The sequence below is a fragment of the Petaurus breviceps genome, unplaced genomic scaffold, assembly GCF_028583685.1.
Source record: "Petaurus breviceps papuanus isolate PSGF00001 unplaced genomic scaffold, PetGlider_PUasm1.0 90865, whole genome shotgun sequence".
Lineage (NCBI taxonomy): Eukaryota > Metazoa > Chordata > Mammalia > Diprotodontia > Petauridae > Petaurus > Petaurus breviceps.
This window is the reverse complement of record NW_027187367.1, coordinates 10,646,222-10,775,540: the sequence shown is the minus strand read 5'-3', so window position 1 is coordinate 10,775,540 and position 129,319 is coordinate 10,646,222. Positions and strand designations below refer to the sequence as shown.

At 38.5% G+C, this 129,319-nt stretch overlaps 1 protein-coding gene across 4 annotated transcripts; it reads right to left on the bottom strand.

The window, feature by feature from the left end:
• Positions 1–26,535: 26,535 nt before the first annotated feature.
• MAPK14 (mitogen-activated protein kinase 14) lies at positions 26,536–124,314 on the bottom strand. 4 transcript variants are annotated; one of them, XM_069073535.1, is made up of 12 exons: positions 123,727–124,314; positions 85,697–85,826; positions 65,146–65,204; positions 55,316–55,427; positions 54,875–54,904; positions 54,445–54,492; positions 46,821–46,935; positions 46,204–46,275; positions 33,433–33,512; positions 31,348–31,426; positions 30,213–30,386; positions 26,536–29,078 (listed from the first exon to the last, which is right to left on the bottom strand). In XM_069073535.1, the coding sequence occupies exons 1-12, from the start codon at positions 123,840–123,842 to the stop codon at positions 29,011–29,013; spliced, it is 1,083 nt and encodes a 360-aa protein (XP_068929636.1). In that variant the 5' UTR covers positions 123,843–124,314; the 3' UTR covers positions 26,536–29,010. The 4 variants fall into 4 exon arrangements, with proteins under 4 accessions (XP_068929636.1, XP_068929635.1, XP_068929638.1 ...); XM_069073534.1 differs by lacking the exon at positions 33,433–33,512 and adding an exon at positions 37,157–37,236 and having other exon boundaries at positions 123,727–124,312; XM_069073537.1 differs by lacking the exon at positions 30,213–30,386 and having other exon boundaries at positions 26,536–26,859; positions 31,380–31,426.
• Between the last annotated feature and the right edge of the window lie 5,005 nt (positions 124,315–129,319).

Here is a 129,319-nt window from a genome sequence, read left to right as displayed (position 1 = left end):
TTCTTTCTTTCTTTCTTTCTTTCTTTCTTTCTTTCTTTCTTTCTTTCCTTCTTTCCTTCCTTCCTTCCTTCCTTCCTTCCTTCCTTCCTTCCTTCCTTCCTTCTTTCCTTCCTTCCTTCCTTCCTTCCTTCCTTCCTTCTTTCCTTCCTTCCTTCCTTCCTTCCTTCCTTCCTTCCTTCCTTCCTTCCTTCCTTCCTTCCTTTCTTTCTTTCTTTCTTTCTTTCTTTCCTTCCTTCCTTCCTTCCTTCCTTCCTTTCCTTCCTTCCTTCCTTCCTTCCTTCCTTCCTTCCTTCTTTCTTTCTTTCTTTCTTTCTTTCTTTCTTTCTTTCTTTCTTTCTTTCTTTCTTTCTTTCTTTCTTTCTTTCTTTCTTTCTTTCTTTCTTTTCTTCCTGTCTTTTCTTCCTTTCTTCTCTTCTTTCTTTTCTTTCTGTCTTCATCTCTCCCTTTCTTTTCTCTTTCTTTTATCCTTCCCTTCTCCCTCTCTCTCCTCTTTCTTTCTTTCCTTCCTTTCCTCTCTTCTTTCTTTTCTTCCTCCCTTCATCCCTGTAAAATATGTGTATATTTATGTGCACCCATTTGCACCCACATACATACATATACATACATGTGTATGTGTGTGTATATATTTCTACCTATATATCCATCTCCATCTCTATCATTATCTTTATCTCTATATCTCTGTCTATAATGGGGGAAATCAGGAGAGCTCCTTTGATTTGCCGGACTGAGACACTTCCCAACCTCTCTGTCATCTTTCTGTGGGACATGTGCTTGTAGCCACATTGCTGTTAGGGGTGGGGTGAGGCAGAGGAGAGAGAAATCCTTTTCCCCTCAATGGAACCCCAAAGGAGAGCTGGTATTGGAACTGACCTAAAAGCAGGAAATTTGTACAAGTGGGGGCTTTCTGACGCTTTTCCAACCTACTTAAGTGGAGGTTCCATCATAAAAGCCTGACCTCCATGATGCTTAGTGGCTGATTTCCAGTCATAGGTCCCCAAGGGGACCAATCAGGAGCTGCTTCAACGTCTCAGCAAGTGCTCATCCATTAGCAAAAGGCTATACCTTTTTAAAAAGCACATACCCATCCCTATGAAGCCAGAGCATGTCTCCTACACTACATGTATGTGTTCCAGTTATGTATCTATACTTACAAGATCCACCTCTTCACAGGGAGGAGTGTATTGAATGCATGAGGTCATGCAGGTAAAGTGTTTTATATATTATAAAGAACTATATAAACATTACTATGCCTAGAAGGAAGCTGGCAGTATTATTCTAAGTGCCTGGAGACTATGCTTCATAGAAGTTTGAGTGTAGGAGACCTTTGCAATTGGTATAGCTATGAGCAGTCACACCTGGTATGACCTGGGAACTGGTGGGTGGCAATGGGGGCACAGCCCTGTCTGTGGCTCCTCCATGCCCTATACCTCAGTAGGTCCTCCACAACCTGTCCTTCCAGGTGATTGAGGTCAGAGGTGGGTGGGTCTGCCTTTTTCAGTCCCCTTCTCAAGAGCTTTGAGGTAGATGATACTTTGTCACCAACCACTACCCAAAGCCCAGGACAAGACAACATCAGGGACCTCAGTCTTTTAGGACTGAAGAAATCTAAACAAGGGCAAAGGATTACTTAATTAGAGATAGGAGGAACTCATATGGACTTTAGGAAAGCAGCATGGTATAGTGGGGAAAGTACTGGACTGGAGATCAGGCAACCTGGGTTCTTGTGTTGGCTCCAGATACTGTGTGCCCCTGGGCAAGTTAGCTTCTCTCTCTGAGCCTGTCTCCTCATCAGTCAAGTGAGGGCATGGGATCAGGTGATCTCATGATCACCTGATGAGAGTTCCTTCACACTCTTGATGTTCTGTGTCATCATGGCTGTTTAGACATGGCATTTCTGTGTCTGTCTTTTGCCTCACCCACTGTCTGCATGGCTCCATCTTTCCTAGACTGGAAACCTCTCCCACCCAATCTTAATAATCCTAATTTGTTAGAGATTACCAATGCTGTCTCCTCACTTAAAATCGTGAGACTCAAAGCTGGATGGGAACTAAGAGGTCATGAGGAAACTGAAGACCAGAGAGTTTAAATGATTTGCTCAGTCACATAGTAACTTTTTGAATCCAGAGTCAGGATTCAAACCTGTCTCACAATTCTAAATCTAGCATTTTTTCCATGTCATCATGGTGCTACTTAGGATTTTGATTTGGGAGGGACCTTAGAGTTCATTTTATAGATAAAAGAAACCAAGAGAAGTGACTTGCTCAAGGATTGCACTGGCAGAGTTTGAATTTAAACCCACCTCTGCAAGAGGTACCACTTGTGCAAGAATTATGTGGCTTATCACTGTCTCAGTCTTGCACTGGAACATCTGAAACCCTGATGCCTTGACCACAAATGTCTTCCTATGTCTTGTTAAACTTTCTCACCTAACATACTCTTCTATTTGGTGACCTGGCATCCTTGCTCCTCCTCACACAAGACCCTCCCCTTACAGACTGATTGTCCTCATGCCTGGGATTCATTCTTTCCTTGTCTTTGTCTTCTGGCTTCCTTCATGTCACATTGAAAATCCCACCTTCTATAAGAAGCCTCCCCTAATCCCCCTTAATGCTAGCATCTTCCCTCTGTTAATGATCTCTGATATATCCTGTCTCGATCTTGTTTGTATATAGTTATTTACACGTCATCTCCTCCATTAAGACTGTGAGTTCCTGGAAGAAAGAATTGTCTTTTGCGTGTTTCTTTGTGTTCCCAGCTCTTAAAACATTACCTGAAAAAATCACTGTAAACGTGTTTTGAGAGGCAGCCAGATGGCAAGTAATCTCTCTAAAACATCACCTTTCTTGGGTTACTTCCTGGTTAAAAAACTGATGTCACCAGGATAAAGTCCAAGCTCTCCAGTCTGGTGACCAAGGCCTTCCATAGTCTAGCCCCACCCTATCTTCCCAGCCTTATCTCCAGGTGTTCCCCCCAGCACACACCCTCCTTTAATAGACAAACATTTCCTTACCTGGTAGTTCATTTTTACTTATGGATCATTTCTTTTATCTTTTCCTTAGCCTAACATTTCCTTAACACTTACTGCTCTTTCTTTATCTATATAAGCCTGACTGACCTGTCCATATCTCTTCGTGACCAGATCATAATAATGTTCCCATACCTGTAAGCATCCCATATTCCTAGAATGTGTTACCCTTTACCTCCAAATCTTTGTCTGAGGTTTCTTTTTTTGGGTCTAAACTAAAATCCTAAAGCTGCCTCCTCCATGAAACAATCCAAGACAACAATTCCAGACTCTCCCTGCCTCCCATTGCCCCCAACTGAAAACCCTCTCCCCTTCATCAAATTTCTCCTAGCTCTTTGGACTTCTTTATGCATCTCTCATATTCCCTTATTGGGACAGCTAGGTGGCACAGTGAATAGAGCACTAGGTCTAGATTCACGAAGATCTGAGTTCAAATCTAGCTTCAGACACTTACTAGCTAGGTGACCCTGGGCAAGTTACGTAACCCCTGTTTGCCTCAGTTCCTTATCTGTAAAATGGGGACATACTGGAGAAGGAAATGGCAAACCACTCCTGTACCTTTGCCAAGAAAACCCATGACAAGTCCATGGGGTCAAAAAGAGTTGGATATGCCTTAAACAACAACAATAACAACACACTGTGTTATAGAAGTTATTTGTTTATTTGTTCTTCCCCCCTGAACTACAAGTAGGCTGTAAGCTCCTTCAGAATAGGGATTGTGTATCCCTCTGCAGTGCTGAGTGTAAAATCAGTGCTCAATAAATATATTTTTTTTTACTATGACTGTCTATTATTCAAATGAAGAGAGGTGTTTAGGGCATCTAAGGGAGGCAGTATGGGAGGGTGGAAAAAGGCCTTGCTCTGGAGTCAGAGATCCTAAGTTCAAATTTTGCCTCTGTCTTTGCATGAGTCACTTAACATTTCTTGTCCCTCAGTTTCCTCGACTCTAAAAGGACAGGGTTGTATTAGATAGTCCCTGAGGTCCTTTCTGGATCACATTTCTGATCAATGATTCCTATGACAGATGATCAGCCCAATTGTCTTCAAATGGGGAGGGTCCCAGGCAAGGATGATCAGAATCTGAGTCTCATTTAACAGCAACTTCTAGAGCTGGAGTACAGACAAAACTATAGGACTTGAATTCAAATTCTGACTTGCCATTCAATAGCTGTGAAACCTTATTTTCTTCTCTGCAGTTGCTGTCATCACCTGCTTGTCTGCCAATATCACATATTTTCTCTGTCCTTGATCCCTAATGTACCTTCTGGCTTTACTCTGACACTCAGGAAAAGATAACTCAGTATAGTAGTAAGCTCTCAATTCCAGCTCTCAGACTTATGATTTGTGAGCCCAAGCTAATCAATTAATCTCACAGATCCTCGGTTTCCTCATTTGAAAAATACCCACTGGCATGGGACTTTCTCCTTATTGGTGGAGATGAAGACCCTGCCCTATGTGAAGGTTAGAGAGGAGATGGTGAGAGGCAAGTGCTTCAACTGTCCAGAACAGCAAGTTCTCTTTGGGAACCATTCAAGACTCTTCGGGGATAGTCCCCTTTGGGAATGGTCACACTTCAAGTCTCCTTCAAGTACTGAGTTGCTTCAGGAACTTTTTGCTTCCATTGGAGAGAGAAGATAGAAGAGGCTAACCCCACTTCAGGATGCTGAAGGAAAAGACTCTGGGAAGACAAGAGAGGAGTAGCTAGCCTCTGTCATGACCTGTATTCCCAACTTGCTACTCTAGAGATTTCAGGGAGTTCTTCCTTGGGCGAGATCAAGGACAATCTCTGTTGATTGAACTTAGTTACTTTGCTACCAATGAGAGAGCTCCTTCACTCTGTATTGTCTGATATATGTTCTCCTATGTATACTTTCTTTGATTTCTGTTTTGCTACTCATTTAGATAAATGACTTTCTTTACTATTCGCTATGTGGTTCATTGTGGAACTGGTATTAGATGGAAAAGCAGTCAAATTTTGAATATAGATCTTGGGGTCCCTGTTCCCCCCAAACATGACAAAGTGATCAGAAGTTAGAACCTGATCATATTCCCTAGACTAACACTATTTAGAAGAGCAGATATAATTCTAACCCAGTACCTTCCTCTCTCTGAGGAGAGCAGAGTGGTCTTGGCCCCAACCTCCTACTTCTCCTGGGGGCAGGAATTAGTCTTCTTTGGAGAAGGGTGGGAGAAGAGACTAGAGATGTCCATTGGACCTCCTTTAGAGCAACAAAAAGACAGAACTGTCATCAACTTTCCTTTCTTTCTCTACAATAAGATCATAAGACCAAAGTTTTAGAGTTGGAAGGGGCCTTAGTGGTCATCTAGTTCAACCTTCTCATTTTTTAATTGTTGTTCATTGTTTCAGTCTTGTCTGACTCTCTATGACCTCATTTGGGTTTGCCATTTCCTTCTCCAGCTCATCTGACAGATGAAGAAACTGAGGCAATCAGGGTTAAATGACTTGCCCAGGGCCACACAACTAACAAGTGTCTGAGGCCAGATTTGAATTCAGGAAGAAGAGTCTTCTAGCCCTGGCATTCTATCCACTGTGCCACCTCCTTTTACAGATGAGGAAACTGAAGTTCAGGGAAGTTACATGACTTGTCCATGACTTGCATGTAGTAAGTGGCAGGAGTAGAATTTGAACTCAAGCCCTCTGACTCCAAATCTATATTCTTTCCATGGCACCAGGGGAAATTATTGGACTGCCTACACTTCTCAAAATTGTAACTATATGCTTTGTAAACCTTAAAGAGCTATAGATATGTGAATGATCATCATTATTCATCATCAATTATTGTCATTATCATAGCATCCGGCCAGAAGCAGATGGGTGTGATGACATGGATGCTGGAGTTGTGTAGGTCAGGGGCTGTCAGCATTGGCCCCATTGAGCAATGCCTAGGAGAGAAAATGGGCTCACAGGATAATGGCAGGCAGGTGTCAACATTCAGGAAATGACCTCATTCAGGAAAAGACAGGGCTGGGGCGTGCCGAACAAGTTTACTCGCCTTGGTCTCTCATGCAGAAACCCTGCCACCCCACTGCTGAATAGGCAGTTGGGTGCAAAAACCACATCTGATTTAGAAAAGCCCAGAACAGCAATTCTCAAACCTTTTTGGTCTCTGGACTCCTTTATACTCTTAAAAATCAAAGAACTTTTGTTTATGTGGGCTATATCTATTGCTATTTGCCATACTAGAACTTAAAATGGGTACATTTAAAATATTTCTTAATTTATTAAAATAATAATAAATTCATTACATGTTAATTTAAATAATATGTTTTTAAAAGAAATAATTATATTTTCCAAAACAAAAAAATATTTAGTAAGAAGAGTAGCATTACAATCCTTGGAATGTAATAGGTACTCTATACGTGTTATTTATATATATATATATGTATATATATATATATATATACACACACACACACATGCATGTATTAATGATACTATTATCATCCCCAGCACTTAACATAATGTTTGGCACAAAATAAATGCTTTTTGATTGGAAAAAAAGAAGAGTAGCATTGCTTTATGTATTTTTTGTATATCTCTTTAATGTCTGGCTAAATAGAAGACAGTCAGATTCTCATATCTGCTTCTGCATTCCTTCTATTGTGATATGTTTTGGTTGACGTATATAAAGAAAATCTGGTTTCATACAGATAGGTAGTTAGAAGAGGGAGGAGTATTAAAATACTCCTTGAGTTGAAATTCTACTCCTGTCACTTACTACATACAATACTTTAATAAGTATTTTAATAATCTTAGTATTATTATCTAATTTTTTTTTTGCTTTTTGGAGGGCGGAAGACAGGGCAATTGGGGTTAAGTGACTTGCCTGAGGTCACACAGCTAGTAAGCATTAAATGTCTGAGACTGGATTTGAACTCAGGTCCTCCTGACTTCAAGGCCAGTGCTCTATTCACTGTGCCACCTAGCTGCCCCAAAAATTTATTAATTTTTTCTTTTTTTGGAGGGGGGAAGGCAAGGCAATTGGGGTTAAGTGACTTGCCCAAGGTCACATGTGAGTTACTAGTCACTTGTAAGGTCACTAGTAAGTGTTAAGTGTCAAGGTGAGATTTAAACTCAGGTTCTCTTAATTTCAAGGCTGGTGCTTTATTCACTATGCCACCTAGCTGCCCCTAGCATTATTATCAAAATAGTTTTGACTTTCATATTCCCCCTTGGAGCCCTTTGTGTAGGACAGCACTTAGAGAACCACTGACACAGTTCAAAGTCTTTCTTAAGGTCTTAAGTAGATGGTTTCCCTCTAAGACTCCAGGAGACTCTAAGTCAAAGAAAAGAAAGGATATAGCTAGATATCACATTCATTTGCATGAACCTCACTCTTCCCCTGTTCCTTTCTAATTATTTTCAGTCTAAATGAGAGGGCTGGGGTGCAATGGGGTATGAGAAAAATCACAAAGGTCTGGGTTTTGGTCCACCCTCCTCATCAAACTTCATTAATCTAAGATCCTTTGGTTAAAGAACAGTCATTCAACTTGAATTATATAAAAAACAGTGACCAAGCTGGAATCCAGATGTTCTAATATTTGCAGTCTTATTACTTCTTTGTCCCTCCTCCCTAGTAACCAGCACAGTGCTCTGCATACAGCAAGTAGACAGGAAATATTTGGTCACCAGGATCCCACTACCTTTAGCAAGCCTCTCACTGTTTAGAGCAAAAGTCTGAAGAAGAAAAAAAAGGACCTAGTAGAATAGGAAGGATATGGCTTACAAATTGTTATACTTATATTTAGGATGATCTTTTTAATTTTTCAGTGTTGGGTCTTCAATATTTTTAGTCCTGGGAAGCATCTGTAAGTTGCTGTAGCCCCAGTTTCCTGCTGGTGTTTCTCCACTCATCTAACAAACATAAATTAAAAGTCCTCTGCTAGGGGATAGACATGATTAAGACACGGGTTTTGTTCCTATGAAGATTGACATTTTGGTAGGATTGTAGGTATACGGTGGTGGTGGTGGTGGTGGAAATAAGATAGTTCTTGATTCTAAATTCCTTTTGTGTATTATATTCCCCCAATAGAATGTAAGCTCCTTGAGGGTAGGAACTGTCTTGCTTGCTTGTCTTTGTGTCCTTAGTGTTTAGCCCAGTGCTTGGCACTGAAAGACATCTGGGAGAGGTGAATTAAGGAGAAGGGGAGAAGGGAGATGCTTGGCCAATGGCCTCAAGCTTTTCACTGAAATATGGGGCAAGGTTCTCAGCTAAGCAAGTAGGAGGAGGGGGAGCCATGGGAGGTTGGTGAGAGATGAAAAGATCTGGAAGAACCATATTGGTAAATGGAATAGTGAACTAATTAGGGAGGTATTAAAGAAATGCCCACCAGCAGTGGGGATCTAATTGAGATTATATAACATAAATTTGCAGTGGACCCATTCAGCACTGTCGTGATTTTTATCCAGCTTTGTTCAGCAGCACGTGAGTAAGAGTAAAGGCAAAAGAAGAAGGGAATAATACAAGGCTGAGGTTTGGGAGCGCCAGTTTAGCAATAGGCTAAAAAGGCAAGAGATCTGAGAAAGGAGAACAGTGTAGAATTGGGCTGGTTCACCAAAGAATCAAGATGGGGAAAGGAGGAGAATGTAGTCAGTTGAAATGATCAGACTGATTCTGGGTCTTTTAACAAATCAATCATATTCACACTTAATTGATTTTGACTGCCTAAATCATGGTTCTTTGTCCCTGAACTTAGTTCAGAAATTCAGCTGGCCTGTAATAAGTTAAGAAATCCAGTTCTACTTGTAATCACTTTCTAGTCTTGCCTCAAAGAAATCTGTTCCCCTTGAGGGATATGGGTGGACACCAGGGAGTCTGGTACACTACCAAGCTATCCTTCAAGGATGTCTGGTTTGTGATCCAAAGAAGTCTGGTTCACTATCTCCAACCTTGCAAATGGAGTTGGGTCCAGTGTTGCTGGAAAATATGGCAACTCAAAAAGACAAGTTCAGGGAATGCCTTAACAATCTTTAACAGAGTCAAACAATGAACATTTCTTAGATACAGGAGGGAAGAAGAGAGTTGTTGCTAGCCCCTCATTCCCAATTTCCAACCAATCATATTGCTCCCCATGCCTCAGCCCTGTAACCAATCACATTAATTTCACCATTCATAATGCTGAGCTCTCATAACCAATCAGAACTTGGTCCCCCCCATAAAGTCTTGTTCCTTATGCTCAAAAACTATAAAAGAGAGCTTGTCCCCCTTATTCAGGGTCTTCGCTTTGTTGAGGAAGTTCAGATCCTCTTTATTGCTAAATTCACTCTTTCCTAATAAATTGATTGTGCTCAGAATTTGGTGCCTCACTTTAAAGACCTTATTTTGACCACAACACTGTACTGGAAAGAATTGAGAAGTGATAGGATTGGAGATTGCAGTGAAGACAAAAAGTAAAGTTAAGGGTTGCAAGGGAGAGGGAGAAGTGGAGATTGTGATCAGGTAAGGGAATTTCAGAATTCATGAACTTGGAAGTGGAACACTTGAGGGTAATGTTCTGATCCAGGGTATGTCCATGTCTGTGTATAGCTAGGTGGAGTGGAGGAATAGGTCATGCGAAATGAGTAAGTTGAAGAATTGGGAGGTTCAGGGGTTTGAGGGAGTATCAATATGTCTGTTAAAGTTCTTTATTATGAGGCAGGAATTAGTAGAGAAAGATTGTGAGTCAGGCATTGAACTGGTCAAGGGAAGATTCTGGAGATTAGTAGATGACAGCTACTAGAATTTTCACTGGATGATAAATATACACTGAACCTCTCTAAAGGAATGATGATAGTGGTAGAGAGATAGTCTTAAAGTGGAATAAAAAGTAAGGGATGTTCTAATGCTCCCACTTTAGCCAGCAAGTTGGGGAATGATTGAAATTATAATCAGCATGCAAAGGTTGGCCAGGGAGGCTGTGCCATCAATGGGGAGCCAGGTCTTAGTGAGTGCAAGAGAATGAAAGGGGCTAGAAAGGAAAAAGTTTAAGATGAAAGCAAGTTTCTTCCTCTGGAGCAGAAATTCCAGAGAGTACAGTGGAAGGACTGGAAAGTTTTAGGGTGGAACATAGGGATTAGGTTGAAGGGAATGGGAATAAGAAAGTGGTCAGTAGGAGATGGAGAAAGGGATTTGAACCATGACAGCAAAGAATCACTGTGATGAAGAGGGTATGATGGTTAAATACTGAGGAATAAGTTCAGGTAGGCTATCATCATCTCTAGGGGTTTAGTCTCAGTCAGGAAGTAGTATGGAACTGGAAAGCTGAAAAACTGAGACTTAAGAGGCTGATACACCCATGGGGGCAGGCCCAAGAAAGAGGATGACTGGAGGAGATCAGAAGTGGAGTTACAGGAAATCATAGATGGTGCTGCATCTGGAAGGGTCAATCCATTTAGCAAACTTTTTTTTTTTTTTAAGATTTTTCTTTTTGCGGTTTTGGAAGGAGGAAGACAGGGCAATTGGGGTTAAGTGACTCGCCCAAGGTCACACGGCTAGTTTTGTGTTAAGTGTTTGAGGTTGGATTTGAACTCAGGTCCTCCTGACTCCAGATCCAGTGCTCTATAAATTGTGCCACCCAGCCGCCCCCATTTAGCAAACTTTTAGCCTCCTATATAGAGGGCACTGTGTTAGGTTCTCTAGGGAAGACCATCATTTATGATGCAATTCAGACAGTTCACATGATTTACTTAAAACCAATAGAACTCAAGTCATATACATACCTGGAATCAGACTGCAAGAGGGCTAGAGTAAACAGCTCTCTGCTTACTCAAGCTCCATAAGATGTTTTACAATCAGCTAAGGTTTCTTGGCTACCCCCCGACTCCTTGGTTCTTATGGAGAGAGCCCGTGGTGAGGTTTCACTGACCTCTAGCCTCTAGCCAGCTCTCCAGGACACCCACTGCCCCTGCAAGTAGAGGCCTGTAGCAGCAAGCCCCCCAGGCGTCCTCAGGGTTTGCCGCCCATACAGGTTCTTGGATCTGCTTTGTTAAAGGAAAGCCACTCAAAATGGGTTAACAAGCTTACTTTGATCAGTCAGACATATATCGTTTACCTTGTTCAGGAGAAAAGGTCAGCACCCCGAACCTCAAAGCATACAGGCAGAATTATCAAGACAAAAACATCAAGTAGACAGATTTCCAAACTGTCCAACCATTACATCCATACCCAGTCAACATCTGGGTTTCCACATTCTGGGTTTTTGAAAGCCGGGGGACTCTCAACAACAGCTTCCCAGAATTCAGATCAAATCACAGAACACTTCTCAAAGTGAGTCCCAAAACAAAGCTACACATCAGGGCTTATATAGCCTTCTCCTGGCTCAGAGAATGTAACAACCTTATTGACCCACTGGCCAATCAAAAAGTATCTACTGAAAAACAAGCCTCCCTCCCCAGGCTTCTGGTGCACTTTAGCCTAGGGGCAGGGAAGATCTTTAAAATTTACATTCGCATTACAAGGCCAAAGCCCAAAGAACCGAGCTCTGGAAGGCTGCCTAAGTCTTGGATTCGTAATTGAATCTTTGGCTGTGTTAAAGGTGACTTTTCTGGATTATCTCCCTTTGGATTCCAGAGTCTGAGGCTAGGTTCTACAACAACAAATAACTGTTAACACAGACTTGGGATGTGCCCTGAAAGATGGTCTAGGGTGGGAAATGTGACTTCTGATTGGCTGAGAGAATGCTGAGAACAACTCATATCTGCTGTAAGACATTTGCCTTGGTTTTGTGGGGGTGGCTCATGTTAAGAGAGGACTTTCAGGGAGGTGATGGAGACAGAAACTTGTGAATGGTGTAAACTCTTGAATGTCAGACAGGAGTCACGGACTCATTTGGGAAGCTGGATGCATCATGGTACTTGACTTTCAGGGCTTGGCAATCTAAAGACTTTTAAGAGTGGACCTCTCCTGAGTGAGATTGTTCTTTCTCCTGGTTCAGCTGAGTTCTTATCTCACTCCCATCCGAAGAGCTCACTTACTCTTTTGTATTCTTTAGCATGTCATCATGCATAGAATTTCTCTGATTTCTATTTGCTGTTTTGTTTGAACAAATGGCTTTACTCACTATTTATTGTTTGAGATTGTCTTTTGTGTAACCAGCAGAATACAAGCTAAGGGCTACCCTCTCCCCTTACGAGCAATCAGAGAAGTCACTCTCAATTTGAAAACTGAAAAATCATACACTAGACTAGAGATATTTGAAGGGTGGCAAATAGATACAATGCTAGCCTGATATTCCTCTTAGAGATATCAAGAGAAATCATCTAACTTTGGCAGTCCTGGATCCTGCCTATCCTTCTTCCTCCCTCACCTCAAGGCAAACTAATCTAAAGATCGTCCTACTACTACTACTACTATTCAGAGGTGGACCATACCACAGACCACTCATCTTTGCCACCCATTGTTGTACCCAGAAAACATGAGCAAGACCCAAGTAACAATTTAGAATTGGACCCTTTATTATATACCATGTTGGCTGATCAGGCCACATGGTGGGCTGACGAAGTATCACCCCACCATCCCAGGTCATAGAGCAGAGTTCTCAGGTAAAGCCTCAGCTTTTAAAGGGAGGCCAAGCAGTCAATGGTTAGGTATTACTTAAGTAGAAACTTGCAGAGGCCAAAAACAGTGATTGATCAGTACACACCTTGACATTCCCACTTGTGTACCAAGTTTCCCTGACCTGGAAGCCCACCCACCTCTGTGAAGGTGGGCTCACTGGGGAAGGGCCCACATCTGTTGGGGGAGGGTGGAACTGACCTGGCAGTCTGCTCACTTCCCTGAGGGAGGGCTGAGGTTGGGGGATGGGAAAACCAGGCACTACATTATGAGTCAGACTTTTTCTCTATATCTATACATATATGGACGTATATGTAATTTATATTTCTCTATTACATACACATATTTATAGATATGATATAATGATCACAAAGACAATGACAACCACCTCCACCAGAACATGAAAAGTAGCATGGTTTGGTCCTGGAATACTTGAACTCAAGTCCCTCCTTTGACAACCAGATATGGAACCCTGGGCCAATCTCTTTCTCTCTCAGTATTTTGGGGAACTGTCTAAGAGTATAAGTTGTAGAGAAGGTGTGGATCTATGTAGGTAAAGGGAGTTTCCTCATCTGGGGGTTCCCTATGCCAATGAAATGACAGGTTCAGTCTCTGTTTCTAACAACAATTTTGTTATTTAGTTGTTTTTCAGGTGGTGCAGTGGATAGGGTGCCAGGCCTAAAGTCAGGAAAATTCATCTTCCTGAGTTCAAATCTGCCCTCAGACACTTACTTGCTGTGTGACTCTGAGCAAGTCACTTAATCCTGTTTGCCTCAGTTTCTTCATCTGTCAAATGAGCTGAAGAAGGAAATGGCAAACCACTCCAGAATCTTTGCAGTCAGTAAACAGTATATTGGGGTCATGAAGAGTTAAACACAAGTGAAAAATGATTGAACAGCAACAATAACAAAAACCCTACTTTTTTTTGCCCCATTTGGGGTTTTCCTGGCAAAGATACTGGAGTGGTTTGCCATTTCCTTCTCCAGGTCATTTGACAGATGAGGAAACTGAGACAAACAGGGTTAAGTGAATTGCCTAGGGTCACACAGCTGTGTGTCTGAGGCTAGATCTGAACTCATAAGGATGAGTCTTCCTGACTCTAGGCCTGGGGCTATATATACTTCATCACTTAGCTGCCCCTCCAACGACAATAAATAATCCTGGGTTTCCATTTCCATAGTACTTTAAGGTTTACAAGGCATTTTCCTTACAATAGTTCTGTCAGGGAGGTAGTTTTTAGAGAGGTCTAACAATTTGCCCAGGTCACACCTGTCAGGACACAAACCAGGTCTCCTGACGGCCAGTCCAATGTTTTTTCTTCCTATGCCAACCATGCATCCTCCTCCAGAATAAAGCAGAGGGGAACCTTAGAACTTAGTGAGTTCAAACCTCTCTTCTACAGATAGGGAAACAGCATCATAAGAGTTAAGCGACTTGCCTAAGGTTGCACAGGTAACTAAGGTGACACAGAGACGAAGATCCCCACAAATTTATGCTGACTAATCTCAACTAAGACCTTTCTATAGCAAAACAGTTTTTACTACTCCTTCCTAATTGATTTCCTATCCTACTCACAACAGCTATTCCAAATATTTTCCTAATTTAGTGAGGCTGTCCCTGACATGAAGGATGGGAGTGTTATTGTGTGGCTCAAAGGGAAGCAGAATAGACATTTTTAGTCTCTTCTCCACACCCTCCCTCCCCATTTTTCTCCAAGGGAGATTTTATTTCTTGCTGGATGTTGGGGCCAGAAGCTTGGCTACTCTGCTCTCTTCAGAGAGAGGGGAAACCACAGTAGAATTATATCTATCTCTTTCCTTAAATATTATTAGTTCTGAAAATTATTAATAATTATATAATCACAAATTATTAATAAAATTATTGAATTATTGAAATATTAGAGCCTAAATATTTAGGTTCAAACTAAACTTTAAAAATAGTATTTTATTTTTTCCAATTACATGTAAAGACAACTTTTAATATTCATTTTTTAAAAAGTGAGTTTCAAATTTTTCTCCCTTCCTCCCTCCCTTCTCTTTTCCCTCCCTAAAAGGTCAGCTGTTTGATATAGGCTATATATATGTAATCATGTAAAACATATTTTCATTTTAGTTATGTTGTGAAAGAAGAAACAGACCAAAAGGAAAAAACCACCACCAAAAAAAAAAAGGAAAATAGCATGTTTTGATCTTCAAGCTAAACTTCTGATGGTTGTTCATTAATGAAGGAAGCAGGGCTCCAAGCTTTACATCCAAAGCTTTACTCCTTTCCCACTAACTACCAATTCCACAATATACATATACAGCAATTAGCAAAGAAACTCATTTATCCAAATTGATAGCAAAACAGAAATCAGGGAAAATAAACGTAGATGAATATATACCAGAAAATACAAAATTAAGGAGCTCTCCCCTTTGCAAGCAAAGCAACCCAGCTCAACCAAGAGAGAAAGTCCTAGATCTCAGTTTCTGAGATCTCTAGTGTAGCAAAGCTGGGGACAGGGACATGATGGAGATTGCCAGCTGCTCTCAAGTCGGCTTCTTTCCAGAGTCTTACTTTTCCTTCAGCAACCTGAAGTAGAGTTGACATCATCCATTTTGCTGGAAGCAGACGGAAAAAACTCTAAGCAAGTCCAAAGATGTGAAGAGACTGAAGAGTTTAGTCAATCTCTCCTTTCTCCAACTTCAACCTACCCGTCACACAATGGCAGGATCTCCAACAAGGAGGTGAAGTCCCAAATCACTGGGCTTTGGGTTTTGGGTTACCCTACTGGTAAGCAGTACAGGGTAGATTTGAACTGAGGTCCTTTGTCATTTAAATGCTCCTTTTTCTATACTATTCTAACTTAGAAATTATCTGGTCCAGTTCACTCCTTTTATAGAGGGGAAACTGTGTCGGGTACAGGGGAAATTAATTACCCATGGTCATAAGTAGCATAGACAGGAGGGTTAGAACCCAGGCCAAATGGTGGTGTTACCCATGGCTGTGATTTTAAGTCACAGCCATTCTACTGTCTCTCCATGCCAGCCTTTGCCTCATTGTTGAAAGGAGGCTAGCTAGCATTAAAAAAAAAAATTTATATATATATATATATATATATATATACACACACACACACATATACACACATATGTATATCTTTGTATATGTGTGTATACAGATATAGATATAGACATAGATGTTTAGGTTTGCTTAGCTATTTGTGGGTTTCTAAACATAGCACTTTCTTGAAGCTGAGCCAATTAACTAGGTTTGTCTTCTGAAATAACCCTTTGCTTCTGGGTATTCAGAGTAATCACCTTCTGTCCAGAACAGTGGTGGCTTTTCAGAAACCTCAGCTTGGCAGACCCTAGGGGGTTGGCAGGATTGGAGCTGCCTTCTTGGACAATGATGTGAAGTTAAACACACCCTTTGAAGTAACTCTCTTCTCCAGGTCAGAGATGTTTGCTCTTACAAAGTTAATTGAATTACTCTCACTTCCTGGCTTACAACACCACTTCTGAGCAGCAGCATTTTCTTTGGAAGACTGCAGGAAATAAGCTGCTCCTGCCAATTAGATTAATAGTAGGTGGGTGTTTTGAAATAGCATAACTCACAAATATTTGGAGAGGTTAAATTTAAAGGGTCTTCAGGACCAGCTACCCCCCAAACATTTTGTTTTTTCTCCTTTAGGCTTAGCTACTTTAATCATTACCTGAGAGTTGGTATCCTAGAAAGAATACTGAATTCTGAAAGTTGAGGTGGGGAGTTCAAATTCTGACTTTTACACTTATTATTTTTGTGATCCTGGGTGAATTAACTGACACTCATGAAACTTACTGACTTCTCTATAAAATGCAAATGTTTTTTTCTTTACAGAGTTGTCTGAGGAAAGAGCTATAAGTAACAAGACAAACTCCCCCCCTCCCCCCCCAAACAAAACCAAAACTCTAGAAATATGAATTATTTTTCCAGTTCTTACTTTGAGTGAGGCAACACTCATTCCGTGTCTAGGCCTATTTATTCCCCTTTAGATGTGCAAAGCCCAATTTCTAGCTGGGCTATGAGTCTCAAACAAGCATTAAAAAAAACCCATTTTAGTGACATCTTTTGTTTTTATATTTCCTATATCTTCCCTCTCTTCCCTTCCTAGAAAGCTCTTTTATGACAATTATTTTTAAATAAAAGAGGAAGAGAAAAAATGCAGCAAAACGGATCAATACATGAGAAAAATAGACATATGCAATGAATGCTCCACACCTGTGGGCTTCCCTCAAGCCTTCTGCAAAGCTTATTTTCTATAATTTTGGAACATTAATTTAAAAAAATTCTGTATCTTTATTTGCACAACAGGCAGACATGTCTTTTAAAAAATAAACTTTTATTGGTAACTTTTGTTTTTACATTGTCTAAATTTCACCCGCTATCCCAAGGAAAAGATAAAGGGAAAGAAAGAGTATGCATGTGTATACACACACAGACACATGCATGTATATGCATCTATTTTATATATACTCACATATATGTATATGTGAAATGTTCCATACCAATGGATGTCTGGCCTCTGTAAAGGACTGGGGGAAGGTGTCTTCTTCTTCTTTGAGGTCAAGCTTGATCCATGTAATTTTGCAACATTTATTTTTAATTGTCAAATAAGTATTTATTAAAAACCTATTGTGTATCTAATATTGTTCCAGATGGCTGTGGAGTATGTAAAAAGAAGCAAAGAAACAGAAACTAATATAAGAAATACAATAATAAAATCAAGGGTTGGATTCCATGGTAGACAGAAAGGTGATTGATGGAGGGTGGAGAAGAAAAGGTGGTTTCACAGAAGTGGGACTCAAAGGAATGGGTAGGATTTGGAATAGGCAGAAGAAATCTATTAAGATGATATAGGAGAAGGGACACTATTGACTACAGGAATCCCCTTCCTAGGTGGTGGCAGAAGCCAGGTATGCTTTCCCATTTCTAGTCCCTATGGTTTTCTGTGGGGGTGATCCCATGGAGTATGCTCTCTGGCTTCATGTGGATGGACAGATGAATTAGCATTTTGCTGCAGGACAAGTCACTTAGCTGCTGAGAGAGCAATTCCCAATTTGTCCCTGTAATTGGGGTTGGGGATGGAGGGATGTCAGAGAGAATTCTCTGGCTACTGAGTGTCACGGAAGTCAGTCTCTTTACTCCACAGGAATTTTTTAGGGCTGTAGAAAAGATCTATCCCCATTCTCTTTGGGGAAGCCTTCTCTTAGGATAGTTTCAGCACAAGCTGTCCCTTGGACTTTCAACAAAGGCAGCTAGGAAGTTTCTCTGACCTCTTAGCAGCAATGATTGTGTGTAGTTTGTCCGTCTTTCTCAAAGAGGACCATCACATCAGGAAGATGATGACATGACTTGCAACTGGATTTAATAACTGGATTTAATTTAATTAATAATTGGATTTAAGTGAGGAAGGGCCTATGCAAAGTCACCAGCCTCACCTTTTCCAGAGCCATCTAAGACAACAGCAGGAGACCTTGGTCTTTTTAAGATAAAGTTTTTCCAGTTCTCACTTTGAGTGAGGCAATGCTTATTCAGTGACTAGGCCTATTTAAGAAGTGAGTCAAGGGATAGCCCCTTTTATTATTAAAAAAAACAAAAATCAAACCAGGAGGGGAAACCCTCAGGGTTGCTGTCCAAAGAGAAACAATTACTATTTACATTCACTCCGAGCCTCAACTTAAGCACATGATTGCAGGAATACAGGCATACTTCCGAGATATTGCTGGGTTCAGCTCCAGATCACTGCAATAAAGTGAATATTACAATAGAGTCACATGAATTTGTTGGTTTCCAGTGCATATAAAAGTTATGCTTATACTATACAGTAGTCTAGTAAGTGTACAATAGTATTATGTCTCAAAAATGTACATACCTTAATTAAAAAATACTTTATTGCTAAAAAAATTGCTAACCATCATCTGAACCTTCAGAGAGTGATAATCTTTTTTGCTCCTGGAGGGTCTTGCCTCAATGTTGATCGGGGGCTGATTGATCAGCGTGGTGGTTTCTGAAGGATGGGGTAGCTGTGGAATTTTCTTAAAATAAGACAATGGTTTGCCAGATCCATTGACTTTTCTTTTCACTTGAACGCTTAAAGAGGCCATTGTAGGGTTATTAACTGGCCTGATTTCAATATTGTTGTGTCTCATGAAAAGGGAGGTCCTGAGGAGAGGGATAGAGATGGAGAAAGGCATGTCAATGGAGCAGTCAGAACACACATATTTATTGATTGTTTGCTGTCTTAGAGGGGTACACAGTTTGTGGTGCCCCCCCAATTATAATAGTAGCCTCAAAGATCACTGATCTTTGATATCTATGATATGATCTATGATATCACCATAACAGATATAATAATAATGAAAAAGTTTGACACATTGTGAGAATTACCAAAATACAACACAAACACATCATATTTGCTGTTGGAAAAATGGTGCTGACTTGCTTTTTGCTGGGTTGCTACAAACCGTCAATCTGTAAAAAAATGCACTATCTGTGAAGTACAATAAAACTTGGTATGCTTGTACATGTTTGCCTAGAGCCTGGACCCACAAGTTCCAGCTGCTACCTCTGTTTTGTGTTTCTTTCCTCTCAATCTAGGTCATCAGGCAGAGATCTGGAAAAGCAGATATCTCTGACTCTGGTGGTAAAATCCTGAGTTCAAGGAGACAGAATTCAGAGAAACCTGAGAAGACACATATGAACTGATTTAGAGTGAAATGAGTAGAACCAGGAGAACAATTTACACATATACTACAATGCTGTAAGGAACAAAAAATTTGAAAGGCTTAAGAACTTTCTGATGCTTTGCAAAACAGTGGTTAGAGACCCAGACACAGGGAGACCCGATCAAATCTAACCTCAGACACTGACTAGCTGTGTGATCTTTTGCAAGTCATTTAACTTCTGCCTGCCTCAGTTTCCTCATTTGTAAATTGGGGATAATAGTAGCCCCTACTTCCCAGGATTGTTGTGAGGATCCAGTGGGATAATATTTATAAAGCACTTTGAACAGTGGCTTGTACATAATGGGAGTTAATAAATATTTGTTTCCTTTGGTACCCCTTTGACTTTTAGTAAACCTTACTGTACCCCTTATTCAATATGAATGGAAATAAATTATAGACTTTACCATATACATAGTGCACATAAAATAGATTAATTTCAATAGAATAATACTCTACCAAGTATTTCCCATACCCCCTTGACAAACTTCTCCTATATCAGATTGAGATTCCTTTGACTAGACAATCTCAAATATTCTTTCTGGCCTGGACATTATAGGGTTCATTGCTTTTATGACAGATTTTAAGGTAACAAAGATTTCTTGGTAGCCAAATTAGGGTCAGAAGAGAAAGGCTAGGAACCACTATAAGAGAATGATGGGTAGATAAACAGCAGAGATGTGAGGAAATGTGGCAAGTTATTTTAGAGGGATGGAAATTGGCATGAGTTGATGGAGGGCATGAGAAATGAAGTGGCCAGGTAGAGATGAGAGAGGCTTTATAGCAGGAGATGAGACTGGCATTAAGTTGGTCCAGGAAAGACTAAAAACCAAGGAAGTGAATCCAGGATGGGGGTATGCCCTGGATAGAGAAAAGCTAGTTTAGGGTAATTTCTATAAGGGATACAGAAAACAAAGGAACTGCCTCGTCAGTGGAAATAACTTTGGATTTGGCCATGGCAGAGGCTACCATTAATCATAGCCGGTAGGCAGCCCTTTAAGGTTGCAAAGAACCTCATCTTATTTGATCTTCACGACAGCCTTGTGAGACAGGGGGACATATAGCAGCCATTTCCTGGATGAAGGCTCAGCAAAGGAGGCTAAAAAGGACTGATCAGAAAGGTAAGAGGACTAGAAGAAAGCAGTCAGGAAATCTTAGAAGGAAGTACCATGGATAAGAGGGTAACAGTGTGCATAGTAACAGGCTGCATAGAGGTCAAGAAGGAAAAGGATGGGGGGAAAAAAGCCCACCATTAGATTTGGCAATTAAGAGAGGATGGGGGTGGGGTGGATGTGGAGCCACGAAGACAGGACGAAGTACACCCTAGCTCTACCCCACAAATCTTCCAAAAATCTTGAGGTTGAGAAGGTGGTTACTCTGGACTTGGAGATGACCTAGGTTTGAATCCCAGCTCCAACATTTACAAGTGAATGACAGAAGACAAGTCACTTCATTTTGGGGAGTCTATTTTCTCATCTGTAAAATGGGAATATTATTTGCACTGCAATTCATAGGTTTGGTCATAGAATAATAGAGTTGGAGCGGGGAAAAATCTTAGAGGTCATATAATCCAACTCTCATTTAATAGATGAACAAATCTTTCACTTCTGTTCATGTGCTGATCAGCAGAGTGAGAAAATCTGTTGATTGAATCCACTACAAATTAATGATACATAATCTCAACTGGGCCCTCACTGCCACAAGGCAATCTTTTTACAACTCCCTGATTCACTATCTGGCTCTCCAGAGCAACTCTTCCAAACCTTTCCCTCCCTTCTCATACTTCCCAGTTTCCCTAGTCCTCAGTTGAGAATCTTGCCACATATTTAAAGGGGGAGAATTGAGGCCATTTACTGAGATTTCCCTCTTTATCCGTTCTTCTCATTTCCCCCAGTATTTCCTCTTTCAGTTCTGTCTCATACAAAGATATGGTCTTTTTTTTTAAGGGGGGAAGGCAAGGCAATTGGGGTTAAGTGACTTGCCCAAGGTCACACAGCTAGTGTGTCAAGTGTCTGAGATTGGATTTGAACTCAGATCCTCCAGGATCCAGGGCCTAGCTGTCCCAATGGTCTTTCTTCTTGTCATGGCAAAACCTTCTACTTGAACAAGTGATCCCATTCCATCCCATCTCCTCCAGCATAATGCCCTATCATCCCTACTCTATGTTCAATTGTTCCCTGCTTAAAGGATGCTTCCCTGTTGCCTAACATACCTGCATCTCCCTCATTCTCAAAAATCCTTCATTTGATCTGTTCATTCCCACTATCAACTTCCCTCTTTCTTCCCTTTTGTGGCCAAACTGGACAGGGCTGTCTACAACAGCAGACCACTCCCTTTCCTCTCACTCTCTTAAGTCTCGACAGTCTGGCTTCCAGTCTCATCACTCATGAAATTGCTCTCTTCAAGAGTTACTAACATTCTCTTAATTGCCAAATCTAATGGCAAATCTTTTCTCCATCCCCAAACTTCTTGCCCTCTGCACCACTGCTGATTACCTTCATTTCCTTGATAATACTCTTTTAAGTTTTCCTGATACTGATCTCTCCAGATTCTCTTCCTACCTGTCTGTTTCTTCTTTTTTTGCTTTTTGGAGGGGGGAAGGCAGGGCACTTGCGGTTAAGAGACTTGCCCAAGGTCACACTGCTAGTATTAAGTGGCTGAGGCCGGATTTGAACTCAGGTCCTCCTGACTGCAGGGCCAGTGCTCTATTCACAGCGCCACCTAGCCACCCCAAGTGCACTGTTTCAAACAACACTGCTTCCCCTCATTCAGTCCTTTTGCACTGGCTTGTCTCCCATGCCCTGAATGCTATTTCTCACTTCCATCTCTGGACTTTTCTGAAGATTACTCAAATCTCACTTTCTGCTGGAGGCCTTTCATGACTTTCTTTGCCAACTTGTGCCTTCCTGTTGAGATGAACTTCCATCTACTCTCTATCTTGCGTATGCACATATACATATACATATATATATATAACATTTAACTATATATTTCCTTCCATCTATTCTCTATTTTTTGTGTATATATACACACATACTCTCCATATCTTGTGTATATATTTACACATCATATATATGCATATATGTCATACACACTAGAGTAAATGGAAACAAATATATAAGTATGCAAATATATAGTTATGTAGTTATATATATAGTTATACATATATATAAAATATATAGTTATACACATATAGTTATTTACATGTCTTCCCATGTGTGTCTTGCAAGTAGGTGAAGTGTTTTTGCTTTTCTTTCCAGCCTCAGCACTTAGCAGAGTGTCTGGCACATTTTTTTTCAGACTGGGTTTCCCCATCTCACCCAGGCTGTAAGTGCTGGGGCTATTCATGTGCTTGATCTTGCTACTGATTAGCATGGTGGTTTTGACCTGCTCCTCTTTTGACATGGGTCAGTTAACTCTTCCTTAAACAACCTGGCACTTCTCCACTCCCTGGGACTAATCCTACTGAACCAAACTTAGGGGGGGACACTCAATCAGAATACCCTACTGCACTCTGAAACTACCAAAGCTGTACAAGACTGGCCAGCCTCAGTCTCCCCAGTAGCTGGGATAACAGATGTGTGCCACCATGCTTTGCTTGTTACAATTTAAGAGCTTAATACAAGTTTGCTTACTAAACACACTATAGGGGAGGTAATGGTCAAAGTCACACAGAAACTGCATAGAAATAGAGAGAACCCAGGTCCTCTCACTCCAAGTTCCCTGCTCTTTCCCTGTCTCCTAGGGTTGTTGCAAAGAAGTTCAAGATCAAAGAAAGAGGAAAAGAACCTCTATGTACAAAAATATTCACAATAGCTCTTTTTGTGGTGGCAAAGAACTGGCAACTGAGGGGGTGCCCATCAATGGCTCAATAAGTTATGGTATATGAATGTCATGGCTCACAAAACACTTTACATTCATTTGATCTTCACAACAACCCTGGAAGGAAAGTGCTATTATCTTCATTTTACAAATGAGAAAACTGAGGTGGAGGTCACATAGCTACTATCTGAAGTTGGATTTGAACTTGGGTCTTCCTAATTTCAAGTCTAGCTCTCTATCTATCGAGCTACTCAGCTAAATGACAAAAGGACTGATTTTAGAGAAATTTGGGGATTTCTACAGTGATGAAGAGTGAAGTAAGCAGAACCAGGAGAATAACTGATATAATATCAATAATGTAAAGAAAAAGAGGAATTCTGATCAATGCAATGACCAACTATGATTCCAGAGGGCTCACAATGACATATGCTACCCTTCCCCAGAGGTGATGAACTGAGTGCTGATTGAAATGGCCAAAACACAAATTTATTTTGCTTAACTATAGGAGGGTTTTGGTCTTTTTCTTTTTTGCTTTTTTAGAGGGGGAAGGCAGGGCAGTTGGGGTTAAGTGACTTGCTCAAGGTCACACTGCTAGTTTTGTGTTAAGTGTCTGAGGCCGAATTTAAACTCAGGTTCTCCTGACTCCAGGTCCAGTGCTCTATTAACTGCGCCACCTAGCTGCCCTGTTCTTTCTTTTTTAATGGAGAGGTGATGGAAGAAAACATTTATTACGGTAACTACTATGTGCAAGGCACTATGCTAAGGACTTTGTAAATATCTCATTTGGTGGGAGGGAAAGTGGATTTTTGTCAATTGAAAAAGGATAAAACTTTAAAAATAAAGCTCATAAACCATATAGAAATTTACCATGTTTCCCCAATAATAAGACACTGTCTTATTAATTTTTTTGGACAGAAAAACACCAGAGGGCTTATTTTAATGAACATTGACAGCAATTTTAATAAACAGGTAAATGTGAACAAAAAAAATGTACCTTTATTCAATAAGCAAATCACTGGGAAGAACAGGATGATGCGCTCACTGCTGCAGCTCTGATTGGATGCAGCTCGGAGCGCGGCGTGCGTTTCACGGGGGGGGGGGGAACGGTGCATACAGAGGGTACCGTAATGTAGCGTGTAGTGCAGGGGATCACCTTCACTACAGTAGCAATCTCAATAGGGCTTATTTTCGGGGGAGGGCTTATTTTAGAAGAATCTTACACAGTAAGGGGAGGGCTTATTTTCGGGATAGGTCTTATTATCGGGGAAACATGGTAGTTGTTATAGATAAGAAAATGGAAGCTTAAGGAGCTTTGACATAAATCCATTTAGCAGGGATAGGGATATGGATCCAAGCAGATGTGCCCTTCCATGAATGGAAGGACTACATTTCCAATTCAGGTGGGGTGGAGAGGAAGAGCCCAGATATAAGCTGCTATACCACAACTTGTTCTCCATACAATTATTTTCCTGCATTGGGATATAACCCCCAACTCATCTGGGAGAGTAGAGTGGCTAGATTAGGGTTAATGGCTCTTGATTCATTCAAAGGTTATTAAGTTGACCAACCACATGCAGATATTCAGAGCAATTTGCATTGAATTTAAAGTGTCATATTTATACATAGAACATATATTTTAATATATATTAGAATACATCATGGGGGCTGGAGGAGTTGAAGAGGAATACTATTTTTGTTATGTTCTGTTCAGTACCTAGCCTCTCTGGAAGATGTTTTGAGATCTTAGAATTAAAATCTACCGAAGTCCATATTTTTATAGTGTTTTATATTTTATAATTCTTATTTTACAAATGAGGGAAAAGTGAGGTTGAGACAATAAAATGACTATACAGGTGGGAATTGTTAAGGTGGAATCAACCCCAGTCTCCCAACACTGTCACTTCCATCCATTACAGCACCCTGTCTCAGTGACTGATTTTTGTCCTACCCCTTTAGGATGAATTTATTACCAAGCTGAACATTTGAAGAATGGAGACTCCATATGCACACGTTTTGGGTTAGTGCAGTAGCTCTATGCTAGGTCTTTCTTCTAATACCATTATCTATCCCAATTGTCACCTAAAAATCAGCACAAAGACTAGGATTTCAATTTTGTGCTACTGAAATTCATGCAACTCTAACTTGGCTGTTGGTCACTTAAGCCACTAAGAAACTGTGCAACTCAAGTAGATGGAGCCTAACAACAGTCAGAGAAATTACATAAAGGTCTAAGAACTAAGGATGTGAAGAGAGATGCTATAAGAACACCTGATGTAATTTTCTAGTGGTTCCCATTAAGATTTTCTCATGGGCCACATCCAGCCAATACAAAATAGGTCATAAATACAGTTGTGTGAATTATATCTATACTGTGAATGGTTTGTGTATAAGCAGAAGCAGGGCAGTGGAGAGGAATGAACACTAAATATGGAATCAGAAAGTCTGGGGACAAATCTGTTTCCTTTTTCCTGGATCTTGGGTGATTCACTCCATTTCTGGGCCTGCCTCAGTTTCCCCATTTGCAACACGGGAATGTCTGCGCTACCTTTCTCAAAAAGGTCCTTGTGATGGATCCAGAAGCCACTAAAGTCTTTAAAAGAGAGAGACTACTACTTACGTTATCTAGAATTCACAGGGCTATTGTGAGAATTACAGTAGATTATTTAATATAAAGAATTTTGTAAGCAACTGTGTTTTGTAAATATGAGATTTAAAGAAAATAAATCTCAATACCTTTGCCCAGGTAATTCTGAAACAAAACCATTATTGTTCAGTCTAGAAGAATAGTCCATCTCTGTGATTTTATCCACCCACAAACATATCCTTTGCTGGAATTTTTGAGCCCAGGAGCTGCTCTTTTCTTGTGACTTCAGGGATTAATGGCATGACATTCCAAGAAAACGGATAAACCTGAGTTAAGAGACTCTTATTTGTTGTTGTTGTTTTTGCTTTTTGGAGGGGGGAGGGCAGGGCAACTGGGGTTAAGTGACTTGCCCAAGGTCACATGGCTAGTAAGGTTAAGTGTTTGAGGCTGGATTTGAACTCAGGTCCTCCTGACTCCTGGACTGGTGCTCTATTCACTGTGCCACCGAGTCACCCCTGAGTTAAGAGACTCTTGATGTAATGTCTTGGGTGCCAAATTGTGCATTAAATGAGAAACACTGCTATGCCTGGCTCCTTCAAGGCCCAGCTCAGGCACCACCTTCTATATGAAACTCCCAGTTCTCAGTGTCCTCTCCCTCCTCAAATTACTTGTGTTTACTAGTTTGTGTTCAGGAAGCAGAATGTAGGTTCCCATATTTCATTTTGGTCTTTGGCTTCCATAAAGTAGGCACTTTTGTTGCTAGTTTAACTGTTTATATAGTGTGTGCTAATAAATGAGAGAAATTCATTAAACTTGAAAAATAGGCTTTATTTTAACCAGTGGTATTGTGTGACATCCTATATGGTGGAACTGATTACAGCAAAAGTTCATGGATACAAATAAAAGAGTAGTCTCTCCATTGTTTTATCACCCCAGGTCGTTTTCTTCAAAGGACTTGGGAGATAGGAGCAATGATGCTCAGAAACCAAGGAGCTCTCCAGCAAGGTCCAGTTAAAGTCCAGGCTTCTGGGACATGCAGTCTCTCAACACATGTGGGCACACATGCAGAAACCTTAATTTGAAAAAAAAATCTGAGCAGTATTTCTGTAGGAAATTACACTAGCATTTGCACCAAATATGGCTAATAAAATTCATCTTGCTGTGGGTAACAGAGGATATATTTACATTTCTCTGTGAGGAGCTGACCTTCATGTCCAAGAGAGCAGGGAGGGCATCTTAAGTTAATTTCCTCCAGTAGGCATCTGGGAAACCTGGTCAAGTTGTCTTTCTCTCTCCCTCCAGCCCTCAGTCACTCAGAGGTGACTGATTCTCACAGGCCTCTGGGCTGCATTCCACTCTACAGAGATGATGAACTCAAACAGCCTGCTCCAACCCATCTGACTCTCATTCTCTGCATGTGCTTTGCTCTTTTTCACTCCAGAAAAGCCTTGAATGTGTGGGCCCATAAGTAACACAAGATGCATAAAATCTCCAAAACTCTGAAAACGACTCTTTTGTCATACCAGTAATGAGGGGATTTCAGAAGGAGAAGGTTGAATATACAACATCTCAAATTAATCTGCCTTTCTTCCCCACTAAAAACAGGAATCACGTTCCCAAAGGATCCCTGCAATACAGACAATACTGAAATGAAATTTGTTTTTCCCAAGCCCTTTCCCCTATTTCTCTAGGCGACAGAAGAATAATGCCAAGCTGCCAATAGATCTTTCTCAAGAGAAAGAAAGACAACTCAATAAATTTCTCTGTATTTAGAAAGAGACAGAAAGAAAGGGTTTCTGGTCTCATGCACTTTTATTCTTTCTTTTGATCTTCGGTACTTCTAAGAATTGGTGGCTGAGTGTGATTAGAACTTCCAATTTTCCAAAATCTGGGATGTTCCTGGGAAAAGTCCTGACCTTGCCCACCAGAGCCCAGCAAGAGTCTCTTTGAAAACCATGATGACAAGGAAAAAAAGAGATACATCCATAAGTCCAATTTCTTCACTGTTTTCACATCTAAAGCACCTAGGATAATATCCAGTATACTCATACTGAATAGCGCTGGGGGACTGAGGAGGGAGGCTGATGAGACTTTCCTATAGCGTCAGCTGATGTGAAAGGGGGTCTGAATGGGATTGGTCAGCTCTTCACTGTCCAACCTGCTCTGAACCAGGGCCTCTCCCCACTGTCCCAGGGACTTGACAAGCAGCTCTGCATGCACAAAAAGCAAGACATGCACAACACCCCCGCACCTGGCTAGCAATAAAGAGCACACAGGATGCACACAGACTAGAACCTGCGTTCGACTCCTGGGGCCAATATCTGGGAGGCCCCTGAGCCAAAGGTGAGAAGGAGCAGAGAGAAACTGCAACACAGAATACAGAGAGAAAGAGACACACACATGCCGCACGCAAACATACACACACACACACACACACACACACACACACACACACACACACACACACACACCGGCACGCACACATGCATACACGAAGCTGCCTCTGAAGGCTCATCTGTTAGAATGGGTTCACATACATGTGGCCACCCTGAAGCCCCCTCCATATGAGTGGCTCAGAAACACCAGTCTGCTAGGTTCCCCTGACTCCCCAAATGTTCTTCTCTCTATAAGGCACAAACATATTTACAATTTCACACAAACCTGTCACAGTGTGAGGACCACACTAGGCTATCAACCCACACATCAGTGCACAGACATGAGTTGGTCCTTCCAGCTGTACACGTCGCAGACAAAGGCTTCAGGTTTTTGGGCAGCCAAAAGGCCTGCACCAACCAAACAGCCCCGGCCCCTGTGTCTCTATGGAGCCAGGAGAGGGATGTTATGAAATCATCACCACCATCTTTCCAGTTGCTTCACAGAAGAGCCCAGATAATGGTGGTAACAAGTGAGCCTGGGATCTGTGATGTCTATGGGTTTTTTGGCTTCACATCTACTGCACCCCAGCAACATGGCAACTGAGTTGCCTGGATTGACTTTTCCCCAGAGGGACTAAAGCAGAGGCTATCAAAGAGCTTCAGTGAGCATGTTTACAGAAAGTCACCATATAAATAACTCCCTCACTCTCAGCTCACTAGACATGTATACAGGCAGATGTGCACACACGTGCACACATACACACACACACACGCACACGCACACACACACCCTTCCACCATGGAGAATCTTTGCAACAAGAGGCACTTGAATGATATTTTGGAGAGTTCCCATGAAAAGGCCTTTCCCTCACAGTGACGTGCGATCAACAGAACAGAAACCAGGTTTTCAGGACTCCATCTCTTCTTGGTCAAGGGGTGGTGGCACAAAGCTAATAACTTCATCATAGGTCAGGCCTAGAAGGAAGGAAAAGAATGGTGGCAGTAACTTGGCCATTTACAAAGTCTCTTCCTCAAAATCTCGTGAAGTGTATGAATCTTGTCAACTTGACAAGCTAAGGTTAAGTAAAGTAATTAAATATACTACCCACTGCCAAAGAGTCATGGACTTAATAAGCATAGAATGAAGTCCTTAGAGGCCACACAGTACAATACATACCCAAATAATGAATCTCAGTTACACAGTAACTAGTGGATCTGTGTATTTTTAGAATCCAGCTCTTTTGACTAGAAATCTAGTGTCCCTTTCAATATGCTACACTACCCTCTCTCTTAAGGGACCCATTATCTCTGTCTGGTTGGGAAACATCCCAATCATTTTAGCCCAAGGTGCTATAAGCACAAACAGGATCTCATGAAAGCAGACCCAGCTCTGGTCTACTTCATTGCCAAGCTATTTCAGGTATTTATCAGCAAAATATTGGTTAGTTAGTTTTCAAGTTCAATTTGGGTCTGGTGAAGAGGAAATTGGATTTTGTAGTCAGGAGACCTAGGTTCTAGTCCTGTAACTATTACTGGCACTAAACAGTTGTGTGCTCTTAGGTAAGACACAACTTCTCTGTGCCCAGTTTTTTCTATAAAATGGTTATCAATCCACTCTGCCCTATCCCATCAGGTTGTTGTTAAGAGGATTAAAGTAGTTAATAAATATAAAATAACATGGGAAACTCAAAAAAGTACCTCAAAAGACTATAGAGACCACTGCCTAGATCTGAAAAGACGACTTCTTGTCAAAGCAACATGTTTATTCTGAACTAGAGATTCTGAACTAGTCTGCAAAACAAAAGTTTTGAATTCAGTGCTCTCAAAGGCATCTTCCAACTTAAAAATGTCAAGATTCTGACTTGCTCTCACTGACAGTTCCCAATTATTAACCTGCAAAGGCCTCTTCTACTGACCTGTAAAAGGAGAGGGCTGGACTTCTTTCAGATCCCTTCCTTATAGCTCTGACAGTCTATGTCTTATGGCTATTTCTTTTAGTACTTCTTGTCTCTCCCTCTGCTCCAGTTAGAGATTTGCTCAATTAAAAGTGTACCTGCCCTCAGAGAAGAGGGCAAGTTCAGAAGTTGATTAACCTGCCACAGAACTCACTTTTCCATTCATCTATCAGGAGATCCCTGCTTTCAAAGGACTGGTCATAGGGGTCTGCAACTGGTTCATCATCAGGATCATGGTACTGGGCAAAATAGCCATGGGCAAGGGCTTGGGCTGCTGTGATTCTCTTATCTGAATCCAATACAAGCATCTTCTCCAGCAGATCAACAGCTGTCAGAAACAAAAGTTAGATTAGGAAAAGAAGGGGAAAAAGTTTAATATGAAAAAAAGCTAACAAGGTGTCTAAGATAATGCATACAACAAGTTCCAAGTACTCCAGATACCAGTCATATTGCTTAAGTCTCTCCCCCCTGAACAAGCATAGTGCTTCTAAATGACTCCTGCCCTTGCTCAGACCATACTCTGGAGCCTGGAATGTGCATTCCTATCCTTTCAGACCAACTCAAATCTAACCCCTTTTAGGAAGCTTTCCTTGTTCCCCGAACACCTCACAGAACACTACTTTATTTCCAATCAATCAAATACATGATATTACAAAACTTATTAGTATCTTTTAAGTGTCAGGCACCGTGCTAAGTTCTAGGCATTCAAAGGCAAAGATGAAATAATTCCTGCCCTCAAAGAGCAATTCCTACAAAATGCAATTGCTGAAATTGTTGTCATTCCTATTTTGGCTGCATTTAATGGTCAAGAACAGATGCTTTTTTTTTTTAAAGCAATTGGGGTTAAGTAACTTGCTCAAGGTTACATGGCCAGTTGTTTCTGGTGTGGTGCTAAGTATCTGAGCCCAGATTTGATCCCCAGGTCATCCCAACACTGGAGCTGGTGCTCTTACTCGCTGAGCTACCTGTCTGCCCCTAAGCAACTGGGGTTAAAGTAACTTGCTGAAGGTTACACTGTCTGAGCCTGAATTTGATCCCCAGGTCATCCTGACACTGGGGCCAGTGCTCTTACTCGCTGTGCTACCTGGCCACCCCAACAGATGCCTTTTTATCTCTCCTCCCTTTCTCCCTACCATTTAACAATAACCTCTACCAAGTTTCACAAATGACACAAGTTAATAAATATACAAGCATATCACCAAATGAAAAAGTTGGTTTGAGAAGCATCATTATTGATGTTTGGAGGGAAAAATAATATTTGTTTCCAAAATGCAATTAATGATACCTACCCAATGGATTGGCGCCAATAAACACATTTGCAAAGTTCATCTTTGGCATCTGGGTCAAAGATTGAATGTAATTTCTTGCCTGTAAAAATAAGTATTTTGAGAATTAATTTACTCATTATTTCATTATTGTAAGAGATTCTCAGGTTCTTTTTTTTGGAGGGCAATTGGGGTTAAGTGACTTGCCCAAGGTCACACAGCTAGTTTTTGTGCTTAAGTGTCTTAGGCCGGATTTGAACTCAGGTCCTCCTAACTCCAGGACTGGTGCTCTATTCACTGCACCACCTAGCCACCAAGATTCTCAGGTTCTAATACTGAAGAAAAAAAAACCCAAACCCAACCCTTTACAAGTTGTGGTATTTATATGGCATATTTTCTTAAAGAGTTCTTCGATATTATTCCCACATACCAACCTCTTCAGTCAGGAATATCACTGGGTATATTGCTTTCGTTTCATAGATTTAGATGCCAACTAGAAATGAATGCTAACCAATCTGGCCTATTTTCATTTAGCTAGTTAGGAACAGATGTTTATGTCTATATAGTGAATCCACGAGCTATTAGAAGTAAATGCCTCTCAGAAATGTTCTAGAACAGCTAAAACCTACATGAACGTTGGATTCTTGATCTAGAATTTGAATTCTGATCAATAATTAGTTTATGGTGGTGTTCTCATTGAGTGCTCAAGTCTGACTCAAAAAAAAGTGTTAATGTTAGCTTGGCCAAAATGAAAAGTACAATCACTATTTTGCTAAATTCAAATACATTTTAATATAACCATCCTTAATGAGGGCAGTAGCTGTTTGCTAAATTAAGCCTTTACCTTTACTAAATGAAAGTTTGTTTATAATTACAAAAGTATGTTTGATTTTCATAATTAATTATTTCATGTCAGTGAACTTGACTCAGTAAACACTTGTATGTACTGACAACTATAATCAAGGCAAACTACCTCAAAAATAAACAACTGGCCTTGAGGGTAATCATACATACCAAGTATAAGATACAGGTTTGAAAATTGATTTCTTGGCTGCAGATATTGGTCAAGGTTTGGTCTCTAATTCACAACCATCTCTATATGCATGTGTAAGGAGCCAATATTAATCTAATCTTAAGTGTATGCACAGAAACCCTGATATCTACATAGCTGTTAAGTTTTCTATTTACATATTACTTGGGTGGATAGGGGAACATCACATTGATGCAAAAATGTACTAGATGATTAATATCCCTATTTGTGACATATGAAAAGATATAAGGAGGCAAAAGAAATATAAGACTATTGATATGGTGGCCAGGGCCACAATTGGCTCTAAAAGTCTAGAGGGATAAATAGCTATGAAGTAGCTCAAAAAGGGTTTTGATGTCAAACTGGTCTGAAGTTCGAGGGTTATGCCAGGAGCAGTCTGGCTCCAAGATAGAGATTTAGAGTGATTTGTGAAGAGGTATCCTAGTCAAGTCTAGAGATGAAAACAGAGGTAAATTAAGTATTGACTAACAAAAATTAACATGAGTGAGAAGCTATCAAGTTGTACTGAGGTATTTAATCTTAAAATCTCAGTCTTTTTATCTAGTCCCTAAGACTTTTGGGATGCCCTATGTATCAACAGTATATTAAGGTATATGGGTTATAGTTAGTTGTGTTAAGAGTTCTATATTTGAGAGACAGAGAGAAAAAGAAGAAGAGAGAGGGGGAGGGGGGAAAGAGAGAGAGAGAGAGAGACAGAGACAGACAGGAAAGGGGGAGAAGGAATAAAAAAGCACAGTGATCTCCTTGAGGTAACTGTGCCTCCATATGAAGTTTATTTGGTAACAACATACTCTAAACAGGTCTTGAGTACCAAATTTACAAACCCAAATGTTTAAAAGTAATGTTATCATATTTATTTATTGGCCTCCTTAAAAGTTATATTTTCAGCGCAGAGGCTCAGATCACATTTTAACCTCAAATGCTAACACCCTGCTAAAGCAAACAGAGTCATTATCTTAGTAGCCACTCCAAGGCACATGCAAGCATTCGGTTATGTTAAATAGTGTGTCTGTGGCCTTGTGAATGACACACCCCTGGTATAATCTGTTTGGTCTCACCTCATGACTGGGCATCCTGTTAATGAGATAGGCAGGGGGTGTCCCCGTCAGGCGCATGATCTGCTGAAGCTGGTTAATATCTTAGATGCCTGGTCAAGGGCTTTGTTAAACACACAGTGCAAAAATAATTTTCAACTCGGGTAAAAAAAAAAAAGACAAAAATCAACCACCCCTCCCCATCCTACATATATAAAGCACCACATCTGTGAATGCAACAGTGTTATCAGGGAGGTGTTGCTCAATTAGCCAGTGACTGCCCATGCAGAGAGGAAAAATTAATTTTCTTGAGCTCTTGCTCTTCTTCAACACCAAACATTTTTGGAGCCTGGAGATACATATTCTCTCAATCTTGATCCAGGATGTCAGCTACAGAACTTTTTTTTTTTTGGCTAGTTGTGATCCAAATGTTCTTATCCCTTGGGAAAATGGTGGATAGAGATTAATGCAAGGATTTGACTCTACTCTGTATGGTATAAAATATCCACCAAATTCAGAATTGGACCTGACCACTCAGAAAGTAGCCAGATTTTCGTGGCACAGGTTGGTGGAGGCTCTCCAAGGCATTTTCCCTCGAAATGCAAGAAACAGGTAGGTAAAGCAATAAGGCCAGAGCAATTGCAAGGTCAGGGAGACATTAGCAAAAACATGAACACACACACACACACACGCACACATATACAATAAATCAGTGCGTGTAGAGAAAGTGGAAGGAAAGTCATGGTAAAGCAAAAATAAAAACCTCATGCTGCAGTGATTTACCAAGGCATGTGCCAAAATGGCTCTCCTACCCACAATGACCTCATCCTCACCTTCTACTCCCCCAATTCTCCTACAAGCCCATATCAGGTGGAAAAGTATTCAAACATCAAAATGCTATGAGGAAGATGTTCTTTCAAAAACCATGCAGTTAAAAAACATCTTATTAGGGAATGGTCAAGAGGTCTTCCAAATGCATCAGCACATCTATCTGTTTGACAATATGTCTCCTCTAACTATCCTGTCAATGGCTGAGAAATGTCTTCACAACATATTATTTAAGGAACTTCGCTACGACTAGAAGAGCTGAAGGCTCTAGAAGTTCTATTACCAATTATTTCCCATTTCTTACACAGTAGGTACTCAAAACATAACTGTTGAACTAAATTCGTGTTTTTGCTCACTTGCTTCAGAGTTATTCATATAACTTACCCCTCACCCTGAATCTACCATTCTTGATCACTGATGGGCCTTGGACTGTCAATAATTCTGCACCCTAACGCTACTGTCCAAACTGGCATTTCTTCCTATCTAGAGAAATAACAACATCTACTTTTACCAGGTGGAGTGAGAGGAGAGAGTACCTGCAAGTTCTCTGTGTCCTTTGTCTCCCTTCTTCACCGATTTCTATAGGTATTAGGATAATAGTTCCACCACCAAAGGAGCTCTGTGCTTTGCCAAATGTCATGAAGCCTACTCCTTTTACAGATAATTTCCCAACTTATCCTCAGATTATCATCTCATTTTCTTACTCAGTCTCTGAGCACAGACAGTATCTCTGAATGTCTAATAAAATGATGATATCATTAATGCAATGCTTTTTTTGGGAGTCAGAAAGCTGCTGCCTTTTCTATGTGTTTCAAAAAATGCATGACTTTGTTCCACTTAAAACACACAACAACATGTAGAACAAATGGTGGGGATTTCCAAGTTTCCTTCTCTTGTAGTGTTCTACTCTGCCATCTTGACATAGTTCCTGAAAATGTTTTCCTTTCTTCCTATACTCAGTATGATTTCATCTGGACACACTCTAGGCTCCCCTCTCATTTATCCATTACTCTAAATAAAACCGTTATAATAAAAATCTATAGCCTCACCCTATTTTATAGCAAGGAAGATGCTAGTCATCTTCCCCATCCTCAGAATGTATATACTTTGAGGGTCCTGACTCCCCACCCCCATTCTGGTAGCTGATGATGGACTCACAGGTTTATATGCACACTGGCTTATAGCTTTCCTTTTAAAATAATGCACAGATCTACAAGATAGATGGGTTGTAATTACAGTGGCCAGAGGATAGAATAAAGGTGACTAATACAGGGTTTTAACTTATGATTTTAATCTCAGCACCATCCTCCAACCAATTAAGCTATTTAATCATAAAACTTCTATGAGCTCATCTGTTTCTGAGCAAAAACACAGAGTAGTCTTGTTATTTCTTGCTGAAGCCTCATAATTTCCTCAATTCATTCCAAACTGGCTTCTGTATTCTCTGGAATAAAAGGAAATGCTTTTTGAACAGACCCTAAAGTTAGTTAACCCCTCTGAATATGACTTTCCAATATAGTTTGTAACCATGGAAAGGCATTATGGATAAAATCTTGTTATCAGGACATCTGACCTCTTAGTGACTCAATGTATGACTTTGGCAAATGAGAGTCTATTAGTCCCTCAAAACAACCCACGGTCAACAACAAACCTCCATGACCCTCAAAGATATGCTGTGAAAATTCAGAATTTTAATGTGCTTTGACATACTTCAAATGGAGGTGCTAGATATAAACAAGATTATTTATTTTGTCAGACACGAAAATAACATTCCCGACTCACCTGCTTGATACTCTAGCTGCTCAGCAGGCTTCCCACAGGGAAGCAGGAGCCAAGACAGCCAGAAATGTTGAATGGTTAGCCAGAGAAGCACAGGAAAGAAGGTAAAGACCTGGAGCTCAGCACCAGTGTTTCCCTCTCCCCTTTTCTACAAAGCTGCAGGGACAATGACCACAGGCTGGTTATGGTACAGGGAGAGGCGCTGCCTTCTCTGTCTCCTGCGGCACCAGCATGGTGTTTAGAAGCAAGAAGGGCAAAGGGAAGGAAAGCCAATGTCATATTCCATGGCTGCTTCTCTCCACTAGCCCATCACTAAGATACAGAAAAGGAATGATTCAGTGGCCAGACTAGCTGTGTGATGTCCACTGTTCTTTTCTCAGTTTTTGTCAACTTCCAGTTACATAGGAAGAAGAAGGAATGGAAAGGCGGCTGTGAGGTGTTAGGACTGGGATGCCTCTTCCACATATAAACGAGGGGGCTGGACTGTACGGTCTCCAAGGTTCTTGTAGCTCTGATGTTCTACAATTCTACGAGTGGTTTGGAGGACAGAGAGAGAGACATCCTGTAAGAGTACAGTCTATCCTTCTGCTTTTTGGAAACCGAAACCTACTTGGGATGTTACTTCTGACTTTAAAGGTAGTCTATGGTGTCCTACAGTCCTAACGATGCATATTCTATTCCTTGAGTGAATAAGCAATTTAGAGTAGATCCCATGCGCCGAGAACAAACATCTGCCCAAAGAGGGACTGCAACATGGCATCATTTGAAACTTCTCAGAAGGATCACACAAATGCTAGTTTTGTGTACCAGTTGTAAATAGGGAATTTTCTATTTATTTCTTGAAATAAGCTGAAATCTTAAATCCTGTTAATCTAGGGAGAATAGATACTACAGCACTGGAGACTCACATAACCCAAGAATTGACTAGAGACAGAGACTAGGAAAAAGAAAGAGTGAGAGAGAGACACATTTCTACAGCAACATCCTTGAAGTGCTGATAAACCCACAAAAGGCATATAGATACTGATAGACACGCCTAGGGTAAAGTACAGACTAAGCTGAAAGATCCATGAAAGGCAAAGCAGAGACTCATATTGGATTCCCAAGAGGGCAAACATTGACAATCAAAGCATCAACTCACAGACTCTGAAGAGATTTTCTTCAAAAGCTCAGCCCCTGGGGTTCCAACGAGTCTTAAAATGAGCTTCAACTGATCAATATCTAATGGTGGACTATAAAGGAAAATGTTGGGACAAAATCAAAATGAAACACCAAAATAAAAACAAAATGGAAAATTCCACTATATCAGGTTTCCATAAGATGATCAGTTAGAACATGCACTTCCTTTAGAAGATTCAAATGCCATAATATGCACGCCCAGATTACATTCATATTATACACTGGCTACAACTTTATATATCATTTGTCAAGGAAATTAAACTACTATAACTGGTACTTTGCTGTGATGGTCATAATTAAGAACACAAAACCATTACTCTTTCAAGAGATTCTCAATCCATGTACTTAAGCTCTTCATCCTCCACCAAAGTATTAGTAGTTGTCTAAGCTATGAGCATTAATGAGCACGGCACAAACAGAGGCAGGGCAGTGCCCTGCTAGGGGCACAGCCTATCTATCTGTGAGCATACCTTGCAAACATGGACTAAATAAAACGTTTGTGGAGTGATAATATCATGACCACTAAGATCATAAGGGCAAATAATGTGAATTACATCCTCTGGATAGACAGCAAAGGACAATAAATATTAATAGCCAGTAGAGGGCACTCCCCCTCTACATGCTCCTTCTAGGTACACTAAAAAAGCTGGTCAGATTCATTAGGTTAAAGCCTAATGAAGCAGAATGCTTGGCAAAATCCATACATCCTCAATGGCTCTTTATCTAGTAAACCATAAAATAAAAAAAAAAAACCAACCTTCACCTCTAGTAGTCAACACTTCCTGGTACAGTCTCCAACTACACACCAAATTAATCTGAATTGGCTAGAATGTCTAATAGAAGAGGGTTCTATTTGGTTTTAGCTTATCAGCCTTGTATACAGAGGGAAATTAAAAAGGAAGCGGAAGAGTATCTTGTAAAATCACTCAAACTATTCTTCATTAAAAAAAAACACCACCACCTCAGTTAGAATTAAAATAAATATTCCAAATTTAGCCCCACACATCATTGGATTTTTTGTTGTTGCTGTTTGGTTGTGTCCAAATCTTTGTGACCCCATTTGGGGTTTTCTTGGCAAAGATAATGGAGGAGCTTGCCATTTCCTTCTCCAGTTCATCTCACAGAAGAAGAAACCAAGGCAAACAGGGTTAAATAAATGACTTGCTCACGGTCATACAGCTGTCTGAGGCTGAACTGGAACTCAGGTCTTTCTGACTCCAGGCCCAGCACTCTACCCACTGCACTGAGTCACCTAGCTACCCTATCTTAGACTGCCTCTTTTCTATCTCAGCTTCCCTATTGGCAAAGAAAGAAAAGCTAAATTAAAATTCAGAGTAATTCTAAGAAGACAAATTTTAAAAAATCTGAAGTACTACAGATGATGAAATTATCAACAAATGATGATAAAGTATCACACTAACTCAACCTGAACTTTCTCCCTGGCTCTAGCTACTTAGTGTTCAACCATAAACTGATTCCCTTTAATTCAAACCCTTTTAAGATTCAATACTTTTTGGATGAGAATAAAGGCTAGTAATAAAAAATATGGACCTTTTACATTTTGCTGGTTATGTACCTCCTGGGAAGAGGGCCCAGGGGTCTTAAGTTTTGATGAGCAGTATTTATTGTCAAGGTAAGGCTGAAGGAAAAAAATAATTAAAGTAAATCTTTTTATGATAAAGAAATAATTCTATTTCTTACCTGCTGCTGGTATCTTGATGTTTTTTCCCAAGTACCACAAAAGTACTTAGCATTTAAGCAAATTCTGTACAAACAACTCTATTGCATCAGGCACAAGGAGTATATAGATTCTCACTCTGGGAGAACACACGTAAGCAGCTATAGCTCTAAACTAGGTTTGGGGGCTGATGTCAGAATGCTCAGGGCCAGTCCCCAAACCGAATTGGACTAACAGAGGATGATGGCTGGTGAGTGGTGGTAGACACTGGGGTGTTTCAATGTGATCCCCATGGCTCCACCCTTAGGAATACTTAGTCTCATGAATCATTTATATCTTTAAATTAGTCTCAGACTCTACAAAATGATAAGGAAAAAAGATATGCCACCCCCTTGAATGAATGTGAGAAGCACATTTAAATGTTTCTGTTAATGACAATATGTGAAAGAGAGGTTCCCTCCTAATTTTAAGAAATCATTGCTTTGCATATGTCTTAGGGTTACAAAATTTTATTAATAGGATTATTGGCATCTTGCCTCAAGCTTTCCCCCAACATAGATCAGAAATGAGCAACAGTCCAAAGAAAGAGAATTCTTAATTAAAACAACTTATATTCCATGAAAAACAAAGGCAAATCAGTATGGATTCACTGAGATCCATTACTTTATGAGATTAAAAATTTTAGGGCTTACAGTACAAAATGTTGACAAATCTTTAGAAAAATATCCAGGTTTTAGCACCAAGCCTCCATTCCAAGACACCTGTATACTAAAAGCTATGAGAAGGCATACTTATTCGGGAAAGAAAAGGGGACAGGTATACCTTACTTTAAGAAAAGACCAGCAATGCTGAATCTTCATTGTGTCATGGACCTTCTTTAGCAATCTGATGAAACAAATGGACTTCTTTTTGGAATAATGTTTTTAAAAATATAATAAAATAAAAATACAAAGGAAACCTATCACATTGAAAGTTTTCAAGATATTTTTTTTTAAGTTCAGACATCCCAGATTAAGAGTCCCTGAGAAAGATAAACATCTAACCAACAAGTCAGATAAATCAGTTTATAATTATTTGCTTTACTAAAGGTTTTACGGCACCATTTATTCTCTTTTCATTTAATGTATGAATCAATTTACAAAAAAGTCAGTTTAGAACACTAGTCCAATAACTGGGAAACCTGGGTTTCAGTTACAGTTTTGCCACTAACTAGTTGTGTGATCTTGGGCAAATCAATTTAACTTTTACCCTATAAGGGGATGGGAGTGGTTTATGGGTAGAAGGGAAGAGATGACATTATTGGTTCATATGATCTAAGATATTCACCTTGAAATTCTATGACATCTCTATGTATAGCTGACAACTTACAGTTACCTCAATTATGAGATAAAACTAAGCTTTCAAAAAGACAGTTTAATAATGTACTTATGAAAATAATTCCCAGAAATAATGCTGGATTTATATATACATTCAGTGAAATCAATCTACAAAATCTCTGCTGTGAGAATTGGGATTTGTAACAAGAACTTCTGACAAGTCTGTCCTCTAACAGAGGCAAGCAGAACAAATGTTCTATTTTAAAATCACTTTGATAGTGAGACGAAGAGAGGTCTTTAAAAAATGAGGTTATTACAAAATGGGTCTTTATATGAGACATACATGTGAGAAAACTAGGATAAATGAGATAACTGGGCTTTTCCATAATTTTACAGATCATATGGAGGGTAGGGGAACCCACATCTGAAGCTATACTCGAGGGTGTGATTAGAGGGCTGAGGTAGATTTCAGTCATACTGGAAAGTAATTTCCTCTTCTGTAAAATGAAGGGATTAAATTGAATGATCTGTAAAATTATTAAACAGCTCTAAATTCTAGAAGCCTATGATGACTCTAGCATTCTTATATCAGACAATCCTGGTCCCTCAAAAGGAATAGCAAATAATAGCTAAGGAGATAAAATGTTCAAGACTTTCTGAGTGGTCAAATGCCCACCTCAGCAATGCAGATATAGACTTGGTTGATGTTTTTTTCCTTTTCTCCATAGGGGTGAGTCACCAACTTACAGACTAATACTTGCAGAATGTTTTAAAATGAAAGAAAACATTAAAAAAAAAAAAACAGGTGCGGCTAGGTGGCGCAGTGAAAATAGAGTACCGGCCCTGGAGTAAGAAGAACCTGAGTTCGGATCCAGCCTCAGACACTTAACACAAAAAAAACTAGCCATGTGACCGTGGGCAAGTCACTTAACTCCAACTGTCCTCCAAAAAGAAAGAAAACATTTTCCATTCTGTTAAAAAAAAAAAGCCAGAAAATTCTACACTCATATCTACATTCATACTACTACTACCACATATCAGCATTAATTCTGTGATGTCAAGTCACATGTGCTATTGTAAAAATTCAAAGCTCCCTGGGGACAACAACATACAGAGGAAGAAATTTTCAAGCACTGCCAAGGACAAACAAATGTCTCCTCTGGGCTAAGATATAAGCCAATAAATTAATCTGTGGTGCCATAAAATATCTACACCACATAGCTTACCAGTAATCATTTGGGCTGGAGAAAACTATTGCAAAACATTCCTAACAATTCATGACAACTATGAACCACTGGATCACATTAATCTATATCAAATGCTCTTTATTGGCTCATCTCTAAACCACGGGTTCTCTATATTTGGTTCTCTCTCCATTTTCTGCAAAGATTATTTTGCTATCTAAAGACAATTTTTAAATTGAGTACAACCCAGAAAACCACAAAAATTCACTTGGCAGCAGTCATAAAAAAGATATGCACCTAAACTGTTAAGTCTAACATTCTTCAATCATAGCAACTTGAGAGAATTGTGAAACAGAAAATAATAAATCTCTACCACTGTATTAAGTTTATAGACTAGATTATTTTTCCCTGAAAAAAAATACACAAAAGTAATAAATCTTGCTTTTAATTATGTGGGTGTCAGTAACCTACCTAATATTCTGACTTTTAATGACAGGGCAGGGTCATCCCTAGGCAAAATTGTGGATTAGACCCACTGAGTCTAATTATCATATAATCTCAAAGGTACAAGCTAACTGTTAACCAATGAAATATCAAAGAATGATGCAACAATAAAATAACAATATAGATTACAACAGTCCCACATAAGGCTCCAACTTCTTCGCTGGCTATCCATGGCCCTCTACAAACTGACCCTGTCTTACTTCTCCAGCTTTACCCAGCATCATTTCCATCTATGTACTTCCACCAAATTAGATCATTTGTCCTTTCCCCTGTATGTACTCCAGGCTTTTCTGTTGGAGTGTCCTTGTGTTAACAGTTTCCTATGCCCAATAAAAGCACAGTACTGTGCACTTAAAACATCTGCTAAACTGAAAGAAAAATGATGCTCAGCAGGGCAGTTGTTACTGGCAAACAGGCCATCATAACTTCTGGCTAAGCATCCTCTGTAACCATTCACTGTTTAACAAGGAGAGAAAAGGAAGAGAGAAATTCACCTAGGAAGGGAAAATAAGACCACGTGAAAGCTGTGCTAACTCACGTCTGACAGACAAACCACAATTTCAATGCCTGTGTAATAACGCACATTTTTTCTGCATGGGGCTGTTTTACTTTGGGGCTTCCTTGGTCATATTTCTGAATTATTTCACTTGTTTCAAGATTACTGAATTGATATAATAAAAAAAATTCAGATATAATGACTTTAAATGCTCATACAGTTGTTAAGTTGTTTTTTTTTTTTATCACTTTGGTACAAGCTCATCACAATTCCAGTCTCTCTCTGTAAACAGCAGACCTGGAGTAAGCTTAATGGTAGGCCTTTGCAAAGCTACAGAGAGCAGAGAATTCCAAGCCAGCAATATATAATTAACTCTAAGAATCAGTGCTCTTTAACACTTACAGAAGGTCCTACTTGTTATTAACAAAAGACACTTCCTGGAAGGACATTGACCTTAAAGGGAGGAAAAAAATGATACAGGCAAAAAATGATTTTAGGGTTCCAAAGGAAATAAGGAAGATACCTTCAGAAATCCACCAGTTCTAAAATGGATATGATTAGCAAAATATGAGAAACACAAAGAAAACTGTGTATTGAGTATAAATAGTACTTTCTAGAAGTTAGTTTTTATATTGAGATATGTTTTAACGATATAAAGACATGAAAGTCTTTTGTTTTCTAAAGCACTGATGCTGCCCATGCATACAAGCTTGAATTACCATGAAATCTAGAGGCAGGAATATAATTTTATCAAAAAGGTAGATAATAAAAGTTCTAGCAACCTGATGGAAAGAAGAATGAGAACAGAGACTAAAAATGTTATGCCCATGTTAAATCATCCTTTTAAATCCTTTTCTAGTCAAAAACCATGTAACCAAAGAACAGCTGCTGACAAAATAGCTTCTTTTCAGACTTGGCAAAAGTTAAAAAAAAGAGAGAGAAGTAAAATCTGATTATACAATAGGTAGGAAGATCATAAATGATGGTGCTTCTAATGTGAATCTGTAAATGAAGCAGTACAAATATAGAAAGGGCGACCACACAAGGAACAACAGTATTGGATGGCAAATTAGGGAAGTTACATTTGATTAAAGGTCTAGGTATATTTAGTTGAAAAGGTATGTTACTCAATAGTTAGAAACAACTTTCACGAATTTTTTATTTTTGCTTTTTTTGGGGGGAGGGCAATTGGGGTTAAGTGACTTGTCCAAGGTCACACGGCTAGTTTTTTGTGTTAAGTGTCTGAGGTCGGATTTGAACTCAGGTCCTCCTGACTCCAGGACTGGTGCTCTATTCACTGTGCCACCTAGCCACCCCTACAAATTTTTAAAAAAACCTATTAATAAGGGCTCTTTTCAGAGTTTTTGTTATCTATCTATAACTAGATCTCACTTTATCTATGGTATGGCAGCAAAGATTTCTTTAAGATCTTGAGTAAAGAGTTAGTTGGTCTAGTTCAATGTATAGGATAAACAGACATGAAATGAAGGATTCAGGAGCAGGAGTTTGCCCTTCTCCTGTCTTGAATCTTGGCACAAAGTTCTCACTATTAGTGTCATTGATGGGTTTTGGAACAAAACAAGGGAGCAGATTCATCTTTAGAAGATTATAGTCACATGTATGCAAGCATGCAGGTAGGTATAGTCAATACTGCTTGTTGCTACTCAGTCATGTCCAACTCTATTTAACCCTATTTGGGGTTTTCTTGGCAGAGATACTAGAGTGGTTTACCACTTCCTTCTCCAGCTCATTTTACAGATGAGGAAAGGGGAGGCAAACAGGGTTAAGTGAACCTGCCCAGGGTCTCATGGTTAGTGTCTGAGACGGCATTTGAATTCAGGTCTTTTTGACTCCAGACCTGGTACTCTATCCACAATAACACACATACATGCATATATAATATTCACACATACATAATCATAGATTTAAAATTGGAAGGCACCTTAGAGCTCATTTAGTCCAAACTCCTCATTTTACATTCAGGAAAACTGGGTCCAAGGAGGTACAGAGTGTGTGTGTGTATGTGCATGCATGCGTGTGCGTGTGTGTGTGTGTGTGCACACATACTATCAAGAAGAAGAGGCAATGAGCCAAGGACAGCAGTACCCAGGATGAGTTTCTGAAGAGAATGCTTCGAGGTGCATTAAGTACAAATTCATATACATGGGAAAACCATCAAGTACAAGGTGGATCAGAGAAAGGTCAGAGAAGGAAAAGACACTCATGGACCAACCAGGAAGTTATTAGGAAATAACACCAGAAATTAAATCATCATAGAACTTAAAAACAAGAGCCACAAGTAATGGACTTCTGTCAGCATGTATCTAATCTTGTTCTGGGAAAAGTGGCACCTTTATTTGGAAGACATAAGTATTCTATTTTATTAGGACATCATTATCTTCTCTGGTAGAGAAAGATAATTCATATGGGATTCTATAACTTATAATAAGAATTATCATTTAAAAGACTATTCTCTTTTGGGCACCATACTCACCAAGTAATGTTATGATTTTTTAATCTGGTATCTCAGTTACAGTATTAGGAAGTACCCTGAATAGGGAACATGAATATTATAATTATTATAAAGACATATCCCCAATTATAAATTAATAAATTAACATTTTAGTTTCTAGGTCAATCTCATTAGTTTTAGGCCAGTTTTTTTTCCCCCAGGACCTGTTTGGTCACTCTCAAGTGAGCTGGTATAATGGCTTCTGAATCTGTAGGATGACTGGTCAGTTCTGGGGCAAATGCAATTAATTATGAATCCTCCACCAAAAGCCAATTATAACATATATAAGTAACTAAAATTTACAGATAATCTATCCTTCACAACCCTCATTTTGCTCCATAATTCAATCTTCCAGAGCTACAAATTTGGGATGGATCAGAGTTTTAGCAAATCACAATCTAGTAACACTGCTGTTTAATGAAATGGTCAAAGGAGCACAACAGAAAGAAGAAAGTCAAAAGTTAAAGGTGTTTGGATGAACCTTAAACTACATCATTGGATAGAAGGAAATAAGCATTGTTAACTACCTGCTATGTGCCAGGTAGATTCCTAAGCATTTTATAAATATTATCTCACTTGATCCTCATAACAACCCTAGCAGGTAGATGTTATCATCTATCTGCATTTTACAGTTGAGGAAACGGGCAGACAGAGGTTCAAGTGACTTGTCCAGGGTCACATGACTCATAAATGTCTGGGGCTGGATTTGAACTTAGGTCTCCTTGTCTCCAGGCTCAGCATTCATTCCACTGCACCACCTAGTTCCCAACTTAATGTGTCCCTGAATTAATAAAAAAAATTAGGTAATTTGGATAAGAATAAAGAGGTTCAAAGAAAGAAAGGCACATGGTCAGTAAGTGATCATTCCTCACCCTTATCACACAGAGCCAGCCGATGTATCAGTGGGGAGAACAAATAGAGATTTAACATTTCAGAGAAGAGTTCTCTAATTTATCAAGAGCACCTTGTGCTAAGTTAATATCTGCAATACAGCAACCTATGCTTGTCATGGGGACTGAGAGATCTTAGTGCATAGACTCTAAACTCATTCAGGTCTGTTGCAGTAAGATTACTGCGATAAGGGACTCACTGTGAAGAGATGACAAACCATAGATTTAATGTACTTTTCTGATTTGTAAGATTTCCCCCCCCATCTCACTGTATAAAGTGACCTGTAGCTAAGTAGTAATGTGGACCTCATAAAGTAAGTCTAGAATGCAAATACAACTGAGAACCATCCCTGGGGATGGCATACGAGGTGATATACTCTCATTTGGGCTGAAAGAAAAGGAAAGAAAACAAAACTTCTTAAAGGATACGGTCTGTACCCGGAAACAGTGTCCTTCCAGTCAACAGTTCCGCCATTATGCATCCCACTGACCAAATATCAACTAGGCAAAAATAAATGAAAGAGAAATAAAAATGCAACGAAAGTATATTTGGCAACAAATGAACTGAACAACTCAAGGATGAACATTTTAAACTCAAACATCTTAAATATCTGCTATATAAAGACATCCAGTTTATGTGACAAAATCATATTCCTCAGGTTATACCAATGTTTCTAAGTTGATGTTGTCAACTTTCTCCTTTTATAGAGGCAGAATTCATTAAAACCTATACCTAAGGTGGAAGTAATGTAATGGCCACAAAGCATCAGGAAGTTTTTTTAATGGCAGGATGACAGAGTCTGCCAATAAAATGATCTGTCCAAATACCAAAGGGATCTTTTATCCACAAGGAGAAATACTCTAAGGAGATGTTACTGAAAATTTAAAAGGGCAAAACAACAGTTTGAACAACAGTTATGAAAACCTGATTGCTACTATATACAAACCTTTAAAAAAAATGAATAGGGGAAGAAAGGAGGCCTGTGGGTGAGTTTTTTTTTTTTAAAACCTCAATAACATGTTAAACAATGATCAGCAAGAAATACCTGTCTGGTTGTAATGCATCCAGTTCAGCATGATTTCAGGAGCCCTGTACCACCTGGTGGCCACGTAGCCTGTCATTTCATCATCTGTATGCCGGGCCAGTCCAAAATCTAGGATCTGAGGAAAAGAAGACCAGGGATTGTCCTGTTACTTCTCCAACTGTTCTTTCAGTCTACCATGATGGCTCCTTGCCCCTTCTGACAATTTATGGTAGGTGTTTCACAAGGCTGTATCTTTGGCTTTCTTTCCTATAAATTATTTTTTGGTAATCCAATTCACTTACTTTGATCACAACTATGATCTCCACACAAATGATTCCAAATCCGTAGCTCCAGCACTAATCTATCTCTGCCTTAACTTCAGAGCCACAAACCCACAAGTCCAAAAGCAATCTTAAGGTCTTTGACCTACACTTATTACTTTTTAATTTAGTTGATTTTGTCAGCGTCATCGCCATTAAGTCTCAACTGTTTAAAGTTGTACTGCTGGACCACTTCCTATGCCTTTACATTGCCTGTCCCTCATGCCTAGAAAGCTCTCCCTCCTCAATTCCACTCTCTTAGCTTTTTTCTGGGGCTTCTTTCAAGACTCCAGCTCAAATTCTATCTACTTGGAAGAGGTCTTGCCCAGTTCTTCCAACGGTGAGTGCCTTTTCCTTTTAGGTTACCTTTGATCGGCTCTAGTTATCTTGAATACACCTATTTCTGCTTCCATTAAAATATAAGTTCCTTAAGGACAGGGGCATTTTTTGCCTTTTCTTTGTATCCCTAATGCTTAGTACAGTACCTGGCATATAGTAAGTACTTAAGAAATGCTTATTGATTCTTTTCCTTCTCTCACCTTCACATTCAATTACATGCTAAGTCCTGCCAATTTAAAAAAATATAAAGTTTGTATATTACTAAGCTTAATAAATAATAGAACAGAAATAACATTTCATGGAAAACCATAAAATAAAATCTATTTACATTGTGATAAAAGTAAATCTTATATTTAATAAAGCATTAATCTTTTGCTCTAAGTCCTCCTCTGAACTCTCTTCTCTCCATATCCTTCCCATTTCCAATACTAGCTAAACAATGAAGAAAAAGACACCACCTCTCTCTAAGCCTTAGTTTCCTCATCTGCAAAATGGAGCTAAAATTTTGTGCTACTGACTTTACAGGATTGTTGGGAAGAAGGCATTCTGTAAACCTTAAAGCACTATGTAAATGAGTTATATACTCAATAGTTTTGTTGTCATTAAAAAAAAAACTCAGTATATATGTTGATCTTTTAACTCTACTTGTCTTTCTTGAATCATTTTATGTCTTCCTGTTAAAAAATTTCAAATCTCTTTTAAATAGCATCATATAACTTCATTATAATACAAGCTATATTTAAATATACAATTTGTTCAGTATTCTAATAATTTATTCACCACACTATGTATTTTTAAATTTTTTATAATTACAAATAAAATAACTGAATATTTCCCATAATAGTATAAATGAAAAATATACACATGGGAAAAAGTGAGGCCATTCACTGAAAACCTCCTCTTCCCCTCCTCAACTCACATCTTACAGGTGTCTTCTGCCATCATCTCTTTCTTTCACCCTGGCCTCACCTAATGAGAATTCTTTCAAAAGCAAATTCCTCTAGTTGAAAACGTGGTCCTATTCCATTCTCTCTTCTCCAGTAGCTTGCCCTTTCGGTCATCACCACTCTTTTCTTCAATTTCTCCTTTTCCACTTGGTTGCTTCCCTTAATGCCTACAAACACGGTGTTCCACTCTCAAAAGAACCTCTTCACTTGATCCTTCCATCCCTGCTAGCTGTCATTCTATATTTCTCCTCCCTTTTGTGGCCAAACTCCCTGAGAAAGTCCTTTACAACTGGTGTCTCCACTTGCTCTCTTCTCACTCTCTTCTTAATTCCCCACAGCCTGGCTTCCAACTTTATGATTCAACTGAAATCTCTCTCTCTAAAGTTACTAACAACCTTTTAATAGCCAAATCTCATAGCCTTTACACAATCATCTGTCTTGATTTCTCTGAGCCTACTGACACTGCCAGTCACTCTCTTCTCCTTGCCATTCTTTCTAAGGCTTTAAGGACACTATCTTCTCCTAGTTCTCCTCCTATTTATTTGACCATTTCTCAGTCTCCATTGCTGAATCTTGATCCAAGTCACACCTGCTAACCATGGGTATCCTATCTGGCTCTGTCCTGGACCCTCCTTTCCACTTCACTTAGTGATCCCATCAGCTCTCGGATTCAATTATCATCACTATGCTGATGATATCTTATATACTTACCCTAACCTTTCTGCTGACTTTCAGTCTTCCATCTCCAACTGCCTATTGGACATCTTGAGCTGGTATGTCCTATAGACTTTTAAATTCAACACGTACAAAACTGAAACAATCTTTCCCCTCAAATCTTCCCTTCCTCCTAACTTCTATATTACTGCTAAGGGTACCATCAATACCCCAGGCCAGCAATCTAGGTGCCATTCTTTATTCTTCCCTTTCTCTCCACCCCTACATCCAATCCACTGTCAAGTCCTTTCATTTCTACCTTTATAACATGTCTTGCATATAGCCCTCTTCTTTCCTCTGGTACTGCCACCATCTTGGTGCAGATTCTTATCATCTCATACCTAGATCATTTCAATGATCTCCTGGTTGGTCTCCCTGCCTCAAGTCTTTCCCCGACTTGGCTGCCAAAGCTATCTTCCTCAAGTGCAGGTCTGATCGTGTCATCTCTCTATTAAATAAACTCCAATGACTCATTATCACCTCCAAGATCAAATATAAAGTCTGTCTGGCATTCAAAGCCCTCCACAACTTGCCCTGTTTCCCACCTTTCCAGTATTTTTTTTAATGCTTCATTCCCTTTCAAGAACTGTAAACTGTAAGATCCAGTAAAACTGGTCTCCTTGCTGTTTCTCCTACAAGACTCTTGACTCCGTTTTTATTGCCTGTTTCTGCCATGCCTGAAATTCTCTGCCTGCTAGCTTCAAGTCCCAACTAAAATCCCATCTTCTACAAGAAACCTTTCCCATGCTCCCTTAATGCTAATGCCTTCCCTCTGTTGGTTACCTGCAATTTATCCTGTGTATAGCGCATATTTGCATGTAGCTCTTTGCATTCTGTCTCCTCCATTAGACTATGAGCTCCTTGAGAACGGGGATATGATAATTTGCTTTTCTTTGTATTTCCAATGTTTAGCACAGCCCCTGGCACACGGCCGCTTAGCAAATGTTTACTGACTGATCTCTCCAGTTCAGTTCCAAAGGCTTGAAATACGCTGCTTTTCCTCCTGACACTATATTGGTTTGAAATACCCAACTTTTATATCTGTGAAAAATGGAGGAATATGCTTTTAAAATGCACAACGATTGCGACCCCATGTCTTTGGTCATTTCCCGTATATTGTAAAAAGTTCTGGTGGTTTGTATGGATGTCATTTTGGTGCCTGGATTTTTGGGACACTATCTTTCTAAAGGTGAAGTTGTTGAAATGAATTTTGAGTTTCTCAGAGTTCTGTGAATTTTATATGCAGAACATTATTACCTTTTTTTTTTTAAAGAAAAAATTCTGGGAAGTTCCTGATGACAGTTTCCTGAAATATAGTTATCATATACTTTTCTTCTTCAATATTTTCTGGGAAGTCAATAATCATGAAATTTCTTCTCTTTGTTCTATCCTGGAATCTATCACTTGCACCTGCACTGATTACAAACTGATTTTAGTGGAATTATTTTAAGTGTTTCATTTTATACTTCAGTGGGCTGCCATTTTGTATTTTGCTATTGTAATTATTTTAGTTGCTACCACTTATTTTTTAACTATTTTTTTTCCCATATGTGCAATAGTTCTTGTAATTCCTCTCATGAGTATTTGGGTGCTAATTTTGGTTCTTACATTAGTTCCTCAAGTGTCTCTGTTACCCAACATCTATGTAATATTAATCATATTGCTTGATACTTTTTGTTTTGTTTCTAATACTATTTCTGATATTTTATGGAAGTTTATTTTTTCTGATGCTTACCTCCTTTACTTCTCTTATTATAATATATTCGTATTTGAGCTGTTCTTTGGTTTTCTTGCTGTATTTCTGTTGAATTTTTATTTTATTGTGAAGATTTCTACAAAAATGTTTGTTTTCTGTTTCTATTTTTTTTGAGGGGCCTCAATAATAAGCAAGGAACCCCTGTGAGCTCTCATTCTACTAATTTCCCACAATTCTCTGTCCTATTCATTTTGTCTCTGCAATATCTCTTACATCTGTCCCCTCTTCTATATACCCCCTCACTACCCCCTGCCTTGTCTATCTGAATTCCCTTCCAACAGGTGTGGAAAAAAAATTCACAGTTCAAAATTCAACAAGTCAGAGTTCAGTGGCCTATGTTATTTTTGTTTATGTTACTGTATATTTTGTTCTCCTGATTCAGCTTGCTTTGTTCTATATCAATTATATATGTCTTCCCAAGTTTCTATGAACTCTGCATATTTTCATTTATTATAGCATGAATAGTATTTCATTACAGTCATATATCATAATTTTTTAAAACCTATCTCTTAACTGATGGGCACTCATTCCCCAATTTTCTATATTAGAGAAAGTGTTACTATAACTATTTTAGTATATATGGGACCTTCCTTGGTATCTTCTTTTTTTGTAAAACAACATTTTATTTTTTCACAATTACATGTAAAAACAATTTTTAATAATCATTTTAAAAAGTTCTGAGTTCCAAATTCTCTCCCTCCTTTCTTTTCCCTCTCCCTGAGACAGCAAGCAATTTTCTAGATGTCTTTGACCGCCACAGAATGGAAAGCTCTACCAATAGTACATGGGCCTCCTTCCCTACAGTTCCCTCAACATTCTTCATTTTCCTTTTTTGGGGCAACTTTGCTCACTTGATGGGTGCAAGGTGGAACCTCAGAGAAGCTTTCATTTTCATTTCTCTTTTTATTAGGGATTTGAAGCACTGTTCACATTGTTGTTGACAGGTTGTATTTTTTTTTTATTTTGAAGACCATAACTTTTGACAACTTTTCTAACTTTTCTATTAAGTAATGGACATTAACTTTATATTTGTGCCAGTCCTTATATACGTTTGCCATCCAACTTTCAGGAAGGAGCATGACACAACAGAGGGTGAAGCCAGAAGCAGAAGACTAGGGTTCAAGTCTCACCCCTGGCACACAGTAATTGTATGACTCAGAGCAAGTCACTTAATCTTTTAGTGCTCTAGAAGTAAGCAGCAATGTAATTGGGAAATATTTAACAAAATACCATAGAACATATATAATGTTAATAAGTGGTTTTCTAAGTCAGTATGTATGCAAAGATTCTTATGCAGGGCATAGTGGGTCCTGTTTCTATTTGAGTTTGACATTACAGCTCTAGGTAACTCTCTCTTTTTTTAAAAATTAATTTATTTATTTTTAAAATTTGTTTGTTTACTTTTAGTTTACAGGATTCAATTCCACAATTCCTTGAGTTTCACATTTTGTCCCCCTCCTTCCCCTCCCCTCCATGGTGGCATATAGTCAAGTATAGGATCGGTAAATACTTTCACATTATGCATTAGTCAGGTTATAAAGACGGATTATATCAGATGGAATGAAAAATGGTAAAGAGGACAAAAAACCAAACAAGAAAAGGAAAAAGATCAGGTATTTTGCTTCCATCTGGATATAAACTCAGTTCTTTCTAGTTCTTTCTCTGGATGCACACATTTCTCTCCATCATGAGTCTTCTGGGGTTGACTTATATCACTGCACTGCTGAGAAGAGTCCAGTCTATCAAAGTCGGTCATCACACATAGTTGTATCTGTAATTGTGTACAAATTTCTCCTGGTTCTACTCTTCTCACTCAGCATCAGTTCATATAAGCCTCTCCAGGTAAATATGAAGTCCATCTGCTCCTCGTTTCTTATAGCACAATAGTATTCCATAACATGCATATACCACAACTTGTTCAGCCATTCCCCAATTGATGGGCACCCCCTTAATTTCCAATTCTTTGCTACCACAAAAAGAGCTGCTATAAATATTTTTGTACATATGGGTCTTTTTCCCACTTCTATGATCTCTTTGGGATACAACCCTAGAAGTGGTATTGCTGGGTCAAAGGGTATGGAATTATTTATAGCCCTTTGGGCATAATTCCAGATTGCTCTCCAGAAAGGCTGGATCAGTTCACAACTACACCAGCAATGCATTAGTGTTCCAATTTGCCCACATCCTCTCCAGCATTTGTCATTTTCCTGTTTTGTCATCTTAGCCAATCTGACTGGTGAGATGTGGTTCTAGGTAACTCTTTAAGACTACAAGCTGAAGAGAAGTTGCCAGCCTGAAATGGTAACGAGATTCCTCATATGGAAGTGCCCTATCTTAATAAAATCACAGGTCCAGTCCTTATTCCTTATTCCTTTTTTTTTGCTTTTTTTTGAGGGGGGAAGGTAGGGCAGTTGGGGTTAAGTGACTTGCCCAAGGTCACAGGCTAGTGTGTCAAATGTCTGAGGCCAGATTTGAACTCAGGTCTTCCTGATTCCAGGACCGGTGCTCTATTCACGGTGCCACCTAGCCACCCCATTATTGCTCATTCCTATTTGAGATGTTTTTGAGGCAATGACTTTTTAACCCATTCAACAGTTTCTCTTCTTATTTTTAGTTGCATTTCTTTTGTTTATGGAAAAGCTTTTAAATTTCATGTAACCAACATTGCCTATTTTATCTTTTATGATCACTTCTAGTCCTTGTTTACTAAAAAAATCTTACTTAGACACTGTGAAAGATTCCTCCTTCCACTCTCCTTTCATGTTTTTCTAAAATGAGGTGATCTTTTATATTAAGATCATATATCCATTTGAAGCTTATTGTGGTGTTTGGTATAAGATGGGGAGGGGAGGGTGGGGAAGGATGAAAGAAGGGGGAAAGAGGGGAGGTCTTTTGTAGTTGTATATATGCAAGTTCTCAGTATGTGTTGGTAGGCGCCTACCAGACACATTTTGTGGTTCTTCTGAATGGAATTTTTCTTTTTTCCTTCCAGGGATTTGTTAGCAATATATAGAGAAAGGCTGGCGATTTTTGTAGAATTATTCTGTGAACTACTACTTATTTATGCAGAGGTCTGGTCATGTCATTTTTCTTCAAAAATATCCAGCTGCTTCCTACTAGCTACCCAGGTAGTGACTGTTAGAACTAGAATAGGAAACCAAGTCTTTTGGCTACAAATTCATAATCTACCCCCCCACACCCTTACCACAAAACTTCTTTATCCAGGTTACAATTTTCTTATTCTATTTTGTGCCCATAATCACTATCATTATCAAATGCTGCTATTCCTGTCAAAGCTACTGATAATTCCTCATTTTAAGTATTTTCTTTTAAAAAAAAAACAACAAAACTTATCTGATATCATTTTTATTATTACTTTGAAACAGCTTACTAAATTCTGTGATGTTAAAAATTTCTGGATCTAATTTTCTTGGAGACAGCCTTAATTTCTCAGAAGAAAAAAAGTTGTAGCATAGTAATCCATTCTACAAGACACTTTTGCTTTATAGATGAAATGCATAGCCACAAGTTAGAGCAAACCACATTCTATGATCTTTACTTTACCTTACCTTAAGCTCACAGTCTTCATTCACAGCTAAGTTACTAGGTTTCAGGTCCTAGGAATAAATAAGAAATAGATTAAATTTATTTTTCACTGTAAATATTCTTTCTGAAGTTACAGGTGAGAACTCAGTCACTGTTAATCTTTCACTTTTACTGTAACTTGTTATATAGAATGAGACCTTCCAGTCACATAAGATAAACTTCATCTTATAGCCAGTTCCTAGTTCAAGTTACACTAAGTACATACATAAACTATATAATCACCTTCTCATTAGTTTAAGCCTAGAGAAATGTTAGAGATGTAGTTATCAATAGCAATTCAAGGTCTACAGAAATGACACTGCGTTCTGATAAAAGAACCTGGCTAAAATCCAAACACCCCTCCACTCCCATTACATTTAATCAAAGGAAATAAGAGTCAGTTAAAATACTTACTCTGTGTATAATGTCAGCTGAATGAATATACTATAGGGGAAAAGAAAAACATGTCAGTCAACTAATAAAAATATCTCCTCCAACACATTCTTTAACATCAGTACATAACACAATACACAGAGTCTATAATTCAGAGTTTATTTGCAACACATCTTTATGAAAACAAGATTGTAATTACTGACATTGGGCCTAAAAAATATAAGAGAAAATGGTAAATTATTTCCTATTATAACATATTGAATATCACTGAATTTTACAGCCACCTGATTTAGGCATTTTCATGATATATACCTTGATATCAGAGTGTTCTAAGTGCTAAAATTCAGAGGGGGCAGCCTCATGGAGGGCTGTATCTACTTTGTTGGTTTATCACAGAGACCATCTAAATGCATCTCTATTATTTGAATACCACTTTAAAGATCATTAGTGCTGAAACGCTACCTTTAGTCCCCGGAGAATCTGGTAGATAAGGAACTGTACATGGTCATCGGTGAGCTTTTGACATTTCACAATATTGTTCAGATCCGCCCCCATGAGATGTGTCACCAGATACCTAGAAATTACAAGGGAGAGTTACACAATATTCCAGAATCCCAAAGAAGGCAACACTATACTCAGTCAGATACAGAACATAAGCTAATCTGACGATTATGACCAATCTACCATTAATAACTATGTATAATCACCACCACTCTATGCTTACCACTTGTGGTGGAGTCACTTTTAAACCTGGCTCCATGTAATACTCATATCCCCAGGTATTTCCTTCTTGCCTAACTACTCACTAAAAAAACAAAGTGGAGAGAAATAAAAGTTTTGCACTGGTGTCCATTTGTCACCAGAATATAAGATTTAATTTCTTACACATGAATATAATGATGAAATAGAAAGTACTTTGTATTTTTAAACCTATTGTCTCATTTTTATTTCACATCACTTAAAAGTTCTCAAGTTGCAGGATGTAAAATGAAGAAAATTTCTTAAAAACTTTTTTTAATATTTTATTTCTTCTCCAATTACATGTAAAAATAATTTTAACTTTTTTTTCAGACTTTGAGTTCTAAATTCCCTCCCTCCCCTCATTGAGAAGGCAAGCAATTTGACACAGGTTATACAAGTGAAGAAAATATTTAAAACAACCAAACTGTTTAAAATTCTCTTTCCCATTTAAAAATACTGAGTAAAATGGAATTGTGCAATATGGCATACCTCCATTTATTTACCAGAGAGTACAGATATAAAGATGAGAGATATGTTTATTATCTAAAGGGGAAGCGATCTACAGAGCCACTAAACACTTATTACAGAGCTCTCTGAATAGGTGTGGTCCTGGTTATTAATCCTGCCTTTACAATAAGACTATGGAGAGATTATATTCAAGTCCAACAAGTTTACCACACTCAAGACATAATGTCTTGCCCCACTCAATACTATGCTATTACAGAGATAACACAAAATTCAGAACAGCACTAAAAATGCTGAGTGAAAAAATGTTTTCATATGTTCAGTTATATAGAGGAATTCAATTCACTCACACAGGTCAAATAATTTGTTTTTCTGGGGGGGGGGGTTGCCTTTTTTTTTTTTGGAAGGGGAAGGCAGGGCAATTGGGGTTAAGTGACTTGCCCAAGGTCACACGGCTAGTAAGTGTTAAATGTCTGAGGCTGGATTTGGACTCAGGTCCTCCTGACTCCAGGGCTGGTGCTCTATTCACTGTGCCACCAAGCCATCCCTCAAATAACAATTTATATGACAATGTGTAAATAATGGGTTCCCATTATCACCTGAAGCAATTTTGAACTTCTAGAGAGACTTATTATAAAGCTAAAGTGGCAAAAAACAAAAACATACCAGAGTTTCTCACTTTATTTTTATTCATCTATTCCGCCAAATTTGTTGTTTATTTATTTTGGGGGAAAAAACTTATTTGAAGCTCGAAATTTTCTCCCTCTCTCTCACCTCTCCCTCACTCACTGGGAAGGCAAGTGATTCACTTTCTTTTTTACAAGTTTACCTGCTTCTATTACCTTTAAAGATGATTTTAATTAAAAATTGATACTGGATTTATTTTTTAAAATCCCACTTAAGGAGTCTTACCATATTGGAAAACTGAAGAGATCAACGAATAGTATAATTATAAATTCTAGTTTGATGATTTCATTGGTATAACAAAACTTCATTTACTGTTGTAGGATGACACCTTTTTTAGGATGTCATCCTACAGGATGTTGTAGGATGACATCTTATCACCTTAAAGAGTTTCCTAGAACACTGACAGGTTAAGAGATGAATGGGTCAGTCAGAGGTAGGACGGGATCCCAGGCCTGGGATAACACTGTCTTCATTGGTACTTGGCAATAAAAGATAAAGCATTCACTGCAATAAACATGAAACATGGGTGTCTGCATAAGCAACAAAGGCCACATCTGCGATCTGATCTGCGATGCAGATATACATGCTTTACCCAGTCATGGAGTGGCGTCTCTCATACCAGTTCCCCAGCACTCAATATTTAAAGCTGGAAGGTTATCTAGTCTGGTGGTGTCAAACTCAAAATAGAAATGGATCCCTGTGGGCTGCATACTGACTTAGACAAACACAAATTAACATTATCTATGTTGTGCTGAAGTTCTATTTATTTTGTTAAACATTTCCCAATTACATTTTAATCTAGGTCACCCAGGAAGGGCCTGGCCAAGTCTGACATCCCTGATGTAATTCAACTCCTTCATTTTACAGATGAAAAACAGGGAGACTTAGAGAACTTAAATGATTTGCCCAAAGTGCTAAGTAGATGTGGGATTTGAACCTGGATTTCTGACTCCACATCTAGCATTCTTTCTAATAAACCACAGTGCCTAGTCAATTTACAAAGTATACTAATCACATCAGATGATTTACCCATGGTCACTAAACCTCTAAGAGTTAGAGACAAGATCCAAATGCAGAATTTCTGACTCCAGCTCTTTCTCCTATCTAACACTACTTCTCCATGAGAAAAGCAGCCTACTCTTTAGAAGCTGCTCTCTTTATCAGTTGCCTGGGTTGCCTACTATATGGGGCCTTTTTGTTTTTGTTTTCTTCTGTTCCTTTGCTTACAGATTATGTGCACTTAAGAGTTATTTTACTCAAGGTTGTATTGAGTCATCTGAACTTTTTCAGCTACACCACCAACACATGACTATCATGTGAGATTCAGTGTTTATACAGGCAGAAATGCTGAAACACGAAGAAGTCATTGGATCTCACTAAATTAGGAAGCAGAGCAGCAGTGGCATGATTCTATGTACCAAAGACCATCTAGTGACCAGCAAATGTTCTGCATGCTGAACATGAGAAAGAAATCACCTCATTGATTCCATTGTCCAGACAGAAACCATATTCAGATGATCAGAGGGAATGAGAGCTGCAATGATGGTCAATATGCTCAAAATTTAATAGAATCTGTCACACAAGATGATATTTAATGCATTCACATGGCAGCACTGAACTTTGTGGAATGAAGATACTTCATTACCTTCTTAGCTCTTTCACATCAAGGAATAGTGACTGCATATATCAAGTGCTAAAAGGAAACACTACCATTTCAAATCTGTCACCATTATCACTAATAAAGATGCCTAAAAAAGTTAATGAAATATACCATATCTATTCATTGTGGTGGGAGTCCTAAACCAGCCACTACAAATCTCTGTCAGTATGCAAGTCAATAATGTTGTCTGGTTACAATGGATATAACATTACAACAAATGTTGTCCAGATATTCTAGACAATGGGAAACCACTGGAGGTTTCTGAGCAAGGAAGTGACTTACTCAGGGTTGAGCTTTAAGAAGATTCTTTTGGCAACTGTGTGGAAGACAGATTGGAAGGGAGGAAGGGGAAGGACCTAAATTAGACCATATGAAGAGAAAGACGGATGACTTGGAGTTCACGAATCTGGGTTGGTAGCTGTAGCCCTCAACAGGAACATGAAGTTCTGAGGAAAGGTAGTTTTAGGTAGAAAGATGATGAGTTAATTCCATATTGGAAATACTGAATTTAAGGAACTAATAAGATAGAAATGGCTAGCAGGCAGTACTAATGTGGCAATGGAACTGAAGAGAAAAAGATTACTACTGGATCTAAAGATTTGGAATAGAGGAAACTGAACCCTTGGAAGCTGATGGCATCACCAACAAAGAGAGCTCTGAGAAAGAAGACAGCCCAGGACAAGGCCTTTGGAGATATTCACGAAGATGTAAGAAGCATGAAAATTCAGCAAAGAAAAGAGAAAGCAAATAGACATGATGAATAAAAAGAGAGAGAGAAAGAGAGTAATGTACTTTAAAGCCAAAGAAGGGCAGAGTACCAAGAAAGGAGAGAAGGTGGTCAACAGTAGTGAAAACTGAAGAGCTCAAGGAAGAAGAGGCTGAAGAAATGCCACTGGATTAAGCAGCAAAGAGATTAACGGTAACCCTGGAAAATGAAGCTTTTGTGGTGATGGTATCAACTTTAAATTTTGTTAATCTCTTCTTTGATTTTTAGAAATTCTAATTTGATGTTTTGTTGGGATTTTTTGGTTTGTTGCTTTTCTAGTGTTTTTAGATTGCATGCCCAATTCATTAATCTGTTGTTTCTTTCTACTATTGAAGAAAACATTTAGAAATATTGTTTTGGCCATGTTGTCTTATCACTATCCTTTTCCTTGAGTAAATTATTTTATGATTTCTTTGATTTGTTCTTTGACCCATCAATTATTTATGATTATTCTGTCTCAGGCTAATTTTTCATTTTTTCTTCAAAGGTTCTTCACTGAATATAATTTTATTTCATTGTAGTCAGTAAAAGATGCACTTAATTTTTATTTTTCTATATCTGAGTACAAGACTTTTATGCCCTAATACATGGTAAATTTTTGTAACAGTGCCATATGAGAACTATATATCTTCCTTTTTTGTTCCCATTTAGTAACTGTCAGTTTTAGCATAACTATTCTAAAAATCTCTTCAGTTCCTCAACTTCTTATTTTTTCTTTATTTTTAGAGTTGTCCAAATCTCGAAGACAAAGTTTAATTTATCTACTATGATAGTTGTGCTGTCAACTTCTCAATGTATTTAATTAACATTTTCTTTTAATTATTTAGATGCTATGGCATTTTATATATACATGTCAATTATTGATTTTGATTCATTTTCTATAGTGCCTTTAAGCATATGTTAATTTATCAGTTTATCTGTTTTTACTCTCACCTTATCTGGGTTCATGATTATTTTTGCTGCTTTTTTTTTGGAGGGGGGAAGGTAGGACAATTGGGGTTAAGTGACTTGCCTAAGGTCACATGGCTAGTTTTTGTGTTAAGTGTCTGAGGCTGGATTTGAACTCAGGTCCTCCTGACTCCAAGGAGGGCTGGTGCTCTATTCACCGTGCCACCTAGCCATCCCTTTGCTTTTTTTTACAGCACAATTTTATATTTATACTGCCAAAGACTCTCTATTGCCCAACTACCCATCAGTCACAGCAAATTAATAATGATTGTACCCTGATTTAAAAAGTCCAAAGTATATTTCAAAATGTTAAAAACCATCAGAGCAATGAAGAGTAAGACACACTGGACAATTTTCTAGGTAAAATACTCAGCACATGGAGAGCATACCAGTAAAGGAAGAAATGATACTTTCTGCACGTAACATTTTCTCTTCTATTATTTGCTATAAATAACTTTTACACTTTTAATTTTTAGTAAATGAATGTCACATGTCATATATCTGACCATCTTCCAAATATCAGTGATGTAAGCTATTGTCAAAAACAAATCTTTTAAAACTGATTTTGCAAAAGAGTATATCTACTTGGAAGAAAAATGCTAGTAGATATTCAATCAGGCTTATATGGCTCAAAAGAGCTATACTTACTTTCTGCCCTCTATACTATACACTGAGATACTCACACTGTTTGGAAGCCAAGAACAGTTTTCTGGAAGAGAATTCTTTCAGCTTCCCCCAACCCAACCATCATCTGGCAGAGTCAAGAACTGTTTTTATATTGCTCCTCCTAAAGGTCAAGCCTCACCAACAGGTGGCCCTTTCCCATGGTTGTTATAGCGTCCTCACAAGTGAAGCATGTTAGATCCATTACTCTTCCAGAAATAGAAAATGAGGAACTAGAATTGGGTGATGAACTAAAAGTGATCATTGGAACATCAGTACAACAAACATACATCAAACATGACTGAGATTCAACAGTCAAGCTTATAAGCAATTAAGATTCTTTTGCTATTAGCACACAAGATTAATATTCAGAAATAAAGTCTGCTTTAAAGTGCAAATGAAAAATCTTTGGTTTCCTAAATGAATTCTAAATGGCTCTGGAGAACCATGATTACCCTTGGCTGAGGAAAAGTTAGTTTTTTTCCAATGCTGTCAGTACCAAAAAGATGCAGATATACTCAGTCACATGACCCTAAATTCCAGGTCTTTTTCAGGCTGACACTACAAGTCTATATCTAAAGATTCATAAAGATCTAGTAGACCAAACCCCTAAGTTTCAAGAAAAAGAATATGAGGTTAGGAAGTATCAGGATGTCCCTTGACAATTCCTTTTAACTGGAAGGTGCCCAACACGCTACTAGGGAAGAATGGAGGATAACTATAAGCAGCTCCAGTACTAATGAAGAGGCCGGGCCAAAGCTGGAAGGAAGCTCAGCTGTGGATGTGTCCAGTGACAAAAGGAAAGTCCAATGCTATAAAGATCAATAATGCATAGGAATCTGGAAGGTAAGATTTATAAACCAAGGTGAACTGGATGTGGTTAAACAGGAGATGGAATGATTAAACATTGACATCTTGGGTTGTCAGTTAACTTAAATGGACAGGAATGGGTGAATTTAATTCATGTGATCACTGCATATACATATGCGACTGTGGGCAAGAATCCCTTAGAAGAAATGGAATTGAGGTATAGTCAATAAAAGGGTGAGAAAAACAGTCCTGGGGTATGATCTCAAAAATGGCAGAATGGTATCTGCTTAAATCCAAGGCAAACAGTTCAACATCACAATAATACAAGTCTATGCCCCAACCACTGATGCTGAAGAGGTCAAAGTTATTCATTTCTATAAAGATCTACAACATGTAGGAATAACACCAAAAAAAAAAAAAAAAAACCAACCCCAAAACACGTCACATTCATCACAGGGGTTTGGAATGCTAAAGCAGGAAATCAAAGGATAACTGGAATAACAGGCATGTTTGGCTTTAGAGTACAAAGTAAAGCAAGGCAGAGAATAGAGTTTTGTCAAGACAGCTCGCAAACACTTTTTCAACAACCCAAAAGGCAACTCTATACATGGGATGTCACAAGATGATAAATACAGAAATCAGATTGAATACACACTTTATAGTCAAAGGTGGAAAAACTCTATAAAGTCAGTCAAAACAAGTCCAGGAACTGACTGTGGTTCAGATCACGAGCTTCTTATTGCAAAATTCAGACAAACTGAAGAAAGCCGGGAAAACTGTCAGACCATATAGGTATGCCTTAAATAAATACCATCTTTTATGAATATGAAGTGGAGGTGATGAATGGATTTAAGGGATTGGATCTAGTAGAATGCCTGAAGAACTATGGACAGAGGTTTACAATACTGTACAGAAGACAGCAATAAAGACCATTCCAAAGAAAAAGAAGAGCAAGAAAGCAAAATGACTGTCTGATAAGGCTTTATAAATAACGGAGGAAAGAAGGAAAGTGAAAGAGAAAGATATAACCAATTGAATGCAGAATTCCAAAGAACAGCAAGGAGAAATAAGGTGGTTTTCTTCAGTGAGCAATACAAAGAAATAGAAGAAAACATCAGAATAGGAAAGAGGAGATCTCTTCAAAAAAACTAGGGCTACAAAGGGAACCTTTCATGCAAAAATGGACATAATAAAAGATAAAAATGGTAGGGACTTAATAGAAGCAAAAGAGATTAAGAGGTGGTAAGAATACACAAAAGAACTGTACATGAAAGATCTTAAGATCACCAATAACCACAATGGTATCATTACTGATCTAGAGCCAGACATCCTGGAGAGTGAAGTCAAGTGGCTCTTACAGGAAGCACTGGAATTGCAGCAGAGCTATTTAAAATCCTAAAAGATGATGCTGTTGAAGTGCTGCACTCAATATGCCAGCAAATTTGGAAAATTCAATTGTTTATGTCCCAATCCTAAAGAAGGTTCATGCCATGGAATGTTGAAATTACCAAACAATTGCACTCATTTTACACACCAATAAGGTTATGCTTAAGATTCTGCAAGCTAGGCTTCAGCAATATGTGAACTGAGAATTACCAGAAGTGCAGTCTACTTTTCAAAGAGGCAGAGGAACTAGAAAGCAAATTGCCAACATTTGCTGGATTATGGAGAAAGCAAGGGAGTTCCCGAAAAACATCTACTTCTGCTTGTATTGAGTACACTAAAGCCTTTGTGTGGACCACAACAAAATGTGGCAAGTTCTCAAAGAGATGAAAGTACCAGATCATCTTACTTGTCTCTTGAGGAACCTGTATGTGGGCCAAGAAGTAACAGTTGCAACCAACCACGGAACAATTGATCGGTTTAAGGCTGGAAAAGCAACAATGCTATATATCGTCACTTTATTTATTTAACTTATATGCAGAGTACATCGGGCAAAATGCCAGGGTGGATGAATCAAAAGTTGGAATTAAGGTTGCCAGGAGAAATAGCAACATTCTCAGATATGCAGATGATAACATCCGGATGGCAGGAAGTGAAAAAAGAACTGAGAAGCCTTTTTGAGAAAAGAAAATAGTGTGAAAGAGGAGAGTGTAAAAGCTGGCTTGAAGCTCAACATAAAAAAAAAAAAATTGGATCTTGGCAACTGGTCCCATCATTTCCTGGCAAATATGGGGAAAAGAAATGGAAGCAGTGTCAGATTTTATATGCTTGGGCTCAAAGATCACTGCAGATGGCAAAGTCAGCCATGAAATTAAGATACTTGCTCTCTGGAAGGAAAGCTATGGCAAATCTGGACAGTATACAAAAAAGAGAGACATCATCTTGCCAACAAAGATCTGTAGAATCAAATCTATTTTTTTTCAGTATCAATTTATGGCTGTGAGAGCTGGACTATAAGGAAAGCTGAATGCTACAGAATCAATGCTTTAGAATTGTGGGCCTGGAGAAAACTTCTAAGAGTCCGTTGGACAGCAAGGAGATCAAATTAGTTAGTACTTAAAGAAACTAATTTACACTATTCATTGGAAGGTTAAATGCCAAAGCTTAAGCTTAAATACTCTGGTCATGAGAAGATGGGACTCAGTGGAAAAGACCCTGACATTGAGAAAAGTTGAAGGCAAAAGGAAAAGAGAATGGCAGAGACTGAGATGGATAAATAGTGTCATGGAAACAACAAACATAAACTTGGACAGACTTTGAGAGAGAGTGGAGGATAGAAGGGCCTGGTGTGCTATGGTCCATGTGATCAGGAAGAATAAGACATAACTGAACAACAACAATAAATCTGATTCAGTCTTCCCAGTAAGATTCACAGTACACACTATTTGACTGTTTCTTCTAGTTTTTAAGAAGCTATCTAAGGTAGCTAGACTACTCTATTCTTTTTTTTTTTAAGGATTTCCTTGAGTAGATGTTAGTCACCTATTACATATGTAATGTAGGATAATTCATAAAGTCAATTCAGAACTTCATGGAACCACATGCCTTCAGGTGTCAAGTATGGTTTACAAGAGGGACTTGGGTCCTACCAATACTACTGAAACCTATTTAATCTCTATCCCTCCAAAAGGAGGAGTCAGGATTCATTTTAACTAGGGAAAGTAGTACTAAACTTGTGGAACTGAGCCATGGCCAGGACTCCATGGCTTTGCATTTCCTCCCCTTCAAAAATTTATAGCAAAGAGAGGCAGGATTCTATGATGGATCAGAGCTCAGTGGACTTTATTAAGAAGCAGTTTTCAGTGAAAGAAGGTCATTTGATAAGACAAGAGTGTCAAAAGGACCAGTCAGGAAAAGCACTCTCTCACTTAAAACTTCTGAATAGCTTCACTTTATTTTTTAAAAATACCCTGAATTCTGTAATTTGAAGTTATAAAAGGGAAGTATTGGTAGTATCTGTTAGTATTTTCTTTTCTCAAAGAGTTGGGTGTAACCTGAAAAGTCTTCTGAAGTCTAAAATGCTGCTAAGTAGGGAAGGGACTCACTGGAAAAGAGATGCTGACCTGCCTGTAGCTAGCAAAAGCTAACAAACTCAAATCATTTACTCACACATCATTGAATTCCTCCAGAGACTTTGCTGGTGTGAAAACATCTAACAGGCCAATCACCTATAAGAGAAAAAAAAAAGTCATTAAATTCTCCAGAATGGCCTCTTCAACACAAGCTTTTTCTTCTTCATTTTATGTGGGGGCAGGGGGGAGTAGGTAGAACTGGTCATGCCTCAATTCCAGTTGATTTCATTGGTGTAGGGAAAGTCTCAGGATTGAAACTTCCTTCACCAAGGCAGTTCGTCAAATCTTCTAGAAAAAAATTCCTGGGGTATTGAAAGATAAAGTGAGTCATCTACAGTCACACAGACATTATGTGTCAGAGGCGGGAGGAGTACTCAGAGGAGGATCAGAGATTTAGAGCTGGAAGTGACATCAGTGGTCACCTAAACCAATTTTACAAATGAGAAACTGAAGCCTGGAGAAAGGAGTGATTTGTCCATGGCCTCTCTCAGGTAATAAGCAGAACTGCTACTCATTCCCAATTCTGATGCAAACTCTGGTCCTATGACTTTCAAATCTGACTTTCTTTCCATGGCAAGGCCTGCCCTTGTATGTACTACATAAAATGGATGTACTGCATCATTTTGCCTCTTAACATTGCTGTTGTTTAGAAATAACTCATTTCAATTACAACTTTCAAATTTTGCAACGTAACATTTTTTACTCAAATCCTTTAATTCAGTTCAATAAGCATTAAGTGCTTAACTCAGACAAGGCAGTTGCCAAGATATTACTGATAAAATGACAAAAACAAAACAATTCCTGTCTCAAGGATCTCAACTCCTCTTCTGGTTACTTAACTCCTTTACCAATACTATTTTCATCTGTTCGTTCTTTAGTACAGACAGCCTGAAACTCACCAAAAGCTGAGGGGAGGGGAGCTTTACTTGTTGGACTTTAAGGTTTCATGTGGCCTTACTTGTTTTTGTCTTGGAATTTCCAGAATCTACTATATTGCCTTGTGGGTGGCAAAATCCTTTTGCTATCCATCTGTCAGCCATTACTTTGTAATCTGCCCACTTTTTCTATTTCCTTTATGACATCTTTTAATTCTGTTCTTTCAAAGTTCAAAGAGGGGCTCTAGACCTCGGCCAGAGTTTTTGAAAGTTAATGCTAAACCTCAGTGCCTTAGCTTGTTGGTAGGATCTACTCTTCCACCCCTCATCTGGGAAGTGACTCAGAGGCCCCAAAGGCGAAGGAGGCTTTTACAAGTCCAAGGGGACAATGGTCCATGCTTTTTCTGAAAGAGTGAAATAGTACTCCAGATGAGGACTGCTGCTCAGCTTTAAGCTGGAGGTGGTAGGGGAGCCCAGGAAGTTCAGCAATATACAAGTATACTCGACCTATGCATCCATTCATGCTGTATGTATTTGTGAAAAGTGTGCCCTGGATTTATTAGAGGATGTCTTGCGGCTTCTATTCTTACTATGGCATCCTAGCAGAGGCCTCTGTTTTTCAATAATTCTGTTTACTGGCTACTAAAGGCAAGCACATTGAAAGGTAGGTGATCAACTGATGGGAAAACAACTACCGTGTTTCCCCGATAATAAGACCTATCCCGAAAATAAGCCCTCCCCTTACTCTGTAAGATTCCTCTAAAATAAGCCCTCCCCCGAAAATAAGCCCTATTGAGATTGCTACTGTAGTGAAGGTGATCCCCTGTGCTACACACTACATTACAGTACCCTCTGTATGCACCGTTCCCCCCACCGTGAAACGCACGCCACGCTCCGAGCTGCATCCAATCAGAGCTGCAGCAGTGAGCGCGTCATCCTGTTCTTCCCCAGTGATTTGCTTATTGAATAAAGGTACATTTTTTTGTTCACATTTACCTGTTTATTAAAATTGCTGTCAATGTTCATTAAAATAAGCCCTCCCCTGAAAATAAGCCCTCTGGTGTTTTTCTGTCCAAAAAAAATTAATAAGACAGTGTCTTATTATCGGGGAAACATGGTACTCATATAAAACGTACATACTGTCTCTATTAGAATATGTTTCTTGAAGGCAGGAACTGTTCACTTTATCTTGGTAGCCGCAAGCTTAGTACATAGTAATAAATGCTTGTTGACGGACCATTAGAAAGGAGGGCTCAATCATGTTCTATGCAGGGAAATGAATATAATAGAATGTAAAGGTAAAAAATAAAACAAAAAAAAGTTTTGTGTACACTCCAAACACACACACACACACACTCTCTCTCTCCTATGGACTTATCTATCACTGTTCTCCTTTTCTCTTAATGTGGATTATCAAATGTTAACTGACTGAAATCACGAGGGCCTCAGGTGTGGGCAGAACCAAATTATTTTGCTTCTACCTACTCCATTCTAGCCCCAAACTACATCTAATCTTATCTATACTATTTTACAGGCAGCTAGACTTCGTAGAGGACAGAGAACTGGACTTGCAATCTTACTAAGTCCAAATTTGGCCTCAGATATATACAAGCCATATGACCCTCAGTTTGAGTCATTTAACCCTGTTTGCCTGAGTTTCCTCATCTGTAAAATGAGCTGGAAAAGGAAATGGGAAACCACTCCAGTATCTTTGCTAAGAAAACCCCAAATGGAGTCATGAAGAGTTGGACATGACTGAAATCAACTGAACAACAATAAAATACAATCCTCGATCCAAATCTACAGTTCAACATTCTCCCTCAGGATGGATAGGAAATGTGTTTTAAAGTAAAATAAATCAGGTTTAAAGATTTTAAAATATCCTGTCCACTTCTTTCATAACAATCATAATCCCCTGTTAGTTGGTGGTTTGAGCTGTTTGCTAGAATATGGATTGTATGGATGGATCCACACACTCTCACCTGATCTCCCTTTTGATCTTTGACATCAGCTAGCATGGCACCAGCACATCAACTGGACATATATCAGGCACTCGATACATTCTAACTGATAATAAAGCCTGCTAGATTTAGGGGGTGTTAAGAAAAGTTAACTGGTCCTCTAAAGAATAAAACTCACGATTCTGACAATTCAAGGAGAAAAAGAGTTCTATTTAATATATGTTAAAGATTAAAAATTATCTTATTACTATATAGATTATAACTTTTAGTTGCAGAAATAATCTTTTAATACAAAAAACAAACTTAAATTTATAGAATTTCAGAGTCTGAAGGGTCTTCAGAGATCTAGTACAATCCCTCTATTTTTAATTATGTTGATTTAAAAAAAATTAACAAAGCATTTATTTTCTCTCCCTTTTATCTCCTTCCCCTGTCCCTCCCTCCCTCAGGAAAAAGGAAAAAAAAGAAGAAAATCCTTGCAAAAAATATATATAATTAAGCAAAACAAATTCCTACATTGGCTATGTCTAAAAATACAGGGTCAGAGATGTTAGAAGTGATTTATCGCATCTCTTTAGTAGCAGTCTGGACTAGAAATTAGGTCTTAAAATTCCCCATTCACACCCTATCTACTTCACGTTACCTTTACATTACATATATGGATGTGAACTATAACTGTTATGAAAGAATTTAGAAATCTGAGAGTAGTGGAAGCAGTGCTATAAAAGTAAGTCAGGTGAAAAGAAAATAAAGGGCTGTTGTCTAACCACCCCACCTGCACAACCCAGTTAGCTAGAGAGGCAGGTGCTCTTTTTTATTCAGCATGGCAAGGGGGAGCTATCTCTATGGTTACTTCTCTGGAAGGCTAAGATGTGGAAATGAAAAACAAGAGTTTCCAGGCAGGTTGTGCTGGTGCTGATGCTGTTGTTCACCATATCACAGTCTGAGGCAAGTTCACAAATGAACAAATGAAAATGGCTCCAGAAATAAGGATCCATAGCACCACAAGGCAAACACTTGTTATTAGTATTTAAAATCTAATAGAACACAGTTCACTGAAGAACTTTCTAAACTAACAAATATCTGTCCCTCCTCAGGCTATTGGAAATATTTAAACACAACTTTTTATCCCCAGAGCTCTGAACACCCACGAGGGAAGATGCTGCATACAGGTGAATATTACTGCGACTGTCTCAAAAGTAAAAGCATCCAACATGAACAATATGAATCACCAACAGTTTGTATATGTGATCTATCTCAAATCCAGAACAAATAAAGAATAACTCCATTCACCTCAACCACAACGAGCCTCAAGCTGAAATTAAATTAAAAAGGCAACTGAGTGGTCACAAAACAGAGCACCCTGCTCTTTAATTCACAGCAGAGTCACTATATCCCCCCAATGCTTATGTGCAAAATGGGTCCAAGATTAAGAACACATTAAAAGCAACAAGTCACTACAAAAAATATGTAAGATGGAAAAAAAAGTTTTGGTATTAAAGTTACATTTAAAATACACTGAAAATCATTACAAAGAAAACCTATGTTATGGAAATGAATGTTAAAAATTAAAAAAATAAATGATTTATTAAAAATTAAAATAAATATAAATAATTAATATAAATAATATAATATATAAATAAAGTAAAATCTATGTTCAGTCAATCTTGAAGACTTCACTGGGCAGATGACTCAGTATATAAAGTAAGCAGAACCAGGAGAACAATTTCTAAAATGCCACAATGATATAAAGGAAGAAAACACTGAAAGATTTTTTTGATACTCTGATCAAGGCAGTGACCAATCACGACTTTACAGTGAAGCATATCTTCTGCTTTTAGGCAGAAAAGTAAGGGACAATAAATAAGAATGAAGCATGGCCACTATTTTGACTTGTTTGCTTTATCTGAATTTACTTGTCAAAAAAAGGGAAAAGGTTTCTATGGGGTAAGAGCACCTATAAAACATTATTTTTTTTCCTTTAAGAAATGTTTAATTCTAGTTCCAAATTGTGTCTCCCCAGGCATCATATATTGTGAACCAGTGGGCATTAGACACTAGATCACAGATTTGTGGATTTACATGGTCTGTTGATCAGATATTTACAGTCTCCAATGACTGGATTTAGAGGCAGCTAGGTGGTACGCTGGATACAGTGCTGGGCCTGGAGTCAGGATAATCAGAGTTCAAATTCCACCTTAGACAATTCATTTAACCTTTGTTTACATTAGTTTCCTCAACTGTAAAATGAGGATAACAAGAGTTCCTACTTCCCATGGTTGTTGTAAGGATCAAATGAGAAAAAAATTTGTAAAGCACTTAGCCCAGTGCCTGGCATACATATAAATGCTAGCTAGTATCATTATTGTTGTTGTTATAGTAACATGTAAATCTTTAGGCTGGATCTGTGACACACGCTGAATCCTGTTACTATGTTAGGATCCTGAGGGTAGTTATTGTTTCATTCTTTGTATTTGTATTTACAGTCCCTGCCACAGTGCCTGGCATATGGGACATACTTAATAAATGCTTGTTAATTTATTGTCATTAATTACATCCCTTACTGATAATGTGTATGCAGTTTTTAGAATAGTAAAGAAGCTGGATTTACATAAGGGTCCTGAGATTCTCCCAGAGATTCAGCAAGCAGGGTCACATAAAAGGCAAAGGGGCATCAGACCACTGGAGAAGATTCCTGAGAGTCTCTCCAGAGCTTTAAAAGGGTATTTATTTCCACACTTTCTGGACACTGCCTTGTTACCCCCTCAAACATCAGCCAGTTTACATCTGTGTGGAACGGAATCTATTTAAATATTGCCTTCTCTCTGATCTTGCAAGTTACAGGTGGAATTTTCAGAGCTTCATGTCTGTAAAATGAGTCAAATTGTATTCCTGTACTCCTGCACAAAATGCAATTCCACAGAAATGTTGTTTAAGGCTTGATCCCCAAATATGATTATTTTAATGAAATTTCATTACCTGTCTGCAAAATAAAGAGGCCTAAATAATGCAAACAGTGAAAGAATAATAAAAGATTTGGTTGCTTAAATGAAACATAACAAGAGCTTAGGAGGAAGCTCCTTTGAAGATAAATTGAATATGCCTGAACCTGATCATCAGGTTAGTACACTTTCTCATTTCAAATCTGTTCCTTAAGGACTGCCTGCCTTTCCAGGTTATAGCTTTTCCATAGTTTTGTGAGTGCCCTGAAATTTTGTTATAATGCTTATTTTGTGATGCAATAACTTTTAGGTTGCTACATATAAATGATGGATGTAAAAAGAATTCCATTTACAACTTCTAATGCAGTACTGACCAAGCACTCCACGACTAATGCTGAATGATCCTTATTGTAACAATTGTAACTACATTAACTGGTTTTGCTCAAAAGAATACATTCTCAACCTTCTGGATTCTGACAATGTAGCTGTCATCAACTTCATTATGATATATAGTTTCAGGGTGATTAATGCAATCAATGTTGCCTTGTGATATATTGCCTAGAACAAGAGGAAGAGGGTAAACAATCTTCCTAAAACAACCATGGATAAACAGACTTGTAGAAAAAGACAGAAGATTAAAGTAAAGATCAACCGATACTTTGACTCAAGAAAAAGAAAAACTTAAACATCAGAACTGTCTGGAAATGGAGTGGGTTGCTTCAAAAGGCAGCAAGACTCCCCTCACAGAAATCTTCAAGGGAAGACTGTGATCCCTAGAAATGTTCTCAATAGGATTCAAGATTTAGGAGAGGAGTTGCATTTTGAGTTCTCATCCAACCAAGAGCTTTCACAATTTTATATAAAATATTATAAAATAAAGCATCTCAAAACTAAATTGGTCTAAAATGCTGGAGAGGATGTGGGCAAACTGGAACACTCATGCATTGTTGGTGGAGTTGTGAACTGATCCAGCCTTTCTGGAGAACAATCTGGAACTATGCCCAAAGGGCTATAAATACTTTCATACCCTTTGATCCAGCAATACCACTCCTAGGGTTATATCCCAAAGAGATCATAGAAATGGGAGAAAGAGCCATATGTACAAAAATGTTTATAGCAGCTCTTTTTGTTGTGGCAAAAAATTGGAAATTAAGGGGGTGTCCATCAATTGGGGAATGGCTGAACAAGTTGTGGTATATGCATGTTATGGAATACTATTGCGCTATAAGAAACGGGGAGCAGGCAGTCTTCATTTTTACCTGGAGAGGCTTAAAAGAACTGATGCTGAGTGAGAAGAGTAGAACCAGGAGGAATTTGTACACAATTACAGACACAATGTATGTGTGATGACCAACTTTGATAGACTGGACTCTTCTCAACAATGCAGGGATATAAGTCAATTCCAAAAGACGCATGATGGAAAGAAAAACGTGCATCCAGAGGAAGAACTAGAAAGAACTAAATTTATATCCAGGTGGAAGCAAATTACCTGATCTTTTTCGTTCTCTTATTTGATTTTATGTCCTCTTTACCATTTTTTATTCCAGCTGGTACAATCCATCCTTATAACCTGACCATTGTATAATGTGAAAGTATTTACAGATCCTATACTTGATTATAAGATGCCATGGGGGAGAGAGGGGAGGGAGGGGGACAAAATGTGAAATTCAAGGAATTGTGGAATTGAATCCTGTAAACTAAAAGGAAACAAACAAATTAATAAATTAAAGAATTAAATTTAAAAAAACTAAATTGGTCTAAATTTGGTAGATATTTATAGACTGTTCCACAAGCTATTCACTTGTCATTTCAATTTTATTTTTATATGTATCTACATGTATATAATAATGTTTTGTTATATTACATTGTTATGTCCTTGCATAGCATATCAAATCATGATAGATAATATTTATATTGTGATATATACATATATGTACACACACACACAATTAAGTTAGGTCACTAGACTAATCACAGAACAGTGAGTAGTAATCTTCCATTCAACCAACAAAATGAGAGTTTTCCTTCTTTTCCCCCACTTAATAGTATTTTACTTTTTCCAATTGTACATATAGTTTTCAACATTCATTTTTATAAGATTCTGAGTTCAAATTTTTTTTCTCCCTTCCTCTCTCCCCTCCCCAAGATGGCAATCTGATATAGGCAATATATCTCATTTCCATTTTGAAGAAATAGGAATTTCCTTTGAAAAATTGTTACAATATTTGGAATTAGACTTGTAGTATTTCCCTACTGCTTTGGCTAACACATGATTTTGGTAACCTATTTAGACAACACATTTATGGACAAGCTGCAAATGAATCTAGTGGATTATCCAAGGAAAGTCCTAAAACAACAATTAGCAATAACATGTTAGGATTAATTTTTTTAAACCTGGTGCCTATTTGTAAAAAATTTAACAGAGTTCTAAAAAATAAATGAACTAAAGCAGTCAGACTGTGTTTTTCCATTTTTAAGTGAAAAAATTAAGTCAAATCTCTCTATGAACCTCATAAAAGCTATATAGAACTTTCTATATGTCCTTTTCTGTTCTCAATTCTTAAGCTAAATGCATTACCAATATTATAATGAAATTTCCTAGAGAAAATAAGATTCATATACCAAGCATTCTTTTTTTTAAACAAACTTTATTAGAAATTCCCCTTAATGTTTTCTTTTGTTTTTTTTCTTTTTGGAGGGGGGGGGAGAAGGTAGGGCAATTAGGGTTAAGTGACTTGCCCAAGGTCACATGGCTAGTTTTTCTGTGTTAAGTGTCTGAGGTTGGATTTGAACTCAGGTCCTCCTGACTCCAGGGCCGGTGCTCTGTTCACTGCAGCTAGGTATTCTAGTATTCTTTATAAAAACTCTTTACTTCTTACATTCCATCAAATGGTAACTGTATCTCAATTGGATAAGGAAATTAACATTACTCATCCTTACACTGTGGTTTTAGTCTGTGAAAGTTACTAACTTCCCAAAGTAAATTCCATCCAAGTCTTAAAAATAATTAAATGCACATGACCTTACAAAAACTACTATAGTTAAAACAAAATTACACACTAGAGCTGAGAGTTTTACATTTTCTACAAATATGACTTGAAATTCTTTCTTTCTGATATTAACAAGTTACATAGGGATTTTTTTTTGGCCCAGATCTAATTAAGCTTTATCTGGGAGAAAGACGTGTTGTAGTAGACAGTGTTCAACTTGGAATCAAGAAGAGACAGGCTCAAATATAATAAAAACAAACAAACAAAGAAAGCTAGCATTTATATGGAACTCTAAGATTTGCAAAGTACTTTATATCTCATCGATACATTCCTGACACTTAATAATAGGTGGGCAATTCTAAGCAAATCACTTAATTTTTCTAAGCCTTTGTTTTCTCCCCTATGAAATAAGAGGACTGGCCTAAAAAGCTTCTAAGATCCTTTCTAGCTTGGAATCTATGATCCTATGGCCCTATTTCTTTCCCAGAAGTTTAGGTGGTTCACGGGACCTGAAAAATAACACTAGTACATACCCTTTGATTATCATCATCAGAAAGGTCTTAAAGGAAAAGGAAATGTGCCCTTTCACAAGGGGCATACAAGGAACAGCTATGTTAACCTAATAATACTAGACTCATCAATCAACAAGCATTTATTCAGAGCCTACTATGTACCAAGCATTATGTCTACAGAACAGTTCTTTTTAAAAAAAATTACCAGAGATACACACGATAAAAGAAGAAAAATCCTTCCTAGCAAGAAGTTTGTATTCTAACAAGAAGACAAGGACATATGTAAGGATGTAGCGAATAAATAAATAAATACAAAGTAGTTAAGTACGAGATCATTTTCACTGCCACCCCTAACCTTGTTCTTTGTTCTCACTGAAAAATCCAATGCCTTCACCCATCAACCAGTTCTTTCCCAGGCCATCCATCTCCCCCTCACTGACTACACACTCTTCTCTTCCTAATTGTGATTCCTTGGTGAACCAGTTGAACTCTTCTCTTCAATAATCTATTACTCTCTCACCCTAGCACCAACATGCCCGGCCAAGCCTCAGCCTTGGATTACTTCCACAATGTCTTGCCTTCAATTCTACTCATCCGCTCATGAAAGAAGCTAGAGAAAATCATGAAAGGCCACTCCACTAAAAATTTGTGTTAAATACTTTCAACTGCGTCTTCATTACAGCAAGACAATTCTTTAACACTTTGCTATTCAATCATTACAGTGCCTTTGCCACACCTTATCATTTCTCCTCAAACTTCCCTCAGCTAAGAAAATGAGGACAATTTCTGAGAGTTCCCTCTTGGACCCTCCTCAGTGACATCAGTTACATGCCTCCTTCCCACAGATCTCCTTCATTCACAAAAAGTGGCTCTTTTTCTCAAAACAAATTCCTCTATACATACACGTAATCTCATTTCACCTTGCCTTCTCTAACAGACTCCTCTCCTCTAGCATTCCCCCTCTCTCACTAATCTTTAATCTCTTCCTGTCCACTGTCTACCTCCCTACCGCTTACATCACTCCCATCTTTTAAAAAACCCTCATTTGATCCATCCATTGCCCCTAGCTATGACCGTCTATCTCTCCTCCTTTTTGTGTCTAAACTTGAGAAAGGCATTTAAAAGTTGGTGCCTGCCTCCACTTTCCTCCCTCTCTTTTTAACACTGCAGTCTTCTAACCTCATCATTCAACTCCTGGCAAGTTATTGATAATCTCTTAATTGTCAAATCTCATTTTCTCACGGCTCATCCTTCTTGACCTTTCTGTAGCTTGGGACACTGTTGATCACTCTCTTCTTTCATAGTCTTCTCTCTAGGTTTTTGTGACACAGCTCTCCTCTGGATTCTTGTCATACCTGACTCCTCATCCTCAATCTCCTTTGCTGGATCATCATCCAGGTTTCACTCATCAACCAGAGATGTCTTCCAAGGCTCTTTCCTGGACCCTCTTCTCTGCTCCTGCTACACTATTTCACTTAGTGATCTCACCAGGTCTCATATGCCCCTCAAACTGAGTACATGCAAAAACAGACTCATTATCTTCCCCCTCTTCCTAATTTTCCTGTTACTGTTGAGGGTATCACCATGCCCCCAGTTAACCAGACTTAGGCCTAGGTGTCATCCTTAACTCTTTACTCTCATTCTCTATACCCAAAAACTGTTGCTAAGTCCTGTCAATTCTACCTTTGCAGCATCTTTTGTAGAGGTAACTCCTCCTACTCACTCCCCCATAACCACCTCTCTAGAGCAGATCCTCATAACCTCTTGTCTGAACAATTTACATCCCCTTCTGATTGGTCTCCCTGCCCCAAGTCTCCCCACTCTAGTACACTCTTCACTCAGTTGTTAATCTTCCTAAAGTCCAGTTCAGTCCCCTATTTAATAAATTCCAGTGGTTCTTGGTTACCTCCAGGATCCTTTTTGGTGGTTTTTAAAGCCCTTCATAAACTAACCCCTTCCTGTCTTTCCTGCCTTCTTCCATCTACTCCCCTTTACCCACTCTGTGATCCAGTGACCCTGGACTCTGTGCTGTGCTTCATCTCCAGACTCTGCATTTTCACTGGCTATCTCCCATGCCTGGAATTCTCTTCCTCCTCATCTCTGTCTCCTGGCTTCCTTTATGTCTCAGCTAAAATTCTATCTTTTGTAGGAAGCTTTTCCAGTTACTACTTAATGCTGGTGCCTTCCCTCATCTCCAAGTTATCCTGTGTACACAGGTACATTGTGTTTTGCAAGTTGTCTTAGCCAGCAGAACATGAGCTTCTTGAGATCAGAGATGGTTTTTCACCTCTCACTGCTCTATCAGAAAGTCTTCCAGAGATACTATGGAGCTGTCTTTCCTCCATAGTGCTGTCTTGACATTTTAGTGTGAAAAGCAGCAAAGGACAGTAGAGAGAGCACTGAATTTGGAGTCAGATGGATGCCAGAAATGTAGCAACAAAACCTGAGCTGCCTGGGATGTTAGAGGTCATCTGGTACAATCCTTTCTTTTTGCAGACAACAAAACTGAGGCCCAGAGAGGTTTGAGTGGTTTGCCCAAAGTCATGCACAAATACTAAGTTGCAGTGGGAACAAGAACCCCAGTGCCCCTAATTCTACACATTCAACATCTCCCTGTACCTTGTTGAGATGAAAATTCTGCGTCTGCGATTTGCTACCTGTGTGACCTTGAGCAAGTGAGAACTTTTCTGGGTTTCAGTTTCTTCATCTGTAAAATGAGAGGTCTGTGCTACACAATCTCTTAACCCCCTTTCAGCTCTGATTCCTATAACATTTAGGATCTCCCTGATATGTTTCAAAGAAAGGTACAGTATTGTATATTGTAAAGTATTTGAGTGAAATGATCTGCAAATTATATTTAGTTTAATGAATTATAAATAGATTGTGAGACTTTCAGACAAGTTTCTGAAGGGTGACCTTTATTAACCAGATTCACTTCAACAGAAACTTAAATCACTTACACTGGGAGGAACCACTTGTGAAATAAATTGCTATGTACAGGGAAAGAAAAGAGCAGGCAAAATCTCCTCCTACTCTGAGGTTCAATTACTAATGGATCTGCTGGTTTCATTAAAAGAAACTGTTCTATGGCCACAACTACACCCGTAACCTTAACCAACCTCCATACAAATATATTTTAGTCACAAGGAAGCAAAAGGTGTGTATGTGTGTGACCATGATAAAGTACAGGTACTAAGAATGGATCCTTAATGCGTTTGTATACTAAGCACAGCAGGTGTGTGTGTGTGTGTGTGCTTTCTCTTTATTGCTTACAGATTTGTCAAAAGTCCCATTTATGTTATTAAATAATACCTTGATCTTATCTACTCTTGAGGCATCAATTATCACTTTGATGCAAAATTGTTCCTAAAATTCCCGCCAACCCTAACTGCTCTCCTGAGCTCTGGTCCTGTATTTTAAGTTGCCTGTCAGAGGGACAAAGTGTTGTACCGGGAGGCATGAAGACATGAGTTCACATCCCACTGTAGAGTCTTGCTGACTCTGTGATACTGGGCAAGTACTTGATTTGCCTATAAAATGAAGAGGTGTGAACTAGAAAAGATCTCTAAGGTCCTTCTCATCTAGAGAACTACAATCCAATGATTCCTGTTTAGATTTACATATGCCTCAGTCAGTTTGTCCAAAATGGAACTCATTTTTCCCTTAAAAAAAAAAATCTGCCCTTTCCTCTTCCGAACTTCCCTATTTCTGTTAATGGGGCCAAGTTATCCCAGTGATCTTGGCTGAAAATTCTTGACTTTTTGATCTTACTCTGAAGTGGTTACTAACAACAAATGTGTGTATGTATACACAAACGGTTTTCATCACAACATACTTCTAAGATAGTTAACACAATTATTATTATAAGATAGTTAACAACTGTTATCCTCATTTTGTAGATGAAGAAACAGGCTTAGAAGAGACCTGCTGAGGATCATATAACTGGCCAATTCTGGCACAAGTTTACTTAAACTCAAGTCTCTCCTGATTCCAAGTACAGCATTCTTTCCACTACAGAGCCATGTCACATCCTGTCAATTTTACACTGGCAATACATTTCAAATTCATCCTTTCTCCTGCCATAGCTACCACAGTAACTATGGCCCCCACTGTCTCTAGAACAGACCACAGTAACAGCTTCCTAACAGGGCTTTCTATCTCCAGGTGTACCCTACCAAACAGGTATTATTATTATTATTATTTGCCCTACCGAACAGTGTTATTCTTAACACTATTAACCAAAATAATCTCCCTAAAGAGCACCCCTGATCATATCACCCCCCCCATTCAAAAAGATCCTGACTATAAAACACAAACTCAGCCTCATACTCAAGCACCATTCGACAAACATTTATTAAGCACCTACTTTTTGCTATAGATAATTGTGCTAGGTAATGGGAATAGAAGGAGAAAATAGGCAGAGCTCATTAGGAGTTTACATTCTATTTGGAAGAAACTAGCCTATATACAGATGAGTAAATACAAGATAAATGATGGGGTCCTGGGGTGGGGAGGAGAGCACAATTGGCTTAGGGGTTTAGGAAAGGCTTCATGGAGGAGGTAACAAGAGCAGAGCCTTGAAGGGTTATCTACCAATGGGGCTCCAATGTGTCTTTGTGGCCTTATTCTATACTTTTCCCTTTTATACCGCTGATGCTAAGATGGAACTTTATTGATTGAGAGCAACTAGGTGGTGCAGTGAACAGAGCACTGGCCCTGGAGTCAGGAGGACCTGAGTTCAAATCTGGCCTCCCTCAGACCCTTGACACACTTACTAGCTGTGTGACCTGGGGCAAGTCACTTAACCCCAACTGTCTTAACCCCTTCTCCCCTCCAAAAGAACTTTATTGATTACTGGTCCCACATTTCAGCCTGCCCTTTCCTATCACCCCTTGTATTTTCAGTCACTGTTCTCCTTGTTCAAAACAGGTTCCCTTTCTTCATCTCTCCTCCACCCATTTTTGCCTAATGAAATTTTTCAAGACCCAAGTGAGGTGTCACCTCCTTGATGAAGTCTTTACTGATTACATAACTAGACATGATTCTTCTCTCCTTGATTCTAAACTCATTCTATTTGACTTCTCCTATGTATTTCATTATATTCTAACATCTATTGTAGTTACACGAATGTAGGTCTTATTCTGCTTACTATATTTAAGCTCCTCAAGAGAATGGTCTATGCCAGTTATTCAATTTGTTAAGTTTATTAAGTGCAAGTAAGCATTTGTGTATCCCTAGCAACTGATATAGTTCCTTAAACATAGTAGACATTTTATAAATGTCTGTTTTTAAATTGATGTTTTTTCTTAGAACCTAGCAACCATGAGGTAGCTGATGGACAAAATTTAAAAAAAACCACCAAAAAAAATCAAAGCTAGGAGGTAATCTCACCTAACACATTCAAGAGAATCCTGCAATTAAATTTACTGGGAAGGACATTAGACTCCTTAACAGAGCCAGGCACCAGAAGAATACTAATGCCTTTAGTCATAAAAGACTACAAAGTTAAAATGTAGAATTTATTAACATTGAGAGAATGACCTCTATAGTTCCATCTTTCTCCCTACTTAGACATTTAAGAAAAAAGGAATATGAAACATTCAAGGTTGTTTTTTATTATTCAAAAAATGTACTGCCCTCATCTAAATAACAGTATCTCTCAATAGTATGAATTGGCAAAAGCTAAATCTATCAGTATAAAACAGGTGAATTAATTTAAAAGCTTTCATGAAGACAAAATTTTGCAGTTTCTTCCATTACTAAGAGACCTCTGGGATTAAAAATATGCTGTAATAGCTTCACAGTTCTTTCTTTAAAATTTTTTTTTAAATAGAGACAGACAGACACTGAGAGACTATAAACTTACCCATTAGCAAAGTCAAATGAACATAAGGAAAAGAATTTTACATAAAACCAAAGTAACTGAATTTAAAAAGTATTTTGATCCAGGTCCCTTTTCAAGTTCTTCCATAATTCTGAAACCACCGGGTTTTTTTTTTTCTTAAATAATCATAGATGTGGTGATGTATATAGTGTATATAGTGCTAGTTTTACTGATCTCTTTATATTTCTTTACATAGATCTTTATAGATTTTATTTACTTAACATATATTATTAGTAATATAATATTCTATTCCATTATTTATTCAACTATTTTCAGTCTCTAACTTGAAAGCAAAAAGGATATTTCTAGCTTTTCCAATTAGAAATAAAGTAGTTATAAATACTTTTGTACAGATTGATCCTTTTCAAACTTGACAATTTTTAGAATTTCTTAGCTAATGGAATCCTGGTCTCAAACAGCATGATTAGTTTGGGACCCTCACTGAAAACTGCCATAATATCCTGAAAAATGTTTTTTTTTACCAGTTTAAACTCCCAATAATGTATTATAATACTTGGGATTCTATAGCACAACCAACATTGAATTTCCTATTTTTATTGTTTGCTATTTTTTGCCATTCTAATGGATTTGTGGTAGTATTTTAAGATTGTTTTGATTTATATTTTTCAGATTACTAGAGTCTGTGAATCTTTTCACATGGTTATTAAAAATTCATTTTTCCTCCTCTGAAAATTGTTAAGTTCATATCCTTTAAAACAGTAGTCTCCAATATGGGGAGAGTGGCATTACTCTAACGAGTGGAAAACAACCAAGAGGTAGAACAATATATTATATCCCACCTTCACCTTACATCCAATGGGGGGAGGGGGTCTCTAACACAACCACTTCAACTCCTCCTTCAGCTATGCAAGCTCCCATCACTTCCCTCTGAGGTGATAACACCTTGGATAGTGATAACCTCATCAACCATTCTAGCTCACTCAGCAGTACCTATGCAAGTAACATTGGGAAGACTGTACCAAATAACTTTGGTGATTCCTTTTTGCCTTTTGATCTTTTTATTTTTTTTTTAAAGCAATCGGGGTTAAGTAACTTGCTCAAGGTTACATGGCCAGTTATTTCTGGGTGTGGTGCTAAGTATCTGAGCCCAGATTCAATCCCAGGTCTTCCAACTCTGGGGCCAGTGCTCTTACTCACTGCGCCCTCTGGCCGCCCCTAAGCAATTGGGGTTAAATAACTTGCTCAAGGTTACACGGCCAGGTGTTTCTGGGTGGGTGCTAAGCATCTGAGCCCGGATTCGATCTCAGGTCTCCCAACTCTGGGGCCAGAGCACTCTTACTCACTGCACCACCTGGCCGCCCCATCTTTTTATTTTTTTGAGGTAGAAGATCCTATTCCTAACTCTCTTTTCCCTCTCATCTCTTTCCCACTTAAAAAAAAGAAAAAGGAAGCCTTATAACAAATATGCCTAGTTGAGAAAAACAAATTTACACATTGGCCATAAACACAAATGTATATCACATTCTATAGCTTGAGCCTATCATTTTTTTAATAGGTGGTGATTAGGGTATTTCATCATTGGTACTTTGAAATTGTGGTTAATTGTTATTATTAAATCGATGAGATGTTATTAAATCGATGAGAATTCTTCAGTTTTTCAAATGTAAAGATAAGAAGAGATATCTACAATTTGGGCTTACTTCCAGTGACGACATAGTGTTATGCTACCAAATATTAAAACATGCAAATAATCACAGATGTTGTGACCTTTAAATCAGATATTTTATGTATAAGGTATTTCCCTTTAAAAAGTAAATCTCTTTCATATGGAATAGTCTGAGTTCTAAATGAAACTGTTACTTTAATTCAGAGTCCTGAGACAGTTACTGGTAATTTTTAAATGTGACAAGCTGTTTTATACTGGAGCAGAGATAATTTATCTGAGTATAGATGGAAGAAGAGAATTTGGTGACTAAATATAGATTAAGGTGGGGGTTGTTCAGAGAGAACACATAGTCTGAACCCAAAAAATTAAGAGGAAAAAGAGAAGAGGTGGAGGGGAGGTGAAAGGACAAATTTTAGCACTACATCAGCCAAGTTTGAAGCTAACAGTTGTGGAAGCATGAAGCCAGCTGAGCAGAGGCAGAGCTTGGAAGCAGAGAATCATAGAAGTCAATCAGAAGACTAAAGTGTCTAGGAGAGGAATTCTGCCCACTGAAGTACAAGTCAAGCACGTTGATCACTCAGTTTAATAGGGAAGTGTCTGTTGAATAAAAAAGCTATAATCATCAAGGAATTTTTATGGACAGTTCCTGACCCAGAAAGAAGACACTGAAATTTATAGTTCTAGAGCTGCGAGTTACTCCCATATGGGTATTCCTCACTCATGTTCTCCTTGTTTCTCTAAATTTCTGTGAGTGCCCCCTCTGCCCACAGATACTGAATGCATTGGTTGGAGAGTATGACCCAGGTTTAGGTATGGATTGTAATGTATTATTCCTTCATTTGCCTAATTTGCAAGCACCTCTGATATACCTGTTTTGGGCAAACAGAAGTGGGAACTAAAGACCTGAAATTAGTTTAGTAGAGAGGAATTCCTCCACAACAGGCTTACACCTAGGATTCTGAAAAAGTTTGAGTCCAACTATGCAGTTGTGGTCCTTCTCTGGGAACCTGGGACAACCAGTGTGAGAGCAAGATGGAGAAAATGAGTCAGCCCAGACACTGAATAGGTAGGCGTCTAAAAGTGCTATGTGAGAGGCAAAGATATTACAGTGCAGGTGGCTACCCCACGAACCCATTACATGTGCAAAATGCTTTGCATGCAAAGCTTAAAGTGGTACATAAATACAAGTTATTCTTATTATATTTAATCCTATTCTGACCTAGTTTACCTAACTCCTATCCCATTCTACAAAATTCTCTGAACCTCCTACTCTAGTCTTAAGAAACTCTTCTATATCATTAAACTTTTCAATCTTCCTGTATGTAGCTAAAAGCTGGCTTCTCTCCTCTTAATAATACAACCTTTTTAACTCTCTCTCACCAGGGGAACCCTCCTCCTAATTCCCACAATTCACAGGGCCAGGAACAGACTTGTAACCTTGCTTCTCCAACTCCCATAAAAGTTGACCCTCTTTTGAAGCTCATGATATTCAATTATACCCTGTCCTCCCCCCATAATAACTCATATTTATTCAGTATTTTTAGGGTTTATAGAGTTTTCCTTATAATTCTTCTGAGAAGTAGGAAATTAAAATGCCATCTCCATTTTAGGGATAAGGAAACAAACACATAGAGGTGAAATGGTTTTCCTTGGTCTCTAGACTCTAAAGTACATTGCTTTTTCCACTACAGCACACATTGCTTCTTCTGAATCCCTTGTTGCTGTCATCAACTGTCCGATAAGTCATTCTACCAAATTTCTCAATGATTAGTAACCAGATCATGGTTTTCTTTAATAGTCCATCTCCTACAATCTTTGGTGCACTCATATTCACAATCCCTAAGCATACTTTTGCTAGATGCTCTTGTGGACACACCTTAGACCTCAACACCTCTCATAGTTCATTCATCCATTCATGAATAATTAATATTTCTAAAGAACCTATTATATCCTAGTGGCTGAAGATTACAAGACAAAGCCAAGAACAGTTCTAGCCCTCTAGAAGCTTATAGACTACTGGGGTTGTGGTAGGGTCAGAGATATATCTTGTATAATAATATGGTGGGGGAGGCCCTAATAACTAGGGGGGTCTAAGAAAGGCCTATAAAGTGACATTTGAACTGAGCTTTCAAGGAAGCCAGGGATTCTAAGAGGACACAGAGGTAAAGAGGGAGTAGGGAGTATATTCCAGATGTGAAGAACATTGGCTAAGGCAAAGAGATGGGTGATAGAATGTTGTGTTCAGAGAACACAATTAGTTAGCCAACTAGTTTGGTTGGAATGCAGAACAGTCGATGAAGAATGTGAACTAAGTCTGGAAGGTAAACTGGAGCCAGGCTTTAAATATCAAATCGAGGAGTTTTTCTTTTATCCTATAGGCAATGAATGGGGAAGTCGATGAAGCTTCTTGAACAAGGGAGCAGTAATAAGGTCAGACTTGTGATTTAGGAGTATCAATCAGTTTGGAAACTGTGGAAGATGCACTGGGAAAGAAGAGCCTGGAGTCAGAAAGTCCAATTAGGACAGTAGAAGTCCAGGTGAAGTGTGATGAGGGCCTTAACTAGGATGATAGCCACAAGTAGACAGAAGGGGAAGCATTTGAGAGATCTCCCAGATCTTCAACATTTAAATTCCACTCTCTAACCCTGACCTCCCATGGATATGTTTGTCCCACTCACACAAAATTTATCCCTTGCCCTTATCATTCCCTCTATCTCTTTCACACTAGTTTCACTTGTCTCCATACCCAGACTCTTCACCCTACTGCCTGCCATTTTAATACTTCACAAGCAATGCTCCTAGCATGCCTTGCCCCACTGACCTCTGTTCTCAGTCTTTAATTCCACTTCATCAGTTTCTAACCCTCATCATGGTACTTTTCTCCTACTTTAGGGGATCAGCACTATTGAATAAAATCAGTTTATAGCACATAATCTCATCAAGGGACAAAAATCAAGAGTAAAAGCTGGGAGCTCCAAAGAACTGAATTTAAGCTTGATGTCAGGAAAAGTTTCTTAATAATAAGAGCTATCCAAAAATGGAAATGGACAGTTTCAAGGGGTATTGGCCTCTTCGTTTTTGGAGAACAGAGGACCACAGATTTAGAGATGGAAGGGACCTCAAGAGGCCCAGTTAGGTTAAGTGACTTGACCAAGATTGCAATAGAAAATCAGCATAAGATGTAAGATTTGAACCCAGGTCCTTTTATGCCAAAGTCAGCACTCTTTCCACTGTACCAGGATGCCGATCTGCATGACTATTTGACTGGTATTCTGTGTTAGGAATTTCTATTCAGGTATTGGTTGGATTAGATGACCAATGAAGTGCTTTCCAACCCAAAATCTGTGAGGCTGTGGCTAAATTCTTTATTTTACTGATATCTAAGGTCATTGCTACAAGTTAAAAATGAACATCAATATCTGACTTGCAAAGAGGAAAGCAAAGGCTTAGTATTCTCAAAACATACACACACACACACACACACACTCCAATTTCATCTCGTTTTAGGCTTCAGCAGTTTGTCTAAACAAAAAAGAGGAGGGAATAAGAGCTAAACTCTAGTACTGGCATAATATGACAGAGTATACAGTAAAATAAGAAACATCTTACTCTAGACAGTCAGCCTTCAGACAATTTAATTATAGTTATTACTGTAATGTGAGTAAGGGTCAAGCCTAAGATATTATCAATAGTTTGTCTGGTTCATTCTTGTGCCATCATAGATATTTCAAATGTTTAAGAATAAAAAATCCAACTTGCTCAAAAACAGCTTTCCCTTCCCCTCACTGATAACTTACATTTTCATGTTTCATATGCTTAAGTAACCGCAATTCCCTGTAAGTCCTTTTTGCATGGATGATGGACTGAAATGGTCTGGATAACTTCTTCACTGCTACACGTAATCCTGTTTTTTTGTCAAAAGCAGCACTGCGGGGGAGAAAATAATATTATTGTAAATATAGGTTAAGGGTACTTATTTAAAATACTTATTTCATTACCAATTAAATGATTTAATTACAAAGATAGCATGAAAATTCTACTCATCTCAAAAAATAATACACAATATCCTATTTTGATATCCTGGTTCAAAACTTAAGAAATGTACCCCCCAAAATTCTAGAAATATTTTCAGCTATTTCAAAACCCACTGTTCAACCTCCAATAATGACATTCATGGCATATTTGCTTCAAGAGAACTTCTCTATATGAATATTAACAGATCTCGGGGTATAGCCAGAGGCTTTCACAACTGGATGCTCTGGATCTCTTTCTTTGGCAAGGTGGGCAGTCTTAATCTTGAATGAATAACTGCAACAATTAGAAATGCTCAAAGCTCATATTAATATTTCTCAACAGAATGTGTTTCACATGAAAGACATCTTCCAAGGGAAGTGAGCCAGGACTAAGTATAGACAAGTAATGTACTTTTCAAGGCTACAAAACTCAGGGGGGTTGGGAGTGGGGGGCAAAATGAGGTATGCTTTTTTTTTTAATCATTCCAGAAAGTCTGCTCTCCATGGTCCCTAACTATTTATTTTGTGGTAAGTGAAACCGAACCTTTATTGTAAAAGGTACAAGGTCCCAGCAGGAGAGTAATATATATGGTATAAAATTCTTCAAACTCAAAGCTTGTCTAGGGTGCACAAATACCTTGTGTCAGCTCTACGTCTGAGAGGGGTAGTTAAGAGTCCACCTTCACTGCTCCCTTCAGATTCTCTTCCACTCAATAACCTTTAAGGCAGCTAACATTTGGCATCAGTCTTGCAACCTTCAATATTCAAGATTGGTCTAGACTAGGCCTGCACAACATACGGCCTGCCAAAGGATTCTGGGTGTCTATCACATGTTACCATGGGTCAAGTGACAGTAGCCTGAAATTAGGCCATATAGTGTGCAGGTCTGGTCTAGAGGGTCATAAGACTAACAAGGCCCTAAGTTTACACATAAGAAAGATATTATAAACTAACTAAAACACTGTTAAGGAAAAAAATTACTTAAGTTTTCAGTATTCCAAATAATGCCCAGCATACAAACACTCAAGAACCTCCTGAGAATGCAGTTTCATAACCACCAAAGAATATAACCAGACTCCACCCCCTTTTTAAAAGAATTTACACATTCAATAAAGGTCAAGTCATCTGATTTGGGCAAAAGTGACTTGCAAAGATGTTTATGTAAAAGCAGCACAATTGTTCTTCCAATTATATGTTAGGTATTCTGAACCCTTTTGTTATCAAGTCATTATTAGGTTAACCAAATAACGTATGACTAAATTGCTAACCTCCATATTAAGGGTTAGCAAGTGAACCTTTACAGTTAAAATATAAAATAGAAATTGTACTGTGCTAAGCTCTTCTTGAAAATGTTATCTACCCCTGAATTTTAAGTGCTACTCAGCAAACAATATAACATATTCAAATCCTAGAAGTCTCTAAGTATTTCCAAAAAAGATTTCAAAGAGGTGGTATATTTTAATCTATACTTTTAAATGAGTATGTAACCATAGTATGAACTATGAAGGCCTTACCTGACATGTACAGTACTGTTATATTTTGCCTATTTTTGAGTGAAGGATGGTTTTACATTTTAAAATAAAGTATATTTTCAGAAGTATATTTTAAAATGTAAAAATAATTCTAAGTTCAGAGGTTATACAAAACAGAAGAGTCAGGGGTCCCTGCTTTAGACAAACCTCCCCATTCACACTGTTTTGCTTCCTGAACTGAAGACACACTGCAAAATGACTTTACAGAAGATAGCTACAAAGCCACTAACTGCATTTTTTATTTCCTCTCCAAATAGCTACATCTCTTGCCGTCAAAAGAATTTAAAGATTAACAAAGAAAAAATATGAAACTGATTGGGGAAAAAATATGGAAAAAAGCCAACCCCAAAAGCACAAAAAAGACATTATGCACATACAGAGGTAACTAGTCATTGTTCCTGTAATCTTGGAACTTCTATGCCCAGGACTTTTGAAGTATGATTCTCACAGAATCCAATAGTTCATCTTATTTTAAAAGATCTGTTTGTGAATAAATAAGTCTATGAAGCGGGCCGTTATCACACACTTCACAGAACCCAGAAATAAATCAGTTAAAGAAAAACCCAAGATAGTTTAAACTGCTTCGCTGAAGTGAAAAAATAAAATTATAAGATACTTTATTCTTAATGTAAGGCGAGCTATATATCACCAAGTGAACAGGACTAAAAAAATCTGTCAGTCACCAGAAAGGCTAGGAAACAAATTATTGGACCTCTACACTGGAGGCAAGCAAAGACTCCAAGAGCCTCCAAGAGGTTCTCTAGGAAAGGCATCATCATGTGGTAGAAAACAGTGCTAGACTGGGAGTCAGAGGACCAAGATTTTGCCTCTGTAATTTACTCTTACCTGAGTGATCCTGAACACATAAGTTAGCATTGATGAGACAGATGCCTAAGGTTCCTTCCCAGCCTAAATCTATTGCTCCTAAGATTCCTTTCAATGACTAAGTAATCTTGAAACTGCTTGACACCAAACTCTAGTATACTGTATTATATAGTGTTTGTATGTAGATTAATACAATTTTAACAGTTGCTTTTTCAGCATGAACAAAACTCCCAAGAAAATAAAGCTTAGATACGCAGAGATGAATCTAAGCAAACAGGAAAATGATTAACACAAGTGTTAATATCTGTTGAACTTAATAAAATAAGTATTCTGAGATTTCAAATAAAAACCATTTTTTTTGCATAATTTCTATGGCAACCTATTTCTATGACAAACTGATATTCCAAATTATACCATTTCATAACCACCAAAAATACTAATGCTAATTTCTAAGTCTGACCATATCACTCCCCTACTCAATAAACTCTAATGGTTTCCTATTGCTTCTAGGATCAAATATAGACCTCTTTTGATGATCTTTTAAAGGTCTTCTTAACCTGGCCCCAACTTAACTTTGCAATTTTATTAGACATTACTCCCTTTCCCACCTCCAGTCTCCCCAAACTGGTCTTCTTACAGTTCCTCACACACACCCATCTTTGTGTTTTGGCAATGGCTACTCTCCTCACCCAGCCAAGGCTATATTCCCACCTCACCTTTACTTCTTAGAATCACCTTCTCCTTTAAAACTATTTTCAAGCCATACCTTCTACATGAAGCATTCCTCATTCACCTCCCCACCCTCATATTTGTCTTATACAAACTAATTTATGTACATATTGTCTCTTAATAAAGTGCAAGTTCTTTGAGGACAGGGGTTATTTGATTTATGCTTTTGTATTCCTATCATGTAGCACAGTAGGTGACACACAGCTGGCATTTAACAAATGTTGGTTGACTGATTTAAGTTCCAAGTACAATTCTGATCAACACTAGAACAAGAAAACCAATTGCTGTTGGATTGTAATTGTAAATGAAATAATCATCATCTGAGCTCGGTGTTGGAACAGACTCACAGTTGCTCAGTGAATGAGAGAGTATAAAGACTTTGTCCAATGGCCAGTAAACCCTTCTCTCCAAATTCCTGTTAATTCAGAAAATTTGATATCCCAAGTAGAAGGCTCCAAAATTTCCCTTCTTCTACCACCATGAGCCATCCACCGCAGCCCAGTACTTTCTGTACTCCCATGGGGCTCTGCTCTTCTCTCCCACTGAGTGAGTCCTCTTGACGTGAGAGAGCAACTGCCCTACTTATTATTAGACTTTCCCTCTAACACTTCTCTTACCTCTTTGCAATCCCCTGTTCCTTCCCCCCCCCCCCCAAAAGCAAAACAAAACCCCTCCAACAACACTGACTCTCTGGTCACCATCTCCAGTCTTAGATGTTCTCTTATCTCTCCCTCCCCACCCCCACCATCAGAGACTTAGGAGAATGATCAAGTCTATTCCTTGTTCTTTACTGTCCCTTCTAGACCCCTTCCACTTTACCTCATCTAGATTTAGGATCCAATACAGACGCTACTAGCAGTTTATCAACCCACAAATCGTTTCCCTTCTCTTCTCAAGCTCATGTCTTTGTCTTTAGCCTAACCCCTTCCTCACACTTGGGGCCTTCAATATACATACACAGGCATGCCCCTTTCAGATTATGCCAACTGAGAGCTAAAGACAAAAGTGAGACTTGCATATAAAAAGCAAAGACTGCCTCATTTGCACAAGACCTTTAGAGTTAAAAAATGAGGGAAACCTGAACTCCACAACTGTTGTGATTATTGGGCAAATAAATGTCTGTTGTGTAGTTACAAGTCTAGTCTGCTGAGATAAGGATCTGGTAAATGAGCTGGTTGATCACCTTAAGATAAGAGTGATCTCTCATTAAGGGGCCCCTAGCTTTAAACAGGAAGGTTGCCAAAGAAAAACCTCAGAGCTGGTGGCAAAAGAGAGGCTGTACGTATTTATATTGTGACCAGCTGCCCCGGGAAGTGAAAACCCTTAGTAGTCAGCTAAGTGAGCAGAACTGGGGAAGCTTCTGTGCCATATCCTCCCACCCTCACCCCATAAAGGGTCTTTGTCCTTTATGGTAGCAAGGAGGCCCAACCCGGGAGATGAGTAAAGCAGCCCAGTCTAGGAAACAGCAGAGCCATGCTTCCAATATGGAAGCCACACCCAATGGTGAATTTTATAATAGGGACATATACATAATATATACACAATATAACTTTATAATAGGGACACTAAATAGAAAGATTCCCAAAGCCCACAGCTCTACAGGTGTGACCCTACAAGTCTACTTCACTTCCATGGTCTTTTAAGTTTGTGACTGCTTTCCTTGTGTATATTTGGGGGAGAGTACACTCTGGGTATGGCTTTGCCTTTTGTGTAAACGCCTCAATTGTGAGTTAATGAATCAGACAGCTGATCTGTTTATGGGAAGTAGGTAGTTGAGCAGCTACAATGTAGGAGTAGCTACTCACAGGGTAACCCACAGAGCCCAGAGAGTAATATCTGGCACCACTCTGGGGACCCAATCTGCTGGCATGGCTGGAGAAGAAGACCAAAGAGACTAAGTGGGGGGGCGGGGGGGAGAAGGAGGGGAATGTCAAGGGAACATTCATTACTCATACTCCTTAAACATGTTAGCCTCTCCTTTCATCAAGTTTAACTCCCACAACCAGCACTTTCTTTCAGTCCGCTTTAGCCACATACAAGTATGGTCATATACTTGATCCCATTAGTCTCTGACTGTCCCATCTCTGCAAACAAAACTCTGAAATTCCTATTTGGCCACAACCTCCTGTCCTTCCATCTAAACATCTTCATTCCCAGTAGTCACTGTCTCTTCATGTATTCCCAGTCTATCACCCCTGCTCTGCTCTGTCTTTTCTCTCTCTGAAAATTTCATGGTATCTTCTGCCCTGGAATCCCTTGCTGCCTTGTTCATCTTCTCCAACCCCTCAACACTGGATTACCCCCACCACCTACCTTCTTCACTCATTCCTACTCATGAGCTGCTGAATTCTGCTGGAGGAAGTCACAAAACCATGCTAACCAAGCTCCATTACAAATTTATACTATCTAATCTCAACTGGGCCATTATGGCTCTATGGTAATAATCCTTTTCCTTAATTACTTGAATTCCTATTACACTCCCCTAAAGCATCTGTTTCAAGTCTCCTCAAGCTACCTACACACCCTCTGTTTCTTCCCTTTCATCAGAGTCACTTGCCACATATTTTAATTGAAAAAATAAGGCCATCTATAAAAAAATCTCAAACTCCCTTAACATTCCCCCCCATTCTCATTCTTTGCAAGACCTCCAGAAAGAGGTTGCCCTTCTTACCAAGAACCAAATGCACTCCCTACATCCTTGATCCTATATCTCCCTCTACCACAATCTCTCACTGAGCTTGCCACCTTTGATCATTTTTTTTCCTTCATAATTTTCAATCTTAATCCATGGCTCTTTCCCTACTACCTACAAACATGCCCAAATCTTTTGGAGACCTTGAAAAAAACCTGATTGACTTGACATCACTTCAGGTAGTTGTCTTACATTGCAACCAAACTCCCTAGAAGTATCAGGAAGGACCTTCTGCAGTTGCAGTTTGAGATGAATCTTGGAGAAAGCCAGGAATTTTGAGAAACAGAAGTGAAGAGGGAGAACATTCCAGGCATGAGGGACAACCAATGCAAAGGCCTAGTGACGAAAGACAGAGTTTCATGTGTGAGGAACAGCCAGAAAACAAGTATGGCTGGACTGCATCATGAGTATATGAGAGCAATATGTAAGAAAACTAGAAAGATAGGAAGGAGCCAGGTAGGGAAGAGCTTGAAATGCAAGGAGTTTAATTTGATCTTGGAGGTCATGAGGAGTCATGGCACTGCAGCTTACTGAGGAGGGGGTCACACCTGCATTCTTGACAGATCACCCTGATAGCTTTGTGGAAGATGGTTTGGAGTGGGGAGAGACTTGTGACTTTCATTAGTTAGGAAGCTATTGCAAAAAGTCCAGGAGAGAGGTGATGAGGGTATGAGCTATAGTAGTGACTAATCAAATGTGAACACCTGTTGGCCATTTAAAGACCTTCACAATCTGGTTTCTACCTGTCTTTCCAGACTAATCTCATATTCCTTCCCTTAATGCACACTTATGTTCTAACCAAATGGCCTACTTGCTAGGACAGGGTACAATGGATCAAGTGCTGGTCCTAGGGTAAGGAAGACCTGAGTTCAAATTCTGCCTCCGACACTTGCTAGCTGTATGCCTCTGGGCAAGTCATTTCACTTGTTTGCCTCAGTTTTCTCATCTGTAAAATGGAGGTGATAACAGCACTTACCTCCCAAGTTGTTGTGAATATCAAAGGAAATAATAATTATAAAGTGCCTGGCATGTAGTAGACACTACATAAATGTTAAAATTACTCTTGCTATTATTCCCTGTACATGGTAACCCATCTCCCAGATCCATGCCTTTCAATAAGCAAACCTATGTCAGAAACGTTCTCCTTCTTCCTCACTTCTGTCTCCCAGAATCTCCGAGTACCACCTCCTTCAGAAGTAATTTTCTGATCTCCTCAATTGCTAATTCCCACAAAAAGTGACTTGTACCTGCTTTGTATCTATGTTCACCTATGTACATGCTGTTTCCCTCTAGCAACATGTAAGCTCCTTAAGGGCAGACCAGACCCTTTGCATGTTTTGATTATATCTCCAGCACTGAGTATAGCACCTGACTGATACACAGCAGATCTCTCAACAAATGCTTGTGAACTTAATACAAACTAATCCAATTAGAAACATTTTCTGAAATGCTTTTGAGTTTAACAGCATGTTTCAAGAAAGAAAATTTTATTATTCTGTGACTTTATATTGTATCTTCTCAACAGCCCACCAGAAACAAAAACAAACCATGTACAAGCTTCAATAAGCAACTACAATGACATATCACTGTATATCAGAATATGTGCAATCCCTGAAGTTGTATTTGGTACCTATGAAGGTAGTGCTCAAACAGCTAATGTTATGGCTCTGCAACACTCTCCATTAACTCTGAACTTTGTTCTTCAAGCATTTGCTGAACACATATGACACGAATAGTACTATATGAGGGGCCTTGAAGGGCAGTTAGACATTACCCAATACATAAATATCATCAAAAGATAGAACACACAAAAGAACTCCAAACTATCAACAATTATATGGGAAAATACTCCAAATCACTAATAATAAGATAAATGAAAATTAAAATTAAAACAACTCTAAGGTTTTACTTCAAGTCCATCAGAAAAAAGAAGATAACTTCAATGATCTTCTTTTCTTTCTTTTTCACTACCCTGCCCACTTGTGCAGGGGTGGGGGAGGGTGTAGAAATGAAATGAAAACAAAGCCCTGGTAACAAATAAAATCCATAGCCAACAAAAAACAAAATCAGGGAATGCTCTTTAAGGGAAGAGTTTAAATCAAGTCCTGAAGGAAATGACAGATAGGAGCAAGACATTGTAGGCATGGGGAAAAAGAAAAGAGGAACTCTTAGGATATAGGGGAGTTATATAGAGTAAGAACCAGTGGCCCTTACCTTGAGTAAGTATGAGGAACTGGGGAAAATTGGCTGTGACCTGCATGGGGCTCATAATGCTTATTTTTCTGACATTCGTGGCCAAGTAATTATCTATGCTCTAAGTGCAGGCTGACATGCCTCTCACAAGAAAAGATAAAAAGGTTCAAGAAGTCTCCCCATGCTACAGGTTATCAGGGAGAATGAAATGTTCCCTTTTGAAAAAAAAAACCCACAAAATAAGAAAGACAGCATTCATTGTGAAAAAAAAAAAAAAGGATTTGAGTTGAGAATCCTGACCAGCATCAAGAGGGTGAAGAGGGTGCAGGGGAGTAGAATATCTCAAAGAACGGACATGGTAGAAGTACTCTGAACACTTAATGCTAAAAACCAGGTATAAGACTTTTTCCCAATGAGAAAAATGCTAAACACTCTGAGAAGGATGCACCTGCTTGTTGTCCAAGGAATGAGGATGCAGAGCCACAGGCACATTTCAGAGAAGATGACAAGCAGTATTTGTTGGTAATTGCCTGAAGGGCACAATGAAGCAGTTATTTGTTAACCTGTTAATAGCAATAGAGAGGACTGGTGCATTCCCAGGGCGTGAGTCCAGGGTATGATAAAGAGTCATCCAAGACCAGTCAAACTGGATAAGGATGAACATCATTCACTTCTGGTGATTCCCATGTGAATCAAGTGAACATTGCTAAAGATTACAGAGTTATGGGTAAGAAACTAAAGATCTTAAGGACAGAGACAGTGTTTTCATAGGACCAGAGAGTTAAACTTTAAGGGGGTGTTAGAAAACCCCTCATTTTATAGATAAGGGAAATGGGACCCACAGGTTAGGTGACTTGCCTGGGAACCCAGGGGTGGTAGACAGGAAATCTAGGATGCCCCCCCCCCCCAAAAAAAAAACAACTGCCCAACTACCAATCACTGATAAGGACTTCAGAAAAAAAAAGGCAGATATGAGTAGTCAATGGCTGGCTAAGAATACAGGTACGTCTAAGAATGGACTCAAAGGCAGTGTCTCTTTATCCTAGAGTCAGGAACTGGAGTTGTTGAGAAAACCTAAATTCAAAACTCACTTCAGACACTCAATAACTATATGACCCTGGCTAGGAAAATCATTTAACCTCTGACTTCAGTTTCCTCATCTGCAAAATGGGGATAATGATACCATCTACCTTCCAGAGTTGTTGTGAGGATAAAATGAGATAATATTTGAAAAGTGTTTTGTAAACCTTAAAGCACTATATAAATCTGACCTATTAATAAATGATAGCTATTATTTCTGGACCATGGTTTAAAATATCCTGATCAGGGATAACAAGTGCTAATAAAAAATAAAAGGGATGGGAGAAAAAGTATTTATAAATATCCATGAAGTTAGATACCACAGTTATGGTTATAGGGGAAGAAGAATAGAAGAGATGCTGAGGAGATTGCAAGAGACAGAACCTATGAAGGAAATGGCATTAAAACTCATGGCCCTCAGATGTCAATACATAAATCCAATTCAATGTGCATTTACTGCCAATGCACAAAGCACTGGTAAGAAATGAGGTGAACTAAGAATTCTAAGTCAAGAAAGCACATTTGAATTTATAGGCATCACTGAAATTTGGTAGAATGAAGCCTATGACTAGAATAGGGGATGAAATACCTTAATCCAAAGGATTAGATCATAAAAAGATATAAGTAATGTGGGAGATGAGACAGAATGTCACTGCATATTAAGGAGTTATAGTCTTATGAGAAAATCCAGGCACCAGAGTGGGAAGCATTCAGACAGAGATTAACAGAGGCAGAAAGAGAAGTGATACTGTCAGTGGAGAAGAGTACAGACCACCTGGAAGAGGAACTAGCCAAGTCTGTCAAACATATATCATGCCAGGCACAGAGAGGTATGATATAGTAGTAGAGGAAATTCAATTAACTGGATATCTTTTGGAACTTTCTCTTTGCCCAAAGCAGAGTTACTATTAATTTCCTGGCATCTTAATGGCAATTTTATCCTTCAGTAAGTCAACAAGCATTTATTATGTGCTTACTATATGCCAGGCATTGTGTTAAGCAGTGCAAATACAAATACAAGCAAAAGAGAAAGACAGTCTCTGTTATATTTTAATAGTGGAAGACAACACATAAAAGCAAGTAGGAAGAAAGTACCAAGAGTAATACTGAGATAATATTTGTAATTATTGAGATAATATTTGAAAAGTGTTTTGCAAACCTTAAAGAACTATATAAATTTGGCCTATTGCTAAATGCTAGCTATTATTTCTGGACCATGTTTTAAAATATTCTCATTAGGGATAACAAGTGCTAATAAAAAAATGAAAGGGATAGGAGAAAAGTACTTATAAATATCCATGAAGTTAGATACCACAGTTATGGTTATAGGGGAAGAAGAATAGAAGAGATGCTGAGGAGATCACAAGAGACAAAATCTATGAAGGAAATGGCATTAAAACTCACGGCCCTCAGATGTCAATATATAAATCCAATTCAATGTGCATTTATTGCCAATGCACAAAGTATTGGTAAGAAATGAGGTGAACCAAAAATTCTAAGTCAAGAAAGCACATGGGTGGTCTGGAGAACTCTCCAGGTCCTGGAAAGAACCAACCAATCAGAGAAAAAGGCTAAAGGGGCAGTCTGTCAGGAATTGACCAATCAGTGGAAGAGGCCACAGGAGCATAGGGAACTTGAAGGGTGAGAAGGTTCCTATGGCATGATGGAGAAAGCCCAGAGTCAGTAGGAGTTAAGCCACAGAGGAATGAAGATGAAAGGTAAAGGAATCAACAAAGGAAACATTTATCATGGATCTGACCTTCACCAGAAAAAAAAAATTGCTGAAGTAGGAATGGCAGAAACTTTGGAGAGAAGCCATCACCCCATATTAGAATTTGTGCAGAGGAGAGAAAAGGCTAGTCTGACATGTACCCTAGATTTTAGGAGAGCAAATATGAGAATGCTCTGATAAAGAAGGATCCTATGACCTAAAATTCTACAGGGGAAACATACCAGGAGTGATGGGAAGCTCTGAAGAAGGAAATGCTGAAGACACAAAGGGAAAGGTTTGATAAGGAATAGAGAATTGTCTAAAGAGGATGCACAGGATACTTACTCACAGATCAACTCGGATTTTAAAAAAATGTACAAAAAAAATGAACCAAGGGCAGGTTATGGAAGATGACCACAAAAGCACAGGGAATGTTCCAAGAATAGCATTAGAAGTCCTACAGCTCAGAATGAGCCAAGGCTATCTATCAGAGGAGCTAAAGGCAACAAAAGAGGCTTTCCCCCCTATAAAAAAAACAAACAAAAACTACTGGAAAAAGAGGAAGTTCAAAAAGAGAATAGGATGGATGAAAGGATGATGTAATGGATAAGAAGAGAAGGTGGTGCTCGTCAGCTCTTCTCTACTTCTGCTTCCTCTGGTAAGAATGATCTTTGAGATTGGCAGGAACTAGGGAAAAGAAGCGCAGGATAAGAAAGTTAGATAGCACCTGATTACCCTTTTTTTTTTGGAGGGCAGTTGGGGTTCAGTGACTTGCCCAAAGTCACATGGCTAGTAAGTGTGTCAAGTGTCTGAGGCCAGATTTGAACTCAGATCCTCCTGACTCCAGGGCCAGTGATCTATTCACTGTACCACCTAGCCGACCCCTGATTACTCTTGATAACATGAAGTCAGTAAGCCCAGATAAACCATATACCAAGATGTGACTGTTGATCTTCTGTCAGTGATTTCTGAAAGAATCTGGAGAATGGGAGAATAGTCACAGGACTGGCAAAAAAAACAAGTCTTGATTTTCTAAAAAAACAGAAGGGAAGGAAATAAGCATTTATAGAGCACCTATGTGCCAGGCCCTGTGTTAAGCCCTTTTATAAAGTTTATCTCATTTGATCCTCACAACCCTAAGAGGATGATGCTGTTATTATCCCCATTTTACAGTTGAGGAAATTGAGTCAAACAGAGGTTAAATGACTCGCCCAAGGTCACACAGCTAGTAAACATCTGAGGCTGGAGTTGAACATAAGTCTTTTCGACTCCAGACTCAGGGCACATATCTACTGTGCCACCAGCTGCCTCTGAAAAAGAAAGAGAAAGGAGCCTGTAAATTCCTGGCAAAATTCTAGGATATGCTATTAAAAAGGGAATATCTGAGGGAAAAAAGTGGTGATCACAATGAAACAACATGATTATATCAAAAACAGGTTATGATGCATTCCATTTTTTTTCAAGATAGAATGGTGCTAGCACTATATACCTAGATAGTAGCAAAGCAATGGACAATTAACCAATCAATTAATAAACAGTCACTTGGAAATCATTTACTGTGAGGCAAGCACCATGCTAAGTGCTGGGAATGCAAATACAAAAATGAAGTTCCCACCCTTACCCCCACCAAGAAGTTTCCATTCTATGGACAGGAACAGAATACACTAATCTTAGAGGAAAGAAGGAGAAATATGGGCTAAGTAACATTGCAATTAGATGTGTTCAAACTTGGCTGAAATTCTGTAATACCTAAAGAATTGTGATTGGATAACAACTTGGAAAGAGCTATTAGTGGAATGAATTTTTGTCAGTGACTTGGATAAACACATAGATGGCAGGCTTATGAAATTTGCATATGACTATACTGGGAGGGCTGCCTAATACACTCATGACAGTGAGGATGAAAGAAAATCCTGGCAGGGTAGGCTACCATGGCAAATATAATAAGGTAAAAAAAAAAAAACCTTTAACAGTCATTACATTAGTCAAAATATCTTCACAAGTATAATATAGCTTTATAGCAGTACATTTGAAAAAAAACTAAGGATTTTAGCTTAATGTGAGTTGATATGAATGCTATAGCAACCCCCCCAAAATGATGCAATCTTAGGATGCATTAAAATAGACATGGCATCACTGAAGTTAACAATCTTGCTATACTCTGTCTTAGTCAAATTGCATCAGGAGAATTTGGTTTATTTCTGGGTACCATATTTTAAAAAAGATACTGAATAAGCTGGAAAATATTCCAGGTAGCAACTGGCAAAGAACTTCAAGATCACATTGTGAAAGGACTGAAGAAAATGTGCACATTTAGCTTGGAGAAAAACAGACTGGACAGGAGGAATATACAAAAACTGTCTTCAAATATCTAAAGAACTGTCATGCCAAAGGGGGCATTAGGGTTCTTCTCATCTAAACTTCCTTACAATTAGAGCTATCCAAAAGTGCAATCAGAAGATAGATTTAGAGCTGGAAAGGACCTCAATGACTCCCCACCCCTGGACTCTAGCCCATTCTCCTCACCTTACAGACAAAGACACTTGAGGCCCATGGAAGCTAGTTACCCTCAGGACATTTTCAGAGCTAGTGCTCATTTCATTGTACCAATATTCAACTGTTCGTGTATGATTTGGACTAGACAGCCTTCCTGGGTTTCTTCCAGCTCTGACATCATGTGAATTTGGGAACTGGAAAGGATCTCAAAGATCATCTAGTCTAGGCCTGCACAACCTGAGACTCACCAAAGGATATTTCCCTCTACATTTTTCACAGGCTACCTGAACCATAAGCAGCCTGCGGGCCACAGGTTGTGCGGGCCTAATCTAATCTGTCTTTTTCATTTTTGCAGATGAGGAAATGGGTTTAAGGAGACAATGACTGGTCCAAGGTCACAGAACAAGTGGTAGAGATGAGAAATAAATTTTGGTTGTCTAAATTAAAATCCAGTGCTCTTTTCACTACTGACTCTAATGTTTAGTGGATATAAAGACTATACAACAGGAGTAGCAGATAATAAAATATTATAATAGTATAAGTAATAAAATAGCTAATTTTTATAAAAATAGTTCTCATTTACATAGGACTTTACATTTATAAAGAATCTATACATTATCTTACTTGACTTTCCCAATAATCTCTATGAAGTAGAGAGTTTAAGCTTAATTACCTTCACTTCACAAATGAGGAGGTCTTAGGGGAAATGATTTGGCCAAGGTTGCAAAGCTAATAAGTGGCACTGCCAGGACTGAAACCTAGATCTCTTGACTCCAAGCCTAGGGCTATTGTGAAGAAAGCACTCTGTTAACCTTAAAACACTATCTAAAAATCGAACTGTCATTATATTGTTCTCTAAAGTCCCATCAGGACCATAGTCTACTGCAAGAAGCCATTTAGTCCAAGTGTTCTCATTACACAGATGAAGAGACTAAAGTTGGAGGGTTAAAGTGATGATGTTGGGGAGCAATAAAGAACCTACATTTAGTGGCAGCTAGGTGGCACAATGAATAGAGCACTGGCCCTGGAGTCAGGAGGACCTGAGTTCAAATTTGGCCTCAGACACTTAACACTTAGTAGCTGTGTGATCCTGGGCAAGTCACTTAACCCCAATTGCCCTGCCTTCCCCCCTCCAAAAAAAAAAAACAAAAATAAGAAAGGAAGAACCTACACCTATTTGAGACCTTGTCTCCATTTACAGGTACATATTTTGCTTAAGATATATACAGAGTCAAATTAAAATATAGGCAAAAGTTCTTCAGGTGTTATAAAAATATAATTTATTTTAAGTAATAATTTCCACTTTTCCCTAATGCTTTTCCTAAAAAATTCACAAGGCCCAATTAACTCTGTTCTAGACAAAAATATGGCAGCTAAGTTGTATGGTGGATAGAGCACTAGACTTGGAATTAGGAAGACCTGAGTTCAAATACAGCTTCAAACACTTTCTAGTTGTGTGACTCTGGTCACAACTTTTGTCTGACTCACTTTCTCCATCTGTAAAATGAGGATAATTATAACACCTATCTTCCACACTTGTTGTTGAGCTTAAATAAAATATTTGTAAAGTACTTTGCAGACTTTAAAGTGCTAGTTAGATATTAATAATAATTTTGGATATTGCAAAGCACAGAGAAGTCAGTAATTAGTAAACTGAAATTTTCTACCAAAAATATAAAATGTCTTGATCTAGATCTTAAAAAAGAGGGTATATAGGGTAACTTGAACCCTTACAGTATTCCAAAAGTGGTATGTTATATTGTACAATCTAATCTCTGAGAGTGCATATGTTAACTCTTAAAATTCCATATCCTGGAAGTAGCTATGAGATCTAAAAATGAAAAGATATAAAAAGTAGCTACTATAAGGTTAGTAGGAGATCAAGCAGGCAAAGAGCTTAATCTAGACTTTGAAAAATCTGAGACTTTTAACTCCAAACTTGCTTAAATTCTCATACTTTCTCTCAGACAATAATTTGTAATTTAATTCTACAATTCTGTCAGAGGTCTTTCAGATGACTAATCTTAAATAGCAACTACACTGATACTCCCAATTCCTGGAAAGTGGTCTGCACTAAGTCATTTGAAAACACATACAAAAGATTTATTTATAAATGCTTTCTACTGTTTTGTTACAATACTTAATGCTTTCTCCCCTAATAAAATTTTTAATAAAGACAACTGTCTTTAATACATTTCCAGTCAGTGCATTTTGAAGACACAATCTGCTTCTTTCCTGCATTGAACTAAAACTATTTACCATATTTACTTGCTCAATTAAGCTAGGATCACCCATTAAACCCAGATAGTTTCCTGCTAAAATGGGGGTGGCAAGGAAAAGAAGAGTTAGTTACTGTTTCCAACTTAGTGTGTGTGTATAATCTATGGTAATACCTTTAAAGACTTTATCTAAGAAGTTTTCAATTGAGATAAATGGACTGCAAGCTGCATCAGTGGAGGGAGGTCTCACACAGCTGAATATCACAAAGAAAAATGTCTTTAATCATTCTGACAAGGAGCTACTCTGACCAAATCTTATGAAGGCTCCAGTCCTGCTTCATTATTTGTGGCACATGATGAACTGGGTAGATACCTTCAGTATTTACCAAACACACTACTTTTAACTTCAAATATTGGTAACAGGAGAATCCCACCCAGGCATTCCCCCAGCTTCCAACATCATAGGTCCCCTGACATCAACTCAGAAAAAGTACATTTGAGAGAACCAATCAGGCATTACCAGGGTGTCCAGGGGCACTCTATAAGAAGTCCCTCAGTTAGAGGTCACTAGCCTGTATTCCACCTGACCTTGAAACTTTAATCATCTGAAATTTAATGTACCTCCAGAATCCAAGCAAACAAAAGCCCAGGGCACTGGCAAAAGGAACCCCAAATGACCCACGGCCCAGATACAAGATCATCTGCCTCACAATGCTATCTGAACATGGCCTAAGTACAGACTAGTTATGTTTGACAGGACTTACTTGATACAAGGAAGGCTTTGTTTTGTTTTTAATTCAGGGATGATTTGGGGGGGTGGGGTGATGGGAGGGCAAAAGCAATAATGAAAAAGAATTTTTTAAAAACCAAACAGAAGAAAACTGAGGAAAGTTCACAAGGGGACACAAAGAAGCTTTAAAACTAACATGCTGACTTTATTATATAACTTTTAAAAAGGAGGCAACCATTTTGGAAATATACAGAGAACTGAGTAAAATGTAGAAGAATGTGAGTCATTCCCCAATTTATAAGTGGTCAAAGGATATGAATAGGCAATTTTCAGAAGAAGAAATTAAAGCTATCTATAGTCATATTTTTAAAAATCCTCTAAATCACTATTTATTAGAGAAATACAAATTAAAACAACTCTGAGGTACCATCTCACACCTAATCAGACTGGTTAATACAACAGAAAAGGAAAATGACAGGTGTTGGGAGGGGCCATGGAAAAACTGGGATAACATACTGTTAGTGGAGTTGTGAACTGATTCAACCATTCTAGAGAACAATTTGGAACTATGCCCAAAAGTCTGTAAAACTGTGCCTACCCTTTGATCCAGAAACATCACTAGGGCTGTATCCCAAAGATATTAAAGAAAAAGAAAAGGACCCGTACGTACAAAAATATTTATAGCAGCTTTTTTTTTTTTTGCGATAGCAAAGAATTGGAAATTGAGGGGATGCCTATAAATTGGAGAGTGACTGAACAACTTATGGTACATGATTGTGATGAAATGCTATTGTGCTATAAGTAAAGATGAGCAGGATGGTTTCAGAAAAACCTGGGAAGCCTTAAATGAACTCAGGCAAGTTGAAGTGAGTAGAATATGGAGAACATTGTACAAAGTAACAGCAATATACAACGAAGAACTGTGAATGACTTGGTTATTCTCAACAATACAATGATCCCAGGCAATTCCAAAGGACTTATGGTGAAAAAGGGATATCCATTCCAGAGAAAGAACTCATGGAATCTGAATGTAGATTGAAGCATTATTTTTACTTTCAAAACAAATAAAACAGAATAAAGAGGTAAGCTGATTGTAGCAGATCCTTAGTTTTATGTGTAATCTTTTTGTTTGTTTTCTCTGTACAGAGAAAGGTTCATGTTAACTGGTGTTTGTTAAGTCCATAATAAACAAGATAAAAAATGCTATTTGGAAAGGGGGGGAGGGGGAGAGAGAGAGAGTGTGTGTGTGTGTGTGTGTTTTCAGTTCTAATAAGTGCTTTGGGGATTTGAAAATGAGTTGGCTCATTACCTTCAATATTAGAAACCTAAATAGGAGTTAATTGAAACAAGAGGCTTGGAATGGTATCTTCTAATGAGTTCAATTCTCTTTAGAGCTCCCCAAATACACACGGAACACCTCTTTAAAAACCTAAATAAGAGTTAAATGAGATGAGGGAATTGGATTGGATCTCTTCCAATGAGTCCAATCTCTTTATAGTTTCCCAAATACACATGGAACACCTTTTTCCCTCCTATACATCTATCCAAATTCTTCTTTTACCCATCCTTTTTCCATAAAAGCATCAAGACTACTCAAGCTTAGATTGATCTTTTTCTTTTCTGAACTCTTTAGTCTGAAAATATAATAGCACCAAGCCATAAATTGTTTAGTATTATTCTCTAATCTTTAATATTATAGGTATTATTTTTCCAACTAAATTATATAGCCCCTATGTGACTTTTGTCCACATAAAAGAAGAAATCCTTATAGATGGGGAGGTCTTTCTTTTTAACATCAACATTCTTTTGGAGATGATATATGGCTATGATTCATGGAGCACTGCAGTCTCTGAAGAGTTAAAATTATAGGTAATCCAAAAGGCAAGAGAGGGGTATGATGGGTGCAAACAGACTATAACCTATTAACAAGAACTGAGTAGGAAAAGTGACAAAGAATGACAGTAGAGAGGCAAATTATAAAAATGGTTAGTCCATGTAGCCAGAGTAAGAAAATGGTAGACAGGTAACTCCAGACAGACCCATGTAATATATGAGACCTATAGGAAGGCTTCCATTATACTGAGTGGAACCCCTGTGGGTTAGGGAAGACATAAGAGGTCAGACAGATACATGTGGTCAGAAGGTATGGGTTGTGACTGAAAAGATCACCTGTTTGATATCCCTGGAACTTTTAATATTTTGATAACTCTCTCAATATAATTAGCTTCTTTTGTAATCTCATGCATTTTATACATCTAAAAACATTCTGAAAAAGGGATTCAGAGGCCTAACCAGACTGCCAAAGGAGTCCATGACACAAAAAAAAGGTTGAGAACCAGTGGCATAGAACAGTTAGCAGGTGCTCAATACATTGCTAATTTAAAATCTTCTAGATAGGTGTGAGAAACCTAGACCAAATCTACAATAAATCAAAATTTCAAAATAGTGTCATCAACACAGCCACCGAACTGACATACTTAGAACAGATGAACATGTCATTTTGCCTAATCGAAAATCTTTAATACCTCCCTACTGCTTCTAGGATAAAATCAAAATCTTTAGCTTGACATTTAAAATTCTTTACAGTTCAGTTACTATCTCCTTTTCCAATCTTATTCTATATTTCCTTTCATCTACTCTTGCTTCAGTCAAAATGACTCACTAGCTGCATCCCAAACAAAATTTTCCATTTCCTGCTTCCACCAGTCAATCAATAACCCATTTACTACCAAGTGCCTACTATGTTCCAAGCACTAAACCAAGGCATTCCATGCCTTTCTTTAGGCTTTCCCTTATGTCTGAAATGCACTTGTTTCTCCTAGCTTCCCACAAATGCCTCGCCACGTTCACAGGAGGCCTTTCTTGATCTTCTTAGTTTTATGTTCTTTACCTCTTAGAATTATTCTATTACTGGTGGGGTTTGGGTTTTTTTTGTTGTTGTTGTTTAATAAATGTTTATTGACAACTTCTATTCTTATATAGCTCAAGTTTCCTTCTGTATCCCTTTCCATCTCCTAGAGAGCCATCCCATATAACAAAGAATTTTTTTTCAATAGGAAGAGAGAAAAATCAGCAAGGATGACTAATATAGTAAAAAAATCTGGTAATATATGCAGTCTTCCCCACACATGGCCCTCCCCCTCCACCCCCATCTCTACTTAGAAGAGTATATATTCTTAGAAGAAGTATACATATTATAGAAGAAGATATTCTTCTCATATCTTTTTTTGGGGTCAAACTAGTTTTTTTTTTTTAATTGTTTTGTGTTGGTTGTTCTTTCCGTTTACATTGAATCATTATGCATATTGTTTTCTTGGCTCTGTTTACTTCACCCTGCTTCAAGTTCATGGAAGTTTTTCCATGCTTTTCTGTACTTAATTGGGTTTTTTTTCTGCTTTGTTTTTTGCAGTTAATAGTACTTTATTTTTTTTCCAATTACATGTAAAGAGAGTTATCAACATTCATTTTTGTAAAATTTTGAATTCCAAATTTTTCTCCCTCCCTTCCATTCCCTCTCCCCAAGACAGCAAGCAATATGCTATCAGTTATACATGTACAATCATGTTAAACATATTTCCACATTAGTCATGTTGTAAAAGAAGAATCAGAAAAAGGAAAAGCCATGAGAAAGAAAAAAACAAAAAAAAAAGTGAAAATAGTATGCTTCGCACTACATTCAGATTTGTATTTATAGCTCTTTCTCTGGATATGGCTAGCATTTTACATTTTGGAATTGTTTTGAATCGTTTGTACTTATTGTTTTTTTTTATAACAGTGTTATCAAAATTCAAATAGAAAGGGAGGTATATTGACTTAGAAAAGCATAAGTTAACATTATTTATATTGTATTATATTTCTGTTGTAAAACATTTTCCAATCATATTTAATATGGCTCAAGCCCTACTGGGAAATTTTGCAGGTTTGCAGGGAGTTTGAAGCCTCTGTCTTACAATCAATCAAAATGCATTTATTAAACACCTATTATGTGCCAAATACGACACAATAATATTCCATTCCATTCAGGTACCACAATTTGTTTGGCCATTTTCTATGAAATGGGCATCTACTTTGTTTCCAATTCTTTGTTACCATTAAAAGTGCTGGTATGGGACCTCAAAGACCTCCTTGTGAAATATGCCTGACAATGGAATCAAAGAGTCAAAGGATACAAACATTTTAGCCACTTTATTTGCAAAACTGCTTTCCAAAATGATTGTGCCAATTTAGAGCTCTACCAACAATGTGTCTGACTTTCTATTACTTTGTAGTTACTTATCTGTGCATATGTTGAACCTCCCTAGTAGTAGGGCAAAAATTCCTTAAGTATAGGAACTAATTTTTTCTTTTTGTTCTTAATATTTGTTGATTACTACTTACATAAAGCTTAAGCTTATATTAAGAGCAACAAGATGAAGGGTTTTTTAATGTTAGCATACTATATATGATAATGTGAAATAATATTATTTGGAACATTCCTATATCGGGGTATGACTGTAACTTTTATTCAGAGGGAAGCACTAGTTTCTTGAGGGTCCAGACTTAAGCACGGAGGAGTGGTGTACAGACCTACTCTGCTTCAGTATAAAGTATAAGACCCAAGAAAGTAAAAGGAAATGAATTTAGGAGCTTCCCCTCCCATCTCCCCTCCCTGCACCACCCCCCACTCCCCATCCCCCCAGCACTCATTTCAGGTAAGCAAGAGTCAAACTATATAGCAAAGAAACAGTCCCTAAGAAGCCAGTGCTCTTCCGCAGGCCCTTAAAGATGATCCAACTCCAAGATGTAGAATAATGAAAGGTTTGCCTGTTGTATAAATGAGAGGATATAAAGGGAAAAGAGAAGTTCAATCTTCAACATGTTAAGTTTCTGGTACTGGTGATCATCTTGTGGATATTTGGCCAGATGAATGACCTGGGGAGAGAGACTTCAAATAATACACCCACAGTACCTCTCTCAGAGCACTGCAGTGAGACTCAAAAGGCAATCTGCAAACTGCAAAGTGCTAGGTAAATGTTAGTGATTATCATTGTGGAGTGTTGGGGGTAAAGTTGAAACCCTACAGGTTTATCAGTCCCAAAGGAACGAATACATAGAACAGAGGCTCTGAAAAATGAGTTGTGGGTTAAACCAAGAGTTAAAGAATGTTGGAAGAACATGAGATCAAGGAGTTAAGAAAAAAGTGACAAGAGGAAAAAAATGATAGTGTTTTGAGGAGGTGGTCAAGGTGTTAAATATAGTGCCAAATATACAAGACTTTTAAACTCTGCCTCTGAGAAGAGACGTATAAGGCTCTGAAATAAGTCACTGCACCAAAATCCCAAAGTTAGTTGGGAACTGTCAGGGACATGTTTCAGGAAGTTTAAATAGTACCTCAGAATTTACCAAAACATAGTGTTCCTTTCAGCCTATCAGCAAGGAGCAAATAACATGAATCTTCCCTGAATCACTACTAATTGTGACCTTAAGATTATTTCAAGGTAACAATTCAAACAGAATGCTCAACAGAAAAGCTGCAACAAAATTAAGTAAAGTTTTATTACAGCCTGGCCAGAGACAAAAATGTACCAAGCCAAGTTAATGTGCAGCACAGAGTAGAAAGCAAGAGACCAGAAGCAGAAAGAGGTATGAGGATATCATATCAGCACCAAAAACACCATCTATCTAGATTTGATATTCAGTGAAATACTGAAGGGGAAGGCCCTCTGAAGACACACCATAATCAAAAAAGGTTTTGAGCCCAACAACTCTCAGCATCCTAAGTTATTTACTGACTTCCCTACTAAATCTTGTTTACTATATAATAACATCTATAGTAACTATAAACATATTAACTATATATACAACATCTTGAATCCTCTGTTGTCCAAACTGTAAAACGAGAACATAATGCCATCTTTTTTTTTTAACATAATGCCATCTTACAGGACTGTTGAGAGGATCCAATGTGACAATTTAGATAAAACATGATATAAAGGAAATTATTATGTATTGCTCCTTAAAGAAGCTTCCCATAAGAGGCAGTCAAGGCAGGTAATCGCCTGAGCTCTCCCCCCAAACCCTTCAAATACCTTTTAAAAATTATTATAGAGCAGCTAAATGGCACAGTGAGTAGAGCACCGACCCTGGAGTCAGAAGGACCTGAGTTCAAATCCTGCCTCAGGCACTTAACACTTATTAGCTGTGTGACCTTGGGCAAGTCACCTAACCCCAACTGCCCTGCCCTCACCCCTCTAAAAAAAAGACTAACAAATTCTAGAGTGGTAGAACCTACAGAACAATGGAAATGATTTTCTACTCCAGAACAACTTAGAAGGTAAGTAGGAAAGGTCTATTGCACCACAGTGAGAGAGGAACAAAGGCCAGAGCAGACTGTGCCCCAGCAAACCAGAAGCATGCCTCAGAAAGACTGAAGCAGTGGCAGTTTCCAGACCTCTCAGCCCACAGATGGTAAGGCGGTTGGACAATGAGTCAGAATGTGATTTACAGAGATCTCTTTCCTGGTATCAGGGATATCTGATAGACTATTACATTGTCTATACTTGGATCTGGGTCACAGTCCTGGGTCTTAGTCCTAGTGTGAAAAGGAGAACTATCATAGGAGAGCTTGTGGCCACCGTCAAGCAAGGACCCTCGTCACAGTTCCAGGGTTGAAAAGAGTGCTTGTGGCCACTTACAAATAAATGAGCAGTACAGAAGAGTAGTAAACACACTTCTCCCTAGATCATACCATCTTAGAAGAGCCAAAAACTTACAAGTCCCCAGAATTGCCTCTGAAAGCAGCTGCACAAAAAACCTGAAGTTTGGGACATTACTGCTCCACTTGGGAAACACATCCCCATTTTAATATAGAATTAAAAGTCAAGAAATAGGCTGGGAAAATGAGGAAACAACAGAAAAAAAATTTATGACCACAGAAAGTCACTATGATGACAAGGAAAATCAAAAGACACACTCAGAAGTCAACAAAGTCAAAATCCCTGCATCCAAAGCTTCAAAGAAAAATAGTAATTAGTCTCAGGCCTAGAAGAGCTCAAAAAGAATTTTAAAAATCAAGTAAGAGAAGTAGAGGAACAATTGGGAAGAGAAATGAAAGTGATGCAAGAAAATCATGAAAAAAGGATCAAGAGATTGGTAAAAGGGGCACACAAAAAAATTACTGAAGAAAATAACATCTTAAAACCAGAATAGGCCAAATGGTAGAAAAGGCACCAAAGTTCAATGAAAAGAAGAATGCCTTGAAAAGCAGAATTGGCCAAATGGAAAAAGATATACAAAAGTTCACTGAAAAGAACTCCGTAAAAAGTAGAATTGGCCAAAGAGAAAAGGAGGTACAAAAGCTTGGTCAAGAAAGTAATTCCTTAAAAGGTAGAATTGGGTAAGCAGAAGTTAATGACATTAACATCAAGAAACAATCAAACAAAATTAAAAAACAGAAAAAAAATGTGAAATATCTCATTGGAAAAACAACTGACCTGGAAAATAGATCTAGGCGAGATAATTTAAGAATTATTGGACTACCTAAAAGTCACAATAAAAAAAAGGGCTTGGAATCATCTTTCAAGAAATTATGAAGGAAAAATGTCCTAATAGTCCAGAACCAGAGGGCCAAATATAAATTGAAAGAATCCACCAACAGCCTCCTGAAAGAGATCCCAAAATGAAAATTCCCAGGTATATTATAGTCAAATTCCAGGCCTCCCAGATCAAGGAGAAAATACTGCAAGCAGCCAAAAAGAAACAATTCAAATATCATGGAACTACAGTCAGGATAACACAAGATTAGCAGATTCTACATTAAAGGATTGGAGAGTTTGCAATATGATATTCTGAAGGGTGAAAGAGCTAGGATTACAACCAAGAATCACCTACCCAGAAAAACTGAGTATAATCCTTGAAGGAGAAAAATGGAAATTCAATGAAATAGAGGACTTTCAAGTATTCATGATGAGAAGACCAGAGCTGAAAAAATTTTATTTTCTAATATAAGATGCAAAAGAAACATACAAAGGTAAACAGTAAAGAGAAATCATAAGGGATTTGATACAGTTAAACTGTTTATATTCCTACATGGGAAAATATTTATAACTCCCCAACACCTCATTATTAAGGCAGTTAGAAGGAATATGCATAGACAGAAAGTAGAGTTGTGAGTTGAATGTGGTTATGATTACCTAAAAAAATAAAATTAAGGGACAAGAAAGATGAATGCACTGGAAGAAGGGGAAAGGAAGAGGCAGAATGGGATAAATTATCTGACATAAAAGAGGCCTGAAATTGATTTTATAGTGGAGGGGGAAATGGAGGAAGCTCGGAGGGGAGGACATGAACCTTACTTTTACCAGAATTGGCTCAAAGAGGGAGTAATATACACACTCATCTGGGTGAAGAAATTACCTTACTATATAGGAAAGTAGGAAGGGAAGAGGATGAGAGAAGTGGGGAGAGAGCTGATAAAAGAGAGGGCAGTTTGGGGGATGTAAAAATCAGAAGCAAAACACTTCTGAGAATGGACAGAGTAAAAGGAGAGAGAGATTAGGATAAACAGAGGGAAAACAGAATGGAAATACACAGTTGGTAATCATTACTGTGAAAAAAAATTTTTACGGCAAGTTTCTCTGATAAAGACTTCATTTTTCAAACATATAGAAAACGGAGTCAAATTTCTAGAAATAAGATCCATTCCTCAATTGATAAATGGTCAAAGGATATGAACAAGCAGTTTTCAGACAAAGTAATCAAAGCTATCTATAATCTTGTTTTTAAAAATGCTCTAAATCACTACTGATGAGAGAAATGCAAATTAAAACAACTCTGAGCTACTACCTCACACCTGTCAGAATGGCTAATAAAGGAAAATGACAAACGTTGGAGGGGATGTGGGAAAATTAAAACACTGATGGTGAAGTTGTATACTGATTCAGTGATTCTGGAGAGCAATTTGGAACTTTATCCAAAAGGCATAGCCTTTGACCAAGCAATATCACTACCAGGTCTGTATGCCAAAGGGATAAAAAACAAAAATATTTATAGCAGCAATTTTTGGTGGTGGCAAAGAATTGGAAATTGAGAGAATGTCTATCAATTGGGGAATGGCTGAACAAGTTGTTGTATATGATTGTGATGGAATACTATTGTGCTTTAAGAAACGATGAGGAAGAGGGTGGCTAAGTGGTGTAGTGAGTAAAATGCCGGCCCCAGAGTCAGGAGGACCCGAGTTCAGTTCTGGCCTCAGACACTTAACACCCACACACACAAAAAAAACCTAGCCATGTAACCTTGGGCAAGTTACTTAACCCCAATTGCCCTCCAAAAGGCAAAAAAAAAAAACAAAAAAAAAACCTTATCCTTGGGGGTGGCTCAGTGGCGCAGTGAATAAAGCTCCGGCCCTGGAGTCAGAGGACTCAGTTTGGTTCTGGCCTCTGACACTTAACACCCACACAAAAAAACTAGCCATGTAACCTTGGGCAAGTTACTTAACCCCAATTGCCCTCCAAAAAAGGCAAAAAAAAAAAAAAGATACGATGAGGAGCATACTTTCAGAAAAACATGGAAAGACTTACATGAACTGATAGAAAGTGAAATGAACAGAACCAGGAGTAACAGCAATCTTGTATGATGATCTACTACGAATAACTTAGCTATCCTCAGCAATACAATGATATAAGGCAATTCTGTAGAACTTAAGGTGCTGTCTATCTCCAGAGAAATAACTGGTAGAGCCTGAATGCAGATCAAATAACTTTTTCTTTATGTTCTTTACTTTTCTTGGGTTTTTTTTGTCTGTGTTTTCTTTCACAGAATGACTTACATGGAAAGGTGTTTCACATGACTACACACATATAAATGTATAACCTATGTCAAATTGCTTGCCTTCTCAATGAGGGGGAGGGGAGAGAGGAAGAGAATTTAGAACTCAAAGATTGAAAAAAAATGTTAAAATTGTTTTTACATGTAATTGGGAAGAGATAAATGTTAAATAAGTTTTTTAAAAAAGAGAAGCTTACTACAGGGTCAGTGTCTTTATCTCACTCCCATCCTTTCCAATGTTTAATTTGTCAGGACAACATCTATCAATATCTACTCCATTAGAAAATAATTTATTCCTCACAAATAACTCACTGTGCCCATGGCCAAGTCAGCCAAATTAGCCATCCTGGCAGTCAACAAACATTTATCAAGCTGCTGTTTACAATAAGCTCCAGGCACTGGAGACATAAAGAAAGGCAAAGAGATTCCCTGAAGGGGCTAACATTCTAGAGGGAAGACAAATTGCACATAACTTTTTACAATCAGGTCATTTCCCCCTCCTTTCCTTCAGTTTTCTCATCAATAAAATAACAGAAGGGGATGGGGAGTGCTAGACCAGAGTAGTACTATCAAACTCAAACAGAAAAGGATCCCTCCAGGCCACATATTGACTTAGAAAACCTCAAATTAATATTATCTGTGTTTTGTTATATTCTTATTTATTTTATCAAATATTTTCCAATTAGATTTTAATCTGGTTCAACTAAATTAAACAAGTTTGACACCTCTGGACTAGACAATTGCTCAGGTCCATTTCAGCTCTATTCTCCCAGGATTCTAACCATAAATACTATATATGCAGAACAGGTCCCAACTTAGAAACCAGAATATTTCTCTGTTGTGTAGGTTCCCTCCCAATAAGACAAAATGACATAACATTTGTAAAAAGTGCTTAGCACAATGCCTAGCACATAAGTGTGATATAAATGCTTATTCCCTTCCCTTCCCTTTCTCACATAGAAGGGTAAGAAGAATATGGCATCAAATTTAACTTAAATTTGATATTACAAACAAGGACTCAAAGGAAAATTCTCAGTAGCAAGTTTATTACACTGTGTGAAAAAGATAATTTTAAATTAATCAGTAGTATTTAATACAAATTGTAGAAGAGAAAACCAGGTTCAAGATGATAATGATTTAAGGCTAGATAAAGATTTCTAGAAATAAAGATGTTAGGAGTGCTATGATTAAATTAACACCAGCCATATCTCTGATGATGTGAAAGGCCTGTACTAAACAATGAGAATACAAATAATGTGGGTTCCTTCCTCCCAACAGGGTCACTATCAGGCTCTCAGGACTAATTCAGTAACTTCCTGATTGGTCTCCCTATCTCAGGTTTCTACCCACAGCTGCCAATGTGATTTTCCTAAAGAGTAGCTTTGCCTATGTCATCCCTTGACTCAATAAACTCCAAAAACTCCCTATTATATTCCAGATCAAATATAAAATCTTATTTGACATTTAAAACTCTTCATTAATTTCCCTCCCCTTGTCTACATTTCCATTCTTTTTACATTCCATCTCCCAATTCCCTGACTTTGTGACTGGAAGGCTCTCCCTCCTCACCTCTCATGTCTTGAAATTCTCCAGGTTCCTTCAAACTCAGCTCAAATGCTACCCTCTGCAGAAGGCTTTCTCTGTTTTTCCATATGCTATTGACTTTCCCTCTGGAATTACTTCTCATCGATTCTGTATTCATCTTGTGTGTACTCATTTATTTGTTTATCCCTTTTTCTCTTTAGAAAATGAGCTTTGAGGGCAGAAGCTGATTTTGCCTTTATTTGTATACCTAGCGTTTAGTACAGGGTCGGACATTATTGCCCTCCGTGGAGCCCATAACCAAGTCATTCTGGTGTAACTGCTATTCCTCACACCAACACTTTATATCCAGACTGTGCCCTTCATATTGACTGCTCCCTACCCTTGGAATGCTCTCACTCCTAACCTTTGCCTCTCAGAATCTTCCAGACTCAGCTTAAATGCCACCTTCAGGAAGAGACTTCCTCATCTCTCCTCCCCTACTCCCACTCCTCTAGTTGCTAGTGTCTTTTCCTCTAAGGTTACTTTCTATTTATTCTCTCTATAAATCTTGTATCTATTCCTATAATATGTACTGCAAGGGCTAGTTTTGTTTTTTCTTTGTTTTTCTAATACTTAAACCAACATCTGGCACATAGTAAGCACTTTAAAATGCTTATTGATAGACTGATTGGTCTGTCTAAATTTGTGAAAGAGGAAAATAGTTATGGTAAAGTCTGTTTGGGGAATTAGACTACTTCTCCCATTGTGATGAGGAAGTCACAGAAGAGTTCTCAACTCCTGGCAGGAACTACCTTCAAGCTAAATAAGACAAGGAAGTCTACAGTGGTACATTTAAAAGCTAGGAAGACTTCAAGGTTGCTAAAGTTACCTTAGATATAGTTTCCAAGCATAGTTCCAGGGTCTAGCTCCATCTACCTACCTTCTTCCCCAACCTTAATATTCCCTTACTTCTCAATACATCAAACAAGAAATTCTGACCCCTTAATTATGACTGATGATTTAATCACTTTTTGATTCTGAATCATATCAACCAAACAAACACTCACCCTCAGCCTCTTTTTCTCCTCCCACCTCCCAGACAATCTGATTCTGCCTAGTATGCCACTTAAAACTAGCCTTGAAGAGATGGATTGGGGTTATAAAGGCAGCTTTAGGTAATCATAGCTGAGTTAAGAGAAAGCAGAGAAGAAAAACAGAGAATATCAAAGCAATCCCAGTGAAAATCCCATGAATATACTAAAAACATTTGAAGGAAACCAGGAGAATCCCATGTATTATTTATGCACACGGTTTTTGTTCCATAATATAGCTACACACACACACACTTTCTCTCTATCTATAGATACATATATTCTATATATAGCACATTACGGTTTTCAAATTCATATTCTCAATTGGTCCTCATAACAATCCTGTAAAGAAGACAGCACAGGTATTATTTATCCCTATTTTACAGACAAGGAAGCCAAGATCACACGGCTAATTACCTACAGTCAGTACTCAAATCTGTTGGGTCTAACCAGGGATGCAAAAAACAAACAAAAAAAATCAACCCAAACCTTCTTGAGAATAGTCCAGTGCTCTTTTAAAAGAAAAAATTCATTATTTGTTCAATATCCATTACATGTAAGATGCTTTCCCCATTGTTATTTTTCCAGTGTGTATTTTGTCACATGGACTAACTAAGAAATACTTTTTTTGAGGGACAGCACTGAACAACACCTGGCAATATTGTGGAACCAATGACAATATAGCCAAAGCCCAAGTTTTAGGTCCTAGGGGAAAAGGAGTAATTTACAACAATTACTCAAAATTAACATGTGCCTACATGTTCAGGGTCTAAAGTTAAGCAAGCTGCAGGCCTAGGAGAAATAAACATTTACTCATGACCCTTTTGTTATGTTGTCATGGGAATCTATGTTTGCAAGGGAACTGAGAGTTATTTGCTGCAAACAGATGATGGTGTTCTCTTAGTCTATTGATAAAGGAAGCAGTAAAAGGAGTTTGGTTTGGCCGGGAATGAGGGAGGCAGTAGCAAAAGAAAGCAGAACAATCCAAATTTGAGAGATTTTTGAGGGATAATTTATTTTTGAATCAAAAAGATCTTTTTTAAATTAAGAGAGTGAAAAACTCTTTGGGGCAAGAAAGATTCAGGGAATAGGTTAGAATACTCTGTTCTCTTTTTTTTCACCATCACATGCAGTCAAGAAGTCTAAATCAGGATGGAAGAAATAAACAAACACCAGACCAGTAGGCAGAAAACCTAGGTCTGAATCTCAGCTCTACTACTTATGAGTTGAATTTCTTTCTTCATCTATAAGGGGGGGCAGAGATAAAACACTCACCCTAACTACCTTACAAGGCAAATAAAATAATGTGTATCAAAGTATTCTGTGCAAAATATAAAGGGCTACAAAAATGTAAGGTATTTGTTAGGAGAGAAAGAAGAGCAGAAATTAACATAATCAAACACTACTGGGTGTGAAAAGGATACAGAACAAGAGGGAAGGTTGGAAAGCAGAGTTAAGTAAGACAGAAGCTGCTTAATGTTAAGGGGAAAAGGAAAAAAAAAACAAATGGGGGGGTGTTAAAAAAGCAACCAAAAGATTGCCCAACTAACATTTAAACTCTTCTCTTTTGCAAACTGCTCCTGGGCTAATCCAGAAATTCCATCCATCACCTTGCCTCCTTTCTTCTAGCTTCTAGTAAAACCCAGAAAAGACAAATTAACCCATTAATGCCAGCATCGGAGCTGGCCCTCAAAGGAGGGAAGACTCAGGCAAGATCTCAAGGTTCAAAGAAGCTAGACAAGTGGTGCTAAGCACTGTCAAGGCTGGGAAGCAAAACAGAGAAAGGGGGTGGAAAAGGAAAAGAAAAGAAAGCAGCCAAACTAAGACTGTTATTTCACCTTCAGTAGGAAGGCACTTTAACAAGGGGACAGGGCAAAGGTGAAGTGATAGTCCCAAGTTATTCTACTCGGAGCAGTTGTCCCACTTTCTATAGTAAAACCACTACGAGTTTAGCAGGGGCAAATCTGTCACCTTTAAGCTCTCTATCCTCATTCTCTACCTCTTCCTCTCCCACTGTAAATACTTAAACATAAGGGAACTGATCCATTTGTAGAGAGCTAGGTTCAGTGGACACAACTATGGTCCTAGAACACATGAATTCGAATTCAGCTTTCATCATTTAGTAGTCCTTTAACCCACAGCAAGTTGTCTGTCTGCCTCCCACAGTTGTGATGATAAGATGATAACACATTTCTAAATCACTTGAAGAACCAAGAGAGGAAAAAAGACTGTTTTGAAAAGTGGTGGTAGGCTAAAAAGCAGTTAAAAATGCAAACTACCTCAAAATAGCTGTGGTTGCTAGGATGGCAGGGGCGACTTCTGCAACCTTCCACTTTAAGGAGAAAGAACTTGCAAATACTAAATGCCCTATACTGGAATAGCAAAGAAATGGAAACAAAGTAGATGTCCATTGACTGAGGAATGGCTAAACAAATGTGGCTCATGAGTATTATGGAATATTACTTTGTGTAAGAAATGACAATTATGGAAACTTATATGAATTGATGCAAAGTGGAGGTAACAGAGTCAAGAAAACGATACAAAGTGATTACAACAATTTAAACAGAAAGAACCCCCCCCAAAAAAATCAAAAGTAAATGTTGCAAAATTAAGAAGCACAGCTTAAAAGAAAAAATCTCAGAAGACACTCCCATCCCTCCACTTTGCAGAGGCAGAAGGTCCAGAAGTATTGTGTGTTGTATATATTTTCAGACTTCTTCAATGTATTGACTTTTTAATGTACTGATAATGAGTTATGCTGATTCTTCCTTTTTCTTTTCTTTTGTCTTTAAAAACATTATTTGTTATATGGGATGGCTCTCTGGCAGGGAGAGGGATACTGGTAAAAAGTGTGATATTTTAAAAACTACATTAATAAAACTAAAAAAAAAAACCAACAAAAACAAAAACCCTGGCACATTGGAGACTTGCTGTGAAGTTTATGAATTGGGAGTCCACCTTCTAATAATGGCTTTTTGTCATCTTTGAGCACTTGAAGTTCAGGATGAACCATCCTTATATGAAATTCCACAGTATTAGGTGGCTACAATGCATTTAGAAAGGATTTCAAAGACAGTTTATTTGCCAGCCACTAACAAGCATTTATTAAATGCTTATTGCATGCCAGGTATAGTGCTAAGCACTGGGATATAGAGAAAAAACAAAAACGGTCTCTGCCCTTAAGGACTTACATTTGAAAAAGGAGATAAAACACATAGGCATATACAAGATACATACAGACTAACAAGATGGAAGGTAATGTTAGCGGGAAAAGCCCTAGCACTTGGGTTAGAGGGTGGGAGAAGGCACCAAGAATGACCTCCTGCAAATGGTAGCTTACAATTGAATTTTGAAAGAAGGCAAAGATTCTGGAGTTGAGGAGGGAGGACTATTCCAGCCATGGAGCATGGGAACAGGACAGTAAGGATTGTGTGAGGAAAAGCAAATATGCCAGTATGGCTGAACTGCAGAGTGTATGGAGAGAAGTAATGTATAGGAACAATGAAAAGATGGTAAAGAAATAAGTTGTGAAGAGCTTTAAATAACAGAGGACTTCATATTTGATCCCAGATATCAAAGGAAGCCACTGGAGAATACCAAGTGTGTATGTGGGGAAAGGAGGAGAGAGGAAAATGACATAGTCAATTTGCTCATGAGGAAAATCACTTTGGCAGATGTGTTATTAGCTCTAATTACACATTATAAATACCCAGATTGATGAGATCACAGATCCAGGGAAGTATCAGAATATTCTCATCTTTATATAAATCTGTACTGAAAATTTTCTAACACATAGAACTCCTCAATTTGGCCATTAATTCCGTTTGTAATGTCTAAAAATTTTTAGAGTCAGATCTTTGGACAATTAAGTTCCTGTTCTGACATAAATTTTGATGGAAACCCAATTTCAGTCATAATATATGTAATCTGATGAGTAGTTAATGATGACCTTTTGCTTCACTGACTGCACTAATGCCTTTGACAGTATGGATCACATCAAACTGGCAAGTCCTCAAAGAGAATACCATATCGCCTTACTTGTCTCCTGAGGAACCAGTATGATGGTGAAGAACCAACAGTCAGAATCAATCGTGGAACAACTGATTGGTTAAAGACTGATAAAGGAGTAGGCAAGGCTGTATATTGTCACCTTATTTATTTAACTTATATGTAGAGCATATCATATGAAATGTCAGGCTGAATGAATCAAAAGCTAGAATTAAGGCTCCTGGGAGAAATACCAACAATCTCAGATATGCAGATGATACCACCCTGACAGCAGAGAGTGAAGTAAGAAGCCTCTTGGTGAGGGTGAAAGAGGAGAGTGAAAAACTGGTTTGAAGTTTAACATAAAAAAAAAAAAAACTTAGATCATGGCATCTGGTCCTATCACTTCCTGGCAAAGAGAGGGAGAAGAAAAGGAAGCAGTGTCAGATTTTATATCCTTGGGCTCAAAGATCACTGCAGACAGTGACTGTAGCCAGGAAATTAAAAGACACTTGCTCTCTGGAAGGAAATCTATAGTAAATATGGAGAGCATACTTAAAAGTAGAGACATCACCTTGACAACAATGGTGTGTATAGTCAAAGTTATGGTTTTTCAGGAGTAATGTATGGCTGAGAGAGGTGGACTATAAGGAAAGATGAGTGCCACAGAACTGAAAGTACCATTTTGAATTGTGGGACTGGAGAAGACTTTTGTGAGTTCCTTGGGCAGCAAGGAGATCAAATCAATCAATAATTAAATAATTTATTCTATTCATTGGAAGGAAAAATACTGCCTAAAGCTTAAAAACTTCAGTCACATAATGAGAAGACAGGATTCATTGGAAAAGACTAATGATGGGAAAGACTGAAGGCAAAAGGAGAAGATGGCAAAGGATGAGAGGGATAGTGTCATGGAAGTAATAAACATGAGCTTGTTTGGACAGAATCTGAGAAGATAGTGGAGGACAGAAGGGCCTGGTGGGATATGACCCATGGGGTCATGAAGAATCGGACAAGAATGAGTGACTCAACAACCACAAACAGTGATCTGATCCTCTCACCAGCTCTGCCCAAAGTGGCAAGGATGAAACTAGCTTGTTCCTGTGACAACTGTCACAAACTTGAGATTAGCAATCTCTCTTCCCACAGAGGGACATCTTGGGGTCATGCTACACAAGAGATATAGGAAGACACACCACAACCGCTGAGGCCCAAGTGTTGAAGCTCAGATGGGAATGGTTTACAACCACACAAACAGCCAGCTCCTTATACTCTCCCTAAGGAGTTAGAAGGAGAAGGGAAAGAAAAAGGAAGGAGAAAGAAGAGAGGGGGAGAGGAGGGAAAAGGGAGAGGGCAGAGCAATACACACATGTAAAAGGCATAGAGAGGAAGGAAGTACAAGTGTGTCAAGAACCTGAATACTCTGTACCTGGGCCTCACAGATGTGGAATGAGTATACACAGCAGTCTTTTGACTAGGTTTGAATCTCAGCTCCTTGACCTGTCAGTTGTGTGACCTGGGACAAGCCCTTAAACCTCTCTGGGCCTCAGTTTCCACATCTGTAAAGTAAAAGGGTTGGATAAGATGATCATTACGGTCCCTTCCAGCTCTGTCTGTGACCCTATGAACTCATATTTTAAAACACTGATGACATAATTGCTTCTCAAAATTTTTATAAAATTTCACTTTACACACAACATGGCTGATCGATAGTATCTCTATTCCAATAAAATGGGGATACTTTCTAGGTATCCCACCTATTATACCTATGTAAAACACATTTCCCACTAGTGCCTTACTGCCCCCAACTAAAACCATAACCTTGCTCCAGCATCTTCCCACTGGTCACAAAGAGAATTGTTTAAGAATACAAGTACTGATCCTAAGTTCAAGTCTACTGGAAAACTTGAAAATACATCTCTTATCAACTGATGCTGGATCACCAGCATGTGATATTTATACAAATACTCGAACAACACAATTAAACAACCTTTTTTTAGAGATCCATTCATTGTTTTTCACCAGAATTTTGCCTCTGCTCTGTGCTAAATATTTATATAACATCCACCAAGTGATCTCAAAGTGCTCTGTCAACTACAAACCCTATTTTGCACATATGAGGTGTCATGGTTCTGACTGCCCCTATGTTAAATGGCTTACCAGTCTCAATTCTACCACAAGAGATCTGAAAAGTTGTCCACTAAAGGAAAGGAATTTAAGTTCCTGTTTATATTTCCTTAAATTCACCACAAAGATTCTCCCCTTCTGTCCCAAAACCACAAAATCAATGCTTTGCAACAACATATTCTTAACAATTTTGCTTCATTTCCCCTTACAGACAATGCATAAAGTTCCTTAAAATGGCAAGTCAGTTCCCTTTAACTTTCAAAATGGAAATATTTTTGTAAAACTCCAAACAAATTCTAATTTCTAAGTTTGATTCCTTTATCTTTGATCTGCAACCTTTAGTTATTACACAGGTTGCTATGAGTTTTTTTTATATTAAAAAAATCTTTCTTCAAAGAAAGCCACAACGTGACAGAAAAGGAATGAGACAAAAAAAAAAAACCATCAACAATTTTATGCATTCATATGAACCTTCAAAGTAGTCACCTAGGGAAGCCACAGTTATTCCAATGTTTCTGCCATTGCAAAACATTATTTAAGATCCTTTTTTCAAACTGCCTTTAGGACCAATTAAGAAACACAAAAAGTCTCAATCTTTATAGATGTACGTGGCTTTTTGACCAAAAACACCAGTATTTTCCAGCTTGATCACCCACATTACTCCATCGAAACTTGCCTACAAATGAAAAACAACTAGTTAGCAGCCTCAAAAGGAAGAAAATTTGCTACAACTGAAAACATTCACAAGAATGTATTTTGATAGATAATTCCAAAAGAGCTTCAAATATGTTGCAAGGGTCTTAGGCATATGAACTATGAAGGTTTTGAAGAGTTTGGTTCCAAACTCTTTGCATGGATGTTTTAGTCACTTTATTTTAAAGGTATAGCTCATAAAGTAAACTAATCAATAGCTGTAGTAGTTAACACCAAACCAAACACACTCATTGATTTACTATTCTCACATTGTCATAAGAGAATATCTCACTGGACAGTTTACTTCATGCAGAACTGTTAATGTTCAGAAAACAAACTGTACATTCAAGAAGAAATCTATCAGGTAGATTCCTTACTTCAATTCAACTAGTCCATTTTGCATAAAATCACTCAACTAATAAATAATGCTAGTTGGGAACAAAAATCAAACTCATTAAGGTTGATTTACTTAAGATGGCCCAAATGATCCAGTAAAGAAATAGTCACGCACAAAAATTGAAAATGAGCAAATGTAGACAAGTTTTCAGAAGAGAGATTGTTTCAATCCAGTTGCTTTATAGTAAAAATTTTCATTTGGAAAGAACAGAAAAAAAAGATGTAGAGTATGGTACAATCTGCTACACATGTTAGAGTTTGAGCTTGAAAATGCAATATGATCTGTTGCTGGATGCAATTGCACAATCTCAGTTTCAGAGCAAATTCTACCAAACAGGAAATTCATGATGTGACTCTAAGGAGCTCAGGAATCATGCTGAAGGAGTGTGCCAAAGATGAACATTTCCTAAAAACAGAAATTATTTGGCAAGTATGAAATTGTGTTACGAATGATTTTAAAATCATATATGCACACAACACTAAAAAAAAAAACAACCCTGTAACCATAACCTATTTATTTTCAGGCCAACATTTATCACAAATATAAAGTATACAATTCATCACATAGCATAATATTTTGGCTTTTCATTGGCTAAATATATATTTAAACTGAAAGATATTTGAAGAATAGAATGTTCTACCTTGTGAAATGGTAAGCTATGAAGAGAACTGTTTAAACTGAGACCAAATGAACATTTGTTAGGAACATTATAGTAGTTTTGCTTTTGGTGGAAGGCTGAACTAGCCAATTTCAAAAGTCCCTTCCAAATGTAAGAATTCAAATTTTAAAACTTCATTACGTTACATACAGGATTATTATGGCAACATACTTTCTACACATTTACAATTCATTAGAGCCAATGACCTCTTTCAAACTTTTCCATTTTCTTGTTTTCCTGATGCAAACCATTCTACACCTGTTTTCTTAGCAGTAAATGTGGAAAGTTCTGTGTACACTTGTAAATGCACCATGGTATGGAACTTTACTGATGGTAAAGTGAATTGAATATTTTCCCAATCGTGCAAAAAATATAACTCCTGTCACTGTGAATGGCCATTTTTCATCTTAGGGATGTCACACTGGGCCCATTTTCCCCGGAGTCAAATGAAAATGTTTTGTCAAGAGCTTTACAATACTTGAAAAAAAAAAGGCTAAAATGCTTGCAATTATCCCACGGAACTCTAAAATTACAATAGCCTTGTAGGTGCCTTTTTTCATTAAAAATGAAAAAAATTAGCTGCCAACCAGCTCAGGTTGCAGTCAACGTTAAAAATTGGCAGGCCTGCAGAAGTGTATTCAAAATTTCAAACACAAAGGGTTGCAAATAACTGAAATCCCATCAAATATGTCTGTTTCTGAAAATGGGATTTATTTAATCAACAGATGTTTGCAAAAAAAAAAAAAAGAAAAAGAAAAACCAGATTTACCCCCCACCCCCCATCAGGCAGAAGACCCAGTAGGGTTTGCTAACCCAAGAACAACGTCTTATTAATTCTCCCATTCTTAGGCTGCTTCCCCATGTTTGGCCTGTCTGTAGCCCGTGCCAGATCTGACACACTGCGGGGGCGGGTGGGGAACCCACACGGACACTCGCCGAAGCTGAAAAAGATCGATAAAGGGCCGAGCTTGCATTCTGCCGGTGGGACTTCCTCAATAAGTTGACCTCCCATTCCCATCTTCCCAGCAGCCCTACGGGGTGGGAGTGGGGAGGTTGAAGAGAGAGTCCCTGTGAGTAGGCAAGCCGAGCCGTCTGCTATCCAACCTACTAATGCAAATTGCTCTACCTACGTGCAAATGAGTTGTCACAACCTTGCTCGGCTGTGCAAGAAGGGGCACGAGAGTGTGCAGGAGAGGGTGGGCAGGAGGTAGCAATGCCCTATACTAGGTGGGGGGGAATTCCTGCCGCTTGGTGCATCCCTGAGCTCCTGGAGGCAGGCTGGAAACTCCGGCCCCGTCCCACCCTCCACCTCGGGATACTCACCACACGGACCCATAGGCGCCTGAGCCTACTGGGGACAGGTTCTGGTAGCGCTCGGGCACCTCCCAGATGGTCTTGTTCAGCTCCTGCCGGTAGAACTTAGGCCTCTCCTGAGACATCTTCCACCGACGGCTGCAGCGAAGGGGAGGTGGCCCAGCGGGAGTCAGCCAGAGCCTCCGCCCGCCCGCCCGCCCGTCCGGGCCGGGCCCCCCCCCACAGACTCCTCCCCCCCTCCCCGGTGCTCCTCAGGTGCTGCAGCCGAGACGGCCCCGCCGATCTCCGCTCCCGCAGCCGCTGTCAGCCTGGTACGCGCGGCGACTCTGCCCACACACGGGCAAGGGTGGCTTCCTGCACTAAGGACCCTGGACTGCGCTCGCCTTCCTGCAGCTTCCCTTCGCGACCCGAAGGCTGGGGCAGGGAGAGGAGGGTCAAAGGGGGGTTGGCGAAAGGGCCGGTTTCTCCGCCTGGAGGTGACGGCTGCAGCAGCGGCGGCAGGTCAGGCACAGACGGCAGCTCCCACGGCAGCTCCCGCGCCAGCTGCAGCTCCAGTGCCTGCAAATCTGCGAGCTCCTCCCCTCCCCCCCCTCCCGCAGACGGGAACTCCTGGACATGATCTCGCGAGAGCCTCGCGCGGGGTGGGTCGGGGGAGGTCCTCCGAGAGCCCAGATTTTACCCAATATGGAACCTGCTCGCGCGGGGAACTGGAAGAAGGCTAGGGATGCGGAGGGGGAGGGGGAGGAGAGTGGGAGGGGGAGGGGGAGGAGGAAGAGGAGAAGGAAGAGGTGTGTTCTCGCGAGAAGCAGCTCGGCTGGGCGGGAATGAGAGCGGACGGGGCCGCTGGCGTAGTCTTGTGGGAGAGCTAAAGAGACTGGGGTCTTGGAGAGAAGGACCCCGTTCCTTCCGGTGCACATTTATTGATGGGCGTAGAACCCCGCCAGCCTGCCTGTGTAGGCCTGCGGAGGGAGAAACACGGGGCTCCTTCGCCCCGCCGCTGCCCGGACAGACCGCTGGCCCCGGTACAAGTGGACGGGCACCAGCCTCGGCTCGGAGAGGCCGGTGCAGTCAGACCCTCCAGCACCTTACAGTCAGTCCATTGGAGGGGACCCGGATGTCCCATTGGCAGATTAACCACAAGCCTCAATTCCACAATCATTTATTAAATCCCGTGAGGCACTGGCAGAGATGCCAAGATACAGATTTTGCCTCGATACACTGTATGACCTCGGGCATATCCCTTCATCTCAGCCTCAGTTTTCTGGTCTGTAAAATCAATTCAATAAACGTTTATTAAGTGCTTACTATATGCCAGGCACTGTGCCAAGCGCTGCGGATACAAAAAGGCAAAAGACAGCCCTTGCCCTCAAGACTCTTACAACCTAACTGGATTAACGAGTTAACTTGTGAAGTGTTTTGCACATCTAAAATGATACTTCAAATTCTCCCAAACCTCCAGGAAGCTGACAGCCTACGTAGGTTCGTTGACATGAATGAATACATAAATTCCTTTATTACAAAGTTATACATGATAAGGAAGGAAGAATCAGGGAAAAGGCCTTCCGCAAGTTGGGAAGATCCTCTGGAGAAATTTATGTAAAGAAGTGGACAGGAATGAGAAATTCTCAGGAATGAGAAAGCATAGACAGATTGCCATACGCATCCTTGGAGTAAGTACCGAATCCGAGGGAAAGAGCTACACAAGCACTATGGGTACCAAGAGGAAAAGAAGGGTCTTTAAGACCTGGGGGTGATCAAGGAGGGCTTTCTGGAGGAGGTAGCATTTCAGTTGGATTTTGAATGTGGGAGGTGGGTAACCATGGTGGTTCAGTGCTTTGGGAACAGCTTGAAAAAAACAACAACAAAACACTAGCAGTTTGAAAGAAAAAGGATGGCAAGAAATCCGTTTTCTTGTCATAAAATATTTTGCCCTGATTTGAGTTACCTAAGTTCAAGTTTCCATCAAAATTATTAGTCTAGAACTCTAATAACGAAGACCTTTCAAGGCTTCAAAATTTGACTATATCTGAGGTTTCTTCTACGTGGGTATTGCCTCCAACATTTGTATAGTAATTAGTCCTCCACACAGAGTCAACCAGACATTTTGGGCTCCTTCCTCTATGGAAACCAATGGAACACTTGGATCATCCATTATTATCTCTTATTGTCACTATGTAACCTACCTATCTCCTCTTCCAGTTGGAACTCTTTAATTTTTTCAAACTCTAGTTCTTACATCACTTACATTTCCCAATATGGCCACGCTTTAAAAATAATGAAAAAAAGGGAAAGAAATTTAGCAAAACTAACCAACACAATCCAAAAAAGTTTCACGTTATTTGTAGTATTCCCTGCCTATGGTCCTCACCTTTAACTTTTCCTTTCTCTTTTTGGTGACTTGGATTAGTCATTATACTTTCTCAGCATTTAGTTTTAATTGTTCCCCCCCCCCCCATTAAACTTGTGTAGTTGAATAAATTGTTTTCCTGTTTCTGTTTACTTTGCATCAATTATGCATTTTTATGTAATTCTCTATAGTCATTATATTCATTGTTTCTTGTCACAGAGTAGATCAGTCAGTAAACATTTATTAAGCTCCTACTACATGAGTAATAAATCTTAAGTATTAGGATTATGAAAAGAGGTAAAGACAACCCCTGCCCTCATAGAGTTCACAATCTAATGAGGGAGACAAAAAGCAAACAAATACAAACAACCTAGATATTGGATAAATACAATCTATATACTGGATAAATAGGAAATAATTAAAGAGGGAAGACACTAGAAATAATAGAGGTTGAGAAAGACTTCTGGTAAAAGATGGAACTTCAGTAGAGATTTGAAGGAAGCCAGGAAAGTTAGTAGGGGGAGATGTCAAAGGAGAGTAATATTTCATTATTTACCATTACATACCACAGTTTCATTAGTCACTCTCCAGTTAGTGGGTATCTACTATGTTTCCAGTTTTTCCACTACCACGAAGTTCTGTTGCAAATATTTTGGTATATGTGGAATCTTTATTGTCATTGATCTACTTGGGGTATATATGCCTACTAGTGGAATCACACTTAGAACAAAGAATATAGGAGTTTTAGTCACGTTCTACAAATAATTCCAAATTGCTTTCCATAAAATAGACCAACTCATAGCTCCACCAACAATGCATTAATGTACCTGTCTTTCCACAACCCACTGGACCTTGACTATTCCCATTTTTTGTCACCTTTGCCAATTTGCTGGTTATACAGTGAAATTTCAAAGTTCCTTTCATTTGCTTTTCTCTTATTTTTAGTTAATTGTATCATTGTTATATTGTTCTTACTAATTTGCAATTCTTTTGAGAATTTCTTATTATCTTTTGACCACTTATCTATTGGAAAATGACTTTTGCTTTTATATATTTCTCTTGGCTGACTTATATTTCAGATGTCAGACCCTTATCAGAAACATTTGATATAAAGATTTTCTCTTTAGATGACAGCTTCCCTTTTCCTAATGACATTTTGTTTGTGCAAAGTTCACCTATTTAAATATCTTATTTTTACAATCACCACTATCCTTTGTCTAATTATTCATCTTCTCACCTCAAATTCTCTCAACCTTCCTATTTAATTCTTTTATTTCATTGTCCATTTGCAGTGTATGTTAAAGCAATGATATATTCCCTGATGAACCTACACTATGGGCTCTTACTCTAATAGCTTATTATATCAAAGTCTGGACAGTAAGAATTTTTACACACTTTATTTTTCCATATGGGTAATTAGGCTAAACTCTTTTAAGTGATTATGCATCTCATTTTAGAAGTTTCACTTGAGTCATCTATAATTAAGGGCATTTGGATGACCTCACCATCTATAGGAGATTGATCCCTCTTTCATTTAGACTCTGTGTTAGACATGTTAATAATGGCAAACACTTTTGATAAGACTAGTTCTGTTTTAGGCCTCACTTTAATAAGAGGGTAAACATAGCTATCTCAATTGTACCTTTCAAGGAATGTATGAATTTAATAAATGCAAGGGAGGCACCTTGTTGGAAGAGAGGCAGCATTTTGTTCTACCAAATCAAGTGCTTTTTTCTTTGGTAGTTGACAAACAATAGTGGTGGCTCCCCAGTCATCAAAGGAAGAAAACAATTTTTCATAAAAGTCTTAGCAAATCTCTTTTTCATTTTACATTTCTTTATTTTTTTTCAAATGCTTTATTAACTTCTGGTTTACATCATTCATTTCTTCCAGATTTTGAGTTACAAATTTTCTCCCCATTTTTCCCCTACCCACCGCCCCAAAATAGCAGTCCCACAGGATATTCTCTCCTTCAATCTGCTCTCTCCCATTGTAATGTAATGCCAAGCAAAGGCAACTTCCCAAGGTTCGAAACACCAGCATAGGTGCTCTCCATTTTATTCAGTGACAAATTAAGAACAGACAGAATCAAAATATAGCATAATTCAAAATACAGCATTTACCAAGTGTAATTCAATAATCTCCAAGTACTACCCCACCCCTGGACATTACATTCATTTATTCAGTCACAAAGTCACTCTTCTAAATACTACTCCACCCCTAGGCTGTACATTCATTTAGTCCATCACAAAGCCCCTCTTCTCAAATGGAGATTAGTTACCAATCATAAGTAAAGTACATTCATTTGTTCAATCACAGAACACAAAAAGGTCAAAAGTTCCCCACCCTTGGATCACAATTGAATCTACCCCAGAGTTACAACAAGCTTAAGCACAGCATTTAATACCCAAAGAGAGGTCTGTTCTTCATCTTGACCTGAGGCAAGTTCTCAGCAATCTTTGTTCCTGGGGAAACAAAGCTTAGCAAGGCCACAAGATACATTGCCAGTGTCTTCATTAATTCATTCTCTGTCTGCAGGACAGTCTTAGAACCCCTCAAAATATTAGCAAAACCCTCTTCCAGGATATCTGTAAACATACAACAAGAAAATCCTTCTTCAGGGCTTTTGAACCAACAGCAAGGTTCCAGGACCTCTGCAACAACAGCACTGTCCTTCACCAGTGGACAGAATTCACTCTCTAGAACAGTCTCAGGAGCTCTAAACCAACAGCAAGGTTCCAAAACCTCTGCAACAACAGGACTGTCTTTCACCAGTGGACAAATCTGGCAAAACAACATCAAAACAAAGTACCAGCCTAACAGCCATGTCTCCTTGGTCATTGGCAGCTCTGGGTGGCAGCTCTCAAAAGTCCGGGGCAATTCAAAGTGGCCCTCAGCAATCCTCTCAGTCTCTCTCTGCCTCCAAGGTGCTGCTTCCAAAAAGTTCTTCTGCCTCTCTCTTTTCTTGTGTCTCTCTAAATTTATGTCACCAGCTCCTCCCAGTTCAGCCCTCTCTTTTCACATCAACAAGTCCATCCCACAAGTGGGATTCACAAGCCCTGGGTTTCAACACAATCAAACCAAAAACCAAGCCAATACAGGGGGATCTTTAAATTCCATTACTATTACACCCATATCTTCTCCCATACCCCTTTGACTTTTCAAGTAGGGCGTGGTGGATCTCTATGCCTTAGTGCCTGTATATCTTATTTCCCAATTACATGTAAAATAGTATTAATAATAGTGTGTGTATAT

What these genes read in the sequence shown, in the direction of transcription:
- MAPK14 (XM_069073535.1), bottom strand. Translation starts at nt 123,842, where the DNA reads ATGTCTCAGGAGAGGCCTAAGTTCTACCGGCAGGAGCTGAACAAGACC. An exon ending in GGCGCCTATGGGTCCGTGTG is followed by an intron (nt 85,827 to 123,726) that starts GTGAGTATCCCG and finishes TCTCCCCCGCAG; the next exon opens with TGCTGCTTTTGACAAAAAAA. An exon ending in GATGCATTACAACCAGACAG is followed by an intron (nt 46,276 to 46,820) that starts GTATTTCTTGCT and finishes ATTTTTGCCTAG; the next exon opens with TTGATATTTGGTCAGTGGGA.